Genomic DNA, 131,630 nt, shown 5'->3' on the forward strand with positions numbered 1-131,630 from the left:
CCTGCCAAAGTGCTAGGATTACAGGTATGAGCCACTGCCCCTGGCCAGTGTGTTCTTTGAGAAAAAATTGCCTCCACCAGATATATATATATATATTTTAATTTATAAAGTCCTCAAGTAAATCTTTATAGCATAATTTAGGTTAGATGGCAGTATTATCAGAAAATACCCTGAGAGTAACCTAGAGATGTGTTGCTACACTCCCTCCCCTCCCTTCCAAAGCACTTTGGGTGGGTAGATAACAGTTTTCCAAGCAGCATCAGCATAAATATTAGCATCATGAAAAGAAACACTAGGCATGGTCTTCCTTTGAAAGTGGATCAAATTGGCAACACATGTATGTGTGTCTGCTTAATGGAGTCAGGGGAGAGCAAGACCAAAGATGACTTCATGTCAAGTGAAAAACATCTTCATATAGAGCTGAACATACGCAGATCCCATTAGAGCAATGCAAGTCACTTGCAGATGTTACCTGGCAGCTTTGCACCTGGCTCTGTGAAAAATACTAATTGGCTTCAAGTTATAGTCAGACACCTGATTGGCTGGGATGTAAAATAAAAATTTAAATCCATCCATGTGGGAGGTTTGCAGCATGGAGCCTATATACGGCATTCTATGCAGAGTCCGTGCTTGGCGCTGGTGAACTCCTATACCGAGTTCCAGATAGAAAACTTAAAATGTTGCAGTTTACCCAAGGTGGATTTAAACAAATAGAAGATTTTCCAGCTATCTGCAATATGGATCAAAGATTCACACCTGGAACTGAAAATAAAAAATACCAACTTCAAATTTGGTGCTCTTAGGCTGAGGATGAGACACTTCCTTCATGTACAAAAGAAAATGGTTCAACCCTCTAGTGACTACTCTGCAAATGCAAAATGGTTCTTGGATGACAAAATCAATGTTACTGTGTCTTGCAAAAATATGAATAATGCCTTGAACAAACGCCTCTCTTCGAGGAGTCCATGCCAGGCCCCTTTCTTCTCATTACTCCCTATGACCTTCATGTTAGTCTCACTGTCTCTCTCTGTGGGCAGGTCGGTGGGTGGTATTTCAGAAGGGCCAACAAGGTAAGGCAGCTTGGGGAGTTGGGCTGTGGACCCAGAACTCCTTGACTGAGCAGCAGGAACCACGCCCCAGTGCCCTGATGCTGTCTAGCAGGCGGACGCAAGTGTAACTGGTACAAAAGTGAAAAAAGGCCAAAAGCAGGAGAGGACAAAGGATGAGAAAGATTGTGGATTTATAACTCCCAGACAGCAAAGACCAAATGCTCTTAGGCTAAGCAGCCTCCAGAACAAGACACGGTTGCTGATGGGGGTTGGAAGGGAGACACAAAACCTAGAGGAGAGCAAAGAGTCAACTGCCACGCATTTCATCATGTGATCCAGAAAGTAGGAACCCTCGTCAGTAACCAGAACACCAAAAATCTCTAAACCTCTTTTGGTTGATCAATTTGGCCCCTAAAGACAACACTACAGCAATTCCACTGCTACTAGTGAATGAGGCACTGAGCAATTACTGCCTGGCCTATTGCTGACCCCACTAACTAGGTGTTCATGGCTCTAGATATTTCTGGTCAGTTTACACGGGTGACATATTTGTCAGCCAGGTTGTTTTTCTTTCTCCAGGAGTAACTGTTGGCCAGGCTTTGAGGGATAACACTGTATTCCCTTGATATAATTAAATACAAGAGGCCCTCAGACCTTCTGACACCAGAGACTTTATTCAGAGTCCTAAGGGGAGAAGCTGCAAGGAACTGAGGGCATTATTGAGCCACATACCACATCTGAGGGATTTCCCTCTTAGGCCTTCTTGCTCTATTAAAAATTAAGTCCAAAATGGAGATGGTGACACATGACAATCATCTATTTGTCTTTGCATTTCTACATAGAGCACATGCAGGGAATAGCTGCTTCACAAATATTTTGCGTAAAAAATGTAAACTAATAATTTCATCAGTTGTATCTGTTTTCAGGTTTCCCACACACCATACATATTCTTACATGGTTTCAGGTCATGGTAATATGTATTCAATTATGTCTATACAGAAAATTGATGTTCCATACATAAATCCCAGCAACAGCATCAAATAGAACACACTCACTGTGGGATTCTGTGTATTGTTCTTAATTCACCAGGCTGCTGTAAAAAACACATTCATCTCCTGACAAAACAAATCCAAGCTCCTGTTTATGGTAGACAGGCCCTTTATGTTATGTAAGCCCAACACTACCAGTCCTCCTCCTTCTACAGATTTGAAAATAGATCACTGGATGGTGCCCATGACATCATGAGACCTCAGGCCAGTTAAGCAACTGCAACATACACTCTGCCCACGGAATGTCTAACTGGCCTTAGTAGATATTAAGATGTGACCACTTCATGGTGCAGGAGGTGTTGGTATGTGTGTGTGCCTGCATGTATACATACAGGAGAGGTGGGGAAAGACAATGAAAGAGCCAGAGAGGGGAAACAGAGGGCACATCCGTCTGTACTCTCCTCCAGTTGGAAGTTGAAAACAGTGACCTTATTCTTTAAGTTCCAGCCGTTTGTGCAGTCATATTCAATAATATATTCTGGGGCTGACAGTTCAGATGTTTCAGCATTTCTATTACCATTGCCTATGTTTAGAGTTCTTTATGCAATCAAAATTGCTAAGGCCAAAAATTGATATGAAGATAACAGAGGCAAGATATAAGTAAATAAACCAAGGAACTAGGCACTTTTCCTTGGTATTTGCATTACAAGCTAAATATAAAAATCAATTTTAAAGTACTGTTGGGCTGATTTCTATTTTTTCCCTTCTTTATTTTGGTATGAGAGGTAAAAATCCAAGTTTCAATAATGGCTTCTGAGAAAACTCACATCTATGATTTGGGTTTCTAATAGCTGCTTTTAAAAGTGAGCCAGTCAATGTTGTGTCCTGAGGGACAATTAGGCTGGGCATCTCATGAGGAGGTAAAGAGAAATGTAGAAAACAATGAAAGACTAACATAGACTTTTAATGAACAAAAGGGCTCACAGTGTAGATGAAGTTATGTAACAGACGAGGTGTTCTTCAAGTTATACAACAGAAAAACTGAGTATAAATTCAATTTTGGCAGGTCAGATTTTAACTGCATTGGGAAAACCACATAGATAAAACTATCTTACTGTTTATCCTTTACAAACTTAAAGCAAAACAAACACAATATTTTATTTATTTTTGTGTATCCCTATTTTCAGATATTGGCAAAAAACAAAACAAAACAAAACAAACCTCTGCTTACAAGAAAGAAAAAAAGCCCAAACAAGAATGTAGTATGTAAGTGAGTACAAAATGGGATGGTGTAGAAGACAAACTGATTACCTAACCTAAGTCCCAAGAAATCAAGAAACAAAGCGTCACTCAGATCCAAGCAGGGTTAACCGGGGAAGGCTGCATTTCTGTGTGTACCTGCTGCTTTCTTCAGCATTGCACTATACAACATGCTGGGACAGCCTAAGAGATGCAGACTATACAAATACAGTCTCGCATCTCACCACCAAAGCACAAACATTCCAGAGGCATGGAAGCCAAAGGGTAAACACTTCCACAGTCAACTCTTAAACTATTCACATTTACAGAAGGAAAGAGCAAAGCCACCGCTAATCCAAGAATAGATACATGGAAAGACCATGGAGTTAGTTTTGGAATACACTTTTTGAATATAGGTGTATCCCATGTTCAAGAACTCACAAGTCTGTTATGAATTAGTCATAAGGAGTTAGAAACCTTTTCACCATTTATTATAGCTACCAGAAATAGTTCACCGGATAATTTCAAAGACACATTCTTAGATTGGTAACTAAAGTTCCACTAATTCCACCAGACAATGTAGAACTATACAGATAAAATTTTGGAATTGGCAAAAAAAGTATGGCATGGACAAATAACCCTGTCCAAAATTGAAAATAAATAGCAGAAAACTTTTTTAAATTCTACAAAGTACTAAAATTCCCTTTCAATTGGTGCAAGTTACCTGGTTTCAGTTGTCTGGTTTTCCACTGCCTCTGCTCCTTTCAATCAATTCGGTCTTCTTGTCTCCGTCTTGAATACATTGAGCTCTCTTCATTTCTTGTGCAAGGTCTGCTGCTTCACTTTCACGAGCTGTCCCTTCTGAACCTGGCTCTGGATGTTCTTGAAAGCTCTTGCCCATGAACATTTCAGATAAAATCTTATCAAGCTTCCTCCATCCTCACTCTGAGTCAGAGAAACTCACTCCACTAAACCTTACAACAGAACTTTTGCTATGTACACTTGGATGGACACCGTAAGCTTCTAGGGAAGAATTAAAGATTCAGTACTCCTTGCTCATGACACACGATGACACTGGATCCTTTTGTAAACATAATTTCACATTTTCACAAGGTCACAGGCATCAAAGAATGAGCCAAAAGTCATATATGAGTGTGATATATAGATAATGTGTTTCATAGTCTGAATTCGGATCTTAGTCCCACCACTTACTGGCTATGTAATGTTGGAAAAGATCTTAAACTCCTTTGAGCCTTTGTTTCTTAATCTGTAAAATGGGGATACATAATAGTGCCACTTAGGCTAGCTATGAAAATCAAGGTAACAGGTAGAATGTTTGGCACAGGTACTAAACAAATATTAGCTAATATTATTACAATATTATTGGTTTTCTTAAAAAGAACTCATTCTAATTATTGGCCATTAGCATTATAGTTTAGATGTCCATAATGAACCAGTATCTCTACATGATTTTTATCCTGTCATAACTGAAGTTTGCCACTGTTGATTTCCCCCATCTAAGTTGAGATACTAATTTGAAATTTATGGCCAACATCTAGCCTGAGTGATCATATTCTAACCATGTGAAATTAAACTCCCTCTTAATGTTGAAGATTTACTATCTGTTTCTCTGTATCTATGTAATATAGTCTGTTCAGACTTAAAATTTTGATCAGTGCTGCTAGACACTGTTGAATAAAACAGAGGGGGAAAGGGTTATTATGGCAGGATGAGAAATGAACAGTACTTAATGAACTTGCATTTCAATTGAGAGAGTTTTTAATAAAAAAGAAAGAGCTTTTTATAAATTCTTTTGCTCAGCAACAATAAAAAGAGGAAAAGAGCACTCAGCTGGGAACAATAGCTACTCAGCTCATAAAATATCATTAGAAGGAACATTTTCTTTGTCCACCATGCCCAGCAATTTCGCTGGTGGGCAATGATCCAGATCACTTAGGTTCCACCTATAAAAATGAGTCCAGAGAACCTTCTCAATTTTTCCAGCTAATAAATTATGCTAACAAAAATCCTAATATCTTAATGTAATGCCAGCATAAATAAAATTTTGACTCATAATTCATGGAATCTTTTTGACTAGATGATACTGATCCAGCAATAACAGTATTTGCTCTTTGGGTTGTTTTTCCATTAGAAGAGAGGGACTATGCTGACACGTTTACTCACTCCCATCAAATCGTCCTTGCAGCCAGGGGCCTGTATCTGGTTGATGACTGTTGGGCAAGGTGCAGAGTGCCCCAGGACAGCATGGTTCCACTGTGTGAAATGAGCTGGTTTACTTTTCACTGCAGTCTCTGTAGCTCATCTTAATTTGGTTGAGTTAGAGAAACTTCGTATTCTTCACATAAAAGGCCTGGCTGATTCATCTTCTCCCATGAATGATATTAAACTGTACTAAGCTAATTGTCAAGCGTGTTGAAGGTAAGTCAATAAAAGCTCTTTTCTGTGTGCAGGGTTCCCCATGACAACGAAAAGACTTCTGCACATGAATAAATATGTTATTTCTAATGACCCTGCTGGGCAATCATAAGCATGCCCATTAATGTAAGTCTTACATGTCTCATTAATTAAAAAGTATGAGGCAAAAAAGTTACCTGTTTAAGAATGCTTTCTTTTTGTATTTAGTTTGAACATGTTGAACATTTTAAGAATAAACTTGTATCTTTACTGCCGGATATAGCAAGTATTCAATATCTGCTGAATGTCTAAAATATATTTAATACAGAGTAAAGTGCTCTGAAGACTAAACAATGTATTCCAAGCCCAACATTTTTTCCTAACCTTCTCTCCACTTTTGACTTTATGTTGAAGATTGGCACCATCAACTAAGATCTAAATAGACCTACAGGAATGCCGTGTTCCCCTTTAATTAACTGTCCATATGACTTACAATTTCTCTGCAATCTGTTTTGTTCTTAAAAGGTCCTTCCTTGTCCCTCAGATTGCATCTAAGATGTAAGAATACACAGAAACTGCAGTATCAACAAAGAGCTTAATTAAGGAGAATATGCAATGACAGCATATACGAAAGTGCAATCTTTGCTGAAGATAGGTAACCATTCAAATTAGCTTTTTACAGATAATAAGGAGCTGGGGGGTGGGTAGCTGGTGAAAATTCAGTTTTATAAGTATACTGCCATTTAGAGAATTATACCTGGGTATCTGCAACAGTAAACAAGACAGATATGATCCCTGCTCTCAGAGAGCTCATAATTCATGGTATTACTTTTGCTGGTTGCACCAGAAAAAGAGGAATACATTTTAGCTTGGCCTTCAACTACATAGGTATAGTTGTGGAGATCTGGGGATTAGGATGGCAGGCACCCTTAGGTACAAGGATAACAGCAGGAAAACACTAATTGTATTTATTAATTGAAATTTTCTGAGCTTATACTCCAAGTAGCTATAGTTCAATTATATATGCCTGATTTTAAGTAATGCCTTCACATATTTAAGGGGGAAAAAATATCCCAACCCTGTCCTGCTGCACATTAAAAATGACCACTGATTCTTTTAGTCCTATCCTCTCTCTTTGAATCTAGGCAGGCTCTGTAACTCTTAGACCAACTGAATATGGCACAACTGATGCCCGGACAGTTTCCAGACCCAGGAAGAACTATTTGGCAGCTTCTATTTTTTGTCTCTTGGGCCATTCTCTAACTGCTATGGTGTGATGATGCTCTAATACCCCTGGGGAGAAGCCTATGTAAAGAGGAACCTATGCATGGAAGGAGGAACCAGGGTTCTCAGTCAACAACTAGGTCCAACTTGCTGGCCAGAGAAGTGGTGCCTCCAGCCTCAGTTAATGCTGCATGGAATACACATGAGCTGTCCCCACCATATTCTACCCAAATTGCAGATTAAAGGGCAAAATACAGGATTACTGGGACATACCTGAAATTTTACCCTTAATCCAAGGTGGTTTTAAAGATAAAACTAATTAAATGGGGCAGTGAAAGTAAAAATTAAATTTTTTTGAGCATTTATGTGACTAAATGCTTTACATATCCATATTCCCCACAATAACCTTATTAGATAGGATTATTTTCTCTATTTTATAGATACCAGTTATTGACTGGAAAATTAAGTAACTGCCCAAGATCACATAACAGGAAGATAGTATTTAAAATCAGCTCTGACTTCAAGGCACCTGCAAAGAAAATGGGAATTAACGAAATTTCAAGCTAATGCTTGGGTGACTCAAATTCTCATGAATAAAGTATGGATTAGGAAAATATGACATCAATTAAAAGGTGCATCTGAGGGTGCCCCAATATTCCTTAGCAGAACCTTCCAAATTAGCAGTAACATTTTCCGATGTACAGCATTCAGAAAACAGCAACATTATCTCAGTACGTTAAAACTTTATGCCTACTAAATACAAGTTCCAGAGTAAAGAGGTTACAAAGATGAATGGCAAGATCCTTGCTCTGAAGGTTCTTGCATTTTAGTATGAGAAATAAGGTATGTTACACAAAGAGTTGCTCACAAGGCACCAAGCTATAGTCCCTATATACCATGTGAAGAATAAAGTGCTACAGGAATTTATTCATTCACTCAACAAATATTTATTGGGTGCCAATTTAACACTAAACAACAGACACGATGCATGCTCTCAGGGAGCTGGTAATTCATGATATTACTTGTGCTGGAAGCACCAGTAAAAGGAGGACACATTTGAGCTTGGCCTTCAGCTATGCCTAGACTTTGGGCAGGTGGAGATCTGGGGACTGGGATGGCATTCTTAGGTACAAAGGTAACAGGAGAAAAATGAAAAACACTAAAGCATAAGAAAGTTAGTAGGACATGTATAAGGACTTTAAAGCAAGAACCATATTTCATCAGCTTTAAGTTTCTACCAATTTTAAGTCAGGATCATTATTTTATAAACCAAAAGAAAAAAGTGTTAATTAAAGTTTTACAGAAGTGGTTCTCAGCTGGGGGTGATTTTTGTCCTCTAAAGGACATTTGGCAATATCTGGAACCATTTTTGTTGTCACTGCTAAAGAGAAATGACTAGTCTTTAGTAGTGATTGCTAATCATCTAAAATCCACAGGAGACCTCCCACAGAAAAAGAATTATTTGGCCTAACATATCAATAATGCCAGGGTTGAGAACTCCTAAACTACAGAATGTTAGAAGTTGAAAGATGCATCCAGGATATCTAAAAAGTATTTTAAGATAGAGAAAATGCAGTAGTTCAGTTTACCTGGAATGAACCCAAAAGTACTGGGGAATAATGCTGGCACTCTGTATCTGAATCTGTTCTCTCACCTTTGGAACAGTAAAGTGATAATGATCAGGGACTACGTTTTAAGAAATTAATTTAATGCAGTCTAAGTCACAGGGCTGGCCTTTGATGACCACTCAGTCCAACCCTTGCTTTCCAGAAACCCTGCACTCTAATCGCACTAATTGATATATCTATTTCTGCTAATTCTCCTCTCAGGAGAAATAACACTGACTCATCTCACCAATCATATGGTATCTCTTATTTTTCTTTTTTAAAGCCCAGCTCTAGGCCACGTACTCCACAAAGCTCCATGCCACTTATTCCTCCCTCATGTACTGTTTAACATATTCTCTTCTTCCTCTGAACTTTAAAAATATATCATCTGTAGCTAACCCTGTTCACCATTTATGTGATTTATCCTTCTACGTACCCTTTGGGTCATGATCCATAACTGCTTCATACTTGCAACTCTCAGGGGACCCACAATAGTGACTAGCACATCAAAAGGGGTCAATAAATACTTGTAGATGGGTGATGAATAAATACATAGTACTGGAAGACTATAATTAAATACAAATTCCTCAGACTTTTCTCGGCCTTTCCTCATAGAACTCATTTTGTAAACTTGAATCATTTTAGTAGCTCTCCAAGTCCTCATGCTTTAGCTATAGGGTATCAGAGAGAGCAGGGTTCTTGAACAAGTTCTTAACCCCTACTTTACAAAATACCATTTAATAAATTCCATTACATTTCAGATATCTCCAAGAGGTATCAGCCAGTGCTTGTTCTAAGACATTTTAAGCATGTTATATAGGTAAAGTCCCAAATTCCCTGAAAAAAAGAGATAATATAGGTACATATATAAGCAATAAGAAAATATCTACTCATTGCTCACAAATCCCAATTGCATTCTTGACAGTTACACATTTTGCATACGTGTGTGTGTGCGCGTGTGCGTGTGTGTGTAGGAGGGAATTTAGAAAATAGCAAAAATCTTAAAAATGTATGAATGTCACAAAGAAAATAAGAAAAAAGATTAGTTACAGAATTTTAAGGAGATCCTTTAAAAGATAATAAAAAGCAAGACTATTAATGTTTTATTGTTACACAGCTTAATGGTGTAAGAAAGGATGTGGTCAATGCATACAGAAAATTAAGAAGACCATGTTTTAGAATATTTTGAAGTGCTTTTTTTTTTTTTTTTTTGTAAGTTCCCTCTTTTTTTTTTCCTTCAGCATGGTGCTTGAGCATCAATCAGTGTTTGGTGGTTGCTTCTAGCAAATCTTTTGCTTCATTTATTCTGATTGCTAAGTAAGGAGACCCACCTGAGAGAAAAAAGAAAAATGAATTAAAATATACTTCATCATTGACATACTTTAAAGTCCCCTAAATATAAAAATACTCTTCTCTGATATTGTCTCACACATTAATCATCTGATGAATTATTTTATAAGCTAACTAGAAATCAAAACCGTATAAATTAAACTTGATTAGTGAAGTCCTACAACTATTAAATAATCAAAAAAACCTCTGAGAAAAATGATGGAAGAAAGGTATGATCAGAAATAACTTGAAAAACAATCAAATATTTCACCGGTCAGACATTCATCATTCATTTGACCAGAGAATGTTCTAAAATTAAGTGAATGGTTAGGTAAATAAAGTTACAGGTTTTTCCATGACTTCTTTTTTTTTAAAAGACATATTCATCTGTGAAGAGGGGTATCTTTTTGAAGAAGGTAAATCAACTCAAGGGGTCTTTTAAAGTCCTAATCGAGACTTATGATGTCACAAAAATAAAATCCATGTTTAAAAAGGCAACCATGGGAGGCTGAGGCAGGGGAATCGCTTGACCTGGGAGGCTGAGGCTGCAATGAGCCGAGATCACACCACTGCACTCCAGCCAGGTGACAGAGCAAAACTCGTCTCAAAAAAAAAAAAAAAAAAAGGCAACTATGTACTACCCAGTGCTAAAAACCTACTTAATACAAATAATCTAATATTAATAAATGAGATATAAAAATAATGTCAAAAGAAATTCTTTTTGTTCTTTGAAATGATTCTGTATAGTTTTCGATTTACAGTGCCCCAAAATAAAATTAAGTCAGTTCTTTTTTGGAGTTCTCTGCAATGAATTATTTCTAATGTATATAAACAGCAAAAGGAAAATTGAGGTGAATTTCAAATGCACAATCACTGTAAATCACAAACAGAAACTATTTGACATACAAAAATACTAGCCCCAAACTGTCACATGAAAGCTAAACCATACGCCTTCTAATTTCTAGTCCTCAATACTGCCATTGTTTAACGCTCAGACTAACAATCATATTACAGCTCACCAATCTCTTTGTGTGTTTCATTTTGCATTCTCCCCTTAAGTACAAACCATCTATAGCTGCTGAAAACATCATAAGGTCTCACTAGCTTACAACAAACCAATCTAGCTAGTACTGGCGTAAATTGCCCTGACTTTTTTCAGGCCTTTTATTGATATCATACCACCCAACTTATGAAGTGAAAAGAAAGCAAACAGATCAACAAACATGGTGTTGTGGTAGAAAGGGTAATGCTGGAGAAAGCTACATTTAGCTCTTTGCCCTTGAGGACACCACTGACATTTTCATATCAAGATCTGAACTGCTATAAACACTTATGGAATATATCATAGCATGTCCTTGAATATGCTATAACAAGAGTTACAAAGAAGGCTGATAAAAGTTTAAAGTACTTGGTTATGAAATACATCAATTTCATGATTACATTTGAAGATGATCTAGCGATCAGGAATTAGGCAGTGCTTATGTGGTGAGCTCTTTAAATTCTTAGAGTTATTAGGGTGATGTCCTCAATGTCCTGAATATCCTCAGCAAATATTAAAATATTAATTGAACTTAAACATAACCATTAATTGATTGATATGCATTCTGGATATTTAAATCACAGGCCGTAATATGCTCACTCAGCCGTCGGAAAAAAAAATCAAAGCCACAGATAATAGAAAGTCTTATTAAATATTATCCTATGACATAGCAATGTTAGAGGAACAAAATGACAGTTTATTCAGAATAATGCTGAATTCTCTACCACTCACTCTAAGTTACGGGCTTTTAATTTATGTACGTGGTAGAAATTTGGGACTGGTTCTTGTGATCCCCATTCTACCTCTGAATACTTGGGAAAGTTCCTCAGTCCAAAACAATTCCTATATTCCCTTCAAGTAGTGTTTGATTCACATTAGGTTCCATTAATCAGAGCCATTCTTATGACACTTGGAAGGCCGAAATGAGGGAAAGGCTTTCTTGCTGCACCTCGTTATCATTACTACTAGTAAGCAAGAGTGTGGTATACTGGTGGCATCAACTGTGCTTCTCGCACAGTTCTAGTGGCAGTCTGTGAGGCAGCAGCTTCCCTGACAGAGTAGCTCTGAATTAGGAATCATTCTTGTAGGCCAAGTGTAGAACTTGCTCCTTCAGATCTTCTGACAACGTGTAACCTGTACTAAATGCTCTCCTGGTTAAAATACCTAGGTGCTGGCACTGAATCCTGACTGATAGCATATCCTAGATTTAACGAAAACAAAACGCTCTTGGCTGTACACAGTGGCTCATGCCTGTAATCCTAGCACTTTGGGAGGCTGAGGTGAAAGGATCGCTTAAGCCCAGGAGTTTGGGACCAACCTGGGCAATATAATAAGACTCTGTCTCTACAAAAAATTTAAAAATTAGTTGGGTGTGGTGGTGCACAACTGTAGTCTGAATTACTGGAGAGGCTGAGGCTGCAGTGAACCTTGATTAAGCCACTGCACTCCAGCCTGAGTGAAACAGTGAGGCCCTATCTCCAAAAAAATAAAGAAAGAAAAAGAATAAAGAAAATAACATTTTTCAAACCCCTTTCAGTTTTCTGGGGGAATTCATTGGGTTCCATTTAATTAGAACGCTCAACCTTCGCCCTTGGTATTTCTGTATCTTTGTACTTCTACCACTAAATATTGCCAGAGTTCTTCTGCTTCTGGCTACTGTGAACTATCATGCTTAAGATCAACCCTCCCACTGACACCCAACTACAAGAGCTAAATAAAATATAAACACATCAGTATAAAAGCACTGGAGGGCTACCAAGTCAGTCAGGTCTTGAGGGCCAAGATCCTGAGATAAAGGAAATGCACTAGGATGAGCCCAACATTCTGCACTGCTTTTTTCCTTCAAAGAAGCCAGACACAAAAGAGTATATAATACTATTCTATATATATGAAACTCTAAAATGACATGTCTAATCTGTAGTCTATGGCAAAAAGAAGAATGGTGACTGCCCAAGCTGTGGCAGGGGAGGGAAGGGAGACTGGCAATGGGAAGAAACAAGGAACCTTTGGAGCTTATGGAAATGGCCTATTTCTGGATTGTTAGTGGTTACAGGCACAGATACATTTGCCAGAACTCATCAAACTGCAGATTTAAACGGGTTATTCTATATAAATTATATCTCAATAAAGTTGATTAATAAAAATCCAGCAGACTATGTATTGTTTTAAGAGACTATACTTTTAAGAAATAGAAAAATATATACACTATCAAAAATAACGCTGACATTGCTATGCTAATTATGAGATGAAGTACATTTTAAGGCAAAATCCAAAAATAAAGCAGGCAAATTCACAGTGTTACAAGGGTCAGTATACTGCTAAAAGAAAGCAATTTAAGTTTGAATATACCTAATAAGGTAGCCTCAAAATATGCAAAAAAAAAAAAAAAAAGGAGAAAACGAAAAAACCCACAAATCCACAATCTTAGTGAGTGATGCCTCTTCCCAATAATGCATAAAACAAGGAGACAAGATGAGAGTAGGAACACTGAAGTTAAATAACATGAACAAACTTGATTTAACTGACATAAAACATTTCACCCTACAAGTACACAATGTATCTTCTTTTAAGCTGCACATGGAACATTTACTGTAACTGACCATGTGCTAGGCTATAAAGCAAGTCTCAACACACTTCGAAGATTAAAATAACAATAAACGGTTCTACTTAAGTGTGTTCCATGGACTAATGTTGATTTACAACTACTATTAGACCATAGACATATTTGGAAATTGAGAATAAGTGTTTAGAAAATATAGCTGTTTGATATAATATTGTATCCCTGTAAAACCTGGATCTTATAATTTTCTAATAATTTCATTTTCATTGTATTTTACAAAAGCGGTCAGTCCACTTGTGATTGAGAGAAAAAAAACAAGTCCTCCAACACAAAGAGTTTGAGAAACACTGAAAAAGAGTCTGTTAACTGACCACAGTAGAATTAAACCGGAAATCAGTAACAAACACATCCAGGGTATCCCAACATTTGAATCTTAAATCAATACACTTCTAAATAACTCATGCATCAAGGAAGATACCACAATAGAAATTAACATTCAAGAGAGAGAATCAACACAGTGAAAGATTAGTTCTCTAAAAAAACTAATCAACTTCATGTCAGAGCATGTTAAAATGTAAATGAAAGATAAATTCCAAGAAAAACAAAACTTTCAAAACTAATATAAGAAATGGAAAATCAAAAGAATATTTAAGAAACTAAACATTAATTAAAAACCTTCCCATAAATAAAAATCCTGGTGATGATTTTATTGATTTTTTCTGAAAAATAGAAAACACTTTTTAACTCTTTTTATGAGGCTAGCATATCTTTGATAACAAACCCTAATGAAGATGTCACAAGGAAACCACAGACCCATATCTCTCATGAGCACAGGTGCAAAACAAACAAAATATTCACTCATCAAATCAGACTAGCTATTATGACCAAGTTAGGTTTTTATCAGGAATGCAAGATTGGCTTACACATTGAAAAATTAATCAATGTAATTTACCACATTAACAGAACAAAAAACAAATATATAATCATGTCAATAGGTTCGGAAAATTCAACACACATTCATAATAAAAATTTTCAGTAAAGCTCCTGCACAGAAAAAGAAAGAAACAGCAGAATAAACAGAAAACCCAGAGTAGGAGAAAATCTTCACAAACTGTGCATCTGACAAAGGGCTAATATCCAGAAGCTACAAGGAACTCAAACCAATCAGCAAGAAAAAAAATAATCCCATCAAAAAGTGGGCTAAGGACATGAAAAGACAATTCTCAAAAGAAGATAAACAAATGGCCAACAAACATATAAAAAATGCTCAATATCACTAATTATCAGGGAAATGCAAATCAAAACCACTATGCCATACCACCTTACTCCTACAAGAATGTCTATAATTAAACAATCAAAAATTATAAATGTTGGCGTGGATGTGGTGAAAAGGGAACACTTTTACACTGCTGGTGGGAGTATAAAGTACTACAACCACTATAGAAAACAGTATGGAGATTCTTTAAAGAACTAAAAGTAGAACTGTTTGGTCCAGCAATCCCACTACTAGCTATCTTTCCACAGAAAAAGAAGTCATTATGTGAAAAAGACACTTGCACACATGTTTATAGTAGCACAATTCACAATTGTAAAAATATGGAGCCAGCCTAAATGCCCATCAACCAACATGAGGATAAAGAAAATGTGGTACATGTATATCATGAAAACTACTAAGCCATAAAAAGAAATAAATAATGACATCTGCAGCAATCTGGGTGGAACTGAAGACCATTATTCTATGTGAAGTAACTTCAGAATGGAAAACCAATCATTGTATATTCTCATTTATAAGTGAAAGCTAAGCTATGAGGATGCAAGGGCATAAGAATGACATAATGGACTTCGGGGTGGGGAGAGAGAAAGGGAAGATGAGGGATGAAAGACTACACATTGGGTACAGTGTACACTGCTTGGGTGATGGGTGCACCAAAATATCAAAAACCAACACGAGAAAGCTTTTCCATGCAACCAAACACCACTTGTTCCTCCAAAACTACTGAAATAAAAATAAAAATAAATAACAAATAATAACACTAAATGTGAATGGATTAAACAATCCAATCAAAAGGCAAAGGTTGTCGGACTGGATTAAACAACATGATCCAGTGAGGTGCAGTGGCTCAATGCCTATAATTCCAGCACTCTGGGAGATCTGGACAGGAGGATCACTTGAGCCCAGGAGTTTGAGGCTGGCCTGGGCAACAGAGTAAGACCCTGTCTCTATTAAAAAGAGAGAAAAGAAGCAAACAAGGATTAGCCAACTATACGTTCTCTACAGGAAACACGCTTTAGATTTGAAGACAAATATATTGAAAGTAAAAGGATGGAAAAAGACATATCCTGACAGCAGCAATCTCTGAAAAGCTAGACTAGCTAATGAGACCAAGTAAACTTTGAAACCAAAAATGTTATTAGAGATGAAAAGGGACATTCTATAATGAAAAATGGGCCAATGAATCTGGAAAATGGAACAACTATAAACGTATGTGCACCTAACAACAGAGCACCAAAACATATGAAACAAAAACTAACCAAAACAAAAACAGAATTAAGAAGTAAAGAATATTTTATATTCTTCCAGTAACAGATAGAACAACCCACTTCCAATAACAGAACAACCACACAAAAGATCAACAAGGAAACAGAAGACTTAATACTATAACAAGACCTAATAGATATTTATAGAACACTACCCAACAACAGAATATACAATTCTTCTCAAATGCACAGAGGACATTCTCCAGGACAGAGTATATATTAGGCCACAAAACAAAACTTAATAGGTGGAAGAGGACAGAAATAATACATTGTATTATCCAACCATAATAAAATGACATTAAAAATGAATAACACCATCTATAGCTTATGGGACACAGGGATAGCAGTGCAGAGAAATTTATAGCTATAAATGTCTATGTTAAAAAAGAAGACAGCTAGGCACAATGTGCCACACCTTAATCCCAGCACTTTGGGAGGCTAAGTGGGGCACAGATCACTTAATCTCAGGAACTTGAGACCACCCTAGGCAACATGGCAAAACGCTATCTCTACAAAAAATTCAAAATTTATCTGAGCATGGTGGCATGTGCCTGTAGTCCCAGCCACTCAGGAGACTAAAGTGAAAGGATCACTTAAGCCCGGGAGGTCAAGGCTGCAGTGAGCCATGATTGTGCCACTGCACTCTAGTCTGGGTGACAGAAAAAAAAAAAAAATCTCAAATAAATAACTTAACCTTCAACCTAAGACAATGAAAAAAGAAGAGAAACAACTGTATGTCAATAAATTAGATAATTTAGAGAAAAAGCACAAGGCTCCTTAAAGATACAAACTGATATTGACTCAAGCAGAGACAACTTGAATATTCCTATAACAACAGACTGAATAAACAAAAACTTCCCACAAAGAAAAGCCCAGGCCCTGATGGCTTATAGAAGAGAGAACACTTCCTAATTTATTTTATAAAGCCTGTATTATCTTCATACCAGAATCAGACAAAGATATCACAAGAAAGCTACTAACAAATATGGATCCTATAAATATGGATGCAAAGATTCTAAAACACAATACTAGCAAACCAAACTCAGCAACATATAAAAATAATTATAAACCATGACCAACAAAGAGATGCAGAAATTATAAACCTTGCATCCCTGTGGGATTTACCCACACAAGGATGCAAGCTTGGTGTAACCACTAAAATCAATTAACATAACCAATCTCATCAAAATAAAATAAAACTCACATAATGATCTGAATACATGGAGAAAAAGGGTTTGACAAAATTCAACACCCTTTCGTGAAAAAAGCACCCAGCAAACTAGTAATAGAAAGAAGTTCTCTAAGTGTTAGTATGTTTGTAGATAAAAAGTATCTACAAAAGACCCAGAGATTGAGTGGGGAAGGACTGGATGCTTTTCCTTAAACTCAGAAATAAGACAAGGATGTCTGTTCTTCATAATCCTGGTCAATATTGTAATGGAGTTTCAAGCCAGTCTAATGAGGTTAAAAAAAAAAAAAAAAAAAAAAAAAAGACATCCAGATTGGAAAGCAAGAAGTAAAACTATCACTATTCATAGGTGACATGATCTTATATATTGAAAATCCTAAAGAATCCACTAATAACTATTAGACCTAATAAATAAGTTTAGCAAGGTTGTGGGATAAAAGATCAATCAATATACAACTCAACTGTATTTCTATACATTTATAATAAACAACCTGAGAATAAAATTATAAAAATAATTCCATTCACAGTAACATTAAAAAGAATAAAACAGGAATACATTTAATCAAAGAATTGCAAAACTCAGACTTGTAAACTATAAAACATTGTTGAAAGAAATTAAGGAAGATCTACATAAACAGAAAAACATCCTGTCTCTGTGGATCAGAATACTTAACATTGTTAAAATGGCAAAATTCTCCACCCTAATTTACAGATTTCATGCAATTCTTATCAAAAATCCCAGCTTATTTCCTTGTAGAAATTGACAAGCTGGTTCTAAAATTCATACGGAATTATTATGGAAGGACCCAGAATAGCCAAAATAATTTAAAAAAAACAAGAATCAAGTAGGAGAATTCACATGTCACAATATTAAAACTTACTACAAAGCAACAGTAATCAAGACAGTGTGGTACTAGGACAAGGACAGACAGACCAATGGAACAGAACTGAGAACAAGAAGATGAGGGAACAATAGCTAAAGGGGTTTCTTTGGGGTTTCTTCCTGTGGTGATAAAACATTCCAAAATTGAGGGTGATGTTGCATAGGTCTGAGAATAAACCAGAACTACTGAACTGTGTACACCTTAAATGGATGAACTGAATTGCACGGTATGTGAATTATATCTCAATATAGCATTAAAAAATAAAGACCAGAAGATCTGAAGAAAAATATCTGAGTCAGATTCTGTTTATCATATCATTAGAGAATCACAGAAACCCAGAGTTGGAAGGGTCTGGAAGGGTTCTACCTCTTACTCAATAAATGAATACCTTCTATGACATCCCTAACAAGTTGTTCTCTAGTAGTTTTCAATCAAATTACCTTTGCTGCCTCTATCTGCACATCACTTTTTCCGCTGCTGTAGCTCCAGTGCCAGAGTACCCTGTTCTACTGACTTCGAAAAGGCCTCAATAATTACTAGCTGACTGATGTCTTGGGTTCCAACTAGAAGAAAAGCCTTCCTTATAGGGGTCAAATTTTCACTGCTTAGAGTTTCTTCTCGGTGAACATAATTCTGTCCTCATAGAGGAATAGAAGAGGAACTTCACGTGCACGCCACATTTTAAGTATTCGATGTAGCATGGATCCCCTCTCAGTTTCTCAGTGTAGCAAATTTCTTTTTCTCTAACCATTGCTTTGGCCAAAAACCTAGGAGTCATCTTTCCTCATTTTTTCTTACCCCTGATTCACAAGCTTTGTTGGGCATCCCTCAAAATATATCCTGAATTAGACTATTTTCTCCCTGACCTCCTCTACTACAACAACCCTTGTCCAAAACTGTATCATTCTCTTGAATTACAATTTTCTCTAGTGACTTCCTTGCTTCCACTCGACTCCCTATTTGCTTCACAGCACAATAGTCTTCCAAATACTGTAAAACAGGTAATAGTATTCCCATAATACCTAAAAGTAAAACCCAAAGTTTGTAGTATGGCTTGCAAGTCACTCCATCATTTGGCCTTGGGCTTTCTCTCCAACTGTATTTGCTACCACTCTCCCCTTTGCTTGCTATGCTTCAGCTAACCTGCTTATAATTCCAGAAACAAACTATATGTTCTCATTTCAGGACCTATGCACTTGGTATTTCTTCAGCCTGAAATATTCTTTCTACATTTTGCATGACTTACTCCCTTAGGTCCCTGCTCAAATATTATCTTCTTAGAGAGAATTTCTAAGAAGGCTATAAGTAAATCAGCAACCGCCTCCCCTCCAGCTGCCACTCTCTATCTCTCACACTCTGCTTTTTCTTCAAAGCACTTATGATCCATGACATCATGGGCATTTTTTTTTATATCAGTCTTTTTTGCATAACAAACCACCCCAAAACTTAGTGGCTGAAAGCAACAATGTTCTTTTTATTTCTCACTTTTCTGTGGACTGGCTGGGTGGTTCTTCGGAGTGGGTGGTACAGGATGGCCTCAATAGGGCCTAAGCTGGGATAGGTAGGCCTCTCTTTACTTGGTCTTTCATCCTTCAAGAAAGCTTAGCTGTCTTCACTTGGTGGTCTCAAAGATCTAAGAAGGTAAGAGCTGAAGCTACAATGCTTCTTGAGGCCTAGGCTCAGAAATCACGTCATTTTTGCTGTATTCTATTGGTCAAGGCAAATGACAAAGGCCAACCTGAATATAAAAGGTGAGACGTCAGACTTCACTTCTTGATGAGAGTTGCTATGAAGAATCTATGGCCATTTTTAGACTACCAATACCTATCTACTACAGTCTCTCACAGTGGAATATAAGATTCATGACGGCAAGGTTTTTGGTTATCTTTTTCAGTATCTAGTGCATTATCTGATTTACATTAAGTAGTCAATAAATTTTGTTGAGGAATAAATAATTGCTCATATAACATTGTTTCCAGTTACTTCATGATCCTGTTTCAACTTCCTCTGAATACTATTTGATTTGTCAGTATCCTTAAAAAATCTAGCATCCATACACAGACACAAAATTCTAGATGAGATCTAAATGCCTAGCTCAGTACAACTGGATAAATACATGTTAACTGAATGAATGCATAACAAATAAATACAGAGGACTGCAGTAATATTTGGTCTTTAGTAAAAATACTATGTGTTCTTTATGCAGCTTAGGACTGCATTAAACTTTTAGCAGCTTTTATGCTGTTGAATCTTATAGGCCTTCAGATCAAATACATGTCCCATGGCTCTTTTCCATGTAAAACACTGCCAAATCTGTCCAATATCTATACAATTGACTTTTGAGACTTAAAACATCACATTTATTCCCCCCCCGCAATTTAAACATAATCTCTTCTAAATCATCAACTTCTCTAGTTGATCATTTCCACTGACACACAAACCTGCTCAAAACTACTCAACAAACTTTTATAATTAAAAAGGTAAAAAGCAAAAGAAAACAAAAAATATCATTTTTTTCCTTAATGACTCATCCCCCTCTTGCAGATATTATTCCATTTCTCTCCTCTTCCTCACAAAACTCTCAAAATAGCTGTGTATATAAGCTAACTCAACTTCTACATCTTTTTACTCCTTAACACAGCACCAATTTAAAGTGGTTTTTTTTTTGTGTGTGTGACAGAATTTCACTCTTTTTGCCCAGGCTAGAGTACAATGGCGTGATCTTGGCTCACTGCAACCTTTGTTTCCTAGGTTCAAGCGATTCTCATGCCTCAGCCTCCCAAGTAGTTGGGATTACAGGGATGTGCCACTACGCCGGGCTAATTTTTGTCGAGATAGGGCTTCTCCACGTTGGTCAGGCTGGTGTCAAAGTCCATTTTTAAGGTCATCAAAGTCTTCCAATGTTGTAAAAATACTCTAGACCCTCTTCTCTATCCTTATTTTAATGGTTCTCACAGCAGCATTCAATCCAGTTGATCACTGGATTGGTTTCCTTAAATATATTCCTGGCTTAGCTTCTCTGGTATGATTTTCTTAGGTTTTTTCCCTTCTGTCTCCTTTGCTGTTTTCCCCTTTTCTAACTTGATTGGTAAGTGTTTGGTTCCTTAGACTTGGATCCTTGGGTTTTTTTCCTCCTCCTTATTTCTATCCATACTTTTACTTTTCAGGACCTCTTAAGGTTGATTTCAACACCATCTTAAATTGATGATTCCCAAATTCTTAAGTCCAGTCTGTTTTTCTGAACTCTAGAATCATTTATTCAATTTCTACTCTCCATTTCCACTTGGACAATTTACTGATTAATTCACTTAACATCAAGACATATTTTTTTCTCCTAAACCTGTTTACAATACACTTGTCCACTCTAGATCATCCCCATTTCAGTAAACAGCTCTACCATCTATCTAACTTTTTCACTCAGAAATCAAGGGGAAATACTAAATTTCCTGTATCAAATCAACTGGCAGTAAGTGTTGCTTCTGTTTCTAAAACATATCTCAAATTCGCTTTCTTGTCTCCATTCTGAACTAGGTCATCATTATTTCTCACTGAGATTATTATACTGGCCTCCCAGATGACCTGCGAGCCAATTCATTTGTCACACTGTCTAAAAGTAACTTTCTTTACTTCTGTTTTTGGTTATGATGGAGTAGTGTGTTAGATGCTCACACTGAAAACAACTTTAAAAAGCCAGACGAAATTCATAACAGAAATGAAACTACCACCAAAAAACCCTACCTGTTGAATTAGTGTTATAGAGAAACTGCTAAGAAAACCATCACTTGAGGGTCCAAAGATTCTGAAGGGGAACATTCTGGAAGGGGAGAGGTAAAATGACATTCTGAAACTGCTTTTTCCCTTGGAGTATTGATGATTCCTGGTGTAAGGCAAGAAATTAAAAGTATGGGCAAAGGACACACTGCTAAGACAAAAACTGTAGACTGAAAGATTTAGGATCCAACTGACAAAGGCAAGCTTGAAAACAGAGCATGATACACAGTTGGGAGTTTTACACACACACACACACACAAACACACACACAACCTGACAAAGGTAAGCATGAAAACAGAGCATGATACACAGTTGGGTGTTTTACACATACACACATACACACACACACAACCTGACAAAGGCAAGCTTGAAAATAGAGCATGATACACAGTTGGGTGTTTTACATACACACACACACACACACCCACCCACCCACCCACACCAAATTCTGAACTTATACAGAGTAGAACAAAATAGAAAGTTTCTGAAAAAAAGCAAGAAGCTTCTGAAAAGCACAGTAAAGTTTTTGGAAGTTTCAAAATGCTAAGGAGACTGTGATTAGAGATCAGAACACACCAGGTATAGGAACCCCACTGAACACCCCAGAAACCCAGTTGGAACCCTTAGAGCAGTGGTTCTCAAACATTAGTGTACATTACAATCAACTGGAGGGCTTCGTAAAACACAACCTCCATCTTCTGAGTTTAAGCAATTCTCCTGCTTCAGCCTCCCAAGTAGCTGGCATTACAGGTGCGTGCCACATCTCTTTTAATGTCTGGCTTAACAGAAAATACCCTGATACTTGTATCAACCTCTTCATTCATTCTCTTGTGATATGTTGTATGAATACGACTTCACACAAATGGGTAGCTGGGAAAGGAAAGAGTATTTTATTCATCTTTTCAGATAATTGCAGATATTCTTCATTGCTGCCAACCCAAAACTCAACAAGTGGTAGTGTCTTAAAGATTAGTTGCATTGTAGAACCTGAAACCATGCCAATGAACTTTCAAAGTCTGTTATATTAATATCTGTTGGTCATTTACTTTGAATTATTATTATTATTATTTTTTGCCATCTATGATTTTGTAACATAATTCATTGGTCATTTGGGAAATACGGCTTCACTGAGAGTTACATATCATCCAAATGTTGACGTATTACATTATATCAGCATTTCTAAAGATGTGGTCCCTACACTGTCAGCAGCTTCCCCTGGGCTTTTGTTAGAAATGTAAACTCTTGGGTTCCACTCTAGACATACTTAATCAGAAAACCTGGGGTTGGGGCACAGCAGTTTGTATAGGAAGCAGCATTGATTAGATCAGTGCCTCTCAAACTACAGCAAAGGAGTACTTTTAAATTTTTAAAAGATTTCCAATCTGTAGTGGACCAATACTTACACATAGTACAAAAGTATCACACATTTGATTATCATGGTGATGTTATAAAACTTTCTAAATGTTACTTTTGATTCCTGTTTTTAACTTGAACAAACTGGCCTGGCAAGAACAGGCAAAACACACATTGATTAAGACTGTATTGGATAGCCTTTCAGAAATCTCTGAGCAATCTGTCCTCTCCTCTTCTATGCATTACTGTAAAACTACTGATTTCATAACCATCAACCTCTTTCTTCATCAATTTAAGAAAAGCAGTAATCTAAAAGATATTAGCCTTGAAAGCATTAGATCAAGGACCTAAGATGGTTTTACTGCATTAATTTTTTATCTCACTACATTGAAAAAGCAAAATTTCCTTTTTACCAAAATACATCTAAATGCACATTTTAAACTAATTACAAAAAATTTATTTTCAGCCATTTCCCACACCTAATTTTCTGGTGTCACTTTCTTTGCACAGCTGATAATGAAATGTGTGACAAATTATAGTTGGTCCAACATTTGAAATTACAAATTTGTTCTATCAGCTGGTAGCAAAACCAACAGAAAAGTTACTTGGGTGTGGGGTGGGGCGAGGAAACATATTCATGAATTCAGAAGCACTGGAAATGAGATTTAAGTATTTCCAGCTACCAACAATACCCACAAAACCCAGTGGTGACCTGGCCAAAGTAAATATGCTGAAAGATTCTAAAAAGAAGAAACAAAATTAAAAGCTGCCCATTCTCATACTTCCCCAAATACTCTTGGATTTCTCTTTCCAAAGGCAGTGAGGCATTTTTATTTAAAATCTTTTATCTTCCCATTGAAAACAAAACAACTTTCCTTCTTAAAAGATAATTTTCAGATGCATAAGCTACCGTCTCCAACTCCATCAAAAACATAAGTTCCAACATTCCTTAATTGGAGTTCTTAACTGTAAGTACATGGATGGGTTTTAGGAAGCACACGAACTTTCTGAAATTCCAAGTGTTTTTAAACTTTGGGTAAATGAGCAGTTATATGGAAAAGAAGGTCCACAGTTGTCAATATATTCTTAGAGAGTAAAATAATCCAAAAAAATTAAAAGCATCTTTCTTAAGTTAAAAATGTGAGCTAGGCCGGGCACAGTGGCTTGCCCCTGTAATCCTATCACTTTGGGAGGCTGAGGTGGGCGGATCACGAGGTCAGGAGTTTGAGAGCAGCCTGACCAACATGGTGAAACCCTGTCTCTACTGAAAATATAAAAATTAGCCGGATGTGGTAGTGCGTACCCATAATCCCTGCTACTTGGGAAGCTAAGGCAGGAGAATCGCTTGAACCCAAGGGGCAGAGGTTGCAGGGAGCTGAGATTGTGCCACTGCTCTCTAGCCTGGGTGACAGAGTGAGACTCAGTCTCAAAAAAAAAGAAAAAAAAAATGTGATCTGAACAGAGATATAAGGTGCAGCCTTTACATTATTGAATAGGTATAAAAGGTTATTAAATCATGTAAACAAAAAGGACTTTAGAAATAAATCCCTTCATTTTGTAAATAACAAGCTCATATTTGGAGAAGTTAAAGGAATGTTTAAGGCCACCATGCTGGCTGGAAGGTAGAAGCCAGAGAAACATGCTGACCCCTTGCTCCTAAGTACATTCTTTCACACCCAGCTACCCACACAGGGCCAGAGAGAAGGATATTAGTAAGCCCACTAAAGTCAACAATCTCAAATCGAATAAATATACCATCTCAGAATAAATCAAGTAATTCCTTAAACACTACTGGCTCATAAGAGAGACAAACATTTTCTTTTTTTATTACAACTGTCTAAAAATACATATTGTTAGATACATTTTAGAACTTGCTTCCTTGCCAGCAGGCACAATCAACAACTTGTCAATCATCTGAAAGACAGACAGGAGTGCTTGACCCTACTGCAATCAATCAGAGAAGGGTATTCACTTGACCTGGAAGGAACAGGGACTGTTTGGGAAACAGAGGGCTTTAAGGAGGCACTTCAACACATTTCTTTCTCTGCCAATTACTCCAAAAGCCCACAATGCAAAGTAAATTAGCTGAGTGAATCTTTCAGAACTGTTGAAACTGTTTAGAAATTTTCAGCAAAACCTCTTTTCAAAGTTTATTCTCATGTTTATTCATGCTAAAGAACAGTAAGTGCAAAAACCAACAGAGATGATGCTCAGCGAAAAGAAATTTTATAGTAAGTAATTAAGTGAGAAAGCTGAAAAAGAATGCCTTATTTTGGTGTTGGTTAGGATGGAGAGGAATCCAAAATTTGTTTTTTAATTTTTTTTTAAATAATTAGAAAACTGAAAGTCTGTAAATAAGAATCCAAGAAACACTTCACTCTCCTACCCACCCCCTTTGACTTCTGAAATACAGTGTAACTTTCTACCATCTGTTATTTCAAAGCAGAAACAGCAATGAACATATGGGCTTTCTCTCTCAAGCAGCTGTAGTGTAGTTAAAGTTATAATAATTGTCTTTCTGTAAGATAAATTTACATTAAAAACCTGGCCAGTTAAAAACAAATGGCTCAGCCTCACAGTCCTCCAGAATAAAATTAAGAAATTCAGAATCATCTATGACATATTACATTCAGAGATTTGGAGGAAATCCTCTAACTCTTGTGGTTTTACATTTAAGGTTAAATAAATACAATTCGTGATACCCAAATCAATTTATACAACCAAAGAGTCCATAACTCATATTTTTAATTTTTCTTAATCAAAACGGAAGGTACATCAGATGCGTTCAGGAAGTCATATATCAAAATCAGCAACTAAGCTCTTGAAAGCATATAATATAAACCCACTATCTGTGTGAATCACTCAACTTTAACCTAAATGCTATTTATGAGAAAAAAAATCACAATACATGTGGCACACAAACTTCCATCTCAACTACATATCATTTATAATGACTTTAATTTGAAAGGAATTCACAGTATATTTTGATACACATATTGTAAAAAATACGAATTCTACCTACCTTTATCTGGGTGATTCAAAATCATGATTCTCCTATAAGCTGCTCTAATCCTAGCCTTGTCAGCAGATGGGCTGTAAAAAGAAATCAAAGTGCTTATAATAAATAGCGCCAAATGCAGATTATAAATTAATGGTTTATATGGGTTTCAAGAAATTAAAACCTAATGAGAATTTCACCATCTTGTGGACAAATATGAAATTACAGCTTTCCACTTAATTCCACTAACCATCAAAATAAATCATTGATTCAATGTTACATGTGTTTTTCTTCAGTCCTTTGTAATGTCAGTCCTTATTCTCAATTCATTTAAAAAACAAAACAATATATACGTTAGGGGAGTCAGAGTCTGCAGACAATACTGTAAGTTTGAAAACATATGCTTTTAAGTTATTTTGGGGTAAGGCAGTAAATATAGTGTAGCAGGCAAGTACTTGGATTCCAGAGGGACATCGCTGGACTTTTTTTTTTTTCCACGAAGGAGTCTTACTCTGTCACCCAGGCTGGAGTGCAGTAGCACGATCTCTGCTCACTGCAACCTGTGCCTCCCAGGTTTAAGCGATTCTCCCGTCTCCGCCTCCTGAGTAGCTGGGATTACAGGTGTGCACCAACACACGAGGCTAATTTTTGTATTTTAGTAGAGACGGGGTTTCATCATGCTGTCCAGGCTGGCCTTAAACTCCTGACCTCATGATCTGTCTCCCTCAGCCTCCCAAAGTGCTAGGATTACAGGTATGAGTCACTTCGCCCAGCCTACTGCTGGATTTTAATCCCAGCATCAGATTGAGTGAGCTTGATCAAATTTTCATCCTCTTAGTGCTTCAGTTTCCTCATTGTAAAACAGGGCTAGAGCAACTATAAGGGTTAAATGAGTTAATGCCTACAAAGTGCTATAACAATACCTGGAATGTAGCAAATGCTTTAGTATATTTTATCTTTATAGAGGATCTCAGAACTCTTTATATCTCATAGTTATTTAGCTTTGAGAAAAAAACCCATGGGAAAAGCTTGGCTGTAAGCCTATGCTGTAAACAAAAATTAAAGTAGATAATTTTTTTTTTTTTTTTTTTTTTTTTTCAGACCGAGTCTTGTTCTGTCTCCAGGCTGGAGTGCAGTGGTGTGATCTTGGCTCACTGCAACCTCTGCCTCCCAGATCCAAGCGATCCTCCTGCCTCAGCCTCCTGAGTAGCTGGGACTACAGGCACATGCCACCATGCCCAGCTAATTTTTGTATATTTAGCAGAGATGGGGTTTCACCATGTTGGCTAGGATGGTCTCGATCTCTCGACCTTGTGATCTGGCTGCCTCGGTCTCCCAAAGTGCTAGGATTACAGACATGAGCCACCACGCCTAGCCATTCTCCTAAAATTATTTGAGTAAAACCTAATTTATCCAGTATTGGAAATGTTGCTTATGAGTACATTTTCTAGGCAAGGAAAAAAAAATAACACTAACAACAACAATATCTACTGCTACTTAATAGCTATACTATCTTATTTAAGCTACTTAACTTTTCTGAGCCTCAAATGGGGATAATAATGGTTGACGTAAAGCACAGGGTAGTTGTTGCGAAGCTCAAAGTAATTTAATTTGCATGGATGAACCACAATGTAATACCTAAAAGCATGTACTTTTAGAGTTAGTCAGAAATAGGTTCAAAGTCCTGATTCCACTACTCATTAGCTGTGAAAGTTTGTCTTGCTTAAACTCAGTTACAATTTTCTCATATGTAATATACAAGTAATAAAACCTACCTCCCAGATGTATTTAAATTAGATAATATAGGTAAAAAGATTAATATAACCTAGCATACATGAATATAAAGGATGCTTATGATAATGTATTAAGAGATATTTCCTGCTTTCTAAAAGTAAAGTGCAAATGACCTAATTTAACATTTCTTGAATGGCTCACAGCATTGTCATCATCATCATTTAAACTCTCAACATCTGGTGATGTTTGCTTGTCCTCCTGCTAAATGGACCTAGATGTTATTCATTTAAGTTCTATTTTGAACAGTGCCTCCCCCTTGCTATCAGTTGTCAATCCTTGATTCTGCTACTGTTCTAGTCTTGGGCAGTTCCTTGCCAATTACTTGCTACCTCTAATCTGTGGGTAAATGACAGTTCACCAAGCACATGCAAATGCACTATTAATTGCTGAGTAAGCAAATAAAATATTCTTCCATGAGTAAAATGAATCAAATCTTTTCCTATAAGGACCTAAGGGTATTCCTTTTGGCTGTTTATCTAAGTCCTTGAGGCAGCATTCTAAACTTGCTTTTTGGCTTGTAGGTACCCCCAGACAGAAATTAAACATTATCTGGTTAAAAGACTACTAAATTTTGAGAAAGTAGTTGTTAAACATCATACCAGAGGCATGAACACTATACTGTTTAATTGCCTATTAAGAAATAAAAAACCTATTAGTTTGAAAAATTCCAGTATAATGGTTTCGAATTCTTTGGCTAATCTACATTTATCACCTCCTCTATAGAGGTGCTCTGTAGCACATCTTGCCTTTGTTAGTCATGTTTTCTAGCTGTTCTGTGTGTATTTGGCAGGCTGTCTTAAGTAGATTCTAAATAAGTTTAGGGCTGAAGCTATGATTTGTATCTTAAAATAGAATTTAGAATGTATATAATACAGGTGCTTAATGTATTTTATATAACCCTCCAAAAATAACTGTAAAATGGTAAACAACTTAAAAGAACAAATACTCCATATTAGTAAATACTGATATTACAAAGATTATGCAAAGAATTTTAAAGTAAAAAAGGGGTAGCTTAAAAACTTTATTTCATAAAGCTCATCACCAATGTGGCCCTTAATGAAGATCAAAGTTCAGTAAAACCCAAATTTCTCACACACACACACACACACACACACACACACACACACACTCACACACACAGACATATATATTTATATATGTGTGTGTATATACGTGTATATATATATATATGTGTCAATGTTCTTCTAAACCATTGTATATTTTTTTAGAAGATATATGGCAAGGTCCATTTTATTCTAGATAGTAAGTTTTAGTTGAGCACATAAAACAAAATCTGAAAATTACCCAGTCAAAATTATCCTTGATAATCAATTATGCTATAAAAAGCAGTCCACATGGTTTTGTACATAAAACTCCGTAAAGTAATATGCACACTGAGGTCCACCAACCACTGAACTAAAGTAAACACAAAAAAGGAACGTACATATATGCAAACATGGCATTCAAAACACTCTGCCTTTAAGATTATAATTATCAGACTCCTAACGGTGAACTCTGCAAATGAGACGTATTCTGGTTTGCTGGCAGTCTTTACTCCCTTTTAGTTTTTGTTATATTAAGTCTCTTAAACCTTAATACATTTTAATATTAATACATGTTTGTGCTGTAAAGATTAAACAACATGAGAGAAGTCTAGTTTTTAAGCTCAGTATAAAAATTAAATGTGGCTATGATGATATACCTCCAGTATACACAGTTTTACTATGAAACTGAAAATGTAACTTTAAACATGATGTTACCTAGACCACATATTTCAAATGGCTCCCTAGAATGCATCTGGTTGGCAGTGGGGGTACGTGGAACTGAGTGGTGTTCTTGGACCTTACGGCAAATGAAGCAGTTTTGGTTTTATCTTTTTTTTACTACTGAGCTTTTGAGTAACATATAGTGATACAGTTTGGCTGTGTCCCCACCCAAATTGCATCTTGAATTGTAGCTCCATAATCCCCATGTGTCATGGGAGGGGAGCCAGTGGGAGGTAACTGATGGATGGGGGTGGGTTTTTCCCATGCTGTTCTCATGATAGAGACTAAGTCTTACGAGCTCTGATGGCTTTATAAAGGGCAATTCGCCTACACATGCTCTCTTGCCTGCTGCCACTATGTAAAATGTGCCTTTGCTCCTCCTTTGCCTTCTGCCATGATTGAGGCCTCCCCAGCCATGTGGAACTATGAGTCCATTAAACCTCTTTTTCCTTATAAATTACCCAGTCTTGGGTATTTACTCATGACAGCGTGAGAATGAACTAATACATGTAGTTTATAAACAAAGTTCCACAAAAGTTTTTAGAAAGCTTAAAAATCACAAACGTGCATCATTTCAGACAATACGGTAAGTATTCAATGTTGTTGATAGTTCTTAAAAAAACTGTGATTTTAAGCAAAATGATGTATGGCAGGTCCTTGAATAATGTCATTTCCTTCAACATCCTTTATAACACTGATGAAAAAAATGGTTCCATTATAGCTATTTTGTTTAAAGTCATAGTTTACAAGAACCCATGGGTGATATTAAGTGAGGACTTATTGTACCAGGTATAAAAACAATTTTCCTGGGCAGCTTTGTAAAATAATTCAGGCTTTTTGTTATAGACATGAGTTGTAGTGCAGGACACTACTCTCTTGCAAGGAAAAACATAAGGCGAAGACTCAAATACGCATTTCAATAAGCAATTCTCATTCTATGCAATATGTCAGAATGTATAGAATCATCTAGCGCACACAGAGTATTTTAAAAATAGGTTATCAAAAGGATCAGGTCCATTTTGCCTTCACCTACCTGTTATATAGTCTACATAGTAAATATTTAAAGATCACAGAAAATGGAACCATAGCCATGTACTCATATCTTAAATTATCTTGTCATAATTAACATTGCCTGACTGAAACAAAGGGCTAGAGGAAAGCAGGTAAGTTTTATTTACCTTTCCGTTTAATGTGTTGGGGCAAATATCTAGCTTCTGCATTCATGACAGACATGGAAAGAAACAAGAGCCAAAATTTTTTCAGCACCTGATATTTGGTAGGTATTATATATTATCATATCATTCTTATGTTATTCTAACAAGGCAGAATATTATTAATCTCAATTCAAAAATGAAGAAGCCAAAGTATAGAACAGCTAAAAACAAAACAAAACAAAAAAACTTGACCAAGATCATACAGGGCAATGCCTAAGCCACAGAATCAGGATGAGGATCTGCTATGGTTGGCTGACATTTACTGAGCAGTTAGTAAGTACCATGTGTTGCACACATATGTTCACTGTGGCACTATTTACAATAGCAAAGACATGGAATCAACCTAAATGCCCAACAGTGGTAGATAGCATAAAGAAAATATAGTACATATATACCATGGAATACTATGCAGCCACAAAAAATAATGAGATCGTGGGCTTTCCAGGAAAGTGGATGGAACTGGAGGCCATTATCCTCAGCATACTAATGCAGAAACAGAAAACCAAATATTACATGTTCTTACTTACATGTGGGAGCTAAATAGACACAAAGAAGGGAACAACAGGCACAGGCCTACCTGATGGTGGAGGGTAGGAGGTGAGAGAGGGCAGAAAAAATAACTGTTGGGTACTCTTTCAGTACCTGGCTTAGTACCTGTGCAACAAAATAATCTGTACAACAAACCCCTGTGACACAAGTTTATCTTTATAATAAACCTGCACATATAACCCTGAACCTAAAAGTTTAAAAAAGAAAAAACAAACCTCCAAAAAAAGAAGTTCACATGTTATATAATTTAATCTTCATGGCACCTTATGCCATTAAAACTATTATCTGTATTTTACAGATGATAAAACTGGGGTCACCTATTTGGTAGGTGGTAAACTGGTATTTGTACCCAGATACTTGATACCAGAGTCTGTGCTCTTAATCACTACATTTTCCAAGTGAATTTTATACAGCTTTCGGTTCTATGGGATAAAACTTTACAAACATATTATCTTAAGAGAATGTCAAAATGTAGTCAACTCCTGTCTGTCCTAACAACATAAATGCCCTGCATAATATTAAAGGATATTCTCTTTGTATTTGGTTTTCTAATGTGTTTCATACTCAGATTTCAAGATCACCAACAAGGTATTTTGGGAGGCCAATAAAACTTTAGGAAAAATAACAATGCCATTCTGGATAATTTTAAGCAAGGAATAGCTAGCAGTATAGCTAACTTCCTAATCTGACTCTCATGCTTAAAATCATTTCCTATTTTCTGTTGTCTGATAAGGAGAGATCTCATCTCTTCTTAGATTTAAATAAAGCACCAAGCTAAATTGAGCTCCTCCTCCCAACTGTTTTGTTTTTCCTGCTAGGTCATAAAAGAGAAAAAAATGTAGGCTGGGCATGGTGGAACATGCCTGTAATCCCAGCACTTTGGGAGGCCGAGGTGGGTGGATCACCTGAGGTCAGGAGTTTAAGACCAGCCTGGCCAACATGGTGAAACCCTGTCTCTAACAAAAAAAAAAAAAAAAAAAAAAAATCTGATTTACAAGATATCAAAATTTTTTTGCCAATATAGGACTCTACTAACTAATTTACTTAATTGTGTTGATTACATCATCAGAAGATTTGTTGTACATGACATACTGTAACCAATTCCCACAAAAATTTGAGAGTGGGCTCTAAGGGAACATATGGTAAACAAATGAATACAACTCTTGGTAAATCTATCATAGGGGAAAATATTATTAACATTAAATGTTTTATGATATCACACAGCAATCATATAATATCATTAATTTTCTCCCATATTGTCCAAAAAGACAACAAATGGATACTAAGGTGAAAAAAGCACAATAAAATATGCTTGCTGTCACATTGCAGAAGCAGAAAAAAACTATGAAACATATCCTGCACTATAATTAAAAATATGAGACATATCAAATTATAAAACTGAGTCCAGAGAGAATTCAGTGTCACAAAAAAGGATATTTTGGTTGACTGAAACATTAGTATTCAAATATTACAGATCCTTGTTAAAGAATAAAGATCTTTCACAATTTTGTCTTTTTTTTTTAAGGGGAGTGGGATACTTTTAGATTTGAGGCTTTAAAATAGAAAAATTGGGTATTTTCTCCTCTGCCTCCTACTCATAATTTTAAATGTAAGTATAACCTTACTGTAGCGTTTTCTCTTTTTTAAAGACAAGCTTGGCCACAGAACAAAATAATACTTACACTGCACACCTACCTTACACCTAAAATAAGACTAGCTTCTCGCCTACTCATTTTCTGTTCAAATCCTCCTTTATAGTAGGATGAAAGCCTCTGTATAGAGAAGAAAAGAGCAAGAAATCATTAGTTCCACGCATGAGGTGGCATAACCTCAATCTTATCACACAGCTGCAGTAAGAGTAATGCATTTTACTAGAAGTCAACTCAAAATTTTGGGGCGGGGGGAAGTACCAAACAATGAAACTTTTCAGGAAACGTTGACCAACATGAAGGCTTAAAAATGTTAACTTTTTTTTCACTTTAAAACATTAATTTTTTATACCAAGATATAACAGAAGGAACAAAAGAAATCGGTAGAAGCAAAATGCTTGAACTTTTTCTAAGCTCGTAGTACTTTTCTCATTGGATAATCTTGATCAAGTCATTTAATGTTGATATGGCAGACATGGTTTAGCCTATCACACTAACCAACAGAGAATGGGGAGGAACTGATGAAGTGGGGAGTATGTCACAGTGGCAGACAGGCAAGCCAAGAGAGGCTGGAAAGCTGGATTGAAAAGTTTCAATGCTGCTGGAGAGGAATGAACAAGAGGAGGAGGATTCGAGATGTAATGGGGGCCAGATTGTGGGAAGGCCTTGTAAACAATGGAAAGAATTTAGGATTTTAAGTGAGAGAAGCCAGGGCACTGGAATAACACAATCTAACTTTGATTTAATCTAACTGCCATGTAGAGAAGAGAAGGGTGCAAGGGTAGAAGCAGCAGACCAGTTAAGAAAACATAATAATCCAGAAAACAGATGATGATGGTATAACTAAGGTGGTAGCAGAGGGGTGATAAAAAAGGTCAGATTCTGGATGTATACTGAAAATAGAACCAACACTTGCTTGATGGATTGAATTTGGGATATGAGAGAAAAAGGAATTAAAGAATGACGTTGAGGACACTGTTATGTGCTCACTAGATCTCCCATCAGGAGCGAAGGACTTGCTTCCCCGACACTAGGGCTGTGGCTGGCTGACAGCTCCCAGCTGTCAGACACTTTAGGAATCGCCTTGCCTAAAGACACTCAAGCTCATCCCACTTTGTGGGGCAGCCTGTATCTACTGACTGGTTGACATGGGATAGAAACATGGTAGTTCTCTAGGGTTCAGTCCTTGGACTTATCTATACTCACTTCCCAGGTAACGTCATTTAATCTCATGACCCCTTGCCCCAACTTGGGATAACTACAATAAGTCATCCTTGTTTAGAGGTCTTTGTGAGATTGGCTGAGGCTTTTGTTAGGACTGCACTGAAGCCTAATTTATCTTTCTATCCTTCTTTCCCTTTCTTTCTGGAGTTGTTTATGCTAAGAGCACTCCCTAAGAAAAGTACAGCTTGCTTGTCTTTGTCTCACTCTGATTTCCACAGAACCCAAGCTGTGCAAATGACCTCAGGGTTTCTGGCCTAAACTGCCAAACTGCCATTTAATGACTTAGGAAAGGAACAGCTGTTTATTTGCTGTGGGTGATAGACATGAGGAGAATGATTTGGTATATATTAAGTTTGAAATGTCTTAAATATCCAAGTGGAGAATGTCTGACTTCACACTAGACTTAACATTTGAGAGTCATTAGTGTACAGATAGCATTTATAGCCATGATACTGAGAGTTTAAAATTAGAAGTCCAAGGACTGTACTCTAAAAACTGCAACATTTAGTGATATAGAAATGGAGAGGAATCAGTAAAGGAGGCTGAGAAGACCTAGCAGTAAGGGAGGAAGAAACTACAAGTCAAGAGTGAGGAATGAAAAATGGTTTCAAAGTTTCTGATACGTAAAGTAAAATGAGAGCCAAGGACTAACCTCTGGATTTAACAAAGAGGACACTGAAAACTAAGAGCTGCAGAAGGTGAGCTGAGCATATGATTAGAGTGTGTTTAAGACAGAATGGGAAGAAAAGGATGGAGACAGCAGGTAAAGACACTATTTTCAGTAGCTCTGAACAGAGAAACAGGATGTACAAACTCAGCTTTTAGAAGAAACATACACATATATGATTACAAGCATATATGTTTCTAAGCATGAAACCATTTCAGAAAAATAAGTATGCTTACATAAAATAAAATCTAAAAGCATATAAATAACTTTAATTTTTAGCTGGTAGGATTACAATTTTTTTTCTTTTTTTAAACTTCTAAATTTTCAACAGTGAACCCATGTTATTTATACAACTAAAGAAAATGAAGAATACTATAAGAAACCAAGGAAATAACTAGAGCTTAAAAAAATGAGTTCCAGACAGTCAGATCTGGCCATTTATATAAGCTACAGTCTTTGAACAGCTTGTTATAAATTTCTACTTGGTAATAAATAATTTCTGGCAATTAATTCATTCGATTAACACTTTAGCAACTGCTATGTGCCAGGCAACTTTCAAATGAGAGACCAAGGACTGTCCATCATCACATAGATGCTAATCAATCACTGAATCAATACTGTGAGAATACAATGTACTATCCAAGTTTCAAGTAATTTACAATCCAGTGAAAAAAACAAACAGTCCCCCACCCTGGATACAAGTTTTGAGGAGAGGAAGGATATCAAATTGGGTTAATTACACATACCAAACTGAACAAACTTTATATCTTTCTAAACATACTACATAGAGAGTATGCCCATATATAAAGAGAGATATGGAGAGAAATTTAGATACGGATACGAATGGAAAGAATACGGGAGTTAGGCATGGTGGCTCACGCCTGTAACCCCATCAAGAGTTCAAGACCAGGTGAATCCCCGCCTCTACGAAAGATATAAAAATTAGCTGGGTGTGGTGGTGCACACCTGTAATTCCAGCTACTCTGGAGACTGAGGCAGGAGAATCACTTGAACCCGGGAAGTAGAGGTTGCAGTGAGCCAAGACTATACTACAGCACTCCAGCCTGAAGCAAGACTCTGTCTCAAAAACAAACAAACAAAAAAAAAAAAAAAAAAAAACAATGGCCTAGTGCAGTGGCTCTGCCTGTGGTCCCAGCACTTTGAGAGGCTGAGGCGGGCAGATCACCTGAGGTCGGGAGTTTGAGGCCAGCCTGACCAACATGGAGAAACCTCATCTCTACTAAAAGTACAAAAAAGCTAGCCGGGTGTGGTGGCACATGCCTATAATTCCAGCTACTAGGAAGGCTGAGGTAGGAGAATAGCTTGAACCCGGGAGGTGGAGGTTGTGGTGAGCCAAGGTTGCGCCACGGCAACAAGAGTGAAACTCCTTCTCAGTTTAAAAAAAAAAAAAAAAGAATGAGGGACTTACTTAGAGGAATAGGGCTGGTTTTAAGGTTTCTTTCAGGAAACCAACATTTCTACTACATGCATACCTTACCCCTAAATTAAAGGTAACTAGTTTCATCATAACAAAACAGAAGTATCACCTAATATCTGTTCTTTTTTTTTTTGGGACGGAGTTTCGCTCTTGTTAACCAGGCTGGAGTGCAATGGCGTGATCTCAGCTCACTGCAACCTCCGCCTCCTGGGTTCAGGCAATTCTCCTGCCTCAGCCTCCTGAGTAGCTGGGATTACAGGCACGCACCACCATGCCCAGCTAATTTTTTGTATTTTTAGTAGAGATGGGGTTTCACCGTGTTGACCAGGATGGTCTCGATCTCTTGACCTCGTGATCCACCCGCCTCGGCCTCCCAAAGTGCTGGGATTACAGGCTTGAGCCACCGCGCCCGGCCCTGTTCTTTTGTTTTTAAATCATGCCTGGAACTAATGCATAGAGTAATTTTTTATTCAGAATAAAAATATTTCAATGAGTCTTTATTTACCTAAAATTTGGAACCAGCATAATAAAAAAGATAAACTCAGGATGTTTTATAAACTGTCATTCCCATTATAGTCAGAAAGCTCATTAACATTAAAAGCAGGTATTGGTAACTGAGCGATTTTTTAATTTGCAGTTTTGCCCAGGTAGACACAGAGTCTCAGAAAAGGTTCCTCAAAATCTAGTGTCTGGAAGAAGTTCACGTGGACACTGAGTTTATTATGAGTAAGTCATTCTGTATGTACATATATATAAAATCAACACAACCCTTCCAAAAGAACTGGACCATTTTGCAAATAGAAACTTACATTTGGGGCGGTGTGCGGAAAAGTATGCAAAGAGAAAACAAAAAATTGCTACGTTACTCACTACTAAAATACATTCAGCCCTCAGTATCTGCAGGTGACTGGTTCCAGGACCACCCATACTAAAATCTGCACTTCAGGCACCATAGTCAGCCCTACAGACACCACAGATACAAAAAGTTGGCCCTCAGTGTAGGTGGGTTTTGCATCCCATGAATACTATGTTGTTGATCTACACTTGGTTGCAGACATGGAGGGCTCACTGAGTTTATTTTTTTAAATCATGATTAAGTGGACCTGTGCAGTTCAAACCCAGGTTGTTCAAGGGTCAACTGTATTTACACATTTCTTCAGAGAAAATCATGATTCCTAAACTTGTAGGAAATTTAGGTCTTATATAGCTTTAAATAGAACAAAATTGTTATCACAGTATTTTAATCTATTAATATGTTTGAATTAGTGTCCATGTCATGAGCATGCACAGAATAGTAACTCTTTATTCCTCCCCAGTAATAAAGTATAATTGAAAGGCACTTTTAAGCTTGAAAATAATATACCCATATTGCATTATATTAGGACTGACAGATAAGGTGGTGCAGAACCATTTTCTGACCACACTGTAGTAGGTGAAAAAAAATGCTTAGATCCATAAAAATGAGATTATTCTAAGGAACAAGTATACCATCAAATGGATGGAATAAATTGTCCTATTTTTCTAAGAACAGAAACACATCCTGGACCTTACAAATGATTATTTGTATTATTCCATTCATAAAATACTGTATAAATAAATGACAGAAATCAAAATCATTTCCTTCTAAAATTGGCCCTAAATGCTGTAGTGTCATGTTAGATGATTTTGTATCTCCTTTGCTAAGTTAAAACAAACTCTTCATTAGCTAATTCATTCACTCAATAGCTTGAAACACAAAAGTCCTCCAAGAATGCATTTACCATAAGCTATAAACTTTATTATGTACAATAATCTATTTGATTTATAAAAACTAAAGGATGATTTTAATTAGTATTTTTCCATAATTTCATTTGACCATAAAACAAAAGAAATGCAACTTTAAAAAATTATATTTAAATAAAAAGACAGATTCACAAATAGAAAATTAAAAGCCTAAAAACAAAATAAATAAAAAGATGAATGATGGGTTTTCTCCTCCGGAAAAAAATATAGAGTAATTAGACATTAGCTGAGTCAATAATATACATTAATACAAAAACAAAAACAAAAGAACCAAAAACAAACCAAAAAAACAAGCAAAAGGACACTGATTCAAAAGACCAGACTGAGTTTTAAAGATCTTTTGCTTTCCAAGGTGCCTTTGAAATGAGAAAAGACATTGTAAATTTAAAAAAAAAAACAAAAAACCTTAATAGGCCTGGAAAACAAGAAATGGGATAAACAGCAAACCAGAAAGTTTAAAGAAATCCTAGATAAGGCCAGGCTCAGTGGCTCATGCCTGTAATCCCAGCACTTTAAGAGGCCGAGGTGGGCGGATCACGAGGTCAGGGAATCGAGACCATCCTGGCTAACATGGTGAAACCCAGGCTCTACTAAAATACAAAAAAATTAACTGGGCATGGTGGTGCGCACCTGTAGTCCCAGCTACTCAGGAGGCTGAGGCAGGGGAATCGCTTAAATCCAGGGGGCAGAGGATGCCATGAGCCAAGATCGTGCCACTGCAGTACAGCCTGGGTGACAGAGCAAGACTCCATCTCAAAAAAAAAAAAAAGAAATCCTAGACAAAAACTGAATGTACAGAAAAATCCCAGCAGTCTCAAACACCAGAGAAAAGAAGAAACTCTTTTCAGGAAAACAAGAACACTAAATTCAGAGCCGATAACAACAATAAAAAATCAGCATAACTTATTAAACCAGAGCAGCATAAATAGATCATTCCTCCTCTACCAATATAGCACATAAGAGGCCTGGCACCTGTCACTTTACCCTCAGGCTGAGAAAGAGAACCATATGCCTCTTACTCTGATATGTATCTTACTCTGGGTGGTAGGTACTACAAGACACAAAGGGGCATACCAGCAGGCCCCATTTCAGAACCCAGAAGTCTACGGAGGTGGGAAGCTATGCCAAGGAGTAAAATGTATACAGTGCTCAACCTCTCTTGAACTCTCCAGGTACCAATCCTGCCTCTAGTCTCCTTGCTTTGAAAGGCATGCCTGTTAACAAACCCACCTATGTTACTTACAGCCCACTGTCAACACTCTCATTCAATTAAGCTGTTGAACCAACCCTACCAAACTGTTGAAGAAAGTCAAGAACATTACCTCTACTAGTCAGTTTAGTTATAATAAATATAAATCAACAACCAAGGGTCACTGGACATTTGAGTAAACCCAATAACATGGAGAGGAAAAAAAGAACCAATATGAACAAATAACAACTGGCTTTAGGAAAAGGAGATAAATTAGGAAGCAGAAGAGAATTTGGCCAAATTCTAATTAATCGCTTTAGAAATATTCAAAAGGATATCAAATTAATTAAAAAATGAGTTGCTATTTTTCTTGTTTAAAGAAACAAGAAAGAATCCTTAGAATTTAGAACATTACTAACGTGGACCAGGCACAGTGGCTCACGTCTGTAACCCCAGCACTTTAGGAGGCTGAGGTGGGCTGATCTCGAGGTCAGAAGCTCGAGACAGCCCTGGCCAACATGGTGAAACTCCATCTCCACTAAAAATACAAAAATTCACTGGGCACAGTGGCAAGTGCCTGTAACCCCAACTACTTAGGAAGCTGAGGTAGGAGAATCACTTGAACTCAGGAGGCAAAGGGTGCAGCGAGCCGAGATTGCGCCACTGCACCACAGCCTTGGTGACAGAGCAAGACTCTGTCTCAAAAAAAAGAAAAAAAATTACTGATGTGAAGAAGTCAGTGGATAAACTGAATAACAGAATAAACATTGCTAAAGGCCAGTCTGGTGATCTGGAAAATAAACTGTGAAAATACTATAGAATGAAGAGCCCTAAATGAAGAACAAAGAAAGATAAGGAGATAGAAAATAAGAAATAAAATGGCAAGAGACACAGGGAATAGACATCTTTTTATTTAGTCTAATATCTTTCTATTCAGAGTTCTAGAAGCAGAGAAGAGACACAATGAAGGGAAGAAATAATAAAAGAAAAAACTGTAAGAAAATCTTAGAGAACTAAAGACCATTTTCAAGTAAATTAGGGCTAAGAATTCTTATGAAATTCCAGAACATCAATAAGGAAGAGAAAATCCTATAAATTTTCAGAGCTAAAAAAACCTGCTACCATACCTAAAACCCAAAACCCAAACAACAAAAGAAAATGAAAACAACAGGTTGTCTACAAATGGAATAAAAATAGTAAGAAGACCACCAAAAAATCTAGCTGTGAGTATACAGGAACGAAGGAGTGCAGGCACTGAGGCTTAATCTCAGCAGAGATTTTTATACTTCTCTAATGTTGGCTCCACCAGATTTCAAGGAGCTAGCAGCTGACAACAGTGAAAACAAAGGAAACAAACTGTTTAACAAAGAAAAAACATTTACCATCCATGCATTTCATATAAAAAATTATTCTAGGCACTATTTCAGCAAAATGAAAAAAAATATGAAAAAGAGAAAGATAAGATTTAAGAACAAGATGTTAAAGCTTAGAGGAAACGAAGTTTAAAAAAACAATGAAATGAAACTCCATTGAAACTTGAGCCTTGGACAGTCTCCTTTGAATAACAGATTTAGTGACACACAATTGCAGTTCCTGTCTTTTTAGTAACCTTATTTGGTTGAATAATGAATAATATTTATGAAATCAAAACACTGTATATGCTGTGTTTATGAGGTATGACATTAGGATTCATCAACACCAAGAGAAAGTATGCACATACTTCATTTCTCAGCTTCCCTAGGATGACTACTATTTTAAAAATTGTTTAAAAATATTTGCATCTTTACTGAGGTAAAAATTTAATAATGATGATGATAATAAAGATATTCTAAGATGTTTTACTGAAAACTCTAAGAGTAGCACTTTGTGAAAAAGGAGCCAGATTTATTGAAAGCCAGGTTTCTTATCTTGAGGCCCACAAAGGAGAGGGAAAGGGGGTTACACATCATTTCTCTTTCCTTTAAGATATGCAGGTACCATTTAATCTTTAGATTAAATAGGACAAGTAAGGCCCCTGTTAGAAGATGAGGGAGCAGGCCATAAGAGCCACTGAAGAAAGAGTTTACATGAGTGTATCCCTTATAATCTCTTGAATTACCCTGCCTTATCTGTGAGCTGCCTCTACCAAGTACTGAAGATTTCCTCATTTTCTTGCTCTCTCTTTCTTTACAATGTGAAATTATATAGTTCTGCAAAGCTTGATAATTTTCTATTTACTACCATACACTGAAGATCACCATAACAGAAGAGAAACGACTTCTGAAATTCTTCTGAAATTTATGTCTTTCCATATGTTTATAAATAATAAATAATAAACATATGGAAAGACATAAATAGAATTCATTTAAAGAACTATGTTACTGTGTCCATTGCTACTACCCTATTTCAAGCCATCATCATCTGCCACTTGAACTATCTCAATACCCTCTTACCGGTTTCACAGCTTCTACTCTGGCTCATTCTAGTTTATGATCTAGGTAGCAAAGCAGAGTTAGAACCTAAAATGCAAATCGCATTGCCTCGATGCTCAAAACCTTCTAAGGGGACAGGCACGGTGGCTCACACCTGTAATCCCAGCACTTTGGGAGGTTGAGGCAGGTGAATCGCCTGAGGTCAGGAGTTTGAGACCAGCCTAACATGGTGAAACCCTGTCTCTACTAAAAATACAAAAAATTAGCCCAGCATAGTGATGGTTGCCTGTAATCCCAGCTCCTTGGGAGGCTGAGGCAGGAGAATCGCTTGAACCTGGGAGGCAGAGGGTGCAGGGAGCTGAGACTGAGCCAGTGCATTCCAGCCTGGGCAGCAGAGTGAGGCTCCATGTCAAAAAAAAAACCAAACCAAAAACAAACAAAAAACCTTCCAAGGGCTTTCTATCATATCATGCTTAAGGTAAAATCTGAAGTTGTTTTTTTTGTTTTTTTTTTTTTTTAATTGTCTATTAGGCACTAAGGGATCTGGGCCCAAGCTGCCACTATTCCCTTCATACAGTCCTTGGAGTTACTCTTGCTGCTAGGCTCATTTGCACCTCAGGACCTTTGCAGTGATCCCACCACCTAAAGCTCTTACACCAGATGCTCACATGGCCTGCTCCCTTATCTTCCTGGAGAAACCTTACCTGGCCTATCTAATGTAAAGATTCCTCATTGTTGTTACTCTTAAGACTCTTACCCTGATTTGGCTCTCTCAAAAGCATGCGACACTTCTGGGTATTATATAACTTACTACATTTTTCTTAACTGTGTCTCTCCACTAACATGTAAGCTCTTAGAGAGCAATGTCGTTGGTCCATAAATATATCCCACTATCTATGATACTGTCTAGCTAGCAAGTACTAGGTGCTCAATGAATATTTACTCAATACCTGCCACTATTTTAGCCAAATAAAATATAAATAGGAAGACAGAAAATATGCCTATGTTCTCTCTAATCACAGATATGCATTTATAAGACTGTAAAATCACTTGCTGTTTTTTTTTTTTTTTTTTTTAAATCTAAGTTTAATTATTTGTCAGTATGTTATCTTTTGGTGCTATCACTGTTCATGGCTAAGCCTCACAAGCCATTCACTTTTTGGTGACCTACACCATAATACAAATGTAAGATATTATACATAAACATTGAAAATTTTTAGTTTTATGATCATGAACTAGAATGTGATAAATTTAATGGCTGTGATAACGGTATTAACATGACATTCTGTCCTCCAATAAATTATAAATTTGAAAAAAAAATGGCAGTCTCTCTGGTAGGTTTTGAAATATGTAATGAAATAACATAAAGTAAGTAGTTTTACATTTAGTAGTAGTATGTCAACTTTGATATAACTTACTTTCCCTGTTTAATTACTGTTCATTTATTTAACAAACGTTTAGTGATTCTTCATCTCTGTGCCAGGAGCTTAGAATAGCTGATAATCAACTATTTGTAGAAATAGTTTGCTGGTTTGTAGCAATTTGAGAATTTCAAATCTCAACCAAGTTGATCTATCCCAAATCTGCTTCTATTTCCCTGAAGCCAATGTTTATGCTACAGGGTTTCATTGACTTTTCTTTATATTGTCTTCAGTGGTTGCAAACTACAATTCATACTGTTGCTGTTACGGATACATACTACCATTCACTTTTTCATTTATTTTCAGCTCCCAAGAATAGCTATAATGCCAGTACAAGAATGTATAATTAGTTCTATAGCATTTCATGGTTGGAATCTTGTAATTTTATGTTTGAGATGACCAGGCATGATGCTATAAGGGGACTAGTTTCAAATTTCAAGTTGGCATCAACTCTTGGGTAAGCTCCATCAGGACAAGAACCATGTCTTCTTTGTTTATCAGCTATTCCAAGCTCCCGGCACAGGGATCAGGACTCACTAAATGTTTACTGAATAAATGAACAGTAACTAAACAGGGAAATTAAGCTACATCAAAGTTGATATAATACCACTAAACAGATTATAATAATTAGATGTCAAAACAAAGAATAAAGTTAGATATAAAAATAATGTGACCAAAAACTTAAAAGAAACTGAGCCAGTAAGTTAGACAAACTCATCAATGATATTGAAGGAAATAAATAGCTACATACATTGGAAAATCCAAGCCATTTTCTAAGTTAATTCAACACAAATCAAAATGAGTTTTCTAACTAAAGCCACGTTCAACTTACAATCTTCTTTGCAGTTTCTGTGATAACTTGGTCTAGAGGTTTCCAGATCCGAAATGTATAGCGACCTAAGTGGTAAAAGGAATAAAAGCAAATATATTTCCTATAATCAAAATCAATCATTACCTTCAAAGTGCTTGTCATGGTATTTATTGATAGTTTATATAGGTTATTTCAATAAATATTTCAGAACTTACCAAAAAGATGTCATTTTTTTCAAATTTATAACTTACTAGAGGGCAGAATTTCATGTTAATACCATTATCATAGCCATTAAATTTATCAACTTCTAGTTTATGATAATAAAAGTAGAAATTTTCAATGCTTATGTATAATATCTTACATTTGTATTATGGTACAGGTCACAAAAAAAGATCCTAGTATTCTTTCTACAACAAACTGTAAACTCCTATTATGTATAAAGACACTTATAATACTAAAATGATTAATTGTATTGCTTTTTATGGTGATAATCACTTTGAAATATATAGAAAACAAATTCTATTTATGATCTACACTCCACATATGATCTTAATAGAATTATCTCTAAAGTAAAAAGGCAATTATGAATGAAATAATTACCAAGTATGTTAATTATCAATTTTTCTCACTGAGGATGGCTACTCTCTCTAAAAATTTATTTTTAGCTCTTTCCTTAGTTAGAAATCCTAACAATCAAAACTCCCCTGAGTCTTGACAACTAAGAGCCAATAGTAAAACAGGTTCTAAATTATTTTGAGGGCATTAAACAAGAGTAAAATATTATCTAGTTAATTTATCTTTTGCACCCCAATCAGATTGTATCTTCTAGTATCTCTTTCTCCAACAGTCTTGCTAGAAAAACAATATATGACACTACAGGCTTTAAACTGCTAACCATAAGCCTATTTGCAAATCAAGAGTTGTACTGCAAAAATTCAACTACCTAGATCTTTTAGAAAAATTTACCTGCCTATATATACTGTTATTTCTGTGCAAACACATTACATGAAAGACAGATGCCAGAAATGGGAAAATGTGAAGATTAAAAAGCTCTTGACATAAAGAAGAACACTAAAGTGAAATTAAATGAGGCTGATTCCCTAACTTGCCTGTATGTCTTATCACACAGATGACATCTTCCATTTGATTTTACAATAGTATGAAATGTAGTTTTTATTATTACCTCAAAATTCTTCAAAACCATAGTGACTGACTTCTAGTCTCGGTTAAAAAGCAGTTAAATGCTTTAAGAAGTGACATGTGGTGGTTTACTGTAACTGGAGGACCTAGTTCCAACAAATCTAAGTGTACTTTCTCCTAAATTCTGTTATTTGGTTGTATTTGGCTCTGGAAGAGATTTTGCTATTATTTAATATAATATTCTAGTCAGTAATATGAGTTTGGAAACTGTGTTCTACATAGAATACACACACCAACTGTTGTCATTTTAGAAAGACAACCCTGGAAAAAATACATCTTTATCTAATTTCAAATCAAAATCTTGCATTTGAATTCATAACTCTATGAATATGCCTACTCTACTCTAATAATTAATACTAAAATTCCTTTATGGTTAGGGGCAAGTTTGTCAGAACTTCTTTTGAGACATGATATTCTTCTCATGAAACCTCAGAAACTAGTGAAGTATAAGTTATGTAATTGAGACATAAGACCCTAATGACAAAAAGATCAAGAGAATCTGAACCACTGATCTAGATTTTAAAATTCTGATTGTTCAGGTGTTTCTTCACTTGCAAGACAAAAGATTATAATAAAGTGGTTTAAATGATAATCATGAGAAATTAAATACCATATAAAACAAGACCCTCTTTTTTTCTCACTTTTCTATTAGATCTTACTAAACTCCATATAGCCACAATGGAATGCAACTTCGCCTAAAAGAAGATCCAATTAACAAGATCAAATCGATAGAGCTTACAAACGCAAATGCTAAAACAAAAAAGTAAATCTTTATCAATAAGGAAATATTATCAAATTAACATTTAATTAGGAAATAGCTAATTTTAAACTACTATAAGTTAATGACAGACTAAGCAAATTTACTTTAGATCTTTAGAACTATTCTATCGAGAAAGGTAATTTTAGCAGTGAAAAAAGTCTCCTGGGTTTATCAAGGTAATTATACCAATATGTTGAGAGACAAATAAAAAAATAAACTACAGGGAACAAGTATGCTCATGAGAAAAAACTGACAGCTTAAAATGCATAAACCTATTTGCAAGAATAAACAAATATGGGAGAATAAGGAACCCCATACCACTTATATTACATAATACTAAAGATTTTTTATAGTATACTATACCTCAAACTGAAAAAAAAAAATGCCAGGAAGATAAACTATTATTGGAGCTAGTTTTCCTGGCTTTTGTATCACTAATTTTCTTCCCATAAAGTTTATCTAGATTTTGCTACAATGACAAATGTTCAGTAACTACAAATGGTGGAAAGAATGAGAATGTATAATGCCTAAAAACCAAAACCTCAGAACACTACGGGTCTACTCATGAATCACTGTAGATGCTGTTTGGAAATATTTCTCCTGCAATTTATTGGTATATATTCTTTATCTTACCTGCAAATACAAGGGCTGCAACACCCAGTCCTACAGTTATCAAACTTCTTGACTATGGAAGAAAAAAAATGAATATTACTTATGATGTAACATGCTGGGCTTTAAAAGTAAATCGTTTTTAATAATAATTATGTTACAATACTACATTTTCTTCAAGCTCTACTGTGAAGAATAGGACTTTAAAAAATATGCAGTGTCTATGAGATTATATCTGCTGCTCACTATATCAGCTAATTCTCAGTGAACTGAAATGATTCTAGATTTTCATTTAATTTCCATATATTTGAATCCATTCTAACCAAGAGCTTTTATATTACCGATTGCTAAAATTTTTTCTTAGACTATTTTTAATAGTGGGTTTAATATATTTATCTTCTATAAAGATAAAAGGCACATATTTCCTCCTCCATATTTTACATTTGCAATGTTCAACAGCATTTGCTATATTTAAAAATTTCATGAAATCTGACATTAATGTTTAGGAATGAAGTAAAGCTTCCAAACTTAACAAAAATAATAATAATAATAAATCAAGAGTTGGTTAACGTCTACCCTAGAGTAAAGATTTTAAAATAAGGGCCCAAAATTCAGAATGTCAGAATCTAGAGACATAAGCTAATTCTGATGAAAATCGATTTTAAATTGGCTGTATATCTATATTATTCTAAGCTTTCCTCCTTAAAACATCTCAGGAAAATATTAATGTCACAATAACAAAAAATTTATGTGGCAAACATCAACGGTTATCCTCAATATCCATTCTCCTTTTTTTCAATAGGATCAGGAATTCCTATTTTTAGCCTGACATATTTTTCCAAGCCTGCTTAAGACTTAGATGTGGCTAAGTTAACTAAGCGTTGGCTCATAAGATATAACCACAGTAGTGGATGCAAGTTCGGAGAAGTCCTACGGGGTGGTAGGGAGATGTCCTTCGCCTTTTCCATTTCTCCTTCCTGATGGCTGGAATGCATACATTATTCCTGGAGCTCTTGGATAAAGAAAGAAGAACAATGAGATGAAAAGACACTATTCCAGACAATCATGGAGTTGCCTTGTCACCCCTGAATTGTCTCTATTTATTAATACATGAGATAAAAAGAAAAGTCCTATCTTCCTAAGCCACTGTATTTTTGGGTTTTAGGCACTTGGAGCCAAAACAAATTCTAATGGATATAAAATTAAGAAGTGAAACCAAAGAAACATTTTTGTCTGATAAGTAGCGAGACAGGCAAATCCGTAAGGGTCAGCAAAGGCTTTTAAAACACTAGCATAATCTCCCTAGGGAACAGAATGAATATACTTCTTCATTGGTGCAGACATAGTAAGATGGAGGCTGAGACTAAAGGGATGCTAAAACCAAAAAGCCATTCGGCCATTGGCCTTCAAGTTCTGTAAGGAAATACACAAACCAAATCATAGGAAATCAAAGTCCCAACCTCCAAGGAATGACTCTATAAGGAGAAATACCAGGTCAGCAAGGGTGGCTGCGTGAAGGTACTCTAACTTTAATATGCAAAACTCTGAGAAATCTAGAGCCTGAAGACAAGATGAAGGACATTCCTCTAGGCTTCTCTCCCCATCAGTTCCAGCTTTAAGTCACGCCTTTTCACAAGGAAATGAGAGCAGGGCCATTTCAGTAAAAGAAGATTCATTCCCTAGCACAGAAGAGAATGCACAGAGCTACCTACCAGAGAGGCAAACGATCTTCAGGGTTCTTTTCTGGTTGTCTAGCCTGCCTGAAACAGAGTTATTCCTGAATAGAAGACGTATTTAAAGAAAATAATGTTCTGTTGAGGTATCTTTTTGCCATTTTCTAGGGCTTCCCTGAAAATGGGAAGCTATATATTTTGAGCTCTCTGGCCTGACCTTCCATTGGTTCACTTTAAGGACCCTCAGTCCAATCAAACAATTCAACTATTTCATATGTGAATTATATCTTCTTCCCTTATAATTGTGTTTATTGTTTTCTCATTAGAAACACTCATATTTGCCTACCCAAATCCCACCTGCTCTTAATATCTCAGCCTGAATCTGCCATAGAATGGCGGAAGTCACAACACATAGCTAAGGGCACATATTCAAATATACATACAGACTTCCTCCAAATTAATAATAAAAAGACAGACAGCCAAATGGAAAATGGGCAAAAGACTAAATTGGTAATTTCACAAAACACACACACAACTAAATGGCTAATAAACATACAAAAACGTGCTCAATTTCAAGCGGAACAAGAGAATACCAACAATAGAATAGCACAGAATATTAATATCAGAATGCAAATATCTGTGGCCTTTACGGAACTTGTTTTGTCCAATGATGCTTCCCAAGGGCATTGCAACAGTATCCACACCTCACAGGGTTATGTGAGGATAAAACGTAAGAATACACATAAAGGATTTAGCACAGTGACTTGGGAAATGTCAAAACAATCAGTAAATGTGAACTGCTTTCAATATTATCAGTAAAAGCTGGGTGCAGAGGCTCACGCCTGTAATCCCAGCACTTTGGGAGGCCACAGAGGGCAGATCACCTGAGGTCAGAAGTTCAAGACTAGTCTGGCCAACATGGTGAAACCCCATCTCTACTAAAAATACAAAAATTAGCTGGGCGTGGTGGCGTGCACCTGTAATCTCAGCTACTCAGGAGGCTGAGGCATGAGAATCACTTGAACCTGGGAGGTGGAGGTTGCAGGGAGTTGAGATGATGCCACTGCACTCCAGCCTGAACGACAGAGCCAGACTCTCTCAAAAAATAAATTAGGCCGGGTGCGGTGGCTCAAGCCTGTAATCCCAGCACTTTGGGAGGCTGAGGCAGGTGGATCACGAGGTCAAGAGATCAAGGTCATCCTGGTCAACATGGTGAAACCCCGTCTCTACTAAAAATACAAAAAATTAGCTGGGCATGGTGGCGCGTGCCTGTAGTCTCAGCTGCTCAGGAGGCTGAGGCAGGAGAATTGCCTGAACCCAGGAGGCAGAGGTTGCGGTGAGCCGAGATCGCGCCATTGCACTCCAGCCTGGGTAACAAGAGCGAAACTCCGTCTCAAAAAAATAAATAAATAAATAAAAATAATAATAATAATAAATTAAAGGTTGGGCGCTGTGGCTCATGTCTGTAGTCACAGCACTTTGGGAGGCCATGGTGGGCAGATCACCTGAGGTCAGGAGTTTCAGACCAGCCTGGCCAACATGGTGAAACCTCGTCTCTACTAAAAGTATGAAAATTAGCCGGGCATAGTAGTGGGTGCCTGTAATCCCAGCTACTCAGGAGGCTGAGGCATGGGAATCGCTTGAACCCAGGGGGTGGAGGTTACAGTGAGCCAAGATCACGCCACTGCATTCGAGCCTGGGGGATAGAGCAAGACTCTATCTCCAAAATAATAATAATAATGATAATAAAAATTATCAATAAAAATAACTACTATTTAATAAGAGTATTATAACAGAAGTTCAAACAAAGTTCTATAACACTTAAATATGTATGAGTAAGAGAAGATTCAGAAAGTGTTTTTGAGGTAGCCTCTGGAAAATGAACTGGTCTTTCCTAGGTTAACTACTCCAATTTTTCACATTTTGATAAATACACATTTGAAAAATAAAAAGTCTTAAAAAGGTAAGCTATTGTAATATTGAATTTTTATAGATTAATAATTATTGCATCATTTTACTATTTCAACCATTCAAAATCACAGAAATAGTTGCCCCTACAATTTCAAAGAGATTTTTATTTCAAGGATTAAAGGTATATAAGAAAACATGAAACCATCAGGCATTTGCTCATTTTTCACTTTATTTTAACAATATGTAAGGCTAAATTGTGATTAACAATAAAAATTTGATTTAATTCAACAAATAAGTATCATGTACTCTGTTGATTATTTTCCATTTGTCTCTCCCCAGATCCGTTTTCTAGTTTTATCTGCCTTGCTCTGCATCTCTGCCTCGCCTTATTTCTAGGGAATAACTTGCCCTTTAACTTCTGGTTGGGTTTCACCAGTGAGAGGAAGAATCAGCAGAAAAAGAAACAGTGGAAGGAAAGAGAAATAATGGCATAATTTATTCCCCGTTTCTTCCCTGTCTTGTTTCTTGTTTGGCCACCGCTCCTGTTGGGGTGGCTCTTCTTTCTGCCTACAACTCTCACTGAGCTTTGGAACATGGTTTCCATCCTTGTCCTGTCACCTGGATAGATAACAATTTCCAAGTGTTGCTAGTATCTAGGTGATTCATCATCCTTTCTTAGTTATCTTAAACCATGGTCACACCTCTGCAAATAGTCCCTTCAATAAACTATCTTCAAAAAAAAAATTCACCTATTACTATCAGGATTCTCACTGATAAAATCATCACTACATACCAGTTACTGCATTGCATGTGAGAGATGTGGCATGGAACAGGGTAAACTTGGCCCAAGTGTCTATATCAAATGAGTCCTATATAGAAACTTGAACATGTTATGTAGGCCTCCAACTCTACGCTAATCTCCTAAAGATCTTGCTTTTTATCCTTATTACAACATTCATTGCACTAAATAATTAGATAAGTATCGGTCCACACCCACATCTCATGTGGAAATGTAATCCTCAATGTTGGAGGTGGTACTTGGCAGGAGGTGTTTGGATCATGGGTGCAAATCCCTCCTGAATGGCTTGGGTCATCCCTTAGTGATAAGTGAGCTCTTGCTGTGAATACAAATGGGATTTGGTCATTGGAAAGCATGTGGCACCTCCTACCACACTCTCCTTTTTTTGCTACTGCTTTCCCATTTGTAATGCGTGCTCCCATTTCACCTCTGTCATGATTGTAAGTTCCCTTGATACCTCACCAGAGGCAGAGCATATGTCAACACCATGCTTCCTGCAAAGCCTGCAGAAACATGAGCCAATTAAACATCTTTTTTAAATAAATTGCTCAGTCTCAATATTTCTTTATAGCAATGCAAGAATAGCCTCCTTTAGCTATTCTGTGTATTACAAGTCTTTAAAAATTTGACAAAAATCTATGGACCATCTCCTCAGGAAAACACAAACATATTACAAAAATGTCTAACCACATAATCGGGAGTAAATCACTCCTTAGCAAATGCAACAGAACGGAAATCATAACAAACAGTCTCTCAGACCACAGTGCAATCAAGTTAGAACTCAGAATTCAAAAACTAACTCAGAACCGCACAGCTTCATGGAAACTGAACAACTTGCTCTTGAATCTTCACTGGATAAACAATGAAGGCAGAAATAAAGATGTTCTTCGAAACCAACGAACATACCAGAATCTCTGGGACACATTTAAAGCAGTCTCTAGAGGAAAATATATAGCAATAAGTGCCCACATGAGAAGCAAGGAGAGATCAAAAATTGACACCTTATCGTCAAAACTGAAAGAGCTAGAGGAGCAAGATCAAAAAAACTCAAAACCTAGCAGAAGACAAGAAATAGCTAAGATCAGAGCAGAACTGAAGGAGATAGAGACACAAAAAACCCTTCAAAAAATCAATAAATCCAGGGGCTGGTTTTTCGAAAAGATCAACAAAATAGACAGACCACTAGCCAGATTAATAAAAAAGAAAAGAGAGAATAACCAAAATGATGCAATAAAAAATGATAAAGGGGATATCACCACAGATTCCACAGAAATTCAAACCATCATCAGAGATTATTACAAACAACTCCATGCACATAAGCTAGTAAACCTGGAAGAAATGGATAAATTCCTGGACACTTGCCTCCTCCCAAGCCTAAACCAGGAAGAAGCCAAAACCCTGAACAGACCCATAACAAGGTCTGAAGTTGAGGCAGCAATTAAGAGCTTACCACCCAAAAAAAGCCCAGGTCCAGAGAGGTTCACAGTCGAATTCTACCAGATATACAAAAAGGAGCTGGTACCATTTCTTCTGAAATTATTCCAAACAATCCAAAAAGAGGGAATCCTTCCCAAATCATTTTATGAGACCAACATCATCCTGATACCAAAACCCGGCAGAGACTCAAAAAGAAAAGAAAACTTCAGGCCAATATCCATGATGAACATAGATGCAAAAATCTTCAGTAAAATACTGGCAAGCCGATTGCAACAGCACATCAAAAAGCTAATCCACCATGATCAAGTAGGCTTCATCCCGGGGATGCAAGGCTGGTTCAACATACGCAAGTCTATAAACGTAATACACCACATAAACAGAACCAAAGACAAAAACCACATGATTATCTCAATTGATGCAGAGAAGGCCTTTGACAAAATTCAACAGCCCTTTATGCTAAAAACCCTCAATAAGCTAGGTATTGATGGAACGTATCTAAAAATAATAAAAGCTATTTACGACAAACCAACAGCCAATATCATACTGAATGGGCAAAAACTGGAAGCATTCCCTTTGAAATCTGGTGCTAGACAAGGATGCCCTCTCTCACCACTCCTAGTCAATATAGTACTGGAAGTTCTAGCCAGAGCAATCAGGCAAGAAAAAGAAATAAAGGGTATTCAAATAGAAAAGGAGGAAGTCAAATTGTCTCTATTTGCAGACGACATGATTGTATATCTAGAAGACCTCATGGTCTCAGCCCCAAATCTCCTGAAACTGATAAGCAACTTCAGCAAAGTCTCAGGATACAAAATCAATGTGCAAAAACCACAAGCATTCCTATACACCAATAACAGACTTAAAGAGAGCCATATCAAGAACGAAGTGCCATTCACAATTGCCACAAAGGGAATAAAATACCTAGGAATACAACTAACAAGGAACGTAAAGGACCTCTTCAAGGAGAACTACAAGACACTGCTCAACGAAATAAGAGAGGACACAAACAGATGAAAAAACATTCCATGTTCCTGGTTAGGAAGAATCAATATCGTGAAAATGGCCATAATGCCCAAAGTAATTTACAGATTCAATGCTATCCCCATCAAACTACCAATGACCTTCTTCACAGAACTAGAAAAAAACACCTTAAACTTCATATGGAACCAAGAGAGCCCGCATAGCCAAGTCAGTTCTAAGCAAAAAGAAAAAAGCGGGAGGCATCACATTACCGGACTTCAAACTATACTACAAGGCTACAGTAATCAAAACAGCATGGTACTGGTACCAAAACAGAGATACAGACCAATGGAACAGAATAGAGGCCTCGGAGGCAACACAACATATCTACAACCATCTGATCTTTGACAAACCTGACAAAAACAAGCAATGGGGAAAGGATTCCCTGTTTAATAAATGGTGTTAGGAAAACTGGCTAGCCATGTGCAGAAAGCAGAAACTGGACCCCTTCCTGACACCTTACACTAAAATTAACTCCAGATGGATTAACGACTTAAACATAAGACCTAACGCCATAAAAACCCTAGAAGAAAATCTAGGCAAAACCATTCAGGACATAGGCATAGGCAAGGACTTCATGACAAAAACACCAAAAGCATTGGCAACAAAAGCCAAAATAGACAAATGGGACCTAATCAAACTCCACAGCTTCTGCAAGGCAAAAGAAACGGTCATTAGAGTGAATTGGCAACCAAAAGAATGGGAAAAAATTTTTGCCATTTACCCATCTGATAAAAGGCTGATATCCAGAATTTACAAAGAACTAAAACAGATTTACAACAAAAACACAAACAAGCCCATTCAAAAGTGGGCAAAGGATATGAACAGATACTTTACAAAAGAAGACATACATGATGCCAACAAACATGAAAAAATGCTCATCATCACTGGTCATCAGAGAAATGCAAATCTAAACTACATTGAGATACCATCTCACGCCAGTTCGAATGGTGATCATTAAAAAATCTGGAGACAACAGATGCTGGAGAGGATGTGGAGAAATAGGAACACTTTTACACTGTTGGTGGGAGTGTAAATTAGTTCAACCATTGTGGAAGACAGTGTGGCGATTCCTCAAGGACCTAGAAATAGAAATTCCATTTGACCCAGCAATCCCGTTATTGGCTATATATCCAAAGGATTATAAATCGTTCTACTGTAAGGACACGTGCACACGAATGTTCATTGCAGCACTGTTTACAATAGCAAAGACCTGGAAACAACCCAAATGCCCATCAGTGATAGACTGGACAGGGAAAATGTGGCACATATACACCATGGAATATTATGCAGCCATAAAAAACGATGAGTTCGCGTCCTTTGTAGGGGCATGGATGAACCTGGAAACCATCATTCTCAGCAAACTGACACAAGAGCAGAAAATCAAACACCGCATGTTCTCACTCATAGGTGGGTGTTGAACAATGAGAACACATGGACACAGAGAGGGAAGCACTACACGCTGGGGTCTGTTGGGGGGAAATAGGGGAGGGACAGCTGGGGGAGGGGAGTTGGGGAGAGATAGCATGGGGAGAAGTGCTAGATGTGGGTGATGGGGAGGAAGGCAGCAGATCACACACTGTTGTGTGTGCCTATGCAACAATCTTGCATGTTCTTCACATGTACCTCAAAACCTAAAATGCAATAAAATTCAAAAAAAAAAAAAAAAAAAAAAAAACTTGGAACCAACCCAAATGCCCATCAAAGATAGGTTGGATGAAGAAAATGTGGCACATATACAGCATGGAATACTATGCAGCCATAAAAAAGAATGAGATAATATTCTTCGCAGGGAGGTGGAGGAAGCTGGAAACCATCATTCTCAGGAAACTAATACAGGAACAGAAAACCAAACACTGCATGTTCTCACTCATAAGTGGGAGATGAAAAATGAGAACACATGGACACATGAAGGGGAACAATATATACCAGGGCCTACTGGAGGGTGGGAGGCAAGGGAAGAGAGAGCATTAGGACAAATATCTAATGCACGTGGGGTTTAAAACCTAGATGACTGGTTGACAGGCACAGCAAACCACCATGGCACAGGTATACCTATGTAAGAAACCTGAACATTCTGCACATGTATCCTGGAACTTAAAGTAAAATTTAAAAAATTAAAAGTAAATAAAGTTACTATTAAAAAAAATTTTCTATACAATTTGAGGGGATTCCATGGGTTTTCCTGAAGTCCTTCAGCTCATAAGCTCCAACCTAAGACTCTTTGTTTAAAAAGAAATATATAAATATATGAGCTCACTGAAGTCAGAGAGGATCTCTCATTCAATTTTCATCTCCTAGAGCACATCAGAAGACCTGTCACATATTTCACTTTTCATTCATTCAATAATATAATTAAAAACTTAATTTTTTAATAACAGAATAGACTGTTTCTCTAAAGACTTACTTTACAGAAAACAAAAACAAAAACAAAGACCTTGTAAACTTTAAAAACAAAAAGAGGAAAAAGTGGTGAAGAGGTAGGACTAACTTCCAGCTCCCACTTGGATGAACAGAACAGCATGTGAAGACTCACATCACAAACTTTTGCTCCAAGAACTGCTCCAGAAGTTCTTGGAGGAAAACCAAAGGAATTCACAGACCCTTTGAAAGAAATAGCTTGCCGTTGCAAACTCCATGAGACAGCAGAAAAACTGTAAGTGCCCAAAGGGTGAGACGGGGAAAGTCTGCCTCTGAACATACATCCTCACTGGGGAAGAACCTGAAAATCCAGGTAATGGGAGGATTTAACCTTACCTAGAGCTGAAGCGAATTTGGAGAACCAAGCAAAAAAATAAAAGTAGAAGTAACAGTGGGAAGAACCCTTGGTCCCTGGAGACCAAGAACTCTATAAACACTCTTGGTCCCCAGGGAAGCCATTTCTGACTATCTCACAGGGGTCCTTCGGGAGGGCTGCCAGTGGAATTAGGGAGGGACCATAGACAGAAGGAAACTTCCAGGTGACCTTTGTAATAATTTCAATTATTCCCAGTGTGAATTTTCCTGGGAAGAAAAGAGGAAGGGGTGGCAGAGGATCAAACAGGAAGTGCAGATATGAACACAGCAGCTGAAGCATGCAGGGAACCTGAAAGCCATGGGAGACTTATGGCCTGGGACAAGTTCCCAGTCCTGAGAACCACAACACCATTCCCCACAGTGGCCACAGCAGGCCCTGCCTAAGAACAGTCTGAGCTCAGACAAGCCTCACCATTCCCCAACCTAGTTATCTTTCTCTATCAGCCCTGGCAGCCAAAAACAAAGGAAATAATCTCTTGGGAACTCTCTGCCCATCAACTGAGAAAACCAAATACTTATCCAGGTGACCTTGGGGCAAGCTTGTATTCCCCCATACTGCCATGGCTGATGCTATCTTGAAAGTGCCATCTCCTGCATAGAGGCCAACCAACTCAAGCCATTACAGAAACTCATAAAAGCACAATCACAATCTAAGAAAGAACAAAATAACAGCTAATTTCACTGCCTGTAGCACTTGGCTAACCAGAGGTCCTGAGTCTGTCCATGTAACAACTGCACTGCTAGTACAACCAGTATTCAAGAAAACCAGCTCACTAAACAAAACTACAACCAAGGACCCTCACAGAGTCCACTTCTCTCCCGTGCTACCTCCACTGGAGCAGGTGCTGGTATTTACAGCTGAGAGACCCAAACACAGATCACATCACAGAACTCTTTGCAGATACTCCCCAGTACTAGCCCAGAGTCCAGTAGTTCTGCTGGGTGACTAGACCCAGAAGAGCAATAATAATCACTGCAGTCCAGCTCTCAGGAAACTGAATTCCCAGGGAAGGCAGAGTGCACCACATCAAAGGATCACCCCATGGGACAAAATAATCTGAACAGCAGCCTTTGAGCCCCAGATCTTTCCTCTGAAATAGTCTACCCAAACAAGAAAGAACCAGAAAAAAAATCTGGTAATATGACAAAGCAAGGTTCTAACAACCCCAAAAGACCACACTAACTCACCAACAGTTGATCCAAACCAAGAAGAAATCTCTGAATTGCCAGATAAAGAATTCAGAAGGGCAATTATTATGCTACTTAAGGAGGCAGTAGTAGGAGTAGCTAGCTATTCTTTTATCAGACTAAACAGACTTTAAAGCAACAACAGTTAAAAAAGACAAAAAGGTACATTATATAATGATAAAAGGATCGGTCCAACAGGAAAATATCACAATCCTAACTATATATGCACCTAACACTGGAGATCCCAAATTTACTATTAGGCCTAAGAAATGAGATAGATGGCAACACAATAATAGTAGGGGACTTCAATACTCCACTAACAGCACCAGACAGGTTATCAAGACAGAAAGTCAACAAAGAAACAATGGACTTAAACTATACTCTAGAACAAATGGACTTAACAGATATATACAGAACCTTCTACCAATGACTGCAAGAATATACATTCTATTCATCAGCACATAGAACATTTTCTAAGACAGACCATATTTCTATTTCCTATAACAATAAAACCAATACCACAGAAATACAAAAGATCATCCAAGAGTACTATGAATACCTTTACAAGAACAAACTAGAAAACCTAGTAGAGATGGATAAATTCCAGGAAATATACAACCCTCCAAGATTAAACAAGGTAGAACTAGAAACTCTGACCATACCAATAATAATAAGTGAGACTGAAATGGTAATCTAAAAAATTGTCAACAAAAAAAAGTCCAGGACCAGATGGATTTACAGCTGAATTCTGTCAGACATTCAAAAAAGAATTGGTACCAATCCTATTGAACATATTCCAAAAGATAAACAGGGAATCCTCCCTAAATCATTCTGTGAAGCCAGTTATCACCCTAGTATCAAAACAAGGAAAGGACGAAATAGCAACAAAAAACACCTATAGACCAATATCCCTGATGAACACAGATATAAAAATCCTCAACAAAATACTAGCTAACCAAACCCAAGAGCATATCAAAAAGATAATCCATTGTAATCAAGTGGGTTTCATACCAGGGATGCAGGGATAGTTTAACACAAAGTGAATAAATGTGACATACCACATAAAGAGAATTGAAAACAAAAATCACATGATCATCTCAACAGGCACAGAAAAAGCATTTGACAAAATCCAGCATTATTTTATGGTTAAAACTCTCAGCAAAATCGGCATACAAGAGATTACCTTAATGTAATAAAAGCCATCTATGATAAACCCACAGCCAACATAATACTGAATGGGGAAAAGTTGAAAGCATTCCTCCTAGGAATTGGAACAAGACAAGGATGCCCATTCTCACCACTTCTATTCAACATAGTACTGGAAATCCTAGCCAGAGCAATCAGACAAGAGAAGGAAATAAAGAGCATCCAAATCGGTAAAGAGGAAGTCAAACTGTCTCTATTTGGTGAAGATATGATTGTATAGCTAGAAAACCCTTAAGACTTTTTCAAAAATCTCCTAGAACTGATAAATGAATTCAGCAAAGTTTCAGGATACAAAATTAATGTATACAAATCAGTAGCTCTGCTAACCAACAGCGACCAGGCTGAAAATCAAATCAAGAAATCAACCCCTTTTACAACAGCTGCAAAGAAAAACAAAATAAAATAAAATACATAGGAATATACCTAACCATGAAGGTAAAACACCTCTCCTCTACAAGGAAAACTATCATACAAAAGACTGCTGAAAAAAATCATAGACAACACAAACAAATGGAAACACATCCCATGTTCATGGATGGGTAGAATCAATACTGTGAAAATGACTGTACTGCCAAAAGCAATCTACAAATTCAATGCAATTCCCATCAAAATATGACCATCATTCTTCACAGAGCTAGAAAAAAAAATCCTAAAATTCATACGGCACCAAAAAAGGGCCTGCATAGCCAAATCAAGACTAAGGTATCAGAATAAATCATGAGGCATTACATTACCCGACTTCATGGTACTGGTATAAAAACAGGCACACAGGCCAATAATAGAAAAGAATAGAGAACCCAGAAATAAAGCCAAATACTTACAGTCAACTGATCTTCCACAAAGCAAACAAAAACATAAAGTGGGGAAAGGATACCCTATTCAACAAATGGTGCTGGGATAATTGGCAAGCCACATGTAGAAGAATGAAACTGGATCCTCATCTCTCATCTTATATAAAAATCAACCCACAATGGAGCAAAGACTTAAATCTAAGCTAAAAGCATAAAAATTATAGAAGATAACATCAGAAAAACCACTCAAAACATTGGTTTAGGCAAAGGTTTCATTAAATAACCTGCTTCTGAATAATCAAGAAGCCAAAAGCCAATGCTACAAAAACAAAGATAAATAGATGGGAAATAATTCAACTAAAAAGCTTCTGCACAGCAAAAGAAGCAATCAGCAGAATAAACAAACAACCACAGAGTAGGAGAAAATCTCCGCAAACTACGTATCAAACAAAGGACTAATATACACAATCTACAAGGAACTCCAACCAATTGGCAAGAAAAAACTAAACAATCCCATCAAAAAGTATGCTAATGACTGGGCACGATGTCTCATGCCTGTAATCCAGCATTTTGGGAGGCCAAGGCAGAAGGATCACCTGAGGTCGGGAATACGAGACCAGCCTGACCAACATGGTGAAACCCTATCTCCACTAAGACAAAAATTAGCCAGGTATGGAGGCAAGCACCTATAACACCAGCTACTTGGGAGGTTGATATAGGAGAACTGTTTGAACCTGGGAGATGGAGGTTGCAGTGAGCCAAGATCACACCACTGCACTCCAGCCTGGGGGACAAGAGTGAGACTCCATCTCAAAATAAGTGTGCTAAGGACATGAACAGACAATTGTCAAGAGAAGATATACAAATGGCCAACAAACATTAAAAAATGCTCAACATCATTAATTATCAGGGAAATGCAAATCAAAACCACAATACCATACACCTTACTCCTACAGGAATGGCCCTAATTTAAAAATAAAAAAATAATAGATGTTGGCATGGATATGACAAAAGGGAACACTTTTACACTGCTGGTAGAAATGTAAACTAGTACAACCACTATGGAAAACAGTACAGAGATTCCTTAAAGAACTAAAAGTAGAACTACTGTTTGATCCAGCAACCCCACTCTTGGGTATCTACCCAGAAGAAAAGAAGTAATTATATGAAAAAGATACTGCACATGCATGCTTATAGCAGCACAATTCACAATTGCAAAAATATGGAACCAGCCCAAATGCTCATCAATCAGAATGGATAAGAAAATGTGGTGTATACATACCATGAAATACTACTCAGCCATAAAAATGAACAAATAGGCCAGGCACAGCAGCTTACGCCTGTAATGCCATCACTTTGGGAGGCTGAGGCAGGCGGATCACAAGGTCAAGAGATCGAGATCCCATCCTGGCCAACATGGTGAAACCCAGTCTCTATTAAGATTACAAAAAAATTAGCTGGGAGTGGTGGTGCATGCCTGTAGTCCCAGCTACTCGGGAGGCTGAGGCAGAAGAACTGCTTGAACCCAGGAGGGGGAGATTTCAGTGAGCCAAGACCAAGCCACTACACTACAGTCCAGAAAACAGTTTGACTCTGTCTAAAAAAAAAAAAAGAAAAAGAAAAAAAGAAAAGAATAATGGCATTGACAGCAACCTAGATAGAGCTGGAGACCATTATTCTAAGTGACGTAACTCAGGAACAGAAAACCAAATATTTTATGTTCTCACAAGTAGGAGCTAAGATTGGAGTATGCAAAGGCATAAGAATGATACCACAGATTGTGGGGACTCGTGGGGCAGGTAAAGGGTGGGGGTGAGCGATAAAAGACTATACATTGGGCAGAGTGTTCAGGTGACGAGTGCACTAAAATCTCAGAAGTCACCACTAAAGAACTTACCTGTGTAACCAAACACCACCTGTTCCCCTAAAAATAAAAAATAATAAAATAAAAGCCAAATAATAAAAACAACAAAAAGAAATCCAAATTAGGTAGATCACTAGAGGAAACAAGGATGTTCAGTAAATAATCAAAATTGTACAATCAAATCTTACTTATCAAAAACTCATTTATTTACTGGAATTAAAATTGCTTATGCAGTTTCAAATCAAGGCTTAAAAAATTTTTTTAATCTTAAAAATTATTTATTGAAGAGGGTTTAAATTACCTTTCATTGTATTTTAATTAATTTAACATTAAAATATAACTTTTTGAACACCAACAATTGATAAACAAAAACATATTTAGAAGTTGAAATCAACTTGAATTTTTTTAAAATATCATATATCCTATAAAATCAGATTTTGTAATCTGAAATAAGAATTAAAGACCTCACTTTGGGAAGCTGAGATGGGAGAATTGCTTGAGCCCAGAAGTTTGATACCAGGTTGGGCTACACAAGACCCTATCTCTACCGCAAAAAGAGAAAGTTAGTTGGGTGTGGTAGGGTGTGCCTGTAGTCCCGGCTACTTGGGGGGCTGAGGTGGGAGGTTTGCTTGAGCCCAGGAGATTGAGGCCGCTGTGAGCTGTGATTATTCCACTGTACTCCAGCTTGCCGTCTCAAAAGAACTAAGAAATTTTTGGCTGGGCGCGGTGGCTCAAGCCTGTAATCCCAGCACTTTGGGAGGCCGAGGCGGGTGGATCACGAGGTCAAGAGATCGAGACCATCCTGGTCAACATGGTGAAACCCCGTCTCTACTAAAAATACAAAAAATTAGCTGGGCATGGTGGCATGTGCCTGTAATCCCAGCGACTCAGGAGGCTGAGGCAGGAGAATTGCCTGAACCCAGGAGGCGGAGGTTGCGGTGAGCCGAGATCGCGCCATTGCACTCCAGCCTGGGTAACAAGAGCGAAACTCCGTCTCAAAAAAAAAAAAAAAAAAAAAAAAAAGAAATTTTTAAAAATTTAAAAGGAAAGAATAAAAGTTATTATAAAGTTTCCTATGGAAACAGGAAGGCCATTAGATCTATAAACAATTAAAACTGACCAGGTGCTATGGCTCACACCTATAATCCCAGCACTTTAGAGGCCGAGGGGTCAGGAATTCAAGACCAGCCTGGCCAACATGACGAAATCCTGTCTCTACTAAAAATAGAAAAAATTAGCCAGGCGTAGTGACAGGTGCCTGCAATTCCAGCTACTTGGGAGGCTGAGGCGGGAAAACTACTTGAACCTGGGAGGTAGAGGTTGCAGTGAGCCGATATCGTGCCATTTCACTGCAGCCTGGGCAACAAAGCAAGACTCTTGTCTCTAAATAAATAAATAAAACTTTAATTGACCCAGAATAATATGAATTGTTTCCCACTACCTAACATTTTTTTATTTGCTAAAAACCCACTGGTATTTCTTTTCAGACACAGATTTCGTGAGCTGTAAAACAGTAACAATTCTCCTCAAACTTCCACATATGCTAATGACTCAAACAGGAAGAAGCAGCTAATTTCAAATGTAGAAAACAGACATACAGGAGAAAGGGAGTCAATCTAAGTCTAAGTAAGTAACTCACACAGAACTCTTGACCATAACCTTTCTTTGGCCTTAATTTTTTAGAATAAAATAACATGTAAAACACACTGAAGCCGGGCGCGGTGGCTCACGCCTGTAATCCCAGCACTTTGGGAGGCCGAGGCGGGTGGATCACGAGGTCAAGAGATCGAGACCATCCTGGTCAACATGGTGAAACCCCGTCTCTACTTAAAATACAAAAATTAGCTGGGCATGGTGGCGCACGCCTGTAGTCCCAGCTACTCGGGAGGCTGAGGCAGGAGAATTGCCTGAACCCAGGAGGCGGAGGTTGCGGTGAGCCGAGATCGCGCCATTGCACTCCAGCCTGGGTAATAAAAAGCAAATACCCTAACTAAAAAAACATAATAAATTAAAAAAACACACTGAAGTTGTTTAATAACCTATGGTTTATTACTCGGCATAACTGTGTAAATACCCAATAATTCCATCAACATGTTCTCTACTTTACTACTGTTGAAAAAAAATTAACATGCTTTCATCACTATGTTAGTTCTTATTTACTAAACTTCAGTATCCTATCCTTGGGCTAAGACGATTCGTATTATTTTTTTTTAGGCAGAGTCCTGCTCTGTCGCCAGGCTGGAGTACAGTGGCACAACCTCAGCTCACTGCAACCCGTGTCCCAGGTTCAAGCGATTCTCCTGCCTCAGCCTCCTGAGTAGCTGGGACTAGAGGCGTGTGCCATCACGCATAGTTAATTTTTATATTTTTAGTAGAGACAGGGTTTCACCATGTTGGCCAGGATGGTCTGGATCTCCTGACCTCGTGATCCGTTCACCTCGGCCTCCCAAAGTGCTGGAATTACAGGCATGAGCCACCGCGTCAGGTTGAGGAGCTGTATTTTGTTTCTTTTATATGCACAACACCATATTGATCCAGTTGTAAACAGAAAGATGTACTTCAATTTTTATTTTGAATATTTTTTAAACAAGGATGCTTTAAAACTAAACTGCCAATAACAGAATGAGAAAAAATGATATTGAAAAGACAATATAATAGCAAAATGGTGAATCAGGCATAATGTTCATACCACAACTACAGTCATTTTCTACCAACCTGGCAATAACCAGGTTAAACGCCTAAAACTGTTCATGCGATTACACAAACATCTGTGAATTTTGCAGAAATAGAGAAATGTTGCTGTTTCTTTGACTCTGGAAAAATTGGGATATAAAAATAAATCAGAAAGTATGATTTAAAAAGGAAAAGTAAGTATATTCCTGTACCCTTGTATAGGCTAATATTGCCCTAAGGGTAACACATATGTAGCAGTGGATGACAAATGTGGATGCCATAAGGCATTTTTTTAATTCTTAAAAAAAAATTCTGCCAAAAAAAAAAAATCCACAAGCCTACCTTGGGTGAGTTTTAGTTTTGAAACATTTTCTTTGAAGATTCAGATACTTATGGCTTAGAAAGGTAGCTAACATTTTCTAGGCCTGCAGTATATCTAAATAAATTATTGGATATATTTGTTATTGTTACATAAAATTAGAGTAGCACATACTTCTACTTATAGAACAAGCTGATCTTTCTATAAATACATGCACATATATACCTAAAAATGATATCAGTTACAAACTCCACCAAAAAATTCTTTTACAACTGGCCCAGAATGGTGTTAGGGAATAGTGGTCTCTATGTAAGAAAAACCAAAAACCTAACATTCTACTCATGTCAAATTTAGAAGTTTAGTTTTTAACAATCTTGTCATGGTCACCATGGGAAAAGAAAAGATGATATATATTCAAAAAACAAATTTATGTGATATGGGACAGGAGTATTTCAGATTTAAAATTCACAACTTTAGAATACACTTGTCAAAAATTACAAAAAGCATAGCTTTCACTGCATTCTGACCATATACAATGCATGAATATTTTGGATTTAAAAACTTCCAGGCATATGCAAAAATAGCACTGCAGAATTGGTGGCAAATTGTCAATGAAATCATTGATTGGCTTCAAAATGGTGGCAGAGTTACCACAGAGAATGGTTAACAGGGTGAAACCTGGTTAATATTTTTGTATTTTTAGTAGAGATGGGGTTTTCACCCTATTAACCAGGTGAAAACCCCATCTCTACTATAAATACAAGAAAAATTAGCCAGGTGTGGTGGCACGCACCTATATCCCAGCTACTTTGGAGGCTGAGGTTGCAGCAAGCCGAGATTGTATTGTTGAGCTCCAGCCCAGACAACAGTGTGAGACTCAGTCTCAAAAAAAAAAAAAGAAAAAAAAGAAAAGTCTTACGTTCTCACTAAATAGCACCATTACACAACTACGGTTTCTGATGCCTGCTGGCCCTTCAAGCCTGCTCTGTACCATTATCTTCCTCATTGTTAATTAGTACCCTTTCCCATTCCTCATGACTCTTACTAAACTTTTACTTTCCACATAAGCCTTCAAGTTTTTCATCCATGCAGCAAGCATGAACCCCTTATGCTTTCTACTCCTTCACACCTGAATGCTATGTAATGGGCTGCTATGGAAAGTCCATGGGCTTCAAGTTGATCAGACCTGAGCCCCAATTTCACCTCAACATTCTGCAACCCTAAGCTATTCTCTCTGGGCCTATTTCATCATCTATAAAATGATAATATAAATACCTATATCATAATATGCTCACAATGATTCAAACAAGGTTATGAAAAATGATCAGCACCTATGTGAACATGGTGGGTATTCCAACTAAGTCCTTTTTTCCTTTTCACATTATTTACTCTTACTCCTTCTGTTCCTCTCTGCTTTACTCCTCCTGGGAAATCTTACTCAGCAATCAACTTCAAGCCCATCTTCTTACTCCTTCTTACTCCTCTTCCTCTCTGCCTTCCCTCCTCGGAAATCCTACTCAGCAATCAATTTCAACCCCATCTTCTTACTCCTTCTGTTCCTCTCTGCTTTACTCCTCCTAGGAAATCTTACTCAGCAATCAACTTCAAGCTCATCTTCTCAATAATGCTTTCCCCACTCACGTCTTACTCAAACACAACTCTTCAGTACTCAGCAGATCTTTCTACTACAATACATATTACATTAGTTACATTCATTTACCTATTTCAAATCCCTTCCAACATGTATGCTTCTGGAGATACAGATTGTGTTGTATTTCTCTGGATTTCCAAAATCTAGTAAAGCATCTGGTACATAATATGTTTTCTAAAAGTCTGTATAACATGAAAATGATCTTAAGAAGTCTTCTACCCCCCCGACGTCTCTTGTAGCTAATATTACATGTGTACTGTACTGGTGACTGAAATAATGTTTTAAAATGGGAAAAAATAATGGAAAACGCTAGTTAAACTTAATTAAGAATCTAACATATAGTCATGCTTCAAAATATCCTAGACCAGGTAATATATGCAAAAGTCTCATGAAAGACAAAGAAAATAAAGTTAGGACCTTGTCAGGTATATTTCCTTACCAAAAAATAAATAAATAAATAAAAATGAAGATTATCCACAGGTTATGTGGAAAACATTAAGGAATAACTAAAATTTGTTAAACAAACATTAAAGAAAATAAACTTCCAATGAAAAGGTTAGGTAATTTAGCAAACAGCCATTTGAAGGCTATTTCCCATCTCTGACTCATTAATTAATTCAATAAATACTCAGTGAGTGTTTACTATGTGTCAGTCATGACGTTAAGCCCTAGGGATATATCAGACAAAATCTCTATCCCCATGCAGGTACATTTTAGCGAGAGACAGACAACAAACAGTATAAAAAAGAAAAATATGTAATTATTTTACACAGTGATATGTGCTATGGAAAAGAAATTAAGCAGGTGAAGAATTAGGTGTGTGTTTACATGGTGAGAGCAATAAATTTAAAGTGAATTGGGCAAGCTTCGCTGAAAAAAGGACTTTTGGAAAAAAAGTAAAAGTATTCCTTATATTTTCGGCTAGCAATGGGAACAAGTTTAAAGGCCCTAAAGCACAGGTGGTACCAGTGTGCCTAAGGAATAGCCAGAAGGCCAGTGTGCACACAGCAGGGAGAGAGAGTAAAAAAAATAGGCAATAATAATGTCAGACAGGTCACAAGGAGAACAGAACATGCTGGACCTTATACATAGAGACTAGCTTTTCTCTGAGCGATACAATACATAATTGTTTTGAGCAAAGGCCTAAGACTATCTCACTTAAAATTCTAAGGATCCTTCTACTTGTCATGTTGAGAATAGATTGTAGAGGATCAAAAGCAGAGGCATGGGGATGAGTTCTAAGTCTATTAAATAATCCATGAAAGAGATAATGGTCACTTGGACTAGAGTGATTAATGATGGAAATGAGGAAAGTGGTGAGATACTAGACAGATTTTGGAAGTAAGGCCAATAGGATTTGCTGAGAGACTGGATATGGAGTCAAGGTTACTGTCTTGAACAACTAAAGAATAAGAGAAGAGTCAAGGTAATTGTCTTGCACAACTAAAAGAATGAAATTGCCTTTGCTGCAAGGTCTGTGAGATATCTGAGGCAAAGAAAGGAGATGTCATGAACTCTCTTTTGGACTTATTTTCTAACAATATGCCATGATAAGTATGATAAATAAAACCTAAGCAAAGCAGTATGAGAATTCCTAACACCTAAGGGGTAAAGATAGGGAGGTCTCATCTATTAATGGAAAAGAAGAATGGGCCTGATGTTTCGAAAACATTAATTCTTTGTTATCTTGCAGTGACTTAATTCTCAAGGCTTAATCACAAGCAAATCACTTTCTGCTGAACTCGGTGCTTATACTGTCTTACTATTAGGTTCAATTTCCACAAAGAAGACACTTTCAATTTAAACAACAGCAAGTGGAAAGGAGAATAAACAGAGGTGTTGGGAACCAGCCCAACCCCGTTAAGTGGGTGCCCTTAGTCCCTGTGGTACCGAGGGATTGAGAAAAGGAAATAAAGGCAGAGACACAAGAATAGAATTTACAGCATGGGTCCAGGGGACCAAAGCAAGCGTTGGCCCCAAGCTCAGGCTCCAAACACTTTTATGTCTATAATTTCATTGATCTTATGGGTGTGAAGGGGAGGGTGAAGGGGTGGAGAGCACTTAAGATCCTTCTAAGACCTCCTAAACTAGTGCTCTGAGTATTTGACAGCACTTGAGATCGTTCTAAGACATGTTAAACTAGTACTCTGAATTTATCATCCTTTGCTATTAGGGTGTGGCTGCATCAGAAGTAGAGCAGATTAGAAGCCACCAGGCCTGACCACACCCAGTGCATCCAGGGGCTTTTATCTCCCAAGCATTGAGGACATAGAGTAATTAAAATCATTCCATATTCTGAGAACCTAGGCAGAGCCTGAGGTGTTCCGTGATCTCTGCCCTGCACCGCTTTTCTCCTGGCCAGCTCCCATCTGCAAAGACCCTCCTGGATCTTGTGAGCAGAGGTTGTCTCCCTTCTTGGAGATCTTTGCATAGCCCTCTTTAGGAGGCCCTCATACACTCTCAATGTTGAGAAGGCATTCGTGGGACCAGAGCAGTATTGCCTGCTCTGCAACCACCCTGTTCCCCAGTGTTACTGAGCTCTTGGATGGTCTTTACCTTAGGCCTCCTGTTGCTGCTTGATTTCTAATTAACTGCACCAATAATATAGTTTAGTTAGGTGTATAAACTTCAGTGTACACTGAGCCAAGCAACCTTATAATTATTTAGCTAGAATTAACATAGGTCTCCCCATGGCCATCTTGACCCACAAGAGGGAACAAGAAAGTCTGCTGGCAAATCAATATAATTTGGGAAAGAGAGATATTATCTATGCAGATCAGAATAAGGAGGGGAGGAAAATTTACATTCAAGAAACAGTGTCATGATAAAATGACATCAACAAGAGAATTTTTACAACTATCCTACCCTAAAATCTTCAAGCCAATATAAATTTCACAGACTTTGATATCTAAATTGAACCAGTCTACATTCATATACCCTACCCTTACCATTATTGTTCCATTGCAAAAAGCAAATACATTTGAACTTCTCCCAAAACATCAATTTCCATGAAAGCCTTAAATTAAGCAAAAAAGAAAGGTAAAGCCAACTACATTTCTATTTGCTCTGTTTTTAAGTCACTTAATTTCTCTTAAACCACAGGCAAGCATTAGTATCTATAGCAAGACTAGTGAATAAATAAAAGAGCAAAACAACAAAACAAAATCAAAAGCCAAACATATTAAGAAACAAAACTCTTAAGCTTAACCCAAATGAATGTTACTCCACTCCCCAGTATAATTAACAAAAAAACTCCTCAAACTTAAATCTTCACTATAGATAATGATTTTTTAAGAATAATCTTTTTCACACTGTCAGAAAAGGTCTAGGATAAATAAATAAATAATTAAAAGAATGATCTTTTAAGTCCTTTTGCATTTACTCAAAATAATGGTGTGAGTCGGGGCTCTACCTTCTCATAATAAGCTTTCAAGGTCGGATACGGTGGCTCACGCCTGTCATCCCAGCACTTTGGGAGGCCAAGGCAGGTGGATCAACTGAGGTCAGGAGATTGAGACCAGTCTGGCCAACATGGTGAAACCCTGTCTCTACTAAAAATACAAAAATTAGCCAGGCACGGTGGCACACACCTGTAGTCTCAGCTACTGGGGAAGCTGAGGTGGGAAAATCACTTGAACCTGGGAGGCAGAGGTTGCAGTGAGCCAAGATCATGCCACTGCACTCCAGCCTGGGCAACAGGGCAAGACTAACTTTCAAAAAATAAAAAATAAAAAAAAAGCAGCTTTGTTCATATTAAACCAAAACATGAATAAATGTGATGGGTCAGAAATCTTGCCCCAGTCATCAACCATTTCCTGACAGCCTGGAGAGCACTTGGAGCCCCTGAATTCATCACAGGCTTGCCAAACCAGGTTGCATATTTGGTTCTAAGTTCTTGAACCCAGGTACATGGTGACAGCTAATTTTATGTGTTAACCTGCTACATTATGATTACCCAGTTAGTTAAACACTGATCTTGGGGTTGCTGTGAAGGTATTTTGGAGATATGGCTAACACATATGGAGTTTATCTTTGATAATCTATGTGGGCCAATTTATTTGGACCAATCATTTACAAGGATTTAAGAACAAAATTGAAGTTTCTCTGAAGAAGAAGAAATTCTGCCTCAAGAATCTCATCGTATCTGAAAACTCTCAGACTGTGGGCCTGCCCTACAAATTTTAGACTTGCCAGCTACACCACCATGTAAGCTAATTCCCTGAAATAAACAGACAAAGGTTGAACATCCCCATTCTAAAAATTTGATATCTGAAATGCTCAAACTTTTTTGAGCACCAATGTGACATCGCAAATTATTCACATGGGTAGCTAAGATAGAATCCTTAGCTTTCAGATAGTTCAATGTATATGAACTTTTTTTGTGTGTGAAACAAAAAAATAATTTTTTTGTTTCACAAAAAAAATTATTAAAAATATTGTATAAAATTCCAGCCTTGGGAACATAACAAAACCCCATCTCTACTAAAATTACAAAAATTAGCCGGGCATAGCGGTGCATGGCAGTAGTCCCAGCGACTCAGTTGGAAGGGTGAGGGGACTGAAGTGGAAAGATCATCTGAGTCCAGGGAGGTCAAGGCTAGAGTGAGCGATGATCGAGCCACTGCACTCCAGCCTGGATGACAGAGGGGGGCTCTATCTCTAAATAAATAAATAAACAATTAAATAAACAAACTGTATAAAATTGCCTTTCAGCTATGTGTATATGGTGTCTATTAAACATAAATGAGTTTCATGTTTAGACTTGGGTCCCATCCCCAAGATACTTCATTTCGTATATGCAAATATTCCAAAATCCAGAATAACCCAAAATCCGAAATATTTCTGGTCCCAAGCATTTCAGATAAGGGATATCCAATCTGTACATACATACATGCATACATACTACTTGGTTCTATTTCTCTAGAGAGCCCTGACTGATACACATTTCTGTTCCGTTTCAGAAAATAATGCTTTTGGTATCCCCTTATTTAACTCATTATTCATAAATTAATTCAATATTTAAATATTTAATGTGGTTGCCCACTACAGGCTAGGCACTGCCCTAGGCATAGAGATACAGATCAATAAAATGACCTTACAAAGGTTACAAATTGATTCTCATCTCAATCTCAAAACAAAACATATGACCTTCGAAACTTTAATATTAGTTTGTTTTTATTATTATTATTTATTTATTTATTTTTTTGAAGACAGAGTCTCACTTTCTTGCCCAGGCTGGAGTGTAGTTGTGCGATCTTGGTTCACTGCAACCTCCCCTTTCTGGGTTCAAGCGATTCCCCTGCCTCAGCCTCCCAAGTAGCTGGTACCACAGGCGCGTGCCACCACACCCGGCTAATTTTTTGTGTTTTATTAGAGACTGGGTTTCACCATGTTAGCCAGGATGGTCTCGATCTCCTGACCTCATGATCCGCCCACCTCGGCCTCCCAAAGTGCTGGGATTACAGGTGTGAGCCACCACGCCCAGGCAAACTTAATTTTTTTTTTTTTAACTTTTGACACTAGATTTAACTTGAGAGGGGGAAATTCCATTTTTACTTCTTTATTACAATTTCATAAGCCAGTGCTGATAGAAGGTGGTGGAGGTGAGAGGCTGGAAAATGGTTTCAGAGGGTATTTAATCAGAGGCCACTATTAATGAAGACACTTTTGCAAAATTATAACAGTGAGCGAAATCTAACACAGCTGACTCCACTTGCTTCTAACCTACAAGCTAACTGTCCTTCTTTACTGGGTGTAGGCCAAGCTAACTATGGGAGGAATTTATAGTTTAAAGCAAGGAGGATAATAGTCCCTTCCTGAAACTAATCCCCTCCTTGTTCAGGAACTGAAACCACCTTTGTAAACTAATGAAAGGCCACCAGGTTAGAATTATGGGAGGGGCATGAATTCTGCTAAAACCTACCTACAGTTAAGTGACAACCAGTCATTGTTCCCTGGCCTACTTACTGCTCAGGAGCCATGTAGCTGTGGCCAGAGGTCACAAGATTTATAAACTTCCCCAATTGCTTCTATAGATAACATCACTATTGTAAGATCTAAGACTGGTCTTTGAAATATTTTTCAGACTTCTGCATTCTTACTGCCCATGACTCTCACCAAGGAACTGACTCAACAGCTCCTATAACCCCCACCCAGAAACTGGCTCAGCATGCAAAGGCAGTTCTGACACTCCTATGATTTCACCACCACCCAACCAATCAGCAGCGTCCACTCCCTGGCCCTCCTGCCCATCTAACTAACCTTAAAAACCCTAGCTTTTGAGCTCTTGGAGAGGCAAATTTGAGAAACATCCGTCACTCAGCTGCCTTGCAATAATTAAACTCTTTCTCTACTGGAACACCACTCTCAATGTACTGACTTCATCTGTGCAGCAAGAACCTGTTGGGATATAAGCCTAAGAAACTAGCGTCTAGTCTTACACATTTTCTATGTGAGCTGGTCCCTACCCTATGTGGTACCATGACTTTTTTTCTCAAAATAAGCTCTCCCTCTTTTGAATCTGCTGGCTTTCAGCTGGGAGCTGGGGCATTTGAGTCATATTCCCCCATCCTAGTTGACTCTTAATGCATTCCTGCCCTTCTGTTTCACCACCCTTCAACTAAAGATGTTCTGACTGATCGCTGTCCCTAACACAGAAGAGTACCTGCTATATATTGCTTCTCAGCTACTAAATAAGAAGAAATGAAACTCTAGCAGTCCTCTCTTATAGTTTTACTTTCCACAGTTACAATGCAATAACTTATTTCCAGAGAAAGAGAGACCATATTCACATAACTGTTACTACAGTATACTGTTATTATTGTTCCACTGTATTATGTTACTGTGGTTAATTTCTTATTGTACCTAATTTACAAATTAAACTTTATCATAATTAAGTATATATAAGAAAAACCATTGTATAGGAAGGGTTCAGTACTATAGGAAAAAATACCATATATGTAGGGTTCAGTACTAACCACAGTTTCAGGCATCCACTGGTGGTCTTGGAACACATATCCCACAGATAAGAGGGGGCCTACTAAGACAGGCAGTAGGATTAAGTAAACATCCACCATGAAAGAAGTCAATGTCAGTGTTATGGTCTTACCTATTTAAATACCACCACCTGGCTACTTCCCAGCTTACTGCTCCATCGTAATCCTGGGCCACCCTTCAAAACTTCCCTCCCCCACCACGCTATGAACCTCTAGAGAGCAAGAGACAGGCTTCATTCACCTTTGTATTCCCAATATATAGTAAAGGCTAAATAAAGGCTAGCAGTTAATCGATTGCATGGATGTATTCATGGAGAGATGGTAAAACAGACAGCTGGCCAGCTGGCTGATTACTCTGCTTCTGGATCACAGATTGCTTCTTAGAAAAGTACAGCTAAAACTGAAGCACACGTTCAAGGTTAGGCCAAGAAGGGAAACATGAGGATACGGGCAGAGAACTACGGTTAGATGTTTAATTCTGACTCAGATTCTGCCCTCATCTCACTGTTACCTTATGTTATTGCAATTGAGTCTACATGTGTGTTGGGAGGCAGGGAACATCTACAAAATATGTTACATATCCATAGAATATGTTAAAAACAGACTAGGCCTGCAGAATACTGTATACACAGATTAGACCAGACAACTTGTAAAATGTAAAGTCAACTTCCATCTATTTAACATTATGGAGTCGTTTCAAGATAATAACCATAAACAGGTAAGCCAAAAAGGAACAAAAATTAAGCCAAAACCTAATTCTAGCTAGAAAATAAGCCATAAAAAATATTTGTAAAAGGCTTCAGTATTTCAAAAGAATTTATTAGGAAGAAAGAACTATAGTAGGCTCCATATCTTTACTTTGTGGCTCTTGATGGCTGGCACATATGTCAAGTCTAGTAATGCAACTTCTGAGAATTGTTCTTAAGTCTGAAGCTTCAGATACAGGTGCTCTCAAAGGTTCACTCTTCTGGATTCCTCAAGGTTCATTTGGGTCTAGGAGTGAGATTCTTTAACTTGTTTATCCCTGCTATTTAGTTCACTAGTCCTAAATTTATCTGTCTGTCTGTCTGTCTGTCTGTCTATTTATTTATTTTAGACAGAATCGCGCTCTGTTGCCCAGGATGGAGTGGAGTGGTGTGACCTCGGCTCACTGCAACCTCAGCCTCCTGGGTACAAGCAATTCTCTTGTCTCAGTATCCCGAGTAGCTAGGACTACAGGCGCATGCCACCACACCTGGCTAATTTTTATATTTTTAGTAGAAATAGGGTTTTACCATATTGGTCAAGCTGGTCTCGAACTCCTGACCTCAGGTGATCCACCTGCCTCGGCCTCCCAAATTGCTGGGATTATAGGTGTAAGCCACCACACCCAGACAAATTTCTCTCTTTCAAGTTTAAACAATATCCTTCGTTCTGTTTTCTAAAACTTGAAGGAAAGGACGTTTTTCACCCAACCACCATCTTTTATCATTTTATTACTGTACTGAAATTTTATTAAAATTTTTTGGCCAATGAGTTTCTAAATTCCTGAATTAAGTTCTGAACGATTTTGCCTATGTCCTCAAATTAGCCTTCCTTTGATGCCCCCACCCCCTCACTCCTACACACTCAATCACACACTTCTCCCCTCAATAAATTTACTTGTTGTCCCTTTATGGAAATTTTTCGTTTTTGTTTGATTGCATGGAAAGTACAAGCAAAAGGATACACAGACTTCTAGGTATGAAATACTATAATTTTATACAAAAAAATGTTTCTATTTCATTTTCAATAGTTTCCACAGGATGTTTGTTGACATTTCCGAGGGTAATAGTAAATTAAGTCAATGTGACAGAATCATAGAATTGAAAAAAATGACAGGGAACATTAGCCAAAATCCCCATTTTATGATGAAGACACTGAGGGTCTGAGAAGTTACCTGACTTGCAAATTGCAGCAACAATTATCAGTGTCTGCACTGGGCTAGAGCCCAGGTATCCAAATTCCAGAACAGAGCTCATGCTTTTAAGCAACAATATTAAGTCACTCCCACAATCCCTTTAAAGGATTATAAAAATTACTCACAGATTATTTTCCAGTGTGAGCTCACACTCAACAAAACACCCCATCTGCCCATTCACAAAAAAAGTCTAGTCTTGTGCAACTTATTACTAAGTGGGTTTTTAAATTTCCCAGAGAATACAGTGTCATTTTTATTATCTAACATCGAGCTAGATCCTGGCACCAGTCCTTGGTGTCCTTACTCCTCCTAATTCTTTATTTCATGAAATTTTATCTTTGGTCTCCTTCCCCCAGTTGTATTTTCAATACTCCTATATTTAATATAAAAATTGAATAGTTTGCTAAGTATGAAAGTGGCATTACTAGTCCTCCTTCAGCCTTTCTTCTGGATGGGGTCATGTGACAATCTGTCATACCTCCAGTACACAGCCTGTTAATAACGAGAGGTATAACATTTTCACCAAGTCTTACAAATTGTCAAAAAAATGGTTCAGTGAACAATCTCCTTATGCTGGGAATGCAAATTGGGACAATGTGTCTTGAGGTTACTTTGATCACAGGAATCAACAACCTTAAATATACTAATGTCTTTAGGCTCAGTAACTATGACTCAAAAAAATTATCCTAAGAAAATAATCAGAAAAATCCATAAAAATATTTAAGAGAAAATTCATCGCTGTGTTTTATTTGTAATACAAAATAATAAAAACAATCTGACTACTTAACAATGGGGGAATAATTAAATAAATTAAGGCACACGTAAAATATGAATCAACAATTAAATACATTATCAAGGAATGTTTAGCAACCATACGTTAAGTACAGAATAAAAGAAGGCTACAAAAAAAGAATGTTTTCATTAAAACAAAGTCTTGGGATCATTGGACTAGAATCAAAGAAATATGGTTTGAGTTTTGGCTCCTTACCTGTCAGCTTCATGACCTGCCCAAGTCACATGACCTCTGTGCGTTCCCTTCATGTGTAAAATGAGGATGATGATTACACTTAATTCCTTGGGTTGGTATGAATTTTTATAAGTTAGGGCATTCATTACATAAACTAGTATATTTGACACAGGATAAACATTTAACAAATGGTAGCTATTACAATTACTATATAATATTACATAATCGTTTCTTTTTAAAAACGGGGGAAAAAAATGAAAGTTATCAAAAAAAGAAAAATCTTAGGAATATCCCACCTGGTGAGATAGTTTTAACAAGTTTTAACTTCAGAAGGCAGAAAAGCCCTCTGACCTGTCTACTTTAAAAGAAACTTTAAAAATGAATTCTTCCCAGCATTCTTCAATAAGAACTAGTACACTGATCTTTGGTGTCTTTTAATCCTTGCACTTAAATCTGCACCCTGATCATAAAAATGATCCCACTGCGTCTCTAGCTAGCCTCCATCCTATCAAGTACTCCAACAAGCTTTTATTATGCTGACTTTGAAGTCTCCAGCAAGAACGCCTCAAACTCTCTTTTTCAGCTTATATCTGATGTACACCTTATCTGCAACACTTTGTAGCTTTGCTTATTTATTCTTGCTTGAGAAATCATCCCCTTTAATGAAAGCTACTTTTACTCTCTTATGGCAACCAATCTTACTTTAAGGCAGTGGCTGCTACGGCCCTTCTGCAGTGGCCACCACAGCACTGTCTGGAGCTGGCTGCAGAGGGGGACGCACTGTGGGGACTGCGCATTCAGTTCAGTTTCCAGGAGCTGGGAACAAGCGGGAGGCCCACCACCTACCAAGTTCGCTGGGCAGGAGCCGGTGCTCCCGGGCACAGCTGCAGCTGCCCAGCCGCACTCTCAGGGACCCAGGAAGCCCCCTGCCCCTACAGGCTTTGAAGTACCTGCTCCTGCTTCTTGGCCTCTCCCCACTCCCAGCATCCACTCCACTGTGGGGCAAAAGTTGTGGCTGAGCCCAGGCACTGTCTCAACCCAGCCAGATGTGCATGCACTCAGGGCGGCCTGCCCCCTACCCTTTCAGCCCCCTCCAGACTTTGGCTACCGACAAGCCTGAGGGAGGTCTGACAGGGGACTGAGGGCAGCATGGTGTGGGCCTGTTGGCTCTCCGCAGCACTGAGAGCCAGGGTGACATGAAGGGCATGTTGATGGCAGTGGGAGGTTGACAGGTTCCCGGGCAGGAAAGGGTGAGTCCCCAATGGGACCCCTCCTTCGAGCTAGGACTAGCCTAAAGCCTATGGGCCAGGCTGCCAGTTCTGGGTGAAGTCCACCAACTGGAGTGAGAAGTTCATTGATGACCAATCAGCCAATTGGATGGCGTTTTTTCCAGGGCTGCCCATGGCCACCCATGGACCAATCAACATGCACTTCCTCCATTCTGAGCACCTAAAAACCTGCAGACTCAGCCAGACTCACTCACTTATCAGAATGACCTGTCTGCAGATAGAAGCTACCCACTCCAGGTCTCCTCTCTGTTAAGGGCTGCACTGGGTGTGGTGATGCTGCCTGTAGTCCCAGCTACTTGGGAGGCTGAGGTGGGAGGACTGAGGTGTGAGTACAGCCTGGGAGGCAGAAGTTGCAGTGAGCTGAGACTGCATCACTACACTCCAGCCTGCATGACAATGAGACACTGTCACATCTTCCCAAAAAAAACTGAAAAACATTTTGTCCAATCACAGTTAAAAAAAAAAAAGTAACAAAATAAAATGGAATCTGAAAAAGTCTTCAGATAAGAAGGCAGACTTTGAGAATCCGATTTTTAAAATGTAAAAGTAAATTGGTGCTTTGGACTAGGCACAGTGGCTTATGCATATAATCCCAGCACTTTGGGAAGCAGAGGTGGGAGAATCCCTTGAGCCCAGAAGTTCAAGACCAGCCTGGGCAACACAGCAAGACCCCATCTCTACAAAATATAAAAATAAAAAAAATTAGCCAGGCATGATGGCACACTCCTGTGGTCCCAGCACCTTGGGAAGCTGAAGTTGAAGTAGGAAGATCACTTCAGCCTGGGAAATTGAGACCGCAGTGAGCTATGATCATGCCACTGTACACCAGCCTAGGAGACAGAGCAAAATACTATCTCAAAAGAAATAAAAAGTAAGTTTAAAAATAAATTGGTACTTTGAAAAAAATTATTTACAAATTGATACAGTAATTATTCAAAAACCACATAATTTAAAAAATCTGTCAGGTACTACACAGTAATGAAGTCCTTGAATTAAACTTTTAACGTCACTGCAGTTAGGCATTATTGGGGGGGAGGGAAGTGCTATTTAAAGTACCATTCCTTTCACCCTTGGTTTCCTCTTCAGTTCTAATGCCTACTATATAAAAATATTTTATCAGTGTGTTGATGATTGTTAAATTCTAGGTATTACAAAAGGAAGTGAAAATCATTCTCGTGAGGACCACATTCAGTCCTTTAGAGGAATGAATATGCAATAATATTTTACCTTATACCCAGAGATAGGTTCTTTTCTGTTCACCTGACCTGTACTAAGATTCTATAACAAAACTTGAAATACAATGATAAATGCAGAAGACTTAATGAGTCTCTTCCTTTCACAATCCCCCCAGCACCCTCCCTCCATTAGCAGTCCCTAACACCAGATATTGAAAAACAAAAATAAAGCCCAAACCAAACACACACAAAAGCGCTTTACTGAAGCTTCAGGGAAAAATTCTACTGTCCTTGATAGACTGAAAGCAGCAGTCATATGTACGAAGACAAGGATCTTTACTCTTAACTCATCAGCTATACAGGGAAAAGATAAAGGAATTGGGGAAGATTTGGGTGGGAGGAGAAAAAATGGATTAGGATCTTAAGTTATGACCCAGAATGAAGCTCCCCATGAGATAAAATGTTATATACACAGGACTCATTGAAGAAATGGCTGATTTTAGCACTGGGGCAGGAAAAACACAAAATGAGCCTAGAGTATCATGTAGTACCAGAAAGTAAGAAAGTGCTCAAAAAACCCCCTACGATGTTGAGGGTATGACAAAAGTACATAAGAGTCAACTGAAAGAGATCCCAATGGCCAAAGATGAAACAGGCTGGGCAACAAAATAAATACAGTATTGGATTATAATCCAAAGCATAAAATTAATATCCATGAAACCAAACTAAATAAGTGATAAATGGGAGTAAAAGGACAAATCTCCCACACAGAAGAATTCCAAATAACCTGACAGATTACGCTACACTCAAGAATGGAGAGCATAACTCTCTACTCCTTAAATGTGGGCTGCACAAAGTGACTTTTTTCAAAACGTACAGTATGCAAATAAAGTTTACAGTTAACTCACAAATACTACCGTATCAGAATAGATCAACATCAATTGTAATAAACATGTTTAAAGTATGTACACTTCATGCTATGTGATGAAAATGGCACTTCATCTTTAATTTTTTTTTTTCTGCTTCTACTTCACAGAATTTTTTTTTTTTTTTTTTTTTTTTTTGAGACAGAGTTTTGCTCTTGTCGCCCAGGCTGGAGTGCAATGGCACGAACTCAGCTCGACGCAACCTCTGCCACCCAGGTTCAAGCGATTCTCCTGCCTCAGTCTCCCAAGTAGCTGGGATTACAGGCATGTGCCACCATGCCCACCTAATTTTTCTATTTTCAGTAGAGATGGGGTTTCACCATGTTGACCAGGCTGGTCTCAAACTCCTGACCTCAGGTGATCCACCCGCCTCGGCACCCCAAAGTGCTGGGATTATAGGCATGAGCCACTGCGCCCAGCCCTGCACTTCACCTTTCCAATCTTCCTCCCAAAAACCTACAACCCCAGTCCAATCATGAGAAAAACACCTAAGAAATTCCAATAGAGGGGTGTTCCACAAAATACCTAACCAGTATACCTCAAACATAAGGCATGTCTGAAAAACTCTCACAGCCACGAGAAGCCAAAAGAAACATGAAAACTAAATGTAATGTGGTACCTGGTTGAGATCCTGGAACAGAAAAAGGACATCAACTAAAAAGCATGAGAATCTGAATAAAGTATGACTCAGGTTAATAATAATGTACCAATACTGGTTTGTTGTTATTATTATTATTATTTTTTTTTTCCCAATAGGGTCTCGCTCTGTCACCCAGGCTGGAGTACAGTGGTATGATCATAGTTCACTATAACCTTGAACTCCTGGGCTTAACTGATCCTACCACCTCAGCCTCACAAAAAACTAAAACTACCGGCATGTGCCACCATAAGTGACTAAGTTTTAAATTTTTCTGTAGAAATGGGGTCTCACTATATTGTCTTGATATGGTTTGGAGCTGTGTCCCTGACCAAATCTCATTTTCAATCGTAATCCCCAATGTTGGAGGTGGGGCCTGGTGGGAGGTGATTGGATCATGGAGCCAATGTCTCATGAGTGGTTTAGCACCATCCCCTTGGTACTATTGTTGTGATAGTGAATTCACGTTAGATCAGGTTTTCTGGGTCTATGCAGCACCTCCCTGTCTCTCTGTCTTCCTCCTGCTCTGGCCATGTGAAGTGGTGGCTCCCACTTTGTCTTCTGCCATGATTGCAAGTTTTGTAAGTTCTCTCCAGATGCTGAGCAAATGCCGGCATCATGCTTCTACAGCCTATGGAACTGTGAGCCAATTAAATCTCTTTTCTTTGTAAATTACCCAGTCTTGAAAGCTAACAGTACTTATTTATTTTTGTTGCTGTTGTTGAGACAGAGTCTTGCTCTGTCGCCCAGGCTAGAGTGCAGTTGCACGATCTGGGCTCACTGCAGCCTCCACCTCCTGGGTTCAAGGGATTCTCCTGCCTCAGCCTCCCGAGTAGCTGGGACTACAGGCATGTGCCACCACATCCAGCTAATTTTTGTATTTTTTAGTAGAGATGCGGTTTCACCATATTGACCAGGCTGGTCTAAAACTCCTGGCCTCAAGTAATCTGCTTGCTTTGGCCTCCCTAAGTGCCAGGATTACAAGTGTGAGCCACCACGCCTGGCAACAGTATTTATTTCATCTCTAATAGCATGGAAATAATATTCGAAGGATTTAAGACAGTGCAAATGGTATTCCACAAAATCATATTCTATTTCCCTTACACAGTGGGTTAAACTGACTTCTGTGGGTTAAGGGAACACTTAATATTTCAAAAAGTGTTTTCTAACACTGCTTTTAGGAGGCTGCTTTCAAATTTCTCGGTAGCAGGGGAATTCAAATTACTTTACAGCTGAAAACAATGTGCTGGTCCCAGGCCTATCTGCATTCACCAATCAATTCCTTGGCTACTTTCTGTTCTGTTAGAATAGCTACATCCTACAAGCTCTTGTGTCAGCTGCCTCCCAGTAGAGTCAGACCAATGGGATGCAATGGTGAAAGACTGGACAGTGAAAACAAGGAAGAAACCAGGGTACTACCGCCCCTTCCTCTCCACCTTTAGCAACTGCTCCAGCAGCAGCAGTGGCTCCAGCTTTCCCTACAGACATCCATGGTTTCAATTAATGTAGAGTGGTTTTGAAAACACTAACTTCTCCCTTTGGCCCTACAGCTCTAGGAGTGCTATTGGTTCCTCACTGTTCCCAATCTCTGGATTGCTTCACCATACTGTTTCGTTTCTCAACAACTCCATTAGCTATGAAAGCAAAGCCTTGAATTACAGTTCCCTTGTTTTCTATTATTTAAGTTATATGTTTTTCTAGTTAGAACTTGAGTGACACAATTAGCAAAGTTGAAGGGGAAAGGGAATATTCTGATTAGGAGCACGGAGGCAAGAAAGCAGAGTACCTCTGGGATTCATCTACTTCTCAAATGTGTGACCTTGCACAAATTATTTCAGGGCTTTAAGCCTCAATTTATTCATCTATAAGTAGGGTGCTTATAATATTAATAGTATCTATACCTCCTAGGGTAATTATATAGACTAAATGAATTCATGCATTTAAGACATTAGCATAAAGCCTGGCACAAAACATTTCAGCTATCATTACTATTATTGCTGCTATCATCTCCTCCTTTATACTCCCAGAGTACTACCCACTGCAATGCATTTTCAGCTGGGCCTGTCCTCTTCTACAGGATCTCCGCTGCTGAGGAGCTGCCAGTCTAGGAGTCTAGGTTTAGTTTCTACTTTTCTTAAACAATGCTCTGGGCTTAATTCTCCTGAAGGCCTCCACTGATCACACAACTCCTACAAAACTGACTGCCTACAAATTTGGCCCACATTCCTTAATCTGTCATTTGGAGCTATCATTAGTCATAACCGAACCTACCTTTCCTTATTTTTCTTCCTTGATATAACCCACATTTTAGAAAACTTGTTTTTTTCTTTCTGGTTTCTTTTGAAAACTCAAATGTCTGGTAATAGTAGTTTATTCCAATGATCTGCCTCCTTTAGAAAAGCAAGTACTCTCTCATTTTGCTATAATCATCACTCATACAATACAATACCATTTACCCAGTCATCCCCTCACTCATTTGTGCTACCTGCCTGGCCCCCTTAAGCATGTGAATTTGCTACCTATGCCTAAGATTTTATCTTTTTAACTTAGCTCATATTCTTCCCTTTTTTCATTCCCTTTTCTCAATGTTCAGCTCATTCAACCCATTCACTAACTTTTCACAGTTTCCTCTGATTTTCCAAACAAGAAACAATGGATTATTCCTATGAAACCAAGCATTGTATCCATATATCTCTCTTATGACACCTATGCTTAAGTCTTTCATTCACTACCCTTGAAAAGACATTTACTAAGTATCTGTAACCTACCCCATTCTGTGCTTGGCCCTACGAGTCATTCTCAAAAGGGAATCAGACAGGATTTCCACTGCTGGGGAGTTCCCAGTTTAAGAGTCTAGGTTTAGTTTCTGGTCAAATCCCTTGAGGAGAAAATGCATATTTGATTTATCTTTGTATCGACTATAGCACTTACCCTCAGAACCTCACCTAATAATGTGCAACTCCATAAATAAAGTGGCAAATGGATGAATAAATGAACGAATGAACAGAAATAGGATAGCACTTAGAGAGTCTGTCTTTAATTGGGCATTAAAATTTGATCCAAATTTGCTTCCTAGAGCGACTGTTTTTGTAAATAAAGTTTTACTGGAACATAGCCACATTTGTTTATTGTCTGTGTGTTCACTCTACAACAGCGTAGTTTTGACAGAGGTGATATGGTCTGCAGAGCCTGAAATGTTTACTATCTAACTCTTTACAAATTAAGTTTGCTATCCTCTGCCCTTGAGGGTCGCAGTCTTGGTTTATTTATATCCTCCCTATACACATTTAGTTTATAGCTTCCACCATATTTGGTGTTACCCAAAAATCTACTAAAGTGAATTTAACTGACAAATTTTAAAAACAGAACCTATTTCTAAGTTGAAGACTGCCTGTGTTATTGGAGATATTAATAAGCAATGATCAAAACTTGGAAAAGCACATCAGAAGTCAGAGAATTATACTTACTCTGATTACACACATATTTATTAGACACTTATATTTTAGACTCTCTTGACTATTACAAAAGTCAAAGAGGCATAGTCTCATTTATCTTATTCTTTTCTTAATTCCTTAAGGCTGTCAGTTCAACATTCTATAATACTTCCCTAATCTACTTATTTCCATGCTAGTTGTTTCATTCATTTGTTGACTTAATGAGTCAACAAAAATTTATGGAGCAGAGCAACCATGTGCCTGGTACTATGTTGGGAAATGAGCGAATGAGCATCCTTGGGGGGTGCGGTGGCTAAAAAAAAAAAAAAAAAAAAGGTATCCTTCACACTTAATTCCTGTCTATACAGAATATCTAATTTTAGTTAAAAGGGCATATTTCAAAAAGAAGAAGAAACATTTAAATAATGCCAGCAAATCAACAAATGGGCCATGTCAGGTATCTGTTACCACTACCTGGTTTCAAATATCCACTAGAAAACCAAAATAACAACAAAAATAAAAAAGCAGAAAAATTAAACGTTCCACTAACATGAATCAAAAAATTTCTGAAAACAGTCAAGTGCGGTGGCTCACGTCTGTAATCCCAGCACTTTGGGAGGCCAAGGCAGGCAGATCACCCGAGGTCAAGAGTTCAAGACCAGCCTAGCCAACATGGTGAAACCCCATCTCTACCAAAAATACAAAAACTTAGCTGGGCGTGGTGGCAGGTGTCTGTAATCCCAACCACTTGGGAGGCTGAAGCAGGAGAATCGCTTGAACCCAGAAGGCAGAGGTTTCTGTGAGCCGAGATCATGCCATTGCACTCTAGCCTGAGCGACAGGGTGAAACTCTGCCTCAAAAAACAAACAAAAAAAATTCTGAAAACTGAGAAAACAGCTCACTCCATCATAGCTGGTACAGCTGAAAAAAAAGAAAAGCATCAAAATTGTTTACAAATTCCCTAAGGTATTTTATTCTTCCGTAACAACATAAACAGTAAATAACTTTTTAGATAAATATAAATTGCCTGAAAGTGTTATAAAATGCTAAAACTTCTATCTTGAGACTGAATATCTGAGTCCAAGAAAAACAATAGTTGTACCAGAGGGAAATTAAGAAGAAAAAAATTATTCTTCCTCCTCGAGGTAGCTGTGATGGAGAGAGGAAAGACAGAGACTATTAACTCATTCAACAAATACTTACTTAGCGTTTACCATATGAATATATAAACATTTATTTGGCATATGCCAGGACTTATGCTAAGTTCTGGGGAAAAAGCAGTGAGCAAGACAGACACAGACTCTTGCTCTCCCTTAGAGGCAACATATAAGAGGACCCAGCAAGGAAAAAACAAAGATGTCAATATGATATTAAAGTCAAATATCCATGTTTATTTATTAAGTTGCTCAATAATAATAGAATGACTATCATGTGCCAATTACAATGCCAATCACAGATACAGATGAAAGTGTTTTCCCTGAGGACTTCACACCATAGATGCCTATACAAATATAAATAATTTTGATGTCTCCTAATAAACTATATAATAAAAATTTGTTCAACTTCCTAAGTAAACACACAGTATGAAAGAGTTTTCTTCTACTAGAGAAGGAGAACTGGGGTCTGGGAAGGCTTAACATTGGTAAGATGTGTCTTTTAAAAAATGAATAGGAATTAACCAGGAAAAGAATTTCAGACAGAAGAGAAAGCTCTAGTAAAGTCGCAGAACCATAAAATTTCATGAAGGGAACTCAATGTAACTACAGTATAGGGTACAGTGCAATGTAGAGGATGGGAAATGTGGCTGGATACATCATTTGAGGGTAAGTACATCAACGGTCCTGTGTAAGATCCTGAGAAAGGTTTAGATCGTGGTAAACTCATAAAAAGGTATCATTAACAAGTCTGGATTGCAGAAAAATAACTGATGGCAGTGTGAAGTTTAGAACCAGAAACAAAGAGACCTGTTTTTAAAGGTGATCACTACAGGCCAGAGGAGAGACAATAAGAGAATAGCAAAGGAAGGCACAGCAATAAAAAAAAATTACAAATGAGGCAAAGTGACTGATGAACCGAATGGTGGAGGTAAAGAAGAAAGTGGAGTTGATGATGTCATTAGTCAAGAAAGGGGAAAGAAGAGGAGAGTCAGCATGCTCAGGGAGGACTATAATGAGCTACATTTTAAATAAGCTGAATTTTGTATTTTTGTGTATGGTACTCATTGGTAGACATCTGGAAATTCTTACTGACTCTATTCACTGAAAGAAAAGTTCTCATTTCTTCCCATTCAAGAATAACATTCATTCATTCAACAATTTCTTTTTGCAATGCTCACCACATATCAGGCACCATTATAAATGCTGGAAATATATACCAGAGAACAAATAAAGTCCTGGTCCATGAAACTTAACCTTCTAGACTCCTATTATATAAAAAAATGGTGAGAAAGAATCAGGCTGCGTGCAGTGGCTCACACCTGTAATCCCAGCACTTTGGAAGGCTGAGGCAGGCAAATCATTTGAGGTCAGGAGTTTGAGACCAGCCTGGCCAACATGGGGAAACCCCATCTCTACTGAAAATACAAAAATGAGGTGGACGAGGTGGTGGGGCGCCTGTGGTCCCAGTTACTTGGGAGGGTGAGGCTGGAGAATCATATGAATCTGGGAGGCGGAGGCTGCTGTGAACCAAGATCCTGTCACTGCACTCCAGCCTGAGCAACAGAGTGAGACTCCATCTCAAAAAAAAAGTCAGCTGGGCGTGGTGGCTCATGCCTGTAATCCCAGCACTTTGGGAGGCCAAGGCAGGTGGATCACGAGGTCAGAAGTTCAAGACCAGCCTGGCCAAAATGGTGAAGCCCTGTCTCTATTCAAAACTATAAAAATTAGCCAGGTGCAGTGGCAGGCGCCTGTAATCCCAGCTACTTGGGAGGCTAAGGCCAGAGAATCGCTTGAACCCAAGTGGGAGAGGTTGCAGCGAGCTGAGATCATGCCACTACACTACACTCTAGCATGGGTGACAGAGTGAGACTCTGTCTCAAAAAAAAAAAGCTAAAAATATAGGTATACAGTAAATAATCCATGTGATTACCAACGTAAGCTTCAAAGTATCATTAAAATATGTTTTAAATCATGTTATAATTGCAAAATAGTTACAGCATTATCATATTTTTGGTAATGAATAAATGCTTGATAAGCTGTGTGTTTGACAGGTCTTAGTTTTCATGTATCAGGACTGCTTATAATGAAATATACATGTGTCTAGTTTTTTTTACATATTACACTATCCTAATAACAACAAGAGTTGTGGGGGTGGGAGGAGGGAAAGCATCAGGAAGAATAGCTAACGCATACTAGGCTTGATATCTAGGTGACAGGATGATCTGTGCAGCGCAACACCACAGCACACTTTTACCTGTGTAACAAACCCACATACCTACGACATGTAACCCTGAACTTAAAAACTGAAGAAAAATAAAAATAACAGGAGTTACAATTTTCAGGAAAGTAACGGAAACTAAAAGACTACCACTTCATACAAACTGAGTTTTGTTCAAACTACTTTAAAATTTGATAATATTCTCTTTTCAACTTAAAAGTTTCTTTTCTACTTTTCCATGTGAACCAGCTTTGCTAGAGCAAAGTTTGATCATAACTTCTTACTATTAAACCATTAATTGTAAAATGCTTTTTTATTCAAGATACTACATATTTTGCCAAATTATTTCAATCTCCTAAACAGGCTAATGAACATTAGTTCTTAGTTTCTAACAGGAAGCTTACCTAAGAAAAAGTTATTTAAAGATCAAAAAACCTCAAAAGCTAGCAGAAGACAAGAAATAACTAAGATCAGAGCAGAACTGAAGGAGATAGACACAAAAAACCCTTCAAAAAAATCAATAAATGCAGGAACTGGCTTTTGAAAAGATCAACAAAATAGACAGACCACTAGCCAGATTAATAAAAAAGAAAAGAGAAAAGAACCAAACAGATGCAATAAAAAACGATAAAGGGGAGATCACCACCGATTCCTTGGAAATACAAACTACCATCAGAGATTACTACAAACAACTCTATGCACATAAACCAGTAAACCTGGAAGAAATGGATAAATTCCTGGACACATGCACACTCCCAAGACTAAACCAGGAAGAAGTTGAAACCTTGAATAGACCAATAGTAAGGGCTGAAGTTGAGGCAGCAATTAATAGCCTACCAACCAAAAAAAGTCCAGGTCCACATGGGTTCACAATCGAATTCTACCAGAGGAACAAAGAGGAGCTGGTACCATTCCTTCTGAAACTGTTCCAAACAATACAATAAGAAGGAATCCTTCCCAAATATTTCATGACACCAACATCACCCTGATACCAAAACCCAGCAGAGACTCAACAAAAAAAGAAAACTTCAGGCCAATATCCATGATGAACACAGGTGCAAAAATCTTCAATAAGATATTGGCAAACCAACTGCAATAGCACATCAAAAAGCTTATCCATCACAATCAAGTAGGCTTCATCCCAGGGATGCAATGCTGGCTCAACATATGCAAATCTATAAACGTAATCCACCACATAAACAGAACTCAAAGAAAAAATTACATGATTATCTCAGTAGATGCAGAGAAGGTCTTTGACAAAATTCAACAGCTCTTTATGCTAAAAACTCTCAATAAACTAGGTATCAACAGAACATATCTTAAAACAATAAAAGCTATTTATGACAAACCCACGGCCAATATCATACTGAATGGGCAAAAACTGGAAGCATTCCCTTTGAAATCAGGCACAAGACAAGGATGTCCTCTCTTGCCACTCCTATTCAATACAGTATTAAAGGGTATTCAATTAGGAAAGGAGGAAGTCAAATTGTCTCTATTTGCAGACAATTTGATTGAATATTTAGAAGACCTCATCATCTCAGCTCAAAAATCTTCTTAAACTGATAAGCAACTTCAGCAGTCTCAGGATACAAAATCACTGTGCAGAAATCACAAGCATTCCTATACACCAATAACAGACTAACAGAGAGCCAAATCAAGAGTGAACTCCCATTCACAAATTGCGACAAACAGAATGAAATACATAGGAATACAACTAACAAAGGATGTAAAGGGCCTCTTCAAGGATAACTACAAACCACTGCTCGAGGAAATAAGAGAGGACAAAAACAGATGTAAAAACATTCCATGCTCATGGTTAGGAATAATCATTACTGTGAAAATGGCCATACTGCCCAAAGTAATTAAGGTTCAACACTATCTCCATCAAGCTACCTGTGACCCTCTTCACAGAACTGGAAAAAACCACCTTAAACTTCATATGGAACCAAAAGAGAGCCCACATAGCCAAGACAATCCCAAGCAAAAAGAACAAAGCTGGAGGCATCAAGCTACCTGACTTCAAACTGTACTACAAGGCTACAGTAATCAAAACAGCATGGTACTGGTACCAAAACAGCAACATAAACCAACAGAACAGAACAGAGGCCTCGGAGACAACGTCACACATCTACAACCATCTGATCTTTGACAAAACTCACAAAAGCAACGGGGAAAGGAATCCCTGTTTAATAAATGGTGTTGGGAAAACTGGCTAGCCATGTGCAGAAAGCAGAAACTGGACCCCTTCCTGACACCTTACACTAATATTAACTCCAGATGGATTAAAAACTTAAACATAAGACCTAACACCATAAAAACCCTAGAAGAAAACCTAGGCAAAACCATTCAGGACATAGACACAGGCAAGGAATTCATGACTAAAACACCAAAAGCATTGGCAACAAAAGCCAAAATAGACAAATGGAATCTAATTAAACTCCAGAGCTTCTGTACAGCAAAAGAAACAACCATTAGAGTGAACTGGCAACCAACAGAATGGGAAAAAATTTTTGCAATCTACCCATCCGACAAAGGACTAATATCCAGAATCTACAAAGAACTAAACCAGATTTACAAGAAAAAAACAAACCCATTCAAAAGCGGGAGAAGGATATGAACAGACACTTTTCAAAAGAAGACATCTATGAGGCCAAAAAACATATGAAAAAATGCTCATCATCACTGGTCATTAGAGAAACGCAAATCAAAACCACATTGAGAAAGCACCTCACTCCAGTTAGAATGGCGATCATTAAAAAATCTGGAGACAACAGATGCTGGAGAGGATATGGAGAAACAGGAACACTTTTACACTGTCGGTGGGAGTGTAAATTAGTTCAACCATTATAGAAGACAGTGTGGTGCTTCCTCAAGGACCTAGAAATAGAAATTCCATTTGACCCAGCAATCCCATTACTGGGGATATAGCCAAAGGATTATAAATTGTTCTATTATAAAGACACATACACATGTATGTTCACTGCGGCACTGTTTACAACAGCAAATGCCCATCGACGATAGACTGGACAAGGAAAATGTGGAACATATATACCATGGAATACAATACAGCCATAAAAAAACAATGAGTTCTTGTCCTTTGTAGGGACATGGATGAATCTGGAAACCATCATTCTCAGCAAACTGACACAATAACAGAAAACAAACACTGCGTGTTCTCACTCATAGGCAGGTGTTGAACAATGAAACCACATGGACACAGGGAGGGGAGCATCACACACTGGGGTCTGTTGGGGGGGCCAGGGGAGAGGGATGACATGGGGAGAAATGCCAGATACAGGTGACGGGGGGATGGAGACAGCAAACCACATTGCCATGTATGTACCTATGCAACAATCCTGCATGATCTGCACATGTACCCCAGAACCTAAAGTACAATAAATAAATAAATAAGATATATTTATTTATTTTTGATTTTTCTTTTATAGAGACAGAGGTCTCATTATATTGCCTAGGCTGGGTCTCGAATCCCTGGGCTCACGGGATTCTCCCACCTGACCTTCCAAATTGCTGGAATTACAGGCATGAGCCACCATGCTGAGCCCAACAAGATATATTTCATAAACCTGAAAATGAATTACATTTTTAAAATATAGTATGAAAGGTTTTTTTTAACTTATTGATAAACATTATTTTCTATTTTCAATAAGATTGCCAAATATGCCCCACACCTCAGCCATTTTTTTCTTTCCTAATACTTACCTTTGTCTGTTTCTCATTGCTTTCAGTATTTCCAAGTTTCCTAAAGTTATTATCAACAATCTTATCTTCTGCCTCATTATTGGTCATTGCCTGGACCAATAATTCCCAAAAGAAGCAGAACAACCCCTCAGGGACATTCTGAAAATACATGAGGCCCTGTTTGGTTGCATAATAATTTGAATAGGAGGGAGGGTATTTGGTGGATAGGTGATCCTAGAAGTCCTAAAATACGTGAGGCAATCCTGTATAACAAAGAACTGTTTGCATCCCTCAATTTTAAAAGATTCCACTGGACATTAAGTAGGTGAAAAGTTTATAATAATCTTAGTCCACAACTTTATAATATATAAATATATCATTATTACACTGTTTTAGTATAGACTGAATTTTCCACAAGTGCAACTGCCATGTAAATTGAGGGAGATTCCGTTGTTTTTTTCAAATTTTTATCAGAAACTGTTTGCCACTTGAGAAAAATAAGTTTGTAAAGGACAATGGTCCTTGTGCTATTTGAAAAGCCAACATATTACATTTGATAAACAATCTGCATTGGTAGCTGTCATATACACAGTGATTCTATGAATTGGTACAACATGCCAGCAACTAATAATTACTTCATTATGTGTTCTAATGTAGTAATGTTTAAGCATTTACATATTTAAATTGTAGACGTGTTAACATGTTATTTTCTGTTTTTTGTTTTTTTGAGGTGGAGTCTCACTCCTGTCGCCCAGGCTAGAACGCTGTGGTGCAACCTCGGCTCACTGCAATCTCTGCCCCCTGGGTTCAAGCAATTCTCCTGCCTCAGCCTCCCAAGCAGCTGGGATTACAGACATGTGCTACCATGCCTAGGTAATTTTTGTATTTTCAGTAGAGATGGGGTTTCACCCTGTTGGCCAGGCTGGTCTCGAACTCCTAACCTCAGGTGATCCTCCCGCCTTGGCCTCCCAAAGTGCTGGGATTATAGGCATGAGTCACTGCACACAGCTTGTAGACACGTTATTTTCTAATAAAATATTTCACCTTTATGTCTCAATTAAAGCATTATATTGATTACTAAAAGTTATGTTTAGGGGTATATTTTATTGTCTATGAATCTTCCTTCAGGATTTCAGTATATTACAGGAGATAGTTTGAGAATCACTGGCCTACACTTTAGCCTTCATGTACCTGCACTACTAAAGATGTTTCCTAACTGACAAGCTGGATTCTGCAAACTCTTTCCTCTTCCAATTAAAAATACCTACAGACCTGAAAATCACCAATATTAGTTCTATCTTCCAACTACCACAACTCCCAACTACCTTGAACGTCTGATACTGGGATTTTTACAACTCTCCACAAAAGGACTATTTCTACCTAATCTTGTTCAGCTATGTCACACACTGAACACTACCCAGGAATCCTTATTTTTAAGGAGTCAGCAAGTCATAGTGGAAAAAGTGTAGCATTTGGAATCATTGATCTGCCACCTACCAGGGATGATCCTGGACAAGTTACTTACAATTTTCTAAATCTCTATTGCCCCATTTTTTTTTTTCTTCATTGGAGACAGGGTCTGGCTCTGTCTCTCAGGCTGAAGTGCAGTGGCAAAATCATAGCTCACTATAACCTCAAATTCCTGGGCTCAAGTGATCCTCCAGATCTAGCCTCCCAAGTAGCTACCAATACAGGCTCATACCACCACACCCAACTAATATTTTTTATATTTTGTACAGATGGGGTCTCTTACATTGCCCAGGCTAGCCTCCAACTCCTGGCCTCAAGTTATCCTCCTGCCTAGGCCTCCTAAAGTGCTGGGATTACAGGCCTGAGCCATTTTTTATACTGAATGTTGAAATATTATCAGGCAACTGTGCATGTATCAGGCTAAAGAAAATACATTGTTAAAATTAAATCCACCTGTTTCTCTTAACATGGCTACACAAAACGTAAAAATACGTATGTGGCTCGCAATAGTTTCTGTTGGACACTTCCTTTTCCCAATTCTACAGTTCATCATGAAAACACTACTTGATGTTTCCAACTAGGCCCTGTTTCTAAGTGCCTGAGACTTTGGAGATAGTACTCCTGGTGTTCGAAACACTTTTTCCCCTTCTCTTTGCTGAATGAACTGCTTGTATTCATTCAGATCTCAATTTTCTTTCTTTCCTTTTTTTTATTTGAGACGGAGTTTCCGCTCTTGTTGCCCAGGCTGGAGTGCAATGGCGCAATCTCCGCTCACTGCAACCTCCACCTCCAGAGTTTAAGCGATTCTCCAGTCTCAGCCTCACGAGTAGCTGTGATTACAGGCGCACGCCACCACGCCCGGCTAATTTTTTGTATTTTTAGTAGAGACGGGGTTTCACCGTGTTTCCCAGGCTGGTCTCGAACTCCAGATCTCAGGCAACCCACCCGCCTCCACCTCCCAAAGTGCTAGGATTACAGGCGTGAACCACCAGGCCTGGCTGAGATCCTGATTTTTAACTACAGCTTTCTCCAAAAAGCGTCCCCGATCCCACCACGTCCCCTGCAAGACGGGAGTAGGGCCTCCTGTGAGAAAGGAAAATCCACACACAGCACTTGCCGCACCGTATTTGCAATCGCCTATTTTTTTGGTTTGTGTCCCAGGCAAGACTGGAAGCTCCCTGAGGAAACAGATCCTCAGAACTGCTCCGTGTTCCACACCCAGTCGTCACAGCCAAGCACAAAGCGGTCTCTCCGCTGAACAAATGAGCGCCAGGACACAGACAGCTGAGCGAATGCGGGGGAGCACAAGGGTTCAAGGGGGAGGCGGTAGGGAGGGCTGAAGCAGAAACTGGAAGGGGGCCCAGGAGGACGCCTGCTGGGCAGACCCGGGCAGCCTGGAGCCAGAGAGGGGTGGGGGCCTCTGGCAGGACTCACCAGTCCCTGCTGGTCGAGGTCGGCGTCGGGACGTTTGGCGGAGGGCGGCAAGTACTCAGCGTAGCGCAAACCCTCGCCTACCGGGGCGACAACACCACGGGCAGCCATGGCAGTACCGCCGGAGGGACTCAAGGCGCCGTGGCACCACCTACGAGGCAGCCAGAGGGACAAACTAGTTAGGGCGGTTTCTTCTCTCAGATCCAGCAGACTGCGCTCGCTTTGCTAATTAAGGCGGGGGTCGGCCCGGCGCGGTGGCTCGTGGACCAGGCGCGGTAGCTCATGCCTGTAATCTCAGCACTTTAGGAGGCCGAGGCAGGTGGATCAGCTGAGGTTGGGAGTTCGAGGCCAGCCTGACCAACATGGAGAAACCCTGTCTTTCTTAAAAATACAAAGTTAGCCATGTGTGGTGGCATATGTCTGTAATCCCAGCTACTAGGGAGACTGAAGCAAGAGAATCGCTTCAACCTGAGAGGCGAGGTTGCAATGAGCTGCACTCCAGTCTGGGCGACAAGAATGAAACTCTGTCTCAAAATAAAACAAACAAAAAGAATGGTAAGTTTTTGTTTGTTTGTTTTTGATGTAAGAGAGGAAATGCCATAAATTTCAACTGGAAACAAATGCAAGGAAATGAAAAAATGTGATTCATAGGACTGGGTCAAAAATACTCCAGGAATCTTCAGAGAAATAATCGCATTACAGAAATTAATTTTTGTTAAACGAATCCACAACTATGAAGGACACTAGTAAATTAGGCAAATAAATTGGATCACGGCCTACAGGTCATTCTTCCACTCATTTATTTATTCAATAAATATTTATTGAGTATCTGTTAGGTATAAGGAACGATGCTAGGCCTTGGACCTATAGAGTCAAACATACAAATAAGGTCTCTGATTCCTTGGAGTTTGGCGTACCCTAGCAGCTGGGCCCTAGCAGTAACAGGCTGCTGGCCTGGAACAAATGAACAATTAGAGCAAGACCCAGGTTAGCTTCAGCTCCTGTTAGGACAGCTGCTGCCCCTGATCAGGAACTGGAGAGAAGCTTTCAGAACAGAAGCCAAGAAAAGGGGGAATAGAAGAAGCGGGAAGGGGAGAATATAGCAAGGTGGAGGTGAGGCGGACTTAGCAGGGTTGCATCTCAGCTCAGACTTTTGAGAGCAGGTGGCTGGCTGCTTGTAGACTTGACTGACCTCGTTCCACTGCTGCCTCAGGTGTCCACTCCTACAGATGTAGCCAATTTTAAAGAAAAATCTCATCCACAAAGATTACTCAGTTCCCAGCCTTTGGTTCTTTGGTAAATTCACCCTCCTCAGCAAAGAAAGGATAGAAAAAAGGGCAATGAAGTCCTTTCCTCTCCCTCACAAGGATCTCTTCCTGATTTAGCTAAACTCATTTTCCTGGCTTCTACAGAACAAAGAAAAATACTTTTTGTGAAACCCAAAAGGGAGGCCACATTAAATTTTCATTGGCCTACTTTTATTAGTTATGCCACTTCAAAGACAGATTACATTATGTTCAATAGACTTTGTAAAAGAAAGGCAGATTGCATTGGTAATATGTCTTGGAAACATCTCAGTAGAAAATGTGTTAAAAATTTATTGTTTGGGCCGGGCGCGGTGGCTCAAGCCTGTAATCCCAGCCCTTTGGGAGGCCAAGGCGGGTGGATCACCAGGTCAAGAGATCGAGACCATCCTGGTCAACATGGTAAAATTAGCTGGGCATGGTGGCGCGTGCCTGTAATCCCAGCTACTCAGGAGGCTGAGACAGGAGAATTGCCTGAACCCAGGAGGCGGAGGTTGCGGTGAGCCGAGATCGCGCCATTGCACTCCAGCCTGGGTAACATGAGTGAAACTCCGTCTCAAAAAAAAAAAAAAAAAAAAAGAAAAAATTTATTGTTTGAAAGGACTTTTGACAAAGACAATTGACCTCTCTGTGCCTCAGTTCCATCATTAGTAAAGTAGGTGATAATAATGGCACCTCTCCTGTGAGGATTAAGTGAGTTCACTTTTGCAAAGCTCTTAGAACTGTGCTTGATACCTAGTAACTTCTACGAAATTGTCTGTTACTATTTTCTTTACATTACCTCTTTCACCGATTTATTTCCTTGAGTGTTTTCTCTCACTAGCTCTACCTCCTTCCCCCCACAGTTGTGTTGATCCCCAACCAATTGTCTTGTCTTCAAAATTACAAAATCTGATTAACATTGCATAGTGATAAAATAGAATTGTGGGAGAAGAAATAGTTGTTTTTATGAAAATGAAGTGCTTTGGAAAGATTTGATAAAACCAAGTTTTTTTTTAAAAAAAGCTGTTGAATGTTGAATATCAGAAGAGAATCACAAATACTATGATCCTGTATGTTTTTTTAAAAATATCTTGCTCCACCTTCATTTTAAACAAACTCAAATTAGGAATCATAGAGGATGGGTTATCAATGGGGAAGAAATCCAAGGCAGAACTGAACCAGAGCACCCACATCCAAATAAAAGGCCTTAGCCCTGTAGCCCTGCAGATACACATAGAGTATGTGAATAGATATCCAGTGTGTCTGCGTGACACTAAAATTTCATGTGGGTATAGGGAGTGTTATTAGGGAAAAAGTCCAAAAAAGCTTTTGGATGGAGATAATTAAAAAAAAAAAAAAAAAAAAATTGAGAAACAGCGATGTAAAAAAATGGTTAAAGTGACATATATATCATATATATTATATATATGATGTAAAAAAATGGTTAAATTGAGCCGGGCACAGTGGTTCACGCCTGTAATCTCAGCACTTTGGGAGGCCAAGGTGGGCAGATCACTTGAGGTCAGGAGTTTGAGACCAGCCTGGCCAACATGATAAAACCCTGTCTCTACTAAAAATGCAAAAATTAGCCAGGTGTGGTAGCTGGTGCCTGTAATCCCAGCATCTCGGGAGGCTGAGAAAGGAGAATCACTTGAACTCAGAAGGCGGAGGTTGCAGGGAGCTGAAATCGTACCATTACACACCAGCCTGGGTGATAAGAGTGAAACTCCATCTCAAAAAATAAAAACAAAAAAAGGTTAAAATATGTGGTATATTGTTATGATCTCAGATTTTAATTGGTTTTTCAATTAACCCACCAACCACTATCCTGGTCTGATCAGAAAAGAGGCTGGCTTTACTGTATGACAAAGTGCAGTGGACACCAAAAACGGACCTAAAATGTTCAAAGAAGGAGTCAGAGAAGCCAGCACCAAGATAACAATGGGAGGATGAAAACAAATTTGCTGAACTGATAAGGATGAGGCAGGCTTGGGGAAACAAGGTGTGAGAAAGCCTTGTATGTAAACAATACTACAAGTCATTCTGTTTTGCTAAAGCTTAAAGAAGAGACTGAAGATGGATGAGGACAGATAGCCAGACAAAGGCCAAGTATTGAACAGCCTTATGTAATAAGCAAAGGCATTTAGACTTTATCTTATAGGTGAAAGCAGGACATCAAAAAATGTAGAATCTGGCAGTGACATGATCAGATCTACATACTAAGAAGATCATTGCGGCGGCAATATAGGGGCCAAAGCAAAAAGAAGTTTTTGCAATAGTCTAAGAGATGCCGAGCCCTAAACTAGGGCAGTGACAGAAGATATGGCAAGGAGGAGTATAGTGATTTTAACTGGATTCTTCCCCACATTTAATCTCTCTTGGCCCCACCTACCAAGGACCCATCCATTGGCTTTGTCCCCTGTTCTCAGGGTGGCCCCTGATTGACCTAAGCCAACCAATGCATCTCATCACTCTAGCCATGATGTCTTTTTCATGAATAGACACTTTGCTCTTCTGGGACATTGGGATTATGAGAAAGGTTTGTTGGTTATTTTTGGGACAGCCACTTCTCTCTTTAGCTGGACATGAACAGAGAAGCGTGAAGCCCTAATTGTGGTTGGCAGTCTTTTGACAACCATAAACTAGGGTAACCATTTAATTTATCATCCAAAACAAGGTCACATTTGAGAGAAAGATAGTGCTATAAATAATTATGTTATGACAATAGATGTAACTGAGACTGTCTAGCAAACCAGAATATATGGTCCCTGTACCATGAGAAGAGATGGCCTCAGGATGAAGCAAACACCATTGAAAGCCATGGGAAAATTAAAAAGAAACTGGATCCTTGATGACATTGACTATATGAAGCTTCATTTGATATCTACCCCATTTCTAAACTTTTTAGTTATGAAAGAAAAATTTCCTTTATTATGTTTTTTTGAATTTTGTATTTAAAATTGCCAGCATTGAAGAAGTAGAAAGAATAGTATAATGAACCCCCATCTCCCAAAACCAGATTCAACAATTGTCAAGATGCTGCCACCATTCTTCATTTATTTTCCTTTTTCTGATTAAGTATTTCAAATATATCAAGAAATTTCACTCTGGACATTTGAGTATGCATTCCTGCCAAATACAGACAATCTTCTGACATACCTGCACCATGTGACAGCTAACAAAAATTACTGATAACCTTTTGTGTCACCTGATATCCAAATTTTATTGTTACAGAAAACTTTTAAATAGCTGGTTTGCTCATATCAGATCCAAACAAAGTCCACACATAGCAGTAGATGGTTGCTGTCATTTGAATGTCCCCTCCAGAACTCATGTTGAAACTTAACACTGAATGCAACAGTGTTGGGAATTGAGGCCTAATAGGAGGTGTTCAGGTAATGAGGGCTCCTTCCTCATAAAGGAAGTAATGCCATTGTCATGGGACTGGGTGAGTTGTTGGGTGAGTTGTTACAAAGCAAGCTCGGCCCCCCCTGCTTTTATCTTTTGCATGTGCTCACTTGCCCTTCCACTTTTCCACAATGGGATGATGCAGCCCAAAGGCCCTCACTGGACACCAGCACCATGCCCTTCAACTCCCCAACTTCCAGAACTGTAAGAAATAAAGTTCTTTTTCTTTAAAAATAGGGACGGGGTTTCACCATGTTGGTCAGACTTGTCTTGAACTCCTCACCTCAGGTAATCCACCCGCCTCGGCCTCCCAAAGTGCCGGGATTACAGGCGTGAGCCACCGCGCCCAGCAATAAAGTTCTTTTCTTTACAAATAACCCAGTCCATAGTGTTCTTTTACAGCAACAAAATCTAGATGAAGACAATCATTATGTCATATTAGTTCTATTTTATTTTTAAAAATCCCTTTCTCCACCTTTTTAAATATATTAACTTGTTGAGAAAACTATCACCTTATTTTTAAGACAAATTTTAGCTGGGTTTTCTGTATTTGCAACCCCTTTATTTGCAACCCCATTCTAACTGATCCAAGGAGTCATCATTTTTTGATGTCCTGCTTTCATCTATAAGATGGTAAAGGGATAGCATCAAGATGATTTGGGGTTGAACAAATAGGAGAGATAATGAAAAGGGAAGATCCAAGGTGATTCTTCCATTGGATCCAAGGGAAGATCCAAGATTTCTTCCATTGGCAACTACAGAGCTAGGAAAAATATACAGACTAAGAAAAGAAAGTGAAGATTATGCTCTAAAGACGATCAGACTCAAGGAATGGACAGTGGGAGGAGAGGGGAGGAGGTAGCAGAAACTACAAACAAAAAGCCAAAAAGATAGAAGAAGCGAAGAGAAAGTGGGGTCATGGAAACCAAGTAAGTTTTCAAAAAAATGAAATAGTGAGAAATGCCAGGTGCTCACAGATAAGTAAGGATAAAATGCTCCCATGAGATTTTGCAACTAGGTGATCACTGGTGACCTAAGGAAGAAGGGTTTCATTTATAGCAGAGAGACAATGATCACCACTCATCCCACATTCTAGAATATTCTAGAAAGTATTCTTTTTAAAAAAGTATAAATAGAACAACATTTAATGCTATTTCTCTGTGTTGTAGTGCCAAATAGTTTATATAGCAAAAAGAGAAGAGAGAACAAACTCGTGGAGCTTATCATCATCAGTTGAATGATCAGGTCTTTGAAATGACTATTTCTCACACTGTGATTGCTTGGATATTTGCTAAAATATTTATCCCTTGAAACACTAAAATAGCACCTTAAGGTAGGAAGACAGTAAAATGCTCTGCCTTCTTTTTAATAATATTTCACTGAACTGCCTACATAAGGAAATATAGCTGAGGAGTGGTTTGGGGGCTTTATTGAGAGAGAGAGAGAGAAAGAGAGAGAGAGTGTGTGTGTGTGTGTGTGTGTGTGTGTGTCTGTGTGTGTGTGTTTGAGACAGAGGCTCACTCTGTCTCCCCGTCTGGAGTGCAGTGGCAGGGTCTTGGCTCACTACAACCTCTGCCTCCCAGGTTCAAGCAGTTCTGGTGCCTCAGCCTCCTGAGTAGCTGGGATTACAGGTATGCACCATGACACCCTCTAATTTTTGTATTTTTGGTAGAGACGTGGTTTCACCATGTTGGCCAGGCTTGTTTCAAACTTCCAACTTAAGGTGATTCTCTCGCCTCTGCCTCCCAAAGTGTTGGGATTCCAGGCATTAGCTACCGTGCCCAGCCTTTATTTCTAATCTTACAAGCAATTAAAAATCAAGAAATGAATTTGAAGCCACAAGGGGATATGCTAAACAAAAATGTGGGTCCTTTTTTTTAACCTTAACGTGTATTTTCAGTTGACTGACAGCCAATAGTTGGCAAGCTAGTTTTGGCCTATGTCAAAGCATTAAAATAAGTACCCTTCATGATGGTGTCCACTGTCTCATCGAGGAAAATGGGTATCTACATCATGTAGATTTGTCTAATGGTCACCCAGAGCAGCCTTTGCTGCTCAGGTGCCAGCTAGAGATAACCCCATGAAAGAGAAGCTGGCACCAGTACACATATGTTGCTTTCTGGAGCCAATTTACATTTTGTGCTTTTGTCTAGCTGAGCCAAAACAGCATAAACAATGCCAAACTCAGTTTTCTGATTATTTTCAGGCTGATTGAATCTGGCACATGACATGGTTTTATCTAATTAACCCACATGTGGTACAAAACAAAACAAATTTGAAATGGAAAGCTCTTTCTGCCTTTATTAAAAGATGGAGGTGAATATATAATTATTTTGTCCTTGTCTCTCAGCCAAATTTATAGTTGAGAGAGGAGGGCTTTTTCTCCTAGATAGCAAAACAAGTTCTGTGTTTTACCTAGTATAATTAAAATTTATTATGTTTTACATTTTTTCAAATTCAGCTCTTCCCTCTTCTCTCTCTGTCCTAAAAAGAGACGAATGTGTAGAAGGTATGTTCCTAATAAACACATGGGCTGTGAAAGGAAAAACTGTTTCTGGCTACCCACACGACACTTTTTATACCAAACGTGTGGGTTTTTTTCCTCATACCATCCAATTATCCACCCTTCCAGAAACCAAGTGTGTGTCCTACAATTCAGTTCCGACACTAACTACCCTGCAATTACTGCAGACCCCACAGGTTACAGGCTTAGGTCCTGTAACACTGCCCCCACTTCAGATGCCAATTGCAAGTCCCGGGTTTCCACCTGTACTTCTGACTGGCTATTAATCAGAGGTTCCCGTGACCCCCTTCTCAGGTATGAGAATTTTCTGTAATGGCTCACAGAAGTCAGTGAAACGTTTTAATTATTACTACTAGTTTATTATAAAGGACATAACTATTATAAACAGCCACATGGGAGAGATTCATGAGACAAGGTATCGGGAGGTGGGAGGCACAGAGCTTCTGTGCCCGCTCTGGGCACCCATCCTCTCATCATCTCAATGGGTTCATCAGCCCGAAGCTTTTCAAATCCTGTTGTTAATTGTTTACATTTTAATAAATGTAAGGGTTTTTTTTTTAATTACAAAAAAGTAATAGGAAGTTCTATTGCATATGCATGCTTGGTTAAAACATTAGCCATTGGTGACTGAACTTAATTTCCAGCCCTTCTCCCCTCCCTGAAGGTCAGGGGGTGGGGCTAAAAATACCAACTCCCTAATCACATGGTTGGCTTCCCTGACAATTAGCTCCGTTATCTAAGAGTCACCTTGTTACCATAAACTCAGTATGTTTATGATATAGTGTATGTTATTTGTTTGATATGGTTTATGTTATGTTTATGATACAGTATGGTTGAAAGGAGCTTCTTATGAGTAACAAAAGATGCTCCTGTCACTCCTCACTCAGGAATTCTAAGGATATTAGGAGCTCTGTGCCAGGAACTGTGGATGAAGACTGCTATGATTTAAATGTTCCCTCCAAAACTCATGTTGAAATTTAATTGTCAATGTAATGGTATTGGGAGGTGAGGCTTTTAAGGGATGATTATATTATGACAGGATTAATGCCATTATCATGGGAGTGGGCTCCTGACAGGTACATTTAGCCCCCATTCTTTCTCTTGTGTGCATGCTTCCTCACCATGTTACATCATTCACCACGCTATGACACAAGAAGATCTTCATTAGATATCAACATCATGCATAGTCTTGGACTTCCCAACCTCCAGAACAATGAGCCAAATAAACTACTTTTCGTTATAAATTAGCTACTCTGTGGCATTGTGTTACAGCAGCAGAAAATGGACTAAGAAAACGACTAAACAAATGTTTCTTATATCACAGTATATTTGCTTAAAAAAAAATCTCAAAATGACATAAGAGATCTTTTTTTTTTTTTTTTTTTTTTGAGACGAAGTCTGGCTCTGTTGCCAAGCTAAAGTGCAGTGGCACTGTCTCAGCTCACTACAACCTCCGCCTCCTGGGTTCAAGTGATTCTCCTGCCTCAGCCTCCCGAGTAGCTGGGATTACAGGCATGTGCCACCATGACCGCTAATTTTTGTATTTTTTAGTAGAGACGGGGTTTCACCATGTTCGTGAGGCTGGTCTCGAACCCCTGACCTCGTGATCCACCCACCTCAGCCTCCCAAAGTGCTGAGATTACAGGCATGAGCCACTGCACCTGGCCCATAAGAGATCATTGAGTGATGTTAAAAGTAAAAAAAAAAAAGAAAAATACCAGAAAACAAAAAACAAACCCAGGTGAGACAGTCTATTAGATTTTGAAGAAGAAATGTGTCAGGCAAAGTAAAAGTTCAGCTATCCATTCAGGGTTGTAATTCTTCTATACTTAATCATATTAAAAAATGGTGGCATGGCCGGGCGCGGTGGCTCAAGCCTGTAATCCCAGCACTTTGGGAGGCCGAGGCGGGTGGATCACGAGGTCAAGAGATTGAGACCATCCTGGTCAGCATGGTGAAACCCCGTCTCTACTAAAAATACAAAAAATTAGCTGGGCATGGTGGTGTGTGCCTGTAATCCCAGCTACTCAGGAGGCTGAGGCAGGAGAATTGCCTGAACCCAGGAGGCGGAGGTTGCGGTGAGCCGAGATCGCGCCATTGCACTCCAGCCTGGGTAACAAGAGCGAAACTCCGTCTCAAAAAAAAAAAAAAAAAAAATGGTGGCATCTCTGGGCATGGTGCCTCTCATCTGTCATCCCAGCACTTTGGGAGGACTGCTTGATCCCAGGAGTTTGAGACCAGCCACCTGTAAAAAAAGTTAACAACAACAACAAAAAGCTGGGCATGGTGGCATTCACCTGTGGTCCTAGCTACTCAAGAGGCTGAGTTGGGAGGATCACTTGAGCCTAGGGGGTTGAGGCTGCAGTAAGCTATGATCCTGCCACTGCACTCCAGCCTGGGCAACAAAATGACACCCACTCTCCAAAAAAAAAAAAAAAATGTGGTCTGACAGTGGTTATCATACTGCTCATCTAGAATTGCTTCAGAATATCTATCCAATACTTTTTGTTTTGAGATGGAGTATTGCTCTTTCACCCAGGCTGGAGTAAAGTGGCAAGATCTCGGCTAACTGCAACCTCTGCCTCCCCGGGTTCAAGGGATTCTCCTGCCCCAGCCTCCCCAAGTAGCTGGGATTACAGGTACCCACCACCATGCCTGGTTAATTTTTTATATTTTTAGTAGAGACGGGGTTTTGCCATATTGGCCAGGCTGGTCTTGAACTCTTGACCTCAGGTGATCCACTCGCCTTGGCTGCCCAAAGTGCTACCCAGCCTATCCAATACAATTCTGAGAACAATGGGACTTAGCAAAATGCTTTTTTTCGTATTATTGGAAGTGATAATGTTGTTCGTAGAAAGTGGTACATACCTACCATTTATCTCTCAAATAATTTGTTTCTGAAATGATGCTAAATAAAGTAAAATGTGCCTAAATATAAATCATCCATGGGTCCCTAGGCCAGAGGCAACTTGACTGGCATAGGCCCTGTGAGTGATGAGGTCCAGCTGGGAGCCATCTCAAACAGTAAGGTTTACTATATGTGATAGGATTGGAATTGAGGGGCACTTAATCAGAGCAACCACTGCGTGCTATGGGGCCAAGGCCAAGGAGATGATCCACGTGGTAAAGAAGTTGGTTACAAATGAGGGGATTGAGCAAATAAGTAAATATCTTGAAGATAATGGGAATCAGGCTATTAATTTTTGGAGGTACAGATATGAAAAAGGGAAAACTAGAAAAGCTCAGTGGCCTTGGATTAGAAGTGGTGTAAACTCAGTTTCACATTTATATCAATATCTATCTATGTTAGTTTTCTGTTGCTGATATAACAAATTACCACAGACTTGGTGGCTTAAAACAACACACATTTATTAGCTCACAGTTTCATAGGTCAGAAGTCCAAGGGGGCTCAGCTGGGTTCTAGGCATAGTGCGTTATAAGGCCCAAATCAAGGTATCAGTCAGGCTGGGCCTTTATCTGGGGACTCTGGGAAATAATCTGCTTCCAAAGTCATTCAAGTTGTTGGTGGAATTTAGTTCCTTGCATTTGTAGGATTGAGGTTTCTGTTTTCTTTTTGTCTTCAGCTCTGAGACCACCTATATTGCATCTTATATTGCTCTAATCCCATCACCTAGCCAGCAACAGCACATCAGACCTTCTTATGCTGCAAATCTATCTGACTTCCCTTCTGCTCCCAGCTGGTGGAAACTCTGTGCTTTTAGATGATTCACCTGAACTGACCAAGGTTGCCTGAATAATCATATCTGAAGGTCAAATGATTTAGTACTATAATCACGCCTCCAAAAATCCCTTCACTACAGTACCTACTTTAATATTTGATTGAATAACCAGGAGACAAGAATCTCAGGAAAGCCACTTTTAGAATTCTGTCTACTATATTATCTATACTTTGTCAGTGGGTCAGTAGATATCTACATGGATAGATACAGAAATAGAGACATGTATACATGCACATATTTCCTATATGTCTTCTAAAATGGCCTAGAAGCCATGACACCCCAGTAAAAAGGAGTATACTTTACACCCAAATCTTAGTTTCTAAATACCACTCCCCACTAAAAGGAAACATGGCTCCTGGTTGAAATGGATATTTTCATGGCTGAGGCAGGAAAAGTACAAGAGAAATCTGGAACATCTTATACCAGAAAGCAAAGAAGCACTCAAAGAATGATAAGGATATCTCTAAAGGTTACAGGGGGCGGGGCACAGTGTCTCATGCCTGTAATCTCAGCACTTTCGGAGACTGAGGTGGGAAGATTTGTCTGAGCCCAGGAGTTTGACACCAGTGTGGGCAACATGGCAAGAACCCATCTCTATATTTAAAAATTTAAAAAAAAAAAAAAAAAAAAGGATACAGTGGCCTTCATGAAGCAGCTGTTCAAATGTGCCAATCAAAGTAATGATAGTAATGTCTTATAACCTATTGAATAAATATCCACGGGTGCTTATTTGTATACATGAATACAAAAGGGAAAAGGGAAAGCTCTTCCTTACAGCTGAATTCTAGCTAATAAGTATAGAAGGAATGATGGAGTTAGAAATTCCTATTTCACAATCAAAAATGATTCAGGCAGAAAACATCAATGGATGCAAAAACCCAAGGGTGAAAGTTTGATGAGGAGCAGGTTATTTGCATAGCCGCAAAGTATCTCCCTGAAAATTGCATGTAGGCTGTTTATTAATTATTCAATAACCACACTGTAGAGAAACCCAGCATGTTCCATCATAACCAAGTGATAATAGTCAGCACTACCAATACTGGGACAAACTAGAATATTATGTTTCCCAATATAATGGACTGAGAAAAACACAGCATCTTTTCTGTGGTAGTCCTGTCAAAATACAGAGCCTTATTTGAATTTTGAGGAAACATCAGACAAACCCATATTAAAAAACACCGCAAAGTTATGGGCCTGTACTCTTCGAAAAATATCAAAACCATTAAAGACAAGGAAAAGCTTGGGAATGGTTCCAGCTTGAAAGAGAAGAGACAAGTAAATGGTCCTAGATTGGATCCTAGATCATGAAGAAAGGGGACAAAATGGAAGAAATTTGCTTTCAGTTTGTTTTGTTATGAAAAATTTACTGGAACAATTGGCAAAATTTGAATGGAATCTGTGTATTTGATGGTAATAAGCATTGATGTTAATTTCTTGATTCTTATGGGTATACTGTGGTTATGAGGAGAGCGTTCTGATTTTTAGAAAATACACACTGAAGTAGGCCAGGTGTGATGGTTCGTGCATGTAATCCCAGCATTTTGGGTGGCTGAGGCAGGTGGATCACTTGATTCCAGGAGTTCGAGACAAGCCTGGGCAACGTAGTGAGATTCCTTTTGTATTTTCTCTACTAAAAATACAAAAAAATTAGCTGAGCAGGAGGCTGAGGCACAAGAATTGCTTGAGTCCATGAGGTAGGGGTTGCAATGAGCCAAGATCATGCCACTGCATTCCAGCCTGGACAACGCAGTGAAACTCTGCCTCAAAAAACAAAACAAACAAAAATAAACAAACAAAAAACACTACACACACTGAAGTATTTAGGAATTTAGGAGTAATGGCAATGTGATTTCAACTTACACTCAAATGTTTCAGAAAAAAAAGCTTTAAAAATAGTCTGTGTGTTGAACTGTGCCTCCTCAAAAGAAATGTTGAAAACCTACCCCTCGTACCTGTGAATGTGAGGTCATTTGGACATGGGGCCTGTGCAGATGTAATCAAGGTAAGATGAGGTCATACTGTCATACTGGATTAGGGTGAACCTGTGTTCTTAAAAGGAGAGGCTGAGGCGGGCGGATCAAGAGGTCAGGAGTTCAAGACCAGTCTGACCAATATGGTGAAACCCTGTTTCTACTAAAAATACAAAAATTAGCTGGGCATGGTGGTACGCGCCTATAATCCCAACTACTCAGGAGGCTGAGGCAGGAGAACCGCTTGAACCTGGAGGGCCGAGGTTGCAGTGAGCTGAGATCGCACCACTGCACTCCAGCCTGGCTGACAGAGTGAGACTCCGTCTCAAAAAAATAAATTAAATAAATAAATAATTTTTTTAAAAAAAGGAGAGGAAGATTTGGAGACACACAGACACATGGGGAATAAGGCCACATGATAGCAGAGGCAGAGATGGCAGTGAGGCAGCTGCAAGCCAAGGAATGCCGAAAGATTTCTGACAAACAGCAGCTGGAAGACAAGCATGGAACAGATTCTCCTTCAGATCCCCCTGGGAGGAAGGAACCAACACTGCCAACGCCTTGATTTTGAACTTCTAGCCTCCAGAACTGTGAGAGAATATGTTTCTGTTGTTCTAAGCTACCCAGTTTGCAGTACTTGCTATGGCAGCCCTAAGAAACTAATCCTATAACCAAGTACCCTGGTTTTAAGGGGTTTTTCTCCCCTTTTCCTTCTGCAGCCCTTTGTATTAACTTCTTAGTAATAAAATAATAACCTTTACTCTCCTTCTTTCCACCATAAGCTTGCATTGCTAGCTTATCTAGTTAAGTTTGCTTAGAAGTTCCAGAGACTGTCTTGAGACAATTCAGGTGTGCATAGAATTCCCCCCACCGGGCGATTACCTCAAGGCTGCAGCTAATTGACAACACAGACAAGCCTGAGATGGTGACAGCCCATTCACCAGTTGGGGCAATAACACAAGTCATTGGAACAAGTCACGAGACTTGTACTGCCTCACCGCCTCCCCCCTTCTTAAACCTTAGCATTTTGCCTGAGAATTTTAAAGCCGTTTTCTTAAGGCAGGAGCCTGAACCACTTCCCCACTGCTAGCTTCAAAAAATGAAGTCACCTTCTTTGTACTGCACTTCATCCTCGTTGTTGGATTTTGCAAGCAGCCAGTGGATGAACTTGCATTTTGTCACAATATAAATCCTTTGTTTGCTTGCATTAACATCAGCTTCTTAGGTATATAATCTTCTGAACTTGAAAATTCTAAAAAGTCAACTGAAAGAGATTTATAACAACGTATTCCTATTGTAGGGAAACTTCTTTGTCCTCTAAAGGTTGACTGAAAAATCAACTTACAAAAGGCAGAGTAATTCAAGAAAAGGCACAGGAATTTTATTAAGCTATACATAGGGAGAACCACAAAGTGATTATGAATCCCCAAACAGGGGTTCAGAAGCTCATACACCATCCTGGCAAAACAGGTTATGGGAGGGGGAAGAAGAGGAATTCTGTTGTGGGGATTACCAGGGAGAAGGAATGAATCGGGGAACAGAGATTACCTTATTTTGTTAAAGGATTTGTTTAGGTGTGGTTATATCTTGGTCTTACAGGAAGAGGAAGCAAAAAAAAAAAAAATGTTCTTTTTGGTGGGTCTGGATCTTAGGCAGATAAAGGAACTTCAACTTCATTCTGTGCTTTGGGAGAGACAGAATGGTGTAGTGGGGAAGGTCAGAGAGACCTTGAGTCTTCTTCAGTTCAGCTCGGAGCCTCAGCACTACGTATGTGTAAAGAATACTTTGTCATTTTTCTCTGCATGTATCTTTTATTCGTATACCTATGGGAGCCTTGTGCATGATATCACCATATATTTTAATTCTCAATTTTTTGCTGAATGGTGTACCTCCTTTAAAGTTCCCAATATGATAAAATAGAGAGTTGGCTAGTAAAGAGAACGTTAGAGAGTTTAATGAGTTAGATTTGAAACCTGCTTTTGGAACTAACATAATATAGGAGAAAATGCTTAACAATGGCTGACACATAGCGGTAGCCCAATAAATATGTACATAAATATGTGTGTATATTAATTATTGCACAATAATTCTGAGCTGCTTGTGTCATCTTTAAAAATGGAAAAACTAACATTCTTCACAGGTTATATCAGGATAAATAATGTGGTAATAAATGTAAAATTTCTTTTTGATCTTTAAACTTTCTTGTTGGGAACATACACATTATCTCTAACAAAAGTTGCCATCTCACTAATGCATGCTACAATACTATCTGCAAGCACAGATTATCCAGTATGCCATTGTTAACTTGTTAAATACTAACTATAAAAAGCACTTTATAATTTTTCATGTGGAATAATCACATTTGTCCCTGAGATCATGTGAAAGCAAATAGGAGAGGCTTTACAGAAAAGGAAAATGAATTTCAGAACAGTTGAGTAATTTGCTGAAGGTCATGTAGCTTAAGAAGAAAAGACAATATGGGAAAGTTCTTGTTTAACATTCCTAAAATACCGGTGTCAGTTATCTCTTTAGAACACAGTGTAGGATTCCAGCCAGAACTAAACATCTGGTTTGAAGCACAGGTTGTTAGTACCCAAAAGCTAATCCACCTATTACTCTTTATAACATGACACATTTGATTGCTACATTTATTTTCCCAGTGAGTTTAAAACTCAACCTTAGCATTCTATAACCCAGCAACACATTTTTCTTGGATTATATACACCCTAAAAAGGAACAACAGCTTGGTGATCCAAGTCCTTTGCCTCAGAAAAAGCATTGCTAACAAACAGCTAGGAAATAGAAAACATTGTGTTTTCATTTGGGTCTCAACTTTGTTTTTGTGGTCAGATTCTACGTGAATACGCGAGGTTTTGGGACAAAGTCTGCTGGATTGTCGTAATTTAAATACCAAATCTAATGCTGACATAGTACAAGCTGTACCACTTTTCTAGCATTTTACTTGTTCTCTCTACATTGAGTCATGTTAAGTGATTGAAACAAAAGAAACTTAGGGTGATACAGGTTTGCTTTTCAAAATACTTTTATCTTTCACAATTCTGTACCATGAAAACTACGGTCCCTGTACTGTAGCCACAAGAACAGCATGACCTTTTCAAGGTCAACTGAGTGGGAATCAGATGGAGCTATATTCTGGCAAACAAACATATCAGAAATATGTTTGAAGAAATTCTGAAAACACTATTCAAACCGTTAAAAATGTCTTATATCAATAAACAATTTGTGGCCGCGTGAGGTGGCTCACACCTATAATCCCAGCACTTTGGGAGGCCGAGGCAGATGGATCAACTGAGGTCAGGAGTTCAAGACCAGCCTGGCCAGTATGGTGAAATCCTGTCTCTACTAAAAATACAGAAATTAGCTGGGTGTGGTGGTGGGTCCTGTAATCCCAGCCACCTGGGAGGCTAAGGCAGGAGAATCGCTTGAACCTGGGAGGCAGATGTTGCAGTGAGCTGAGATTACACCATTGCACTGCAGCCTGGGCAACAAGAGTGAAACTCTGTCTCAAAAGATAAAAAAATAGGCCGGGCGCGGTGGCTCACACCTGTAATCCCAGCACTTTGGGAGGTCGAGGCGGGCAGATCACAAGGTCAAGAAATCGAGACTATTGTGGCCAACATGATGAAACCCCATCTCTACTAAAATACAAAAATTAGCTGGGCATGGTGGCACACACCTGTACTTGGGAAGGGTGAGGCAGGAGAATTGCTTGAATCTGGGAGGTGTGGGTTGCAGTGAGCCAAGATTGCACCACTACACTCCAGCCTGGCACCTGGCGACAGAGCAAGACTCTGTCTTAAAAAAAAAAAAAAAAAGATAAAAAAATAAACAATTTGTGTATGCTTACCTATTCTACATTCTTTTGAAAAGTGTTAGATTCACCCACATCGCCTATGTTTGAATATACTCTGTGTCCATGCTTCATGATCCTTCCCTCACAAACCAGCCGATGATTCTGCGGTACTGCACACCACCTACTCTGGCACAAACCACAGAAAAATCCCAAATTGTTATTCTGTTTGCACATATCCTTGTGGTTTTAGCCTAATATTCTGAGAAATAACCTACTTAAAAACAATTTAAAATATATGTTTAATGCTTCTCCCTGTAATTTGTCTATTTTGTAGCCTCCTGAGCTGTCATTCTGTCACAGTTTAGTCACTTCTCTCTAACATCTTTCTGAACAAAAAGCAAACTAAGAGCTGCTTGTAAAGGTGCTGCTAATGACGACTATAGCATTCTTCAGTTACTGTGGTGGTTTTCAACCTTGGCTGGACCTCAGAATCCCTGGGAACATTTTAAATTTCCAGAGGCTAGGCTACACCCCAGACCAATTAAATCGGAATCCTGGGGTGGGAACCAAACCTCAGTGATGCTAAAGCCCACCAGGTGATTCCAAAGTGTAGCCAACATTGAGAACCACTGATCTGGAATACAAAGAGCTGGTTTTCCAGCTGCGAGTCAACAGCATTTCCCCTTTGTCCATGACAATAGTCTTGATTGGACTTCAGATTTAGAGGTTCAGATATGTCTGTTTGTTCTTACACTCTCCATGTTGACCCTACACCACTGGAATATTGGCCCAGCTCACTAATGTCCATCCCTGGAAACCACACACTCTTGCTAACTTTCTGAAACTGGAGTGAGCAGGGAGAGAATTCTAGTTCTCCTCTGATAGTGTTAAAGTTGCTCCTACAATTTAAAGCTGTGGACAAGGCAACCCAAACTCTTTTTGATCTAAACTCACTTCTATGTAATCTCAATTTAATCACTTGGCTTTGAATACACTCTCTGTGACAATGAGTTTCAAACTCGTGTCTTCAATCTGGGTATTTTCCCTGAATTCCATATTTGTACTTCCATAACTTACTCCACTTGGATATTTAGCAGGCTTTGAAAACTTTAACAAATCCAAACATGAGCTCGTGACAATACTCTGGCTTACCACCACTACCAGAAATGCCTCTCACGTCCTTCCCCAATTTAGCTGATGAAAACTCCATCCTGCCAGCGACTGAAATTTAAAACCTTGATATCATCCTTGCCTCTTTCTCTACAACTGACATTCAATCTGTTCTTGTTCATCTTACGGTTTTAAATCTTGTTCATTATACTTTACAAATATATCCAGAATCTCACTAATTCTCACCACCTCTGCTGCACCATGCTGGCCCAAGCCGCCACCATTTTTCATCTGAATTATTGCAACAGCCTCCCTGCTTCCACTCTTGCCCTTTGTCTTAGTCAACTTGGACTGACATAACAAAACACCATAGATTGAGTGGCTTAAACAACTAAAAATTATTTTCTGACACATCTAGAGTCTTGAAGTCCAACATCAAGGTGCTAGCAGGGTCGATGTCTGGTGAGGACTCTCTCCTTGGGTTGCAGAAGGCCTCCTTCTCATTATCCTCATACAGCCTTTCTTTCCTCTGTGGTCACATGGAGAGAGAGCAATCTCTCTCTCTTCCTCTTCTTTTAAGACTACTAATCTCATCATTAGGGCCCCACCCTCATGACCTCATCTAAACCTAATTACTTCACAAAGACCCCACCTCTATATACCATTGCATTGGGGGTTAGGGTTCAACACATGAATTTAGGGAGGACACAAACATTCAATCTATAACATTTTGCTTCAGTCTGTTTTCAGTATACCAGCCAGAGTGATCACGTTAAAACATGTAACACCATGTTGCTGCTTTTCACAAAATCTTTCAAACATTTCCTGTTTCATGCAGAATAAATGCCAAAGGCTTTACTATGACTTAAATGACACTATACTGTCTGGCCTACATGTTAGGTTATATTTCTGTCCTCATTTCCTCCTGCTGTCACCCTCTGCTCACATTAGTCTTTTCGTGGTTTATGAAACACAGGCGCTCTCCCACCTCAGGGTCTTTAGCCTCTTTTCTCTCTGCTCACGGCTGATATGCAGCTGGGGTTCCACATGAGGCCTTGGTGAATGTTTATGTCTCAGTGTTTATTTGTTTGGGCACCTCTTCTGGTTTGTCAGTGCCTGTGGCATACTGCTTGATAAACACTTTGACTATAAACATGATTTTACCCAAAATACTCTTTCTGTGCTCACACATCCTTTATTTCCCTTCTCAGAGGCCACATTAATATGTCCCCTGGCCACTCTATCTAAAATTTCATAGACCATGTCTCATTCTCTTTTCTTCTTTTCTTTTCGAGATGAGGTCTTGCTCTATGACCCAGGCTGGATTGCAGTGCCACCATCTTGGCTCACTGAAGCCTCGACCTCCTGGGCTCAAGCAATCTTCTTGCCTCAGCCTCCCATGTCCTAAGCTGAGACCACAGGCACATGCCACCACACCTGGCTAACTTTGGTATTTCTTGTAGGGAAGGGAATCTCATCATGTTGCCCAGGCTGGCCTCAAACTCCTGGCCTCAAGTGATCCACCCACCTTGGGCTCCCAAAGTGCTGGGATTACATGTGTGAGCCTCATTCTCTTTTTACTTTAGTCTTCTCCTCAATTCTTGTCTGAGTTATCTATTGCTATATAACAAATTATTTTGACATACAGTGGCTTAAAACAACATTGAATAGTTATTTTCTCAAATAATTTCTTAGAGTCAGAAATTCAGGAGCAGCTTAGCTGCATGTTTCTGCCTCAGGTTGCAGTCAAGATGTCAACTAGAATTGTAATCAACTTGATAGAGTCTGAAGGTTGCACCAGATAGTCCTGTTCAACGTTGGAGGAAACAACAGCATAGGGATAGAAATGCCTGAAGGCAAGAGTCATTGGAGGCCACTTTGGAGGCTAGCTACTACAGTATGCCTACATCTAATTAAGACTACATTTCTTGGTTTCTTTTGTGACTGGGTTTGGCCATGTAAAGGTGACTGGGTTTGGCCATGTAAATGTGACTGGGTTTGGCCATGTAAATCTTGGCCAGCGAAATGTAAGTAAAAGCATTGTGTGCAATCTTTAGGTTGTACCCATAAAGGAAATGAACTTGCTCTCCAGTCTCCTTTTCCTCCTTCTCACTGGCTACATTGTGTATGTGTTGGATGCAAATTAGAGCAACAATGTAGAGAAGGCAGATCAAAGCAAATGGAGAAACCTAGACCCTTGACTCCATTAAGTCCTCATCCTAGCCCCTGGCTTGCATATACCCGGACTGGTATCTAACAGCAAACTTCCAAGTGTTTAAACTATAGTTATTTTAATTCTCTACAACTGCAGCTGAGCCTAAAGTTTAACCATTATAAGTTATGTAAGTGAGATGAGTTAGACAGTAGCCTAACAACAACTAGGGATGGCCTGAGGAAGTAAGATAATGGCCAACTAGTACTTACAGAATGACAAACACAGCACTTGTTCATACATAGTATTACATTGTAGGAATATACTGCAATTTATTTCTTTGTGGTTGATAAGCATTGGAGTAGTTTCTAGTTTTACACTGCAATGGATAATGCTGATATGAACATTTTCATATGTGACTTTTGGTGAATACGTGTACAAAGTTATGTTGGACATCTAGCCATGGAATTGCTGGATATGAAAATATTCAGCCTTAGATGATTCTGCTAAACTGTTTTCCAAAAAGCTTGTCTTCATTTACAAGTCCACTAGCAGAGTACAAGCATTTTAGTTGTTTCACATCCTTGCCCAAAACAGACTTTTGCTTTCATTTTAACCATTTTGTTGAGCATATAGAGATATCGCAGTATGACTGTAATTTGTATTTCCTCTGTGACAAATGAAGTTCCTTTTTATATATTTTTTAGCCATTTGGATTTGTGTGTGTGTGTAAAGTGCTTGTTCAAGTATTTTGCCCTGCTCACTTTGTTTTTTCAGAGCTTAAATAATAATGATCACTACATTTATTGAATATACTATGTTGGATACATGATACAAAGCATTCTGTACTTGCCTAATGTATACAACAACACTATTCAGCAGGTCATGTAAATATTATTCCTATTTAATAGGAGAAGAAATTAAGACCCTGAGATGTTCAATCTAAACACAGGACTATTTGACAAAACCAGAAGCTTGAGCAGCAAGCTCTTTGTTGTGAAGCAGGTTCACTGATTACCAATCCTGAGTGAGAACCTCCACTGCATAGAGAATAGCAAAGATCACTATGTCAACCATCAGAAACAGGAGTCCGTACATGTATGCCCACTTCATCCTGAGATACTATTTAGGTCCACCATATACTGGTTATCTACTTGTCTTAGTTTAATGAGACGAACACGCTCACACACAAGTTATATGAAACTGGCATACTATTTACAGAGAGTAAGGAATAGAAGATTCCCAGATCCAGTGTGAGCAGGTCCCCCAAGGCTCAAGAAAGCTCCCAGGGAGGATGCTGGGAGATCTTGACTGTGCATGCCCCACTTGTACCACAGCTGAGGGACCCCGAAAGGCAGCCTGCCCTGGATTATGCACTTCAGAGGCCATGTGAATCACTGGGCAAAGCTTTGAAGGACATCCTGCTTCTAGGGGAGAGAGGAACAAAGCCTGGGCTGTCTCAGGCATTCCATCCCTAACTCAAGATGTTATATTCCTTAGGAGGGACAGAATCAAGGCCTGGGCTATTTCAGGCAGTTTATTTCTATCTCGGGATACAACATTCCCAGCATATTCTATAGTTTTCTTGAGAACTATGGGCAAGAAATGAGGGAGAACTGGATTGGTCCATGGCCACCTGGAGAACTGTCCTGCATTGATGGATAACAGGGACCACTCACTTTCTTCAGACTGCATGTAACCTCATTACCTTAACCATTCTCATCACTTTCTCTTGGTCAAGGATTGTCTTACTGGTAATTCAAGGAGAGGAGCCACATATGTAGGTAGGTGCCAAAGTAAACGTGGGTTTTGTCATTATTTTTAATGATAAAAACTGCAATTATTTTTGCACCAACCTAATAGCTGGTGGGTTACTGTGGACCATTTGGAAAAGTCTTGAACTCTAACCCCTGTGATGTGCCTTTGGTAAATCCCAACCCTATATCACAGTCCTGAAAACATGAAAGGTCATAGAAATTCCTAATATGATTCCTTCTCTAAGTCAAGTCAAACAGGAGAACCCACAGCCTTATCCACAGAAATGAAACTCTTGTTAGCTACCAGAAGATATCAGAGGAGGACATTGTCACAAAATGTCAATGGAATGCCCGGAGCTTCCTAATTATGACAACAGAATTCCAGCTTCACTGGAAATTGTATTCTGTGCCAGGTATTTCTATATTTGTAAGTAAAACTATAAACACTACTTTATTTCTATTCTGAAAGGGATTTCAAGATAAAACACACTAAAGATATAACTCTGTAATGCTTTAGCAATTGAAAACCAAAAGCCACTGAAACTGAAGTTAAGAATTCTTTGAGGGCAAATTTAAGTATTATTAGAAAAAATATATCTCTTACATTGACAGTTCAAAAATTATAACGTCAATTTATATTTCATCAAGGTGCCGTTTATGGCCCTCACAAGCTTCTACAAAGGTAGATAGGACAGGTAGGGTTATTATGATTAATATTTCCATTTTACAAATAAAGTAACGAAAGTTCAGAGTTTCAATGGTTGCATGGGGTTTGGTGACCTTTAAATGGCTTTGCCAGGACTCAAGTTCAGGTCTTCTACCTTTGTGGCCACTACTCTTTCCCCTGTACCACATGTTCTCTTACATACCTGGTGATATTTGCCATGAAGCTCACAAAAGTGTTGGCTTGAAGTGAAAACATCAGAACAATTAGGCATTCCCTAAGAAGGGGCATCTTTGGAAAAGGAATAGATGTTGGGTAAAAATAAATGGTACTTTAAGGCTGGGCGCGGTGGCTCACACCTGTAATTCTGGCACTTTGGGAGGCCAAGGCAGGTGGATCACTTGAGGTCAGGAGTTTCAGACCAGCCTGACTGAGCAACATGGTGAAACCCTGTCTCCACTAAAAATATAAAAATTAACTGGGCATGGTGGCACATGCCTGTAATCCCAACTACTGAGGAGGTTGAGGCTGGAGAATCACTTAAACCTGGGAGACAGAGGTGGGTGGCAGTGAGATGAGATCATGCCAGTGCACTCTAGCCTGGGTGACAGAGCTAGACTTCATCTGAAGAAAAAAAAAATACAAAAGAAAAAAAATGAATAGTAATTTAGAGAGTTTCTGTTTGATTCATTTATCACAGCTAAAGAAACCCTTCAGGGGAATCCCCTGCCAACGCCACTGACAGAGTCTACAGAAGTTTCCCTAAAGTTAAGGGAAATTCTTTTCATTCCTGTAGCCAATAGAGATCTTGTGACAGCTACTACACAACCTACTCCTCAGATTTGAATTTATCAACAAGGAAATTCAGCCACCTACCTGAGGGTAGGAAATATCAATTAAAGCACATTTCTACATCCATCGTTTCCCCAAGTGACAATACACATTGTCATCCGAAAAACAGAACAAATGTATATATTTTCTTTCTTTCTTTTTTTCTTTTTCTTTTTTTTTCTTGATCCTTTTTTTTTTTTTTGAGGCAGAGTCTTGCTCTGTCGCCAGGCACCAAGCTGGAGTGCAGTGGCACGATCTCGACTCACTGCAACCTCCGCCTCCCAGGTTCAAGCAATTCTCCCACCTCAGCCTCCCAAGTAGCTGGGACTACAGGTGCGCCCCACCACGCCCAGCTAATTTTTGTATTTTTTAGTAGAGATGGGGTTTCACCATGTTGGCCAGGATGGTCTCGATTTCTTGACCTCATGATCCACTCGCCTCAGCCTCCCAAATAGCTGGGATTACAGGCATGAGCTGCCGCGCCCAGCATCTTCCCATTCTTAAGTAGAATTCTTTGCACTACACTATAAGGCTCATTATTTTATCACTGTTAAAGACATTTTAGCCCAAATATAGCATGTTTGCAATTCATGACATTTTGACAAGTTGTATAAAGCACTATCATTGTAGAGATCACTTGATCATGTAATTACAGGGATAAATATTGGAGTGTTAAGGTTTTTATTAATATTGATTCTGATAGGTTCAGAAACTTTGATATAATCATTTTGGATTTAGAAAGTAATACGCAGCTGCTGATTGGGAAAATTATAAGTGAAATACATTCAAAATTCTGAACTTTGTCAAAAGAGACATTTTGTCACAATCATCTTCCAAAAAATGAAAAGCTGATGGATCTGATGCAAAGAATGATATATGCTTATCATTCAAAAAATATTTCTTGTATGAACTTATGGTGACTCACAATTGTACCATTCCACAGTTCTATGGTAGCATTTAAAGAATTTCACATGAAATTGTCACAATACAAATATGTTCAAACACAAACATACACACACACACTAAAAATGAGGAGATAGCAAGTATTCAGTGAGTTTTACAAAACTCCTTTGTTAGAAGAGAATAAAACACCTTTAGATAACTGCTGTCCTAAATCTCTTAGATTAATCTAACTTTCCACTGAAGAATCATATTTAAGAAAATGTAACTTTTTAGAATTTTCAAACACTAAGATTTTTTTCATTGACACATTTTCTGACAAGTCTTAGAGATTATGTATCTCTATACATATTAATACAGGAGTAATCTAAGGCAATTAATTTGAAAGTCAGATATATATTTCCAATCATTTTCTTGAAAGATATAGACATAGTTAAACATGTCTGCAGTAAAATAAATTGGTAAAATTTCTTTTTGATTTAATCTTCTCTTTTTTTTTTTTTTTTTGAGACAGAGTTTTGCTCTTGCACTCCCAGGCTGGAGTGCAATGGCGTGATCTCGGCTCACTGCAACTGCCACCTTCTAGGTTCAAGCGAGTCTCCTGCCTCAGCCTCCCAAGTATCTGGAATTACAGGCATGTGATACCACGCTTGGCTAATTTTGTATTTTTAGTAGAGATGGGGGTTTCTCCATCTTGGTCAGGCTGGTCTTGAACTCCCAACATCAGGTGATCGGCCCGCCTTGGCCTCCCAAAATGCTGGGATTACAGGTGTGAGCCACCGTGCCAGGCCTAATCTTTTCTCATAAAGGTCATAAGGCTGGCTAAAATTGCTCATTGCATTCCTGAATTTCTGTTTCCCAACAATGTCTTGTTTTACATTTTTCTTTACACAACTTCTGGAATCCTTTTACTTTTCACTCAGTTCTCCTCTTCCCCAACCAAAATGTCTTTTGCTCAGATTAAATTCATTTACCGAAAGGAACAAATACATGATTATTTTCCAGGGGCAGTTTCGTTTGAAAAGAAAACTATTTCCTAAATAAATCTCTAATTGGCCAAATTTCAGACAATCTAAAAATCTCACTAGATTTCAAGTCTTTTTCGTGTCTCTTAAAACATATTCCTAAGTAATTGTCTAGTACGGTGGCTTTTCAAACTTTTAAAAGCCATTGAATTCTTTCTTCAAACAAAAGTAGGCAGCAGCTCAGTGAGCAAAAGAGCTAAGAGGCTAAAGTGCTCGGCTAAATGGGGATGGGGGCCCAGGACCCTCCCCACTCACCTCTGCTTCTCTCCACCAGCCACTGCTGCAGAAGAACACACCCCAGAACAACTCCAGCAAAAGGCCAGCCCATATTTTTACCCAAATGCACACACATAAGGTGAAAGAACAGATGATTCACAAGTAGAGAGCCCATTCTCGGGCATCCAAAAGAAGCCTGTAGATGTCTGTTGCCATAATAAATCACATTCACATATTTAAAAACATTTTGAGAATGTGGCAAAACAAGAAGTGAATGGAGTGAAACATCTCAGGTTTGAAACTTTCGTGTGTGATGTGGTTGTGTTATGAAACAAATATGGTCAACTATGTGTGTTCTTGAGCCAATATCCCTATTACCAGCTCCTTTAGAAGTGGTTTTCCCCTTATTTGGGTTTTCCCTTATTCAAACTTTAAATTTCATCCAACCACCAAAACAATTTTCTCCTTTGAAACAAGAGTTCCAGGGGTATTTTCCTAGTGAAAAACCATGTGGAAGATGGCCTCCAGAAAGGCCATGCTCTTCCTCTTTCTGTTGGTCTCCAGGTCTGCCTTTCCCACCCCACAGGTACCTTACACCCAACAGCACCTAAACAGACACTTAGAACTTCCTTCAAAGCTTGTCCCTCCTCGGGAGGTGAGGGTGGGAAAATAAATAAATAAATAAATAAATAATAAAAGAAAAAAAAAAGCTTGTCCCTCCTCTAAGTTAATGGTTCTACCTTCTATCCAGTCACAAAGCTAAAAGTCACCATAAAGACAGCAGCCATTAAATTACTGGGGCTCTAAGGTATGCATATCATGAAGATCAGGATTTTTCAATTACAATGCTATTGACACTTCCGGCAGGACATCTCTTTGTCATGTGGGCCTATTCTGTGCATTGTAAGATGTTTAGCAGCATCCCAGGCCTTTATACACTAGATGTTAGTAGCACCTACCCTCTGAGGCTTCACAATCAAAAATATCTCCAGGCATTGCCAGATGTCTGCTAGAGGAAAAATCAACTCCATTTGAGAACCACTGATGTGGACGATCTCTATTCCTCATAATACCCACATGAAGCAGAGAAGGAAACTGGGCCTCTGGAGGAATAAGAGACCTGGACTTGGTTGTGTGACCAGCATGCGGCAGAGCTGGTTTCAAAGTACTGCAAAAGGCATCTCCTCTTCTCCTGCCGCCTCCCAGTACTTAATTCTCCCTTTCACCTAACTTTTATCTATGCTAATCTCTCATGTGAAATGTCTTTTATGTTTCATTTATTTGTTTTGTAAAGATGAGGTCTTACCATGTTGCCCAGGCTGGCCTTAAACTCCTGGCCTCGGGTGATCCTCCTGCCTCAGCCTCCAAAAGTGCTGGGAGTATAGGGGTGAGCAACTGAGCCTGGCCTATATGAAATGTCTTAATTTTGCTTCCTGCTTTCCGGATTGCCTTAGCTCAGATCTATATTTCTTTCCTAGATATAATTAGGCTCTGAATTTATCTTCCCGATTTCAGTCTCTTTATCTTTCAATCCCTGTCTCACACTATTAGTAGCTAATGTTGTCAAACAGATATTATTGCATAACTGCCCGATTGAGAAACTTCCTGTGCCTTCCCCGTTGCCTACAACAGTGGTTCCCAAAGGGTGATCCTGAGACTGGCATCAATGGTAGCAACTGGAAATTTCTTAGAAATGCAAATCCTCTTTGGGAGGCCGAGGTGCGTGGATCACCTGAGGTCAGGAGTTCAAGACCAGCCTGGCCATCATGGTGAAACCCCATCTTAATTAAAAAAAAAAAAAAGAAAGAAAGAAATGCAAATCCTTGGGCCCCACTGCAGACCTGAATCAGAAACTCTTTTTTTTTTTTTTGAGACAGAGCCTCTCTCTGTCACCCAGGCTGGAATGCATGCAGTGGCATGATCTCAGCTTACTGCAACCTCTGCCTCTTGGGTTCAAGTGATTCTCATGTCTCAGCCTGCATGGTAGCAGGGATTACAGGCACCCGCCACTATGCCTGGCTAAGGTTTAGTAGAGGCAGGGTTTAGCCATGTTGGCCAGGCTGGTCTTGAACTCCTGACCTCAGGTGATCTTCCTGCCCCGGCCTCCCAAAGTGCTGGGATTACAGGTATGAGCCACTGTGCCTGTCCATAAATCGGTTTTAAAACACTCTCCACCAAGCGTTCAGATGCTTACTGAAATTTGTGAAACTCCGGCCTACTCTACAAAACTAATGCCTTAGGAAGGCATAGAAACCCTGACTGCCTTTCCTACCGTGATCCTTGTCATTATTTTCTACTCTCCTGTCCCACCGTTGCCCATCCTTCATTTCATTCTTTTGTTAGCTATCAAACCTGCATTTGTCTTTGTGTTCTAAACACCAGCAATATAAAGAAGACAGTCCAGCTCCTAAGTGCCTTGCTGACCTAAGGCTGTGGTGCTCCAGCCACATGACAAACCCTGGAATTAAGTACGCACCATGTCATTTTAAGTGACAAGCCTCTGCCACAGCATCTCCTTCTTCCTGGTGAATTCCTATGTCTTTGGTGGCTCATTCTCAAATGTCCCTTTTCCTGATTTACTCAGAAGGCCAATCCCTAGGTTCCCTGTGCCTCCACAGCTGTCATTTCGTTTATCCCAAAGTGGCATTCCTGTTTGTTTACCTGTCTCCTAGAATACTCCCAGAATGCAGGTAATATGAGGGAAGAGCCTTTACTCATCTTTGTGTAGGACAGCATTGTGACACTGGCGATAACCCTGGCACACCTCAGAATCATCTCAGAGCTTTTCAAAAATATGAATGCCAGAGTTCACCCATGGACCTACAGAAACTGAGTCTTGCAAATATATATATAAGTATATATATATTTTTAGACGGAGTTTCACTCTTGTTGCCCAGGCTGGAGTGCAATGGAGCAATCTTGGCTCACCACAACCTCTGCCTCCTGGATTCAAGCGATTCTCCTGCCTCAGCCTCCCAAGTAGCTGGGATTACAGGCATGTGTCACCATGCCTGGCTAACTTTGTATTTTCAGGAGAGATGAGGTTTCTCCATGTTGGTCAGGCTGGTCTCGAACTCCCGACCTCAGGTGATCCGCCTGCCTTGACCTCCCAAAGTGCTGGGATTATAGGTGTGAGCCACCGTGGCTGGCCACAAATCCATATTTTTAAATGGCCCCACATCACCATTGCACACTGCTCTGCACAGAGCAGGTATTTAATAGTTCTCCAACGTCTGGTTAATTACTTAGCAAGGCTGCCTGGAGAATCATGTCTACCTTACTTCTCCATCTTTGTGGGTTTTTGGTTTTTGTTTTCTTTTGATTTCAGTTTCCATTTCCTGTAACTTGAAAGTATCTGCATTGGTAACAGCCACACAGCAGTCATTCCTGATAAAAGGCAACATTTTGTTGAGATGATTTTAGCTACTGACCTAATCTCTGGTATTTTAAGGTTAATATTTTTTTACAGTCTCAAATATCCAGCGGTAACCTTAAATTAGAGTTACCTGTTAAACAGTTTCTCAAGTATCTTTCAGAATTGCAGTCACTTTACGGGCTAATCGCTCAACAAGTGTCCGTGGCTGGTCACAGTTATTCTGATTAACCTCTAAGTTGATTGTGAGACTTTAAACGGTCTCACCTGCAGTGGACCAAGCCAGCTCAAGTCAACATCCCCCCAGCTGCTAACCCGCGGTAAGGCCGGAGGGCGCCTCAGTGGAGAAAGGACGGGGAAGTTCTCTGGGGCGGGGGCGGGCGCAGTCTGCAGCTGATACCGAGAAACCGAAACTCAGCTGTTAAAACCGCTGCCCTTGCACTTTGGAATCGCATCTCGAGACTCGCTAGGCGCCCCAGCCGCATCCCTTAGGCAGCGGCCGGCGGCCCGGGACCCGCGGGCTGTGAACCATGTATACCCGCAGCAGAGTGGTGAGCTCCGGGCTCGGCGCCTCCCCGGCCTCCCGCCAGGCGCGGGACCCCCGGGACCCTTATGGGCAGCTAGGGGACCTGGGTCCGCTGCAAGACCAGAGACGGGGTTTGGAGGCAGCCGCCGAGAGCCCTTCGCGGGAGAGCATCGTGCAAGCGGGTCAGAGGCAGTAAGTGTTTTAACAACCTGTCTTGGGGGCGGGAGCCCCGGCCCTAAACACACTCACAAGCACCTTCATGGTCCGTGGAGTTTGAAACCACAGGGATTTTGACTGAATGAAAAAGCTCATTTGCTTTCATGAAAGCATTCATGCCTTTCCTTATAAATTGGGTCGGCTAGTTTGCAGTCCTGTAGTAAATATTCAGGCCGGTCCCTTCCAGGAACGTTACTCTCCTGACTTTGGTGACTGACGACAGAATTGAAAGACATGGTGTTTAGAAACCGCCTAGGCGTCCAGTAAGATGTCATTTTCCAGGTATCTCCAGAATTCATACTCCAACCAGTATGGAAATACGTTTTCCCTTACTGTTTTTAAAAACTTGGTGCTCGGCAGGGCGCGTTGGCTCAAGCCTGTAATCCCAGCACTTTGGGAGGCCAGGGCGGGCGGATCACCTAAGGTCAGAAGTTCGAAACCAGCCTGGCCAATATGGTGAAACCCCGTCTTTACTAAAAATAAAAAATGAGCTGGGTGTGGTAGCACGCACCTGTAGTCCCAGCTACTTCGGAGGCTGAGGTGGGAGAATCGCTTGAAACCATGAGGCGGAGGTTGCAGTGAGCTGAGATCACACCATTGCATTCCAGCTTGGGGAACAGAGTGAGACTCTGTCTCAAAACAAAATAAAACAAAAAAAACTTGGTGCCCTAAATGGAATTGCTACATCAGACACTAACAGGTAAGGGTCAACAGGAAACGTGGCATGGTGTAGAAAATTCAAATTCTGCCTCTAGCTAGGAGCAAGCCTGAATCTCAGCAAGACTCCCAGATCAACTAGCCTCTTACAACCAGAGGAGTGGAGCTGAGAGAGTGAGGAGGTGAGTGACGGTAGTATCTCTTGTCCCCGTTGATGTGTGCTCTATGCAGGAACAGATAGGTAGCATTTATTCCTGGCTTTTGATTCAGGGACTGCAGTGGGTATCCGGGAAACATTCATTATGCAAGTGTCACGGGCCTCTCTTTCCACCCAATAGAATGAACTTCTTTAAGTCAACAGTATGGTTTATCACAATGTCACTGCCTTTAAAGTACTGCCTCTGTGAACTGGAACAGTCCAAATGGTTTTATTTTTAGTGTCTCCTTTTTCATCAACTTCTAGTCGTGTGAAAGGCAAACCCTGGTTGCTAAGAAACAGTATATAACCTTATGACTGATAAACAGCAGATTTTCTTTCATCCCTTAGCTTTTGAAAGTACCAGGCCTTTAATATTATTATTCAGCTTAGGTTCACCCTTATATGGAGCAGATAAGCTGGAAATCAATTAGAGATTGTGCATTTCTCTCCTCAGAATAATTGGTGTCTCACCACAATAGAAGCAGGACTTTGAAATACACACGCTATAGTACTTAACAGTAACAAAGGTCATAGACATATGGTCTCAGGTCCATGAGTAGTTAATGATGAATACCATTTGCATGACTTTTTAAAAAGCATTTGTTTAGATCTAACCATTTATTTGTAAGCTCATATCATCACATAAGTATTAACAGTTGCATCTGTTTTCTTATTTGGTTGTAATTACCCTGGAATCTTGCTAGAGCAAATTGCTCAGAAAGAGACAGTTTTCTGACTGGTTATCCAGGTTATCCTGCAACTCCTAAAAAGATTTTCAAATAAACCATTAAAAAATACCAGGAAGAGTTTAGTTATCTCTATCAGAGTCCTCCTTTTTTTTTTTTTTCATGTTAACCTGTTGCAGTAAGTATAGAATTATATATTCCGTTTTAGGGGGTTGATGTCTGAGACCCTGTTTGGATGAACTTTGAATTCTTCTCGCATCTCCATTAGTTACTTAGATTCACTTTCTCACTTGTTTCCTTTAATGGAGTTGGAAAACCAAGGAAAATGAATGGCAAATAATATCTCAGTAGAATTACCTGCCTGCCCCCTGCCTCAAAATAAAGGCGGCTTTATTTATTTTTGGGTACAAATTAGAAGCACTTTCTGATTTAAAAAAATTAAGAAAAAAGGAGGATAGAGTTAATGCTTTAATAGTACAGCTTCATTTGTTCACTCATAATGTGAACTTATTTATATGGTAAAGGATTTGTCTTGTTTTGCGTGCATCCTTCCATTAATTTCCTCATGCAGTGTGTGGATTAGGAACGTGGGCTCTGATGCCAGGTAGACCTGCGTTCAAGTTCTGATTATGCCATCATTTTCTCTTTGAACAAGATTCTTAGCTACTTTACGCCTCAGTTTTCTCATTAATATGAGACAATATGAGACAATACCAATAGCTGAATATGAGACAATACCAATTTCATAGGGTTTTAATTTTTCCAGGTGTGTATGCATAAAACATAACTTTGTGCCTGGTAAAGTGCTATGCTGTCACCCTTAAGTCGAGTGTTTGTGCCTTGTTAAACACACACACACACACACACATATACACACACACAGGTTTAAAACACCTACTTGTATGGTCAGGGATAGGGGCTCGTGCCTGTAACCTCAGCACTTTGGGAAGTCAATGTGGGAAGATTACTTGGGTCCAGGAGTAACATAGGGAGACCCTTGTCTCCACAAAGAAAAAAATTAGCCGGGCGTGGTGGCAGGCACCTGTAATCCCAGCTGCTCAGGAGGCTGAGGCAGAGAATTGCTTGAACTGGGAGGCGGAGGTTGCAGTGAGCCAAGATCACACCACTGCACTCCTTCCTGCGTGACAGCGAGATTCCATCTCAAAAGAAAAAAAGAAAAGAAAAAGAACTTTAAATTAGCTGAGCATGGTGGCACATACCTGTAGTCCCAGCTACTTAAAAGGCTGAGGCAGGAGGATAGCTAGAGCTGAAGACTACAGTGAGCTGTGATTGCACCACTGTACTCTAGCCTGGGCAATTGCACCACTGTACTCCAGCCTGGAGTGACACCCTGTCTCAAATCAATAATTCCAGAGTGAGACCCTGTCTCAAATCAATCAATCACTCAATCACCTACTTGCATAGAAACAAAATATACTAGTAGAAGTTTATGGCTATCTCTTAATATATTAAATGATTCTGAGTACCTCTGATAGTCTCTCAGACAAGATTGAGTTCTTCATGGAATTTGAATTTACAGTTATTACAAGTATTTACTAGTTCATACTAGCTTTCCAAAATATTTTTATTTGGTGATTTTTATCTTGTTCTTAAATATCGTAAGCTATCCACACAACAGAGAAGCTTACACAAACTTCTAATCCAAAGTAAACCTTTATTTTTTAATATTCTGCTTATTTGTAGTTTACATTTATATCACATCTAGATAAATATAAGACAAAGACATGCATTTACCTAGTTTTATCCAATTCTGGGAAATGGGGTCTTGCCTGCGCTAGCAATAGAGGGTTTAGTTCACATTCGTGTACTTGTCTATAACCTTACCTGGTCCTTGAGCTTGATGCTGTTTGAAGAAAATACAAAGAGATTTTGAAAATGAACCTATAATGTGGAATTTTATTTTACAGTTAACTTGAGCTGAATTTGTATGTAAATTATGTTAATCTTAACATATTTGTGGCCCACTTCATACTTAGTATTGTAGAGACTTAAATATGAGCAGTAACAAATTAGTACTTATGGCCGGGCGTGGTGGCTCACACCTGTAATCCTTGCACTTTTCGAGGCCAAGGAGGAGGGATCACCTGAGGTCGGGAGTTCGAGACCAGCCTGATCAACATGGAGAAACCCTCCATCTCTAATAAAAAAAATAAAAATAAAAATAATTTAAAAAAATTAGCATTTATGTAGTACCTCGTATGTAAAAGCACACTATGTATATTAACTTTTTCAGTCCTCATAACCACGATGGAATAAGAGGATCTCTAGCTTAAAAGAATGAATTAAAAACTAGGAACAAATAACTATTCAACAAAAACATAAGCCCTTATGAAGCTTACTGTCTAATTGACAGGACAGGCATTTATTAATCATTATGTGAATAAATATGTATACTATAAGGCAGGGGTGTCCAATCTTTTGGCTTCCTGGGGCCACATTGGAAGAAGAATCATCTCAGGGTCCACATAAAATACACAAACAGTAATGATATGGATGAGCTAAAAAAAAAAAAAAAGTCACAAAAATTCTCATAATGTTTTACAAAAGTTTATGAATTGTGTTGGGCCACATTCAAAGCTGTCCTGAGCCACCTGGGCTACATGTGCCTTGTGGGCCCTGGGTTCGACAAGCTTCCAAGGAAAGCCAGGGTCTGAGCTGGTTTTGGAGGCAGGAAAATCTTTCCTCAGACGTGACATTTGAGCTTTGGTCTATAGGATAAGTAGGAGTTGTGTAGTTTTTTTTCCTGATGCCAAATATGTCATTCTAACACCAACTAACTCTGACCACAGAAGGTGTCCCACAGTTCCATTCTAACACTACTCAGAGTTAGTGCAGACCCCACAAATTAAGGGCTCAGTCTCACAAGACTGCCCCCCACTTCAGACTTCGCACACTGGCTGCAAATTGAGTCTCCAGGCTACCTGTACTGCGCAGCAGACTACAAATCTGGGAGTTCCTGTGCATCTCTCCTTCCCAAGTTTTGATAATTCACTGGAGTGACTCACAAAACTCACAGAAATCACTATATTTTTGATGACAGGCTTATCATAAAGGATACAACTCAGTCAAGTGGAAGAGATGTGTAAGGCATCTCTTGGGGAATGAAGGGATATGTAGTGGGGTGTGAAGAGTTTCTAGACTCTAGGCAGATACTTTGATGTGTTCACCAACCTGGAAGACCACCAAACCTTATGGTTTGAAAACTTTTATTGAGGCTGTATTACCTAGGCATAATTGATTAAATCAGTGGCTATCAGTGATTAAATCTCCAGCCCCTTCTTCTCCCCAGAAATTGAAATGGGGCTGAAAGTTTTAACCCTCCAATCCCATAGTTGATTTTTCTAGATACCAGTTCTTAAGCACCAACAGTCATTAGCATACAAAAGACGCTTAGCACTGTGGGAAATGCCAGGGTTTGGGGAGCCCTGTCCCAGGAACCAGGAACCAGGGACCATGACCAAATATTTATTTTTTATTATAGCACAGGAGTTTAAATGGCCTCTGGACAGCCAGAGAAACTTGTTAAATCAGATTGTCTTCAGAAGAACTTACAGTGGGGAGCATAGTCAGCTGACAGCCCCAGCTGCCACCCATTTGGATCCATTACACCTTGCCTATGAGTGCTGGCTTGTGCTGCACCCGTCCCAGCCAATGGCTGAGCTTTCCAGGGTGCCACGGCTGTTGCAGGACTGCCAGGCTCAAACGTCTGCTGTGCAGCAACAGACCCAGACACTGACAATGGCACTTGCAGCAGAGAAAGAGTTTGATCATCATGATGTTCTCAGGAAACAGGAGGAATTCTCAAGCCTCAAATTCATTCCTTCCAGGGGTCCTGGGCAAAGGTTTTTTTTTTTGCTTTTTTTTTTTTTTTGAGACGGAGTTTCGCTCTTGTTACCCAGGCTGGAGTGCAATGGCGCGATCTCGGCTCACCGCAACCTCCGCCTCCTGGGTTCAGTCAATTCTCCTGCCTCAGCCTCCTGAGTCGCTGGGATTACAGGCACGCGCCACCATGCCCAGCTAATTTTTTGTATTTTTAGTAGAGACGGGGTTTCACCGTGTTGACCAGGATGGTCTCGATCTCTTGAGCTCGTGATCCACCCGCCTTGGCCTCCCAAAGTGCTGGGATTACAGGCTTGAGCCACCGCGCCCGGCCCTGGGCAAAGGTTTTTAAGGGGACTCATGGAGGGTGAAGGGCTAGAAAATTTGGGGTTGTCCATTGGACAGCTCAAAGCTGGGCTAGCGAGCAACAACCAGCTACAAGGAAGTGGACCAAAGGGCAAGCCGGCTTAATGTTGGCTACTGCAAGCCTGGTTGGATTTTATTTTATTTTTCTCTTGATCAATTTTATACGATATTCTTGGGATGGTTTCAGTGCTAGCCCATTCCTGGCCCATATGGGACTCTTCTATTAGGCAACATTTGCTGGAAGACTCCCCATATTCCTGTCCAAGATTTTCTCAGAAACCTGTAACAGTCTGAGGACCTTGCCACTCAATCCTCTTCCCTTTTGTCATTTCATAGAATGAAAGTTGTCAGAATCAAAATGAGGTCACTTGTGTCAAACACGGGGAGCTGGGGCCATAAAGGGAGGATTCTCATGCACATATGCCCGATAACAAGAACTCTCACAAAAGGCTCTGCAAAAACTACAACTTTGCGTAAAAGCTACAACCTTACACAAAAACTACTGCAAGGATATCTGCCTAGCAACGGCCTGTTCAACCTTGGACTGATGCTACCCTGGTTGATCCTTGTGGCCAAGGATATTTGTCTCAAACAACTTGTAGCACACTCTTCACTTTTCCTTTAAAAACCCTAGCCTTCCTTTACCTTCTTGAATTTACCCACTGTGTTCCCACTGCAACGCTCAGTCCAGAATAAATCTAATTTTCTTTTGGAGAGCCTCTCTCGCTGTCTTTTATTTATGTTTTGGCAGTGGGAATCAGACCCAGTCTCGTTCTCAAGGCTTTCCTTACCTACCCCTGTTCCCCCTTTCATCTCTTGCATGTCTGTCCTTGTCTTGTGTCAGCTTCTGAAGGACCCAGACCAATACAGTCTCTAAAACACCCTACTGCAACCACAACAGCTTAGACTCCATATTCATGTCTGCTGTTGCCATGCTATCCATGCAGATTGGGGAAACCCATTCTTTTTCTCACTTCCTCTTTTAGGGCCCAGGGAACGTTTCCTAATTTCCTTAATCCAACCTCAATGCGTCCCACCAGTTTGTTGTGCTTGAGAGAAGAAAATAATCTTTGTAATCCTTCTCTTCATCCCCAAACTCTCCAGGAAGACAAAAGGAGAATAAATGATGGTTTGCTAAGAGCGCTTCATCATGGCCAATCCTGATTTCTCTCTTTTCTCCTTAAAAAGCATTGTTAAATTTGTAAAGTATTTTGTAACTATAAAATGGAATACAATGTGGGATATACACAATAAAATCACTAAGTTATAGTGTTAAATTTTTATTTAACACTAACATCACTATTTAATGTCTATTTTCTAAAATTCTGAAGCTTGGTTTCTTATGTGTAAGACAGAACTTAAGCCATTTTGACTCATGTTATTTGCATCTGAATCAGCTACATAAAATATTCTGAAATTAAGCACAAGTGTTTACAAACTTATTAGAGCATATTAGAACTGCTTTCACTATTTCTTCCTCACTGCAATGTCCACTTTTCAATTTCTGTCTTTATATGATTATGAGAAAATGAAATTCTGCTTATAGATGCTAAGGGGCCTGAATCCATCAGCTATTTCTCATCCCTGGAGATGGATAATTGAATCATACTGGAGTTCCTTTAATGTTATGAAATAATAGCACATCGGAAGAGAGCATCTGTGATTAATTGTAATGAGTAACCTTCTTGATGGCTCAATATAGTTGGTTATTCATTAGGGGATTATTTAAGTGAATCTCTAGTGTGCAGAAAGTTTATAAAGCAACAGATAGTATTTAACTCTTACTAATGACGTGTCTTAATGAGATGGGTAGATGTCTCAATGATTACCAGATACGAATACTATTGACTTATTTTTGAAATGAGAAATACGATGAAGCATTGCAATCTTGTAGCATAAAGTAAATCAGTTATGACCTGGAATAATTAAACTGGGTACCCATGAGAGACTAAAACCAGATAACAGCTCATGTGCTTTCAATGATTAACCATGTGCTAGGTCTTGTGGTAAGTATGTCAGGTACATTATGGAATATTCTCTTCATGATAAGTCATTTGCTGCTTTAAAGATGAGGAAACTGTGTCTTGAAAATTTAAATGATTTTCTAAGATCTCATGGCTTTTTGAGTGACAAAACCAGTATTCAAACCTGTGTCTGTCTACCAAATTCTGGATCTTGAATATGATGTACAGATGGAGGATAGATAGAAGGAGTGACAGACAGTGCAGCTAGCTAAGGTCCTATCATTGTTTTATAATGACATTAAGAAAAGAGAAATTCTATAGGCTAAAGAGAGTGGTAATATAGAAGCAGTAATGTGACATTTACAGCTGCAGAGAGGGGGAAGATTTCTTTTCTCACCTATCCCTAGGTTCATGGCTGATATCCCTATAACAAAAGACAGATTAACAAGAGAAAACATACCCATTCATTTAACATAAGTTTTATAGCACTTAGGAGTGCTCAAAAATGAACACCCAAAGAACCAGGGAAAACTGTCTTTTTGTGCTTAAGTTTGATGATGAGTGGATAGTTGTATAGAAATGAGATTAATTAAAAAGGAGCATGGTCTAAAAACAAACTAGGGAAGCTTAGCAAGGCCTGTTTGTGCAAATTCTTTGTGTCTCTATGTCTCCATTCCTTTCCTCTGGGTATAGGGAGGAGGGGGGATCCCTCTGAAATGAGGGTCTTATGACCTGTCTTAGGGGAAGGTCAGAGAAATTTTATATGGCTTGCTTTGGGGGAGAAAGGCAGGAAAAGGTCAGAGAGGACTTCCCGCTCCTGCTGTTTTTTCAAATGCAAAGGTGCCATATTTTGGGATAACGTGCTGAACCCCATCATAGCTTTAAAATGATTTGAATAGAGAAGTGGTTTGTAGGAGCAAATTTTCTATATGGATTCCTTTTGTTTTGCTGCTTTTCATAAATGACAGTGAGCTTGGTAGCCTTATGTCAGTGTTACTGGCAAGGGGTCCTGATCTAGACCCCAAGAGAAGGTTCTTGGATGTCACACAAGAAAGAATTCAAGGCAGGCC

General features: G+C 38.8%; 1 protein-coding gene across 1 annotated transcript; it reads right to left on the reverse strand.

The window, feature by feature from the left end:
* Positions 1-8,111: 8,111 nt before the first annotated feature.
* On the reverse strand, positions 8,112-93,475 carry DNAJC15 (DnaJ heat shock protein family (Hsp40) member C15). The gene is made up of 6 exons (XM_032294774.1): positions 93,340-93,475; positions 46,693-46,744; positions 44,121-44,185; positions 33,203-33,279; positions 26,209-26,279; positions 8,112-9,854 (listed from the first exon to the last, which is right to left on the reverse strand). Exons 1-6 carry the CDS (start codon positions 93,445-93,447, stop codon positions 9,784-9,786), a joined length of 444 nt encoding a protein of 147 aa, XP_032150665.1. The 5' UTR covers positions 93,448-93,475; the 3' UTR covers positions 8,112-9,783.
* Between the last annotated feature and the right edge of the window lie 38,155 nt (positions 93,476-131,630).

The sequence above is a fragment of the Sapajus apella genome, unplaced genomic scaffold (genome assembly GCF_009761245.1).
Source record: "Sapajus apella isolate SASKATOON/1434 unplaced genomic scaffold, GSC_monkey_1.0 scaffold32, whole genome shotgun sequence".
NCBI lineage: Eukaryota > Metazoa > Chordata > Mammalia > Primates > Cebidae > Sapajus > Sapajus apella.

Coding starts and splice junctions, on each gene's coding strand:
- DNAJC15 (XM_032294774.1), bottom strand. CDS start 93,447: ATGGCTGCCCGTGGTGTTGTCGCCCCGGTAGGCGAGGGTTTGCGCTAC. Junction 33,280..44,120: donor CAGAAACTGCAAAGAAGATT/GTAAGTTGAACG, acceptor TTCTCTATACAG/AGGCTTTCATCCTACTATAA. Junction 9,855..26,208: donor TTTGAATCACCCAGATAAAG/GTAGGTAGAATT, acceptor TTTTTCTCTCAG/GTGGGTCTCCTTACTTAGCA.